The sequence below is a fragment of the Haliotis asinina genome, chromosome 2 (assembly GCF_037392515.1).
Source record: "Haliotis asinina isolate JCU_RB_2024 chromosome 2, JCU_Hal_asi_v2, whole genome shotgun sequence".
Lineage (NCBI taxonomy): Eukaryota > Metazoa > Mollusca > Gastropoda > Lepetellida > Haliotidae > Haliotis > Haliotis asinina.
Genome location: NC_090281.1, coordinates 78,762,564 through 78,906,742, shown reverse-complemented (window position 1 = coordinate 78,906,742; position 144,179 = coordinate 78,762,564). Strand labels below are relative to the sequence as shown.

General features: G+C 39.5%; 2 protein-coding genes across 5 annotated transcripts; both read right to left on the bottom strand.

Moving 5' to 3' along the window:
• Positions 1 to 46,258: 46,258 nt before the first annotated feature.
• LOC137272032 (neuropeptides B/W receptor type 2-like) lies at positions 46,259 to 53,732 on the bottom strand. Its single transcript, XM_067804403.1, has 4 exons — positions 53,481 to 53,732; positions 47,400 to 47,482; positions 46,927 to 47,144; positions 46,259 to 46,479 (listed from the first exon to the last, which is right to left on the bottom strand). Exons 1-4 carry the CDS (start codon positions 53,730 to 53,732, stop codon positions 46,259 to 46,261), a joined length of 774 nt encoding a protein of 257 aa, XP_067660504.1.
• Positions 53,733 to 64,874: 11,142 nt separating this feature from the next.
• On the bottom strand, positions 64,875 to 143,058 carry LOC137274390 (ankyrin repeat domain-containing protein 50-like). Of its 4 annotated transcripts, none has more exons than XM_067807549.1 (4): positions 143,000 to 143,058; positions 128,113 to 130,985; positions 75,255 to 76,930; positions 64,875 to 68,737 (listed from the first exon to the last, which is right to left on the bottom strand). In XM_067807549.1, exons 2-4 carry the CDS (start codon positions 130,612 to 130,614, stop codon positions 68,728 to 68,730), a joined length of 4,188 nt encoding a protein of 1,395 aa, XP_067663650.1. In that variant the 5' UTR covers positions 130,615 to 130,985; positions 143,000 to 143,058; the 3' UTR covers positions 64,875 to 68,727. The 4 variants fall into 4 exon arrangements, with proteins under 4 accessions (XP_067663650.1, XP_067663649.1, XP_067663652.1 ...); XM_067807548.1 differs by lacking the exon at positions 143,000 to 143,058 and adding an exon at positions 131,321 to 131,621; XM_067807551.1 differs by lacking the exon at positions 143,000 to 143,058 and adding an exon at positions 131,321 to 131,621 and having other exon boundaries at positions 75,949 to 76,930.
• Positions 143,059 to 144,179: the final 1,121 nt, after the last annotated feature.

Sequence of the window (144,179 nt, the reverse complement as noted above, 5' to 3'; positions counted from 1 at the left end):
AGGTGAGTTGTGTTCTGCGCCTGGGAGCTTGGCGTGGTATTTCCTTTAACATTCGATAGTCGATGCTTAACAGAGAGATTGTTTATGTCGAAGGTCTGTCAGCTTTTGCACACTTCAGTTCATTCACTGTTCGGTTTGATAACGTTCCTAACTCACGAACACACGCACGCACGCACGCACGCACACACACACACACACACACACACACACTTGGATCCGCCACGGTCACGGAAGCCAGTCAACCCGAGTCACATCCTCTTGTGGGGCTTATTCAAAAATGGAAATTTACTAAATGTATATCACATATGCCACTGGGATTCTTTCTAACTGAAAACTGAATGAGTTACAATATTTTTTAAAAAGCACTATTCCGGTAACATTACGGTAACATTGGGACACTAAAAATAGGTTTTACACATTGTACCCACGAAGCGGATCGAACCCAGGTCTTCGTCATGACGAGAGAACGCATAAACGACCACAGTGGAACACAGCATGAGCTCCAATATATCCTTGATCACGCTACCAAACACACCTATGTGTTTGGCAAGCAGGGATATTTCTCGGGAATGTCGTGTTTTCTTTTAGGTGTTTTTACGTTGTTAGTAGAGGCACCAGTCGAGTCATCAAGACTGGCAAATGTAGATGATGCTGGCCTCTTGTGACTAGCATCAGCATCTTCAGATGTACCAGATACACAGTATACCACGTGCACACTCAGACCATTCACCGTTAGCCTGCAATGCTGCATTGGTTGACGGAGTTGAGAATTTCCCGCTGTTTCTTGAAAATGCAAGATTTAAGAAATTTAGGGTTTGTAACAATGGTATCGGGATTCGATAGTATTTATGGGATAGTTGTGAGAATTGTTTTTCGTCGCTGTTAGCAAATTTCTACTCCAGACAAATAACGACATGAAAATGGTCTTCGAATATCTTATCCATTTGGGATTTGAACCGGTCTCTACAGCAAAACCTAAGTATCGGTTAGCCTTTCTCAATGAACAAGTGTACTCTATTCAAGGGTACCGTACGTTCTCAAATTATGTCAGGCGAGTAATTGACTAGACTTTGCAGATGTTTATGACGGGTTCTCCGTCGGGTAGGACACCTTTCTCGCGAACACTCGGTATTATCATTATTGGATGGATATTCATAAATACATGCTCTGTCATCGTAACGCACGGTGCCAATCACTGGACTGTCCGATCCAGACTCGATTTGTTTACAAACAATAACGTACAACAGTAATACAGATGAAACAAGTGTGTATGATATAGTCACAGTTGAAGGGATGTTATCGCGACCAGATACAAGAATACTGCATTTGTTTAGTTATGATCTACATTGTTGTTTTCATAGATACGGTTACAAGTATGGTGAACATCTCCCTTGCTCTAAGCAGAAGCTCAACTGGACACATATGGCTATTGACATTGGAAGTAATTGAAAACCACTGATCGGTGTGAAGTGATGACATGCTATGTGAAATAAGCATGAAATGGTTTGTAGAACGGTATTCTGGCGCTGCAGCGGAATTCAGTGATGTGCAAATCACATTTCTGATGTTGTCTCTGTCTTTCAGTGAGCCATTCCTTGTGTTCGCCTAGTACATAGAGGAATCAGCCCTCTCGCCTTCACCTTCTATGTATATCTTATAAATACTGACGTGAGGGAAATTGTAGAAGGTGAAGGAAGAATTCGGGTGGCACTGTGGTTGGTGCGATTGCTGTACCCTCCCAAAGTTAGGCTAGTTCGATTGACATATGGTTGCAACGCATGAACTCCGTTATTGGAACGTATGGGAACGGATGAGAACTTATATAATTTGAAATAGTATTAAAACAATATAGGATATATTATCACAAACCCTCTTATGATTATTCTTTAAGTGTTCCCTTGCAATGAACCTGAACAAAATAAAATACAATATTCAAATTCAGTATACTGTCCCAAAAATGATTGAAGAAATTTACGATCATTTAAAAAAAATGTTTCCACAATTAGGTATTGGATTCAGTGAAAGGTCAATTAACATAAATGGCGAGAGATTCAAGCTATTGTGCCATGCTTAAAGAATCTCTGTGTTATTGATCATCGTGCTGCGACGGTCCATCTCATTCATCGTGCGCAGGTTGGTTGCACTACCTTATTAGTCATTAATGTGAATGGTTATCACTAGAGGTAGCGCTGCTCCAATGGTGTAGTGAATGCTTGGCTCATGATGTATTATATAGTAATTCTATCCTTCAGAGAGGCAAGTGTAGATCAGTACGACCCTAGTCTGTTATTTATTGTTTTTATCAGAAATGGACCATGATATGTCAACCATGTATTTTTACGTTAGAGATTTGTGCACGTCTAGACTAGAGGACAATACAAAAGGGACGCCAAACGTAAGCAAAATGCTGACGAAGACCTGTCCACATTCGTGTGATACTTTTGCAGAAAAGGTTTGCCTCTAAGTACCAGAAGGTAATGGACAAATATAACATTTTTTGACTAGAGTTTTCTGTACTTGATATGATGTATTACTATATGCTCTAAATTACTTAAATACATTTGAACTGATTAGTAATACATTGGACACGTACGTTTGTCAAACATTGTATGCGTCTGCTAGGTTGCTATGGTAACAGCTGAATTTGACATGCACACGATATAAATTCTTTCTTTGGATCGTTAATGTTATGTTTCATTCTCCACGTGATTTCCATTGAATATTCTTAATATTCACCCACTCAAATGGCAATCGAAAGCACTATGAGAACACAAACATTGTAATACACTGTAATAACGTTGCAATAATATACCAAAATGGTCAGTTGGACAAGGGTATTTTCCAATGACTTAGGGTATATTTCTCAGCGCCCCCTGAGTTCGAATTCACATACAGCGCTATACCTTCATTGATAAGAACGAAATACCAAGTGTGAATATTGTAACATGATAAAACACCGATAATAGACTTGTACAAGTTTCTGAGATAATTGATAATAGTTTAAATGATAATTTCTGAAACAAAATAGAAATTAAAAAAAAGATTGTCCCTCTAACAGACTGACAGCCTTGTTGTCCACTAAACTAGAGTTGTCATTTTTCAGGCTAGAGTTACTAGACATCCATTGACTTAGCATTCAGTATCGCCTTGGAGCAAGGCGAACACGGACACGTACGGAAATCTACATGACATACACTACCCTGGTTCCACTCTACGCTCTACGGCTTCTGTAGGTCACTTGACATAGGTTCCAAAGTACGTGGCTCTTCAGTATCTAATTGATAATGACTGTATACGGTGTACTCATTATATCGTGGCAGGTCATAATTGACTGATAACTTCTACTTGTGTAGATTGCCGACATAGTGATGGATCCTTGTCGACAGGAGTAGCTGATGTCGGTCGAGCCGAGTGATGAGTCCTGCTGCCAATGCGTGGTTCATTATGGAACTGTAATGTTGCTTTCCAGTCATTTCAGGGGCGGTGGAATAGTCTAGTGGTTAAAGCGTCCGCACCTCATGCCGGAGATCCGGGTTCGATTCCCCACATGGGTACATTTTGTGAAGCCTGTTTCTGGTGGTCCCTGGGAATATTGCCAAACGCGGCGTAAACCAAAATTCAAAGTCCAGTCATTTCGACATGGTTAAACGGGGTACAGTGCAAAGGAGGACTGTGTCACTCGATCCTATATGTATTTCGAGTGCAGGTTTGGACTGATATGTAACCTTTCAGTGCAATAAGGGCCGGGTATTCTTTAACTCCATATATGTATGTTATTCAAATAATATACACCCAATTCTTTCATATTGCTATGGCTTCCCAGGAAAAATGAAAGAACACCACATTCTTTCATAATACAACAGCTATTCAAAAAGCGGGAAAAACACTTTTGAGTAGTTCATATTATATGCGTTTTAGCATGTAGCTATTTAGGGCTTGTGAAAATCAGGTTTGGTAGCTGTTTTGGCTGGTTTAATTTTGTGACGAGCGAAAGCTTTGGCCAAGAGGCTACCCCGTCGCCCCTGGGGTTGAAAAGAGATCCAACAGCAATTTTACAGTCTTAAGGTTGAACCGGCTTGGAACTCTTGTCAACACGTAAAATAGTGGAGAATGTTATATGAAAGAATTGCTGAAAATTAGTGATGATGCTCGATAGAAAGGTAAGCGTCCACACATTACTTTTAAACTCCAGATACGCCAGATAATGACCTGTTCCTACTGGACTATCTAGGCGGTAATCATCGACACACAGCTTCTTGACGATTTGTAAGAAAATATCTGTATCCCGAGAATTTCATGTATCCTCTTCAGTGAAATTGGTACAGAACCTCCAGCAGCCCATGCTCTTCATAAGCGGTGACTAACGAACGGGTGGTCAGACTCGATGATGCATATCATCGTATCCATATTACGTTGGTCGATGCTCATGCTATCGATCATTGGATTGTCTTGTCAATTATTTACAGACCGCGGTAATGTATCTTGAATATTTCTTAGAGAGGCGTTGAAAACAAACAAACATAATATATTTTGCGGCGCGTGTATTCAGTCCTAAGCAAACAGGCTCACTTACAGATCATGTTTGAACTAAGCAGAATTACGAGGGGACAGTTACCCAATCCCGGAACACCATTTACAGAGTGACCTAGCTATATCCGGGTCTTTCTTGACATGAACATGGTGTACACGTCAGAGCACGGTTGGGTTGCAACACAACTTCAAGCTGGCAACGTTATTCGCCGAACGCATGTATTACTCTAGAGTCTACACAGTAAGTCAAGGAGTGTGCCCCCGACAGAGGCCCTTCCACGTACACTACATACAGTATGATCAGGAAACCCAATGGAGGAAAGTATATATCCTTAGTTTTCTAAATTTCACTTTTTTCCAAAAGACCCCAAATTGCTACATGTAACATTTAAGGAATGTAGTTATCATTCCTTATATATTTTCGCTTCTCTGACAAAACTAAACGGTCTGTACAGATTTTATTCATTATGGATGCGGTATGCTATCACCATACTTTACGTACAATGAATTAGTTATATATACATGTGGTGATGTGGATCATCTGAATAATAAAGGTATCTTTGACAAAAGATCAAACAAAAATACCATCAGCTTTGTGACTAGACTGAGACTCTCTTGTGTTTGGGATAGTCTTTGCTGCAGCACCATCTTAAGGGACCGCTCACCTTCCCCAGCATGTAATGCATGCCAGAGAGCTGATTTGTCCTCGTATTGCTAGCCTGGAATGATCTAGGCACTCTGTTATCTGTTTCGGGTTATCTCTTGGAACTGATGGGCAGGATATCACCAATTGCCCTGACATGTACTGCTCTACCATGTTCGGGAGTGAAGCGAGGGGTCCTTCTGAGGAGAAAGTTTTCTTACATGGCTAATGTCTGCAAATAAAGTGTTTGAGCAATATCAAGTCATCCCACAAGATGACCCTCTAGTTACCACATGTGACGGCGTGTTTATGTGTCACCATAAGATGACCCTCTAGTTACCACATGTGACGGTGTGTTTATATGTCACCATGTAAGAAATATATTGATATGACCCATTTACTTCTGCTGGTTTGATTGTTGGTCCACTGACCCACTCCCAAGCTGCTACTCACAAATTCTTGTCTCTGAGTGGAGGAACTGACGGGTATAATGCTAGACTAACGCCTTGTCTCCGCATGTATAAACTTTTGATTAAATCAAAGACTACCTTTCAAACTGAAAAAGATTTGCCTACAAGATACGAGATTCAGAACCTTATCTGTCTATCTATCTATCTATCTATCTATCTATCTATCTATCTATCTATATAGTTATACGATCAGAATAACATACACAAAAGTGTGTGTGTATATATACACACATTTATAGTGTACATAATTACAGTTAGCAAAGTATCAGTAAACATTTCAGTGCAACTGCGTAAATGTACAAAGCAACGGTACATCGATATATCCACCATCTCTCAATATCTATGCATGACTATAGACCGACTAAGTAAATATGAATGGAAATCGAACACTGTATTGTGGTTTATATCATGACCATGACGCTTCTACTTGGCTATGTTTATATGTATCAGATGATACCAATCCGACGTTGAACTATGCCGATTGGTTACTAGAAAACAGACAGCATATTTTTATTCGCATATTTACATCATACAAACATCTGTCAACAAATCAGCCAAAACTAACCTGGAGATAAACAGACCCGAGACGTAATCTACAAAGCAGTCACAAGTTAAGATGTCAGAACCATACCTGTGCTTGTTGGTTCTGCAAAGAGGTAAATATGGAAGAGATGTATCAGTGAAGGTTTCCCTTCCTGACACTCTGAGTTAAAAATATAATGCCGCTTCAAACGTGTATGGACACTTTCACTCCCTCACTCCCTCCCTCCCTCCCTCCCTCCGTCCCTCCCTCACTCACTCACTGCCATGTGTGACGGACTCGAGTACAGGTGGTCGCTTTTTAGGGGAAATATATACGGTGTTCTACCAGCCATGAAACAGCCATCCAACCAGCCACCCAACCAACCAAACAGTCAGCCAGCCAGTCCACAACCAACCATGAAACAACCATCCAACCAACCAATCCACCGTCCAACCGGGCGACGGGGTAGCCTGGTGGTTAAAGCGTTCGCTCGTCCCGCCGAAAATCCTGGGTTCGATTCCCCACATGGGTACAATGTATGAAGCCCGTTTTCTCACTAAACCCAACTAAACTCACTCACTCACCAACCAACCATCCAACAAACGACCAGCCAAGCTGTCAACCTGCCGTCAAACTACTCAACCCTAAATGTGCCCCTCTTTTCGCATGAGTGACGCACCCATCTGGAGTTGTCTGTGAGAGGTATGTAAGCGATATTACGGTACTCACTGGTGGGTAGATAACTATACCTGCCTTCAGAGAGTTCTGGTATCCCGGGGTCATTCCCTAGCAAACATTAACCTACACGATAGTGGCTGAACTTCGGAAATTTGTAACAAATGTGTACTAACGTCTTGGTGAGCAAGTTTGTTCACCTTGACGACAGTGGAAACAATCTATATCTAAGAATTTGTAGGGGCAGAGACCATATAATATATATGATGTTTAATGGTCTCTGGTACGCTCAGTTAAGTTCTTACCGTTCTTCGTTTCGAAAAAGCCTGTATCTATTTCATTTGATAACTCTGTGCTTCATATGATCCGCTATTTGCATGGCCGATACAGCGTATTGAAACATTTGCTACCAGTGGGGCTGTGAGGTAGCCTAGTGGTTAAACCGTTCGCTCGTCACGATGAAGACCCGGGTTCGATTCCCTATATTGGTACAATGTATAAAGTCCACTTCTGGTGTTCTCCTGTAATATTTCTGGAATATTGGTACCAGCGGCCTTAAACTAAAACCCACTCACTCATTTGGTGCCAGGTGCAAATGATAAACTCGGGGACACCAAATACCTCCTAGCGTAGAAGCATTTAAAGTCGTTTAGTCACTAGCATAATACACATAGTGGTTGAAGCAATGGATTTCTTCACAATGTAGAGGAAAAACTTCGTTAAAACACATAGCGGCTGAAACAGTGCGTTACTACACATAGTGGTTGAAGCATAGGATTACTACAAGCATTGGTTGTGAAGCACTTGGTTACTTCAAGAAGTCCTTGAAGCACTGGACTGCTACAAGAAATCGTTGTGAAGCACTGGGTTACTACAAGATATCGTTGAAGCCATGGACTACTGAAAGAAATCGTTCAAACACTGGGTTACCACAAACAATTGTTGAAGCACTGGAGTGGATTATTACAAGCACTTGTTGAAGCACTGAATTTCTACGAGCAATCGTTGAAGCACTGGGCTACTATAAGAAATCGTTGAAGCACTGTATTATCACTGGTGTGCTAATAAAATGGTGATTCATAGTCAAGGAGTCCAAATGATACGATATTATGTCATAATTTTATATCATATCATAATGTCACAATACTGTCGATATGACCTCGGAACATATTTCCGAAGGTCATATTGAGGGATTGATTCAAAAGTATTTGTGTTACATCTTGCAGTATTACGTATACCTTAAGATCATGGTACAATAAGTTGATTAGGAAAATAGTTTGTTGATATGTATTGCATATGCTAAATATTTATTCGAATTAGAATTTGAGTTTTACTTTTATTTTCTTTCTTCCACGTTTAGCTCAAGTCAGCTCCTCTCGATTTAAAAAGGTTAAACAGACTCCTGTTTTTGATGATCCACACTAACATTCATGTCGCATTTTATGGACTTGTTCAGAAAAGTATTAGTTGCCAATTCAGCGCAACACGTGGTCATGAAGCAGACATGCTCACTCGCTATGGCGATATGGTCATACTATGAGTTAACAGTAAAGTTCTAGGAGAGTTCTCAGCACATTTAATCCTCACAAAAAACAGCAACACGTGTGCCAAAATCTCACTGGAACTGTCGGAAATGTGATCATCTCAAGTTAGATTACAAGCGCAATATCAGGCATGAAGATTAGAGAGCTATCTCAGGCAATGGTGTTTGTTCATTTGTTTCACCAAACGTTATCGTTATTTAGACAAATGAAAGAAAGAAACGATATGTTGATCCGAAATGGGTATTTGACCGTACAGGGGGTATTCGGTGCTGTCCTGAATCGTTAGAGTGATGGATCGAAACATTAATGAGAGCATGATTAATGATTTTTGACTTGAATCTGAATTTTGAGTGAGTGAGTTGAGTGTACTTTTACGCTGCACTCAGCAATATTTCAGCCACATAACGGCGGCGTGTAAATACTCGAGCCTGGATTAGAACTGATCTTCAATAACCCATGCTTGTCGTAAAAGGCGACTAACGGGATCGGATGGTCAAGTTCACTGTCTTGTTGACAGATTTCATCGTGTCTCAGTTGCGCAGATTGATGCTCATGTTGTTGATCACTGGATTGTCTGAAATGATTCAATTATTGACAGATCTCTGTCATATAACTGCAATATTGCTGAGTGCGGCGTTAAACGGAATAAGTACGTAAAAACATTTTATACTTGAAAGAAACGTACGGCATCGTTTAGTTGTGGAGGAAGAGGGAGGCCACATTGAACATAGACTGAAATAAGTGAATTTCCCCTTGGATATTTTATAGTTTTGACATGCTGTTTTGAATTCGACAATGCTCGCATAATTTGCAACCAATCTCTTGGATATTTTGTAGTCTCGTTGATGATACCCTAGGGTTACTCTGTGATTTTTTTAAACATTCGGTTTATCTATCGATGAGAAAATACTTGAAAGACTGGTTCACTTTTAGGGGGACACCCGATACAACAGTCCAGAACTGGTAACAACCAATTTCAGAACAAACATCTTTACAGCATTATCAACAAGGAACAACATACATGTTTGGTCATAAACGAGTCTGCTTTCTTATCGGAATAATTTTACCTAATATGTGAACTGAGTGATTTTCATGCGAACATGACATTATTTAGTGCGACTAGATAAGATGTTCAGCTTTAAAAGTCAACTCGGCCTTAAAGATATCAGAAGGTGCTTGAAATTCTTGGGATCCCGCCTTTACCACCTTGTTCCTGGAAGAGAGAAGTAAGACAGTTGCCATGGTTTCCAACGAAAAAAATGAAATATGTTAGCACAGACATGGCGGATAAGAAAACGATCGAGGAAGCATGCAGAATCTTAGTTTGTCTAACCTCATCGGTGATTTATTCAACAATCTGTTGCCTGTATCAGAGTACACTAGGGAGATACTGAACCAGACTGTGATGGTTTGCTTGCACCCCCGAAGTCCCGGAAACAGCTGAAGTTTTAACCTCGGTAACCTATTGCATTACACAGGCATTTCGAACATTCAATCATAGTTTGTACTGGCTTCAACAGAAGAGGAAGTGGGGTAGTCTAGTAGTTAAGGCATTCGCTCGTCACATAACCCTGTTTGATTCCCCACATGGGTACTTTGTATGAAGTATATTTCGGGTGTATCCCGCCTTGATAGTCCTGGAATATTCTAAAAATTCAACTCAGTCAGTCACTCACTCACTCATGACCAAGATATAGTTTAATCGCACTGCATATAATATCTTTATTAACTATGACGATGTTATTCCATCGTCCAGTCAAATCCGCATTAACATGTAATTTGATATTGGCACTACGCATAACTTGAATATTTCATTCGATGCTATCCAGGATTTCGAGTAAGTTCTCTACTTTTCTTTCTTGTCAAATAATCACAATTTGGTCCAAGCTCTAGGCGTGATTTGATAATACTGTACCAAGACAATTTTAAATGTAAATGTTTGTAAGTCATAATATGTGTCATAATGTATGATCAATTTGTCAACTGCCTATGAATATGAAATCAATGGCATTCAATGCATGAGCCATACACGAAGTATATAGACTACCATATCATCTGTGAAAAGAACATATTTTACAGAATAATTGTTCCTAAATTATCATCATGAAATGCAATGAAAATTAGCCCAGACACTTTCTACATTTTCTCTACATTACTAATTCGTAGTAAAACATGTAAATCATAGATTTGCCCCATAGTCTAGGCATGCATGGACTCTCTCGGATAAATGTGTTTCAGGATCTGTATGACTGACTACCAAATATATTGAAACAGTTAAGAACTGGCCATTGGCCCGCTAGCCTCTGGCTAGTTAAAGTCCATCCGGGGAAGGGGAATCTCCACAGTCACTGACCCGACTGTCTATAGTGAATTTGCCTGGGTTCCGTCTTTTGAATACGCCACTCTCTTGAGGAAACTCACCCCCTTCTTTGACGGTTGGAATAACTACATATACATTTATTACACACGAAAGTGATCTTCTAAACTGAATTCTATCCTGTAAGTGAAGCATCCCAATTAAGCCAAGCAGTCAGCATGCTAACTATTCTCCATCTTTCAACCTTGCTGCATTGCTGTTCTGGACTATGTCCAACCACCCAATTCTAGTTCTAGCTAGAGCAGAGATGCCGTCTCGCAGATTCGACCTTCAACGACCTTGAGGTTCAGAAGGCTTCAGATGTTACTGAAAAAACAACTTTTTAAAAACTATTATCTATTATGTTTTACATTAAATTCGAAGTTTTCCTGTGGAGTCATTTTAGTTCTTTGTGTGTACAGGTGATCGAACTGTATTTGGCAAGTTTCATTGCAAATAATTAACTTTAACGTTATAGTTGATTAGCAAATCGACTAGTTCACGCACAGGTACTTCCCACAAGGGTTACGTACATTGAAGTCATCCCCGTCAGGATCCGCGTATTGTGGGAATAATCCTGCTGTTAACGTGAAACACGTCAGTCAGCACAGTCTGTCTGATCGTTTAACCTTTCTATAAAAAAGCAGTTTCGTAATGTTGTCTGACGTAATGATTCAACATATTTAAAAGTATTGACCGAGGGAAGATTCAGCCCATTTAGGAATATTGTCTTAGGGAAGACTCAACCTATTTAGGCGTGTTATGTGATGGGTGATACAACCGGTTTAGGCCTATATCAGGGGGCAAGACACGGGTGCCGTTATTTAACCGCCGCATGGGCGCTGAATACGTACGAGTTCGTATTACCTGGTGTGATGCTTCGGCCTATTTTACAAAGCACGGTGTTTCATGATTGTTTGATTACATACAAATGAAATGTTCAACCATTGATCTGAAGTGATGATCAGCCCATCTATACATTCAATACATTAGTGGACACTGGTCTGGGGTTAATAATTCCATTTATATCAAAGTAATCAAATACTTGAAGGTCTTGAAAACTTGAAAATTGAGTTAATTTTACGATTATTCACGAAAGCCTAACGGGGCACGTTATTGAAATAACTTGTTGATGTTTGGAAAGTTCCTGTTGTTCTCGTTGTTCGATTATGTTCTAATAATTGCAGTTATTTTGTCATCATTTCAAATTTATTTCAAAAATCGGAAAGCTAGTTTTTCTTGTTGTATGCACGTATTAAGGAATTATAATGAAATAGTGATGCAACTAAAGGTGATTGTTATGCTATTGTGTGCAAATGTCTGTCGAATCTATTCCAAGGTGGTATCTGCCAAAAATCCATTCAAAGACAATTCAATTGTTCACTGAGAAATCCCCCTGACGTCATCCTCCATACTATAACGCACAACCTCGTCATATCAACTTCTTTGAATGTGTGACTTTTGTTTTACACCACTCTCAGCAATATTTCAGCTGAATGGTGGCGGTCTGAAAGTAATCAAATATGGATCAGACAATCCAGTGATCAACAACATGACCATCGATCTGCGCAACAGGGAACCGATGACGTGTCAACCAAGTCAGCGAGTCTGACCACCCGATCCCGTTAGTCGCCTCTTGCGACAAGCATAGTTGCCTTTTATGGTAAGCATGGATTGCTGAAGGCCTGTTCTACTAATAACAGAGGGTTTGTGATAGTGTATCCTGTGTTATTCCAAATTCTCACATGTTCCCTTACGTTTGTTAAGAGTGGACTTCAAGCGTGAGTTGCTGAACCTATTCTATCTCGGATCTTCACGGATGTCTTGGAGTGGCAAGTCAGATAAGGACAACCTAATGGATGAACACATTCTTTATTCAGGTGACGCGACGTTTCGATACAGATTTTTGTACACCAGCTGAACAACTATACAAGACCATTACGTTTGTACCTCTCCATATCACGGTCGTTGATCCCTACTTTGAGCACAAGACCATTGTCTTTATGGCGTGGCCGGGTCACTGAAACATAAACACGTGGAATTCAGTTACATTGTTATTGCAAGAAATCTTCGTGTGTATTAAACAAAAATCCTAATTTCTTAATAAATAAAGACATATACGTTATACCTGTCACAAACTTTACACAGTAAACTGTGTGAAAGTAGGAGTTGCCATGCAACGGTTGCGGTCCATACTTGCCTAGTTACTAGTTGCTACTTGAGGTGATCAGTGGAGTGAGTGAGTGAGTGTGTGAGTCTCTACTTTCCGCAATTTTACGAGTATTCATGTCGATAGTGCAGAAAAAGAAAAAAGAATAGGATACTCTGGTAGACAGAACTTTGCTCTACGTTCTGCGATTTGTTGGGGACTAATTTACTTCTTGCCATTAGAAATGTGTCAATAAATATTTATCGGCAACGATTGATACACACCATATCATTCAGGTTGCCAAACAAAGACGGCACCGAATGTCTTGAATGAAACGTATTTCGACCTTTTTGATTTGTTGATATCTCCGTGTATTTCTGTGTTACGTGTTCGATACAATTAAGAAAATATTTTCACGAAAAGATGTAAAACGTATTTAATGTACTGTTAGGGACGATAGTCTGTTTCCATACCTTTGAAAATGATTACAAAATACGAAACTATTTTGAAATTTAGAATGATTGAGCAAGACAGGAGATTGTCTGCTCTGTAAGTTAGAAATGCTCCTTAGGAATTTTATGTTGTTATTTTTTAAAGATACATATGATTTCAAGTAAGATGTTTTGGTTCTAGAAGTAAAGGTCACGCTAAGAAATTTCTTAACGCAGAAAAAACGCGTCGGTAATAGATGCATGGTATGATAGCGCTTGGATAACCTGCAGCTACTGACGTCGGCGATCTGGAGGAGTATCTCCATTATGCCAGTGATCGATGTTGATACCAGCTGTAAGGTCTCAGTTGGAGTGAGTGAGGTTAGTTTTACGACGCTTTCAGCAATATCACGACTGGAGACACCAGAAATGTGCTTCACGCGATTTCACTTGAAAATTACAAACTATCATGAAGATACCCAAGTGCACACTGCAGGGAAATCTTCAGCTGTCGTGTTTCCGAGCTGCTGGATATAACCTTTCTTCTACCGAAACAGTATATATCAGTTATGCGATGTTGCAGATTGTTCTAACGTGACATGAACTCACCGACAATGACATAAGTAACACAGGAATTAAGAGAAGACAAATATTTCCGTCTCTGCCAAAAGGCGGATGACATCCACTTTCTACATAGCTGGCAACATACCGCAGTCTCGGGTTTCGCAAGAGTGGTAGAAATGTCTAAGTAAGACCTAAGTCAGCACAGGCTTCCTTCCCACTTTCTGCTGACACGCGCTGATATTACTGAAGTACTGTTTAAATCCTTAGTGACTCGCTCACCGAGTCACCCACTCACTCACCGACTCACTCTTACTCAGTGAAGTGTCACAAGAGGCGGCTATCGAGATGGTCAAATTCGCGTAGATACATCGATGCTCATGCTGGTGATCACTGGGTTGTCTGGTCCAAACCCGATTGTTTACAGAGCGCTGCCATATAACTGGAACATTGCTGAGTGCGGCGTACAAATCTCTCACTCACTCGCTTGTATTATACCACCACTACTACTGCATGCACTGTAACAGTATTTAACACCACCATTACCCACGTGATTCCGTCACATATACCTGCTCCGGTGGATACATAAAACGGCAATAAACTAACCTCACACGAATGTTTGCGAATACAAAGAAGCATGTTCTTTGAATTCGTATTTCGTTTTTCACATATCCATAACAGATGTACAAATCGGTTTTATGTACACTGCAAAGTTGGCTGTGGACAACGAGATTCCACTGATAGCTGTCTCTTAAAGACATATTTGGCGCCTACTATTTACATATGGTTGTGCTTGGTTAAAGATGGACGAGACTGATGCTTGAAAACATTTTCCTCAGATAACAGTTTTGGTGCTCGGAGGGTACAGATACCATATCGTCACACTGTGCAGTCGCTATAATGGCTTTCTGACTTCGCTGGTATTTGGCCTCAATATATTTGCTGTGGAAAATGAACGAAAGCGACTATGCGAACGGAAGATGGTTATCAACAGTGACGGGAACTTCTTTCTCCGATCTATAATTATCTCCCTTGCTAAATTTCCCCGGCGTTGATCCACTGGTTCAGACTGGAGTCCGACGTCCGAAGTTATATTCCACTCAGGATGTGATGTAGGCTAGTCTGTCTGCAGTGTTCCCGGAGGTTTTATAAGAGAGAAATTGAGTGAGTGAGTGAGTGACTTTTACGCCGCACTCAGCAATATTCCAGCTATATGGCAGCGGTCTGTAAATTATCGAGTCTGGACCAGACAATCCAGTGATTAACAGCATGAGCATCGATCTGCGTAATTGGGAACCGATGACATGTGCCAGCGAGCCTGACCACTCGATCGACAAGCATAGTCACCTTTTATGGCAAGCATGAGTTGCTGAAGGCCTATTCTACCCCGGGACCTTCACGCGTCTTTTAAGACTGCATGGAGAAATGAAATTATGAGTATGTAGTCCAAAGGACATCAGAATTTGGGCCCACAGCTTTGTTTTCTGTAGGTCTTAATGGTCGACAGCTTTTTCAATCCCAATCACTAGGAAATTATTTTTCAGAAAATATCATTCTGTAATTTATAGTTTTTATCTCTACCTGCAGCAGTCGTCTGTAAGTGAAACGAGCAATCATTTTCGAGCAAGCAATTTAGATTACTGAGATATTACCTTTCAACAGCGAACAGCTTATCCGAATACATTGCTAGGACTAACCAGTCACTGGAGTTAATGTTAAATTTAGCTGTCACATTTTTTGTTTGCTGAGAATCGCTTATATTGTAGGTAAAATATACGGTCTTCACATTCTGTTCAGGCGCCATGGCTTGTTATGGTTCTATGTCTATGTGGCCTGCAACGTTTCGGGGTTAAGGGCAAACGCCGCTCCCTCAACACATTAGTTTCTCAGCCCATTCTGCAATACAGCACAAAGGTTTTCAATGAAGACCAAAACCAGTCAAGCATGCCTCTAGATGTCCTCAGGTTCTGAATCTCTCGTGTAGTTAGGGCTTCTTTTCAAGTAAAATGCAACTATCTGTTTCGATCAATATGATACGTATTCAAAGACTAAGCATTTGTCTGAGTAGGCATGCCGTGTTCATCCTAATCGCCAACACCTGGTGTCATCACTGATTTTCAGCAAACCGTTTTCCTAATTTTCACCGCTGTTTTGCCATACACATCCTATGGAATGGTTTAGACGCACAGCGGAGACTGATGATCATGAAGCGATTGAAGTCTATATAGTTAATATGCATTTCTCATTCTTTCTATATACCGGACCTCTGTTAAAATATATCGGAAGGTGACCAAGAAAATAGGTGTATAAATCTCGCATATTAATGTATCCATATGAAGTTACAACCACGTGTATATTTTTGTATGGTTTATGGAAGCTGAGAGTGAGTGAGTGTGTGAGTGAGTGAGTGTGATTTTATGTAGCTTTTAGAAATATCCAGCAATTCCACAGCAGGATACATCAGAAATGGGCTCTATACAATGTACCTGTGCAGGAAATCGACCCCGGGTCTTTGGCGTGACGTGGAAAGGCTTTAAAGTCACTACGCTACCCTTCGCCCCTGTCAGCTTAGAGTTTATATGGCCGTATCGGTGTTCTCGTAATATTTCCGAAATATTTTGACGGGTGAGTATTTTATAAACCATTCTCTTGCATGTAAATTATGTTTTTCGAAAGGATAACATAATAAAAATACATCCGACCAAACACACGTTCCTTTCTGTTAATCCTGAACGTTGCTGGCGTCCTTATTCATTTGATGGAAAATAGTTCTTTTGACATTTCTCTGACATTTAATCAAACTGTTTTGTATCTGCTTAAAAAGTTTCAACACCTGCCATTTCCGCACTCAGAGGCATTAATCACCATGCAACAACCGACCTTTGGACTACAATCAAAGATACCCTTTCTGATCAGAGCCACCATCATAACCACTGCACTTGTGAAAAGAACTGGAACCTGTTTTCGTTACAAAACACAACTGAATTTCACTCGCTAATACCTTCCTCCAGGAACCCCGCTCGTTGTGATGACATTCTAATGGCCCTATGTACAGCAGCCAGTACTTTGATGTCTTTGAGAACGTTGCCGTCATGCACGTGACTGATTCCCCGCAACGTTACCCGCTTCCTTGCGTCATGTGCAAGTGATTCAGTGAGAACGATGAAATTGTATTCAAGGACATTTTCACAAACACCTTGGAAGTTTTCCCCAGTGGTGAAAATCACGTATTTGTTTTCAAGTTGACCTTTTCGAAGGCCCATCTGTCAGCATATAAAATCATTTTATGCAATGTTCCCGCTAAATAGTGAAGATCCGGGTTAGAATTGATCTTCAGCAACCCATACTTGTCGTAAGAGGTGAATAATGGGTTCAGGTGGTCAGACTCCCTCGCTTGGGTGAAGACACGCGATTGTACCCAGTTTGGGTAGATCGATGCTCATGTTGTTGGTCATTGGGCTGTCTGGTCCAGACATAGACGTATTACTGTTTGAATATGAAAGAGGGTCGCCTGTTTGTCACTTTATAGCCTTGTGTTCTTCAGCTACCTGCGTATGCAATCTTTGCTGCACATATTCGACATAATTTAGAATTATTTAAAGTGCGGCGGAAGCCAAGCAAAAAAACATGTATAATTTTCCACACTGGACCAATATGCCGTAGCATACATTTGCATGACAAGAATGATTAGTGAACTTGTTTTACTATATATTTTATCAGTCATGTTTATTTGTACAACTTAAAAACGCCACGAATAGATACACGTGGCAATGATTATAAAACAGCTAATTGAACAATGTATAAAACGTATATAAAAAGCTAAATTGCGACAACAAATATGAAGATTACATTACTTCTAATACGTTCTACAGATTCAAGACATGGCAATGTAATATATATTGTAATATATATGTTCTCAAGAAATAATAGGCCAGTGCAATTTGTGTCGCTCCTGAGCATCGCTATGACGTACTCTGTACATGACGATCAGTATTATATCTGTATTATAATGAGGAATGCAGCTGTATGTCACGTTTTTCAACAGTTATTCTCATGTTTGCATCATATCACGTCCAAGAATTTACTATTTTTGGATGTTTTTAAACGCCGTAATCAGCAATATTCCAGGTATGTAAGTAGGTAATTGAGCCTGGACCGGACAATCCGGTTAGAGAGAGAGAGAGAGAGAGAGAGAGAGAGAGAGAGAGACGCACTAATGAGGTGCGTCAGCTGTTCCTCAAAGTGTATACTGCTAAAGACGGCCGGGTCGGGCTGACATTCTGACCTCATCCCGAGGTCTATACAGCTGTTGAAGACAGGAGCAACTACCAGATTCTACACACCATGCATTCAACAAAGGTGGATCATATTCATATGAGCTCCGGGTTACAATAATTCTTGTGCCGATCGCGAGGATTGGATGTCCAGTCTGGTGATATGTTGATTTTGATCGTACTCTGACCGCTTGGGTATTTGCACATGGTTTGCACTTATTGAGGTTAAATAATCACAAAGTCAAACTTGAAAGGGAGAGCTATAAAATAATTAAAAGCTGCAAGACCACTAGAACAATGTCGCTTAGGCTTTCATACAAAACCTGAAACAAATGTATCTAAGTCAGCCCATGCAAGTCTGGAATGTTGCAAGTCTAGATTTCCATACTATGAAGAAAGTCTCTGCTCTTTTTATACTTACATTTTATAATTATAACTTAGGATTGTTTTCCTCTGAAAAATATGTTCAATTCAAAGACTCGATGTTAGTCTAAAAGTCTCTTTGAAATGTGTAATGTCTTAGAAGATGAGCAACACCATGTAATATTCTATAAAATATATAACAAAGAAAGAGAATCACTTCTACAAGCAATCCTTATTCATGATCAAGAATTTGCTACACTCTGTAAAACAGACAGTTCTTAACAACTTTCAAACACAAACTTCAGAAACAAATTCCAAAATATGTAATCATATTTAAAATTGTAAATGAATTCTGTATCAAAATTTACTAGGATCGGTCAAAGCGTAGTCGGCCTCGCCTAGGAAATGATACGAATAGAGTTGTTCTATGGTTTATTTTTCTGCATCTTATCTGTCATAGCCATGCAAACTGGATTTTACTATATTTCAGCCTCGCCATCCTCATTTTGTTTGACTTCTTATCTTGGTGTAAGGGTCGATCAAATAGTGGTCGGCCAAACTATATGCTTGATGTCCAGGTTTGAAAAGCTTCTATTTTTTTAAGGATTCATCAGCAAAGACATTTCGGAATAATATTTCTTTAACAAATGCAGAAAGTGAAAAAAGCAGAAAAAAAACCCAACCAACCAAACAAACAAAAAAAAAAAGAAAAAGAAAAAAGAACAAAACAAAGCGATCTGTCATTTTGTATCTCTTGGATAATGGGATGCCCTCAGATATCAAATAAAATATTCCGTCAGGGATACAACATATTTGATGACTTGATAATCAACAGTCAAAGATTTGGATTGCTTGATTTATATTCAGATGGGCCAGCTTTTAAGGAACAAATATGGGATCGTGAGACTGGAACAGCAAAACCTATTTGCTTGAGGTTGACAGATATTATGCAGAAAAATAAAACATTAAAACAGCTGCATTTGTATAATTTCCAAGGTGAGGCCGATTATACTTTTTGACCGACCTTCGTACATCGTTCAGCGGATTCATATGTTTGACAGATGTGCAGGATGGTGCAGATCTTAGACTTCTTATCCAAACGTCTAGAAACAGGAAAAGTTTAAAGAGAGCAGAACGCCAAAAAAAAAAAGCAGAATGTTCTCAAGATGGCGCAGGAATAGACAGAGCGTCAAGGTCGTAACGATTGGGACTGACAGGTACAGTACACACGGTGCCAGAAACGGGGGAGCCAGAAACTGTCAAGCTGCATATCTCGCTCAGTTTATGTCAGGATTCCTAGTTGGAGAAACGAAGAAGAATTGGCACTGCACTCAGCTTTTCGGCACCAGAACATCAGCCACAGCTAAAGAACACTAAATATGCAACACCGTCAGAATCGGCAAAGATGTTGAGGAAAAACGTGTCCTGAGTGAGTGAGTGAGTGAGTGAGTGAGTGAGTTACTCTAGGTCTTCGGCACGATTAACCAACATCGCCCCACCGCCCTTGAAGTGATGATATATGGAACGTGACGTCGTTCCATATTACATATTTATTCTATAAACACAATATATTAGCTGGTTTACACATTTTAAATTTTACGAGAGATCGTTAGTTCAGATGTTGATGGATCTAATTGCTTCTTGTTTCAGAGACCCAATATATCGCCCTCTTGGTATATGAACGTGTGAACGTTAACCCAATATTTCACGAAGTTCGACCAAATCAATAAACATAAATATGTACACACAAATGCTGTCTTTTTATTCAACAGGGCGTCTCAATATTTGCAAAGCTAATGGGGCAGATATTCCTAGATGGAACCCTGTCACGACACGAGGCGTGCAAACAGGTAGTGCCTCTGTGCATTCTAAGCATCTTCCCAGACATGGTACTGATGCGAGGAGGTGTACATTTCCATCATTCTCACAACACGAGGGACGGATACTTCTTCACGTGGTAGGGACACGTCATCGTGTACGACCGACTCTACACACAGAGCTTCCTGTTAAAACTGTTCAGCCTTAGTGTTTGCTTCAGCAGCTGATGGGGATGATACGGCGCCGTAAACAATGTGGAGATTTACAGAGTAGAAGACAATGAAGTATCGGCATACGTATAGGTATACTTATATGCATTATGCGGAAACTTACAGAGTAGATGACAATGAAGTATCGGCATCTTAACTTATAGATGACTGTATTTATGCATTATGCGGAAATATATGGTAAATGACAATGAAGTCTCGGCACCGTAACTTATAGGTATGTTTATGCATTATGCAGATGACAATAAAATATCAACGTCTTAACTCATATAGATATATTTATGCATTGGGAAGAAAGGTACACAGTAGATGGCAACAAAGTATCAGCATCTTATATGCGTATCTAACAGTGTATTGGAACTCCTTTGTAAATTTCCCTTTTCCAACAGCATCCCACCAGCATTATCACATCAGTGAGCAAGGTAAACTGGCAAAGGTGTGGCCATGCGGCACATGGCGTGTCACCTTGACAAACGACCTTTGCTCGTAATACGTCAACATACAAATGCACGTCTCTGTTTATCAATGAATGGGTAACAGACAATGGCTATGGTTGCTAAGGATCACCTTACGGGCAGTTTGAGCTGTATCCTCCCCAGGAAGCTGAAAACGAAAATCTTGACCGGGATAATAATGTAGCAATTAAAGCACGCTTAAGAGCCTGGCTTTGGGTTATTAGAATGGTGCCATATATATCATTATCGTCAAAGTGAGAAACGAGGTGAAGAATCGAGCAAAATCTCACAATGACTTCAATAACATGACATACAATTGGTGTGTATCTCTGACCCGTGAAGGTCCCGGGGTAGAATAGGCCTTCAGCAACCCATGCTTGCCATAAAAGGCGACTAAGCTTGTCGTAAGAGGCGACTATCGGGATCGGGTGGTCAGACTTGCTGACTTGGTTGACATATGTCATCGGTTCCCAGTTGTGCAGATCGATGCTCATGTTTTGATCACTGGATTGTCTGGTCCAGACTCGATTATTTACAGACCGCCGCCATATAGCTGGAATACTGCTGAGTGCGGTGTAAAACTAAACTCACTCACTCACTGGTGTGTATCTATGAAAACATAACATTTACATCTTTACATTTATCATGCTAATTACATCTACAGACTAGACACTGGGACTCATACACACCGCTACGTCGTTTCAAGCCCTTTCATATGTGAAATGTTCATTAACGTTCTTCTGGCTGGACTCAGGGTCCGCTTTCTTTGAAGCTGAACGTTACCACCCATCAGCCAACACAAGCCTGTCATAAACACGTGCATGTATCTGCTTAATGAGAGCCACTACACACGCTGTACATATTAATGGTTGCACATCATCACCAGACAACTGGTGCCCCCCTGGAGACCGGCATCATGTTTATCATCATGATCATGGTCAATACGATAACATTGTTGGTTTCGAACCATGCTATTATTTAAAGATGCCATTTCAAATTGATTTCATGATAGACTAGTATTTGTATTGTCAAGTGTATTTGTTGTCAAGTGTGTCATAGATACGTTTTTATAAATCGTGTATTTTTGTAAATTAATTGGCTTTCAAGAGAGTTATATATTTTTTGTGGCTGTAATTTATTTGAACAACCTTAAGAGAACCGGCACATAATGCTGTAAACAAACAAAGACTTACAACATGTGTCTTATCAGACATTCTTGTCTAATGTCCACCAAGAGTCTACGTTTTGTAGGTAAATAAAGCTGTAAACCCTAAAAACAAAGATTTACAACATGTGTCTAATGAGGAGTTCTTGTCTAATGTCCACCAAGAGTCTACTTTTTGTAGGTAAATAAAGCTGTAAACCCTAAAAACAAAGATTTACAGCATGTGTCGGATGAGGAGTTCTTGTCTAATGCCCATCAAGAGTCTACACGCAAATTGCATATTCACTGGATTGAATCAACAATCAGTTGGCAAATGTCCGTACCAAAATAAAGATATAATGTTTATTGAGATGCATCTGTTTACCTTCCGTGTGTTACGGTGTTTCCTATCAGGAATATGCTGACACACGTTTTAAATTCATAACCCTTATTCGGTGTAACATCTATCTAGCTTTTGTTCATTTCATGTACGATACAGATGGAATGAAATGTATTTGAATCTTTTTGTGAATAGTCCAAATCTGCTTAATAACTCTATTGTAATCTTCCTGGAGCGAAGAAGCTCTCACAAATTCTTCTAACAAATTGAGGGGGAAACATGGGGGAAATTGTGACATTTTCTACATATGCTGCTAGATTAATTGCTATGTCAATCAATCAGACAAACGTTGTTATAGAGCTGGAACGGGTAACCCTTGTGGGTAATGAGCTGGACCGGGTACCCATCTCAATACCCGGACCCGCTATGATCATATGACTAATAGACAAAACAATTTAATGCGTCATGATTTCATGATTACAAGGCTGTATTGTTTTTGAAAATTTAGACATAATGACATACATGAATGTCATGAATTCACATAAAGGGTATCCGTGTATTGTAGGGTGATGTGGGGTTGGGTCCCCGGATAGAAACCTTGGGCCAGTATCAGCTCTGCATTGTATTACCGAAGAAAGGGGACTGTAGACCCAGTTGTGCCAGAAACTTCTGCTGGTGGGGTCGAAATCTCAGATTCTGTATGATTATGGTATTGTCAAGGGTTTCAACAACTTTCGTTTGTGTGTTGTACAAAGCCACACTCAGCAACATCCAAGCTTTAAGTCTTTGGTCTATAAATAACTGATTAGGTGTTGCTTTCCGCCGCTTTCAGTAATATTCTAGACATGGTGGAGATCTGTCAATAATAAAATCTGGACCAGACAATCCAATGATTGGAATCGTGAGAATCGATCTACGCAGCTGGGATATGTGTCAACCAAACGAGCCACATTGTATATACTGTGACATGTGTCATGCATATTGAAACTGCTCTGTTGCTCCGACTGACTGTGTCCTACATGAATTTGGTTTCTTATGTTTGTTTGATGTTGTACGCCGCACTCAGCAATATTCCAACTTCATGACGGTGGTGTCTAAATAACCGAACCTTGACCAGATAATTCAGTCATCAATAGCAAAAGCATCGATCCAAACAATTGATATACGATGGCATGTGGTAGCCAAGTCAGCGAGTCTGACCACCTTACGATAGAATGGCTTACTGAGGATCAACTCTAACCCGAATCTTCACGGGTGTTTCAACAAAGCGATAAAGTATGAGACCTACACAACACTGGGAATAGTGATAGTCAAACCAATATTACTCATTCATTTATGCTGAGGAATGCTTCACGTCCCAAAGACGTGATGTGCCGGTTTCATTTACCTTGTAACCTATATGCATGACAGTAAATGTTGACACAGTTTATATATACATAACTTGGCCTAAGGCCAGGAGATTGCGGATATGGAATGTATAGATAATATGTCAAATAGAGTACCAAGTCATCCACTATCCTTCCTATTGCAAAATGGGGGCATTGTTCAGATGTCCAAAGTCGTTGCCTACATACAATCACAGGTGGGTAATCGTATAAAGGATCTTTGTCTCCACTGTTTTTCTGAAGTAACTTACAAGAGGCCAATGAAGTACGTTATGGTAATATACCCCTCTGCTATATGAGGTTAATGGAAGGCAGTCCAGTTTAGACACAATTCACTGCATGAATCTTCTTTCTATGTGACACTAGTGCAGTGCAAAAAGTTAACGGATGCATTGAACGAACGTAATTGTGTGATCAACACTGAAGCTCTCTTATGTAGCTGGGGGATCTGCTCTATACACAAAGGATCTGAGGGACACTGACACACACGCGCGCGCTCCCTCGACAGTTAGCTATCTGGCAAACACGCATGGACAAACTCGCGCCAGCATTCATTAGTCTTGAGCACAATAGCCTTGAACGCATCCATATCATCTCACCCCGTGTAGGACACACCCGTGAAGATTCGTGTTAGACTTGATCCTCAGTAACCCATGCATACCATAAGAGGAGGAAGATCTATGTTCATGCTAATAGTATTCATCCCTGGGTTATCCGCTCAAGCCTAGGTTATTTACAGACCGCCGTTATCTAGCTGGAATGTTGGTGAGTACGGTGTAAAACAACAAATAAACTAAAATCATGTAGGAAGCAGTCTACAGAGATACAAAAAACATTGCACATTCACAAGAAATCTCAAGAAAATCTGCTAAAAGTTTCGATTGTACAACTATGACTACATCATGAATACATATTTGCTTCAGCAGTATTACAAGTGAATCATGTTGAAGAACTGGACTGAATCTACATCTACAAAACAGAGATATACACGCCCTCCCTCTATAGGTATATATAAATAAACTTTGAAACACTTCATCACTATTCTGTCGCAGTGAAGTACCTATACGGCATAGGTGTCTATACGGTTATGGTTTTTTAAATAAATAAGCTTTAGTTGGCGTTCTACAGTACACATTCACCGTGGTGATTCTGCATATAAGGCGTCATGTTTAGGAGATGGAGCATCTTCATCTGCAAGACAAGAGCCTCTATCATTAGTGTATAAGGAGAACGCCGACCAGGGGTCGTTGACCACTCAACACTGACGAGGTAAACATGTGGCGCTCATCTTCAGAAGAATGTAGTTTACCTTGAGACATGTGATATCTGTGGCTTAATCTGCATGGACCCTAGCTGTTTACAGTTCAAGGACTTGTGTGTGATGTGCGTGTGTGTGCGTGCGTGAAAGAGAGTGGTGTGAGCGTACATGTGTGAGCGTACATGTGTGAACGTGCGTGTGTCAGCGTGTGTGTGCGCAAATGTGAGTTAATGTTGTCCTTTGCCACAGTGATATGCCGATATGATATGACTCTAAGTCGAACTATTAATGATTGCGTGTGCGCATGTGCGACAGGTAACCTTCTGGTTGTCATGACGACCAAAGATCCACACATCGAGACACAGAATATATGTCTTCTTCACAGAGGCTAACAACCATATCCCGAGTAGGTTGTTTCTTACGACAGGTGGGACGATGGGGTTTCCAGGTTGTTAAAGCGTTTGCTCGTCACGCTGGAGACCTGGGTTCGATTCACCACATGGGTACAATGTGTGAAGAAAATTTCTGGTGTCCCCCAGATCTGTTCTGATCTGTTCTATTAATCCTCACAAGGTCGTTTTTACAGTGAAAGACCACGACAAATAGGTCTTCAGTCCGACCTGGACTCCACGGGTAAGACTACCGGTACTTGATGCCTCAATAGTGATATATTACTCACGAGCACCCAGGCCCTATATCACCTCTCTCACCTTGGATCTCATCCAACATTTATTATTCTCTGAATCTCTCTGTCAGCTGTATGCACACAAGAACGCCATAGCAGCGCTTTAGTGGGCCGGCACAGTAGACGCGGTATCGTTTCCATGCAGTTACTCCTCCAGGAATGCTTTTTATGTGGATTTGAGGATCAGTGGCAATGAACGTAACAGACACGGAACCTGTTTATCTATGTTCTACCCTCTCCTGTGTCAAAACCTGGCATGTGTGCCCATAAAACGTAAATTAGGTCTATTTCTTTAACATAAAGAATTTTCTGGATTTAGTGTTCTTTTTATTCCTTGATATGTCAATCAAGCGTTCAGGTATATTTCAATTCTTCTGGTCGTAAGGGGCGATTAACGGGATCGGGTGGTCAGGCTCGCTGACTTGGTTGACACATGTCATCGGTTCCCAAATGTGCAGATCGATGCTCATGCTGTTGATCACTGGATTGTCTGATCCAGACTCGATTATTTCAGGCCGCCACCATATAGCTGGAATACATTGCTGAGTGAGGCGTAAAACTAAACTCACTCACTCACCCAGTCACTCATACTTTGATGCTGAATCTTGCGGTTTGAGTTCCATGTTAGTGACGGCACATTAAGTTTGTTTGATAACTGTTGCTGTATAAGTGTGTAAAGTTTCAAAGACTGTGTATTGATGAGGTTTTATCTGATTCAGTAATTTATATTTTTATCGGCTCTGAAACGGGTTCGAAAATGATTTCCCAGAAGAGGTGTTTCATAATATCCAGTCGTTAAAGGTATTGGTACATGTCGTTAAAGATAAATTCTACCCAATTGAGGAATCGAACCCGGTTCTTAGACGTGATGGGCAAGCGCTTTGACCACTAGGCTACTCCAACGTCCCGCCCGGTGTCTGCGTAGGGTACCATTTACAACAGCAGTATGGGGTCTCAGTAGGCTAGACAATATAAAAGACATTAGGCCAAACTCAAACTGTGTAGGTTAGGGATCTATTTCATCTCATATGCCGTAAGAGTGGTTGAAATGAGGCACATGTGGTCAGGCCTCCTTGCATGGGTGATTACGTATCATTGTATCTCGATGACGTAGGCCAGGTTTCGCTCAATGACTTGCCTGGTTCTGTGTCGGCTTTTCACTGGAATGTTAATTGCTGGAACATAGCTAAGCATCTTTGTCTCACCTGGTTCCCTTCCGTTAACACTTGCAGTGTGTGTGAAATATATGTTTACTTGATACCATGAGCTGATTTCGAACAGTGAATTGGTTGTTTAATTTGGAATGCTTGATAGACAGATCCTCCGATAATGTACATTTCATGACGTCACAATGACGCCATTACGCATTACGCTGTTAATATCAACTCCTCGTGATCGAACATATCCACGGTAACACTGTTTTAACATTACCATAAAGTACGATTTCATACACGCATAAATGATCAGTCTGATCCCTTATTACACCTGTCAAATACTTCACTGAAATTTTCTCCAGAGAAATATGCCTAGATGGCTAGATGATGTCAGCCATCTCTCATGACCCTGGCTTACTCTGAAAGCATTCAAGCCAATGTGTCTGTGCCAAAGAGGCAACGAAGTCACTGACAGGCTCAGGTGCCTCATAAATCGTTATAATTAATCATATTTTGAATTAACGTTCAAACATAATTTCGCAGTATCACATCCATAGTCAAAACACATGAAGATCAACGAGTTTTAACGCACTGTGGTCGTAAACAAAATTGCGATTATAGCCTAAACTGGCGCTGGGAAACATTTGTCTTATCGTTTAGCAATGGCCTTGGGATGACTCACGCACAAAAAGCACACGCTTCAAGTTGAGAACGCACGTATGCAAATGATTAAAATCCTTTTTGCTAAAGGGGGTAATAATTGTTTCTATCTTATCGTTTCAGACAGGTGCATTCTGACAGATGAATAAACTGTCACCATCAAACTGATTAACTGATTGGGAACAATTACTTACAGGTAATTCATTTTGAAAAATCGTTTCATTCCACTCATGGCCTAGAGATACAAGAATCTCTTTTATCTAACATAAGTTTTAAATGATTTTTTTCAGGCTATGAGTAATCTATGTAAATGACATATATTGGTGAATGACACTCAGAACATAAGCAGACCAATTCAGGAATTTGAACCAAGATTTCTGCCACTCCTGAGGACCACAAATGAAGACACAGGGAAAGTGGAATGCCGAAGATTCTGTCGTCTTCAAGCCGAAGACTCTGACAGAATGGATGGTAATAAACACGAACCTGGACGTTGAACTGAGGATCAGCGGATCAAGGTAATACTAAAGAACGTTACTCTCCGTAATATATTTCCACCTTTTTCGGTGATCAGATTGTTTTCCTTTGGTCGGGTTCTATACCCACATAGGAACAATGCATACTGGATGGGGATGACATGAAACGAATACAAGTATTCATACGGATTATAGCTGATGTTGAAATGGGGCAATGGATGAGCTCGCTGCCAAAATCCAAAATAATCCATGCATAGCGATAGTTATTTAGTTAAAAGGCCGGTCGTATCAAAGGTGAAATATTATGCAACAAACTGAAAGTGAAGCTCCAGAGTCGCCTCAGAGATTCAGCACATAGCATCTCCCACCATATCAGATAAATAAACAACCTCAGATTCCTAAAATATCACAGTTCTTGGAGAGGTTCCTGAATTTACGGCTATTTTTACCACATTTAACATGTAAGAAGCAACACAGACTAGTGCTGCTGCAAACGCACATATTCCAAGACTAGTGCCAAAGATAATGGCAACAAGCTGTTTAACTAAACAAGTTATTCCATAGATACCAAATGATATCTTACCTAAATACAATAAATCATTTCTTAAAGCGAATGTGATTATAAACTAACAGCAACGTTGACAGCATACGATTTCGCAGTGTGCTGCTCCATCAGTCTAGATACGTTCGATCCTCAGTGTTAGGTACACAGGTACAATTGGTTTTTGGTAGCCCATGCTTGTCGAAACAGGCGACTAACGGGATCGGGCGTACTGACTTCGCCATGGTTTTTCAACATACAGAACACAATTACCAGACTGGTTGTCTGTTGAAACTTCCTTTCACAGGAGGGGCGGCCTAGCCAGTCGTCACGCGGAAGACCTAGGTTTGATTCCCCATATGGGTACAATGTGTGAAGCCCATTTCTTGTGTCCTCTCTGCCTCTCTGTAGCTGGGTGAGGAGCTGAACAAAAAAGTGAAGAAAACAAATACAAATAAAGCAAACAAAACTGCTGAATTCAGGTGTGAAAGCACATGTAGGTAATACCAAAAGTTAGACACGATCATGAGGATCTGGTTCCTATTCCTGAACATTTACCTATACAAGATAACAAAAAGGTGATTCTTTTCGTTTAAGCCCAAAAGTAAATTATACAGATAATACATCAGCAGTCCACAAATATCACTTTATTGATTTGCTTACAGAAACAACGTTTTCCTTCCACGTATTGCATTCATAATACCCAAATTGCGTTTCAACCGACAGCTTATCTCAACCTCTCTCTCGAGATCATGAAGCGAATAGTGACAGCCTAAATTAGACTATGATAAGCCCGTTGCTCACTTCCTAACCTGAGTCCTAGCACCCCTCACTCGACACATTCATCCATACTTTCCTTCCTTACCGAAATCTACTGGCCTAAAAACAAGGAAGCAATGGTTGTGACGTCAAATTCTGACGTCATTTCTGTTATCTTTGGCGGCAGGAATTTTAATAATTCTTGCACATGTGTTGTAATGCAAACATATAGGGTGTAGTTTTATACGAATATAATACATTTTTTCTCAGGATATTTGGCAAGCTGTTGGCACAGCAGTTGCTTCTTGAAGAATGTAAGTTCGGATACATAAGCTCCCGAGTAAGCACTTCGATGGATCACCAATAATAATTTAAATAAAAATTGTATCCAAGTAATCGATGGTTGACGTTTCTATGCGAGCACGGGCACATTGTTGACAGAATAAAGAGCATTTTCGCAACGAATCTGGGGTTCGAACCAACGAATCTGCGGATCCTGCCTCGGGCTGTCGTCAATGTGCCTATGAAGCTATTTTGGACGTCTGAGGTCTGCATCTATTAGACATGCAATTAAATGGGTGGTATTGTTATATGAGCGTATTTATGTACTCGAGCGTCTGTGTATGGCCAATAAAACCCGTACAATGATGATCCTCACTAGCCCCAGACATATACAAACACAGTTAAACATTCGAGACACCCAACGCTCGTTAACCTGACATCTGGCACTTCTGAAGGTCAAAGAAACAACCTTGAAAGGTGCAGGTCTCGAGCACTCGACTGGCACACATGATACTGACTCGACTGCCCTTGAAGACCATTCTTGCCGACCTTTGGTCAGTTGCAGTAACAGTATGGGGGTACTGGTCATGGTGTCCAATTTCAAGAGGCTATGTCTTGCACAATCGGATACATGATGGTTACATGACAACACAGGTTGTGCGATATTATTTAGATTAGCTGGAATTAAAAGCTGGTAAACATGTGGGGAACATATGTTCTAAGCCCTGTACCTGTAATATTCTTTAGTATCTATATATTCAGAAGTTATAAAGCCTGGTAATAATATGTACTATTTGATTTACCGATATGTTTCCTTCGAGTTTACGAGTTACAGTGCATGTGATTGTCAAGAAGTATTATATAAATTATTAATGTAAAAGGTAGATCATTCGTTATTGCAGTCGAGTATTATAAGTTTAGTCCGTTCTTCGTGACCACGAACTGGTCTTCGGCTACCCATGCTCATCATATCAATCATTGGATTATCTGTCCAGACTTGACCGACGTCCTAGATTGCCGAGTGTAGTGTTAAACAAATGAAAATTTTCTTTATTTATAATTTCTTTGGAGGCTAACAATATCAAAAAGTGCACCCTGGCACACTGTGGGTGTACATATGTCATCTCCCTACTGAGACGTTTTCGCTGATTCAGCATTTTCTCAAGGCCGGTGCCCACACGTTTTCAGGGCAAGGTAAAATTTAAAGTAAAAGTGTTTCTCTGTAGGGAAATCTAATTATTTCCGCCTTCCCAACACTGCAAACTAACGGAGAGAGAGAGAGAGAGAGAGAGAGAGAGAGAGAGAGAGACACGCAAGCACAACAAACAAACAAACAAACACACACACACACACACACACACACACACACACACACACCTTGGACTCAATATGAATGTTGTATATCTTGTTCAAAGACACAGTTAATCAGTCCGGCACACACAGACTCCGGTATAACACTGAGAGTTACCTGAGTTCGGCTTATCTCTAGTTCCTGCAACTATCAGATTACTTGTGTACGAACATAACACTATTTTTGGCCAGGTAAATAAAAGACGGGAGGGAACCCTCATCGACTTCCGCAAACGTTTAAAACTGTAACTGTGAGGCAGTCTGCGGGGGGCCTCTACTTGATTGGATTTGCAGAATAGTATTGTATATATTGGTCGCTCTTGTAAACATGCTTAGCGTTAAGTAATTGTTCGAAACGTTTACTTATTTTTGTCTAGATAAAAGCTTGTCTTTGTAGATCAAGGACAATGGTAGTTGTTTCTATATTGCTATTACCTCTCCTAAAACGGAGGTAACTATTCATTTGATTTTCAATTACATGTAGGCCGTTGCAATCACAGATTATTCAGGTCACGGATACAGATTGGGCGCTGGCGTAGCCTAGAGGCTAAAGTGTTTGCTTCACGTAGAAAGCCCGGGTTTATTTCCCCATAAGAATACAATGTTTGAAGACCATATTGGCTGTCCCATTCTGTGATATTGCTAGAGTATTACGAAATGCACCGTAAAGCCTTACTCATTTATTCACTCACTCACTCTCAAATACACCCATTCATTGCCATAAATGCATAATTATGTAACAGCAACATTAAAAAACAGTGTAGATTATTCTTCCATAATAATTGTATCCGTGAAAATATTACCATAGCAATTCTTTCATAATCATTGGTCTTGATTTATTCGCGTCTAAAAGTTATTTCATCACATAGACATATGTGTTGTTTGTCCAAATTTTAATTACATCTATATATTACGCACGTTCTCTTAGTCGCACCTGCATTTGGATTGGATAAGTGAGTTCGAGTCACGATAGTTCGTTGGCCCTATCGTGTTAGCTAGGACCTGAGTTACCGCTGTTATCCCTCCCACATTACGCTGTGTTAAACAACGGAAATGACATTAACAAGCCTCCCAAAGAAAACTTCCCACTGTGCAGAAAAAAACGCAGAAAAGTCCACATTGATCGTGAAAACGGCAACGAAAGACTGTGAAAGTGCAACATTTTTATATCAGTGAACTTTCACCTCTACTGCGCATGAGCATTATGGTCCGCGCTTCTTTCGAAGTTCCATGAATCGCCTCGCCTGGAAGGAGTATAGGATATGTTGAAATTATTGCTGACAGTACGATACTAAGTTACGAATGGAACGTAAACTGAAAAGGTGAGCACACAAGCGTTTTGCCAAGTAACACAACAGAAATACTTTAAAAAGGAATGACATTTTTGCTCAAACTGGAAAATGTCAACAAGCGGCCGAGACTTCCTCTTCCATATGCTCATGCGCAAAATCGAAGTTGTGGCCCTTAGTTTTCTTCATACAGTTTTAGTGATTTAAAGTTACCGTTTTTGTTGTTTTTGTAGCGAGGTATTATGTTTATGGTGTTATTTCCACGATTAATGTGGACTATTCAGCATTCTTCTGCACTGTCGGAAAGTTTTCACTGGTACGCCTGGTTAAGGTGCCAAACCAAAACCCTCACTCACTCAATCACTCACTCACTGCTGTTACTAAATTCAGCATCGCCCGCTTGTCAAGCACCCTCCTCTGAATCCCCCTCTCTGGCAGACTGAGCTGTCATGACTGCCATTCCTATTTCCCAGACATTCCCCAATATTGTTTCATCCCCCTCAGCATGTTTATATGTCCTAAGCAGTATATGTACACACTGTTGAGATATAAACTTATATCGTCCACTTTCAGCCTCGGGGCTTATTAAACCCACTAAGCTAGTTGTGCTTTTTGTTGCACATAAGCAGTTGGAGATATACAAGATCGTTCGTGTCATTCCGGAACATGCCGAATGATCAATAAGCCTCTTCTTGCAAGTTACGGAAAGAAGCGAGTTACGACGAATGCTCAGACATGTTTTTATCCTTCCGTGTAATTGGCAGCTTTATATGGTGTTAGCACGGGTACGGCTAATTAGCATAGAGAATCCTGGGAGATATTCACTGATAGACTACAAGTCACCTATATAACAAGACAAGTTAACTGTATAGTTCTCAAAAAGGGTAATATTTTCCTTTCCTACAATGTGCATCTACTCTTTGTTCAGTTAACACATTGCTCGGTCGTTGTTCGACTGAGGCGTCATGGACTCTTCTTGTAGTCAGAAACGACCATATCGATGGTGGTGGTGCTGGAAATGGTGGTGATGGTAAAAAGCGTTTTTACTAAAACCGAAGAACAAAAGAAAACTTCCCTCCATGGTGCCAATATATGCGTGTCGAAAGACCAAACTGGAAGCAGTATGGTTTGTGATCCGGCTGCCGATGAGGATATGGAGGATGAGGATGGTGAGAATGAGGATGACGATGAGGATATGGAGGATGAGGATGGTGAGAATGAGGATGACGATGAGGATATGGAGGATGAGGATGGTGAGAATGAGGATGACGATGAGGATATGGAGGATGAGGATGGTGAGAATGAGGATGACGATGAGGATGTCAAATATCTGTTTGCAGCTGAGCCAAGACACTTATATAGACATGAAGCAATCAGTGCTCTATTGGTAATTTGCAACAGCGGTGTGTATACATTGCATCAGCGATGACACCAGGTGTTCGCGAAAATGGCTAACATGCCCTGCCTAACCCACAGCATCCACCACTCACCTACTTTGCATAGAACATATAAAGTTCTTTGTTGACAGACATAACGCACCTGTACTCATACCATGCATGTAGAAAAATCAGACAATGACGTGATCAAGCAGAAATCCAATCACAAACCAAGATAATGGTACAGGTTTTCCTCACTTTGGAGTTGAGGAATCTCTGAAATAGATGCCTGCCATGATTGGGGTCATTTCCGTCGACGTCTTGGACAGTTGCTCGTATTATCCACTCATGATTGGCAAGACCGGATTATTAAAACCTAAGTTTGACGTTTGCTGACTGCAGTGTAAAATTATTAGGAAATACTACATAGCATTATACCCTATAGCGTATACACAAAATGAATAGAGATTGGGTCTTGTACGACCACCGTGACATCGCGTGACTTCGCGCTATAATGGCGTACTCATCAATATCCCAGCCTTATGACGACGGTATGTAAATAAGGGCCAAAATATCAGTACCAACCACTGTTTTATGTTGCTTTAATAGTTCATCTTAAAACATTCTTATACACTAAAACTAACTGAAATCATATACAATAACCCATACTACAAACAGCGCATGATGGACCTATGTTTGTACATTGTGACAGTTCAACGAAAACATGGTACTTTACGAGACATTGATGAAGCAAGGCACTGTTACCATGGTGAACTGGTACTAAGTGTCCCTACTACAACGCCAGGAGAACTTACAATGCATAACAAGTACTCAAGTAACACATATACAAACATAACTGTCACGCCGTAGTTGTATGGCTTGGCTCCTGCCAATTCCTCATCAACGTCACCAGAGAGCCCATCTACGTCTCCCACTACCATCCACAGTACCACATTTCACGGTAGATGGTTATTCCTTCACGGAAAGCTGTCAGCGCTGGTCATATGGGGACTGTGTATAGTTTGGAACGTTTGCAGTGTTAGAACGTTGCCCCCGAGTCTATTCTCGACAGCGCCAAACGTGTGATGATCTTTGGCTGAAGATAGGAAACAAATACATCATGCATGTTTCTCTCCAGCAAATACTAGCACTGTGGTAGGAATGTTAGTAAAAGGTGTATGCGGGAACGGATAGCCGTGGATCTGCAGAAACCACTAACCGACATTCAAAAGAGGCTAAGGACACCCTTCTTTGTCATCAGGTCAATGTGTAATGTCGTTTGTGTAACGTATGTACGAAGTCCAGGTCTGGTGTCTCCCACCGTGAATATTGCGACGTAAAACCACGGTCACTCAATCTATTTTTCATGATTTATGGTCAAACGTATGTTTTGTTGGTTCGTTGTTTATCAATACATGCGTAAATGATATCATATCTGGACCATACAACCTAGTGATTGACTTGATGAGCATCGATCTAGCCCATGCGTTCCTAACCCATTCTGGAGCATAGACTCATCATAGAAAATGAAGATACAAATTTTAATGAATATCAATTTTGACCAGCCTAAACCATTTTTGACAGGAACTAATTTCTCGTGACCTTGACCCATTTTTGAATGAATGAATGAATTTCCCAGAAAAGAAGTGCGTGGTTGAAAGTCTAGCGGTGAAGACGTACCGATGAATTTCATTTAAAACAAAAAAAAGTAAATCGAATAAAGTGAAAGATTGCGATTCCCCATAATTCTACCTTGTCAATGGAACATTTAAAACTCTGAATCTGATTCAACTTAGGATAAAAATTGTCTAACAAACGATAATATTTTCAAATCTGTTTATTTGTTTGTATTGTAGGGGGTATGCACATTAGATGAAACACTGAGAACAAGTAGGGTTGCTTTAAGTTAACACTCATCACGAACCGCACATGCATTTGTTGCACTCTTCCAGCTACTACGCTTATTCCCTTGTAAAACAAACCAATGATAAAGATTTGAATCTATGACCGTTTGTTAAGCAACTAGAGTTACATTAATTACATAAATGGTTAATTACATGTCAACTGTGCCAGTTCATACAAATGATAGTCTCGTAGGTAAAAGATTTTTCTGTTCTAACCCTTAACATTTTAGGTCCCACAGAATATTGTTGGTGACTTTATAAGTTTAATATTTCTAGATTGTAAACTAGATGGGGGGCACCCATCTTGAACCCTTGGGTTTTGAATAAAATGTATGTCAAGGTGCACCATTGAAATCTCAGGTGCCAGCATATGGGGGCACAATAAGTTGTTGGGTAAGTAGCATAAACTGGAGTACTTCCTGCGAAATCGGACTAATTTGAAATCGGTCATGCAATGCAAATGCATTTAGAATGTACACACTCAGCGGCACTATTGCTCACCAGATATATTCTACATTTGAAATTTATATATGCCATTAATTCAATTAGATTTAATTAATACAAGAAAAGACGGACAGCAAAATACAATAATCCTGCATAGCCTACGCCGTTTCAGTTGTCTTCATTTTTCAAACAGATGTCCACGAGTGGATGATAGAAACCAGTTGCACCAGAACAACAAAACCTCATGTCTTACTGAGCATGTACTATGAGACAGCCTTACTATGAAGCCGTGATGAATCTGATTAGAAATGGTCTTCAGCAACCCATGCTTTGTCGTTAACAGGAGACTAACGGGACGGGCGTCATGGCTGCTGATACCCAATAACGTAGATGGATGCTCATGCTGTTGATCATTTGATTGTGAAGAGAGACTCGGCTATGTACAGATTATTGGTGAGAGGGAAGTTCAACAAACGTACGAACTAAGCTCACGATAACTTGTCAGTGTAAATTTGAAACGCCCCAACAAACGAGGTGCTCATTCACGGATCATTGTCCTCAGATTGAAGGGAGATAATAGAAACAGGTGCCCAATTTCACAAACGAACAGGTACAAACAGTATAAGTATCTCAGGGGCGATAGCCTAGTAGTAAAAACGCTGGTTCGTCACATCGGTTCGATTCCTCACGTGCATATATTTATGCTGTCTCCAACTGCGATAATGCTGGAATATTGCTAAAATGCTGGGAGCTGCGTTAAACGCAAACTCATCAACTCATACACACAAATATGGCCATTCACACTTCAGCATCAGGTTGATAAGACGCAAAAATATTTCCAGTGGCAACACAACTCGTCTACAAAATGTGACACTCCGACAACACATTCCTACATCCACACTTGTGGTGATGATATAGTACTAGATGAAACATTTTCTCAACATATTTGAATTTTATCGAACATTAAGCTAACCCTTATCTCCAGAGATTAGCGTTTGCCTTTAAATGTTTTTTGATAACACAAAAACACAAATCTCTCATAGAGATAACCTGTTCCACATGCCAAATGTACATTTAAGTTGAAGAGATATGCAAGTCAAGTACTCAGCAAACCTGTTCAGTAAACTATGTTAATTATCCCACACCTTACATTAACAGGTTGTTGTGAAATAAATATTAGTGAGTATATATATTTATGCCGCACTCGGCAATATTCCAGCTGTACGGCAGCGGTCTGTCAATAATCGTGTCTGGATCAGCTAATCCAGTGATCAACAGCATGAACATCAACCTGTGCAACTGAGATAAGAATACATGTGCCAAACCAGCGATCCTAACCACCAGATCTTGTTAGAGGCCTCTTGCGACAAGCACGGTTTATTGAAGAACTATTTTGTTCTTCACAGACACCAAAATTAGAAATAAGGATTGTTGGAAACTTTTACATCTGCTTCTAGGTAATTTAAATATTGGGTCATTACCCTAAAAAGTATTCCCAAACCATTCACTCACTGAAATAAATATTAAAGCAATATTTTTCTATAATAGTACAATCCCACCTTTGTGTGAATTCTTAAGTAACTTGATCTACTTGTTTGTACCAAATAGTCAGAAGATAAAAGACAGCAAACAGGTCACTCAAAGATGTTAGAAAGCCATAGAACACCATCACCCTGTCCACCACTTCTGCCTGTAACATGGAGCATGTTTTTCCACATATATTTCTCAATGACTCAATATATTTCTCGGTAGCCAAGTGGTGAATTCGATCGTTCGTCACGTCAAAGAACTAACTTCAATTCCCCACATGTGCAATGTGTTAGGGGTATTTTTGGTGACATTACCGTTATATTTCCAAAAGCGACATAAAATGACACTCACTCGCTCCTATTGATTTTCTTATATCTTCTCGGCTTTCAAACACTTTACAATGTGTCAAGATAACCTGTTAACATTTTGAGAGAACACAGGATAAAATACAATGTCACTAAGCAGGATATGTATGCCATTTCGCGAAACAAGGCGCAAGGGAGAGCACTCACCTCAAACTGAGTTATGGTCCTGCTGCAAAACAAATTAACCAGTGCACATTACTGTCCGCGACTTTGACGTAACATCTGACTGGCGTCTCCTGATATATAGAGCCACAGGAACACCCAATGCCATTTAGAAAGTGGTCAAATGCAAACTTATTCCACTTTCCCATTTTTTCCAGAAACAGTCTGGAAAGGTAATGCGCCCTTAATTAAGAATGAACCCCCTTCTTTGACCTTCCAGAGAAAGCGTTAATTTTCGTTTCTCGATGCATCCACATGCTTCACTCGATTCCACATCTACAAGACTAATAGACCGTCGTGCCTGGTAAGAATAGTGTGAAATTAATAACACGTACATAAATGATATATTCAGTCCTACTCTCGTGACTTTCTGCACAGTCTATGTACAGTGATACTGATTTCTTTGATGGAAAGGGTTGTTGCACGAAGAAAAGATCTGTCACTTTTGTGAATTACAAGCAGTTGAAGATGACTACCATTTCCTACTTTCATGCCCCTGTTACAAAAACATCAGATTTAAATATCTCCCGCCTTATTATTGCACAAATGTCATTGTTCAGAACTATATAAATTTGTTGGATGTAACATAACATAAGATTAATGTATCTTCCGCTCTAGTTATTGGGTGTCTCATCATTTATGCATCAATTGTGCTATGTTAATGAAGGAAGCTTTTACAGAGACATTACAGCTTGAAATATACATTCATATAACAATTATGAAAATGTCACGATTAAATGTGTTTGAAATGTATTATACATGGACCAGTGGCCTTTCTGTTGAATAAATGATTGATTGATTGATTCGTTCATTGATTGATTGATTTCTTTCTTTTATGGATGCGTCCAATGTTCTCGTTAATTATGTCATCAGTTTCAACAACGTCTCTCACTTATTGTCTCTTGACATCTGTCTTTCCCTTCAGGAAAGGACAGGAACTGGTAAAGAGAGGAACAACATAACGTTAACGAGATATATAACCTTCATAATTTGAATTTGGACATAAAATAATAAATTGTACTGATGTGGTACTCATCATATGCCCGTGAGGAGTGCTAACCTGACCAGCCACCTTGCAATACAAAGCTGATATTTAGCAGGCTTAGTAACTTGTTACTGTGCTTACAGGGGCATCCAAATGAAAACCTCTAATTTGGAACTGACCTACTATATCGCTGTCTGTTTTGGTCCCTGGAATGATGTACAACTCTGTAGGCCAACGTTGTATCAGTATTTGTGCTGTTCTCACAGAAAGGGGATCTTTGGGACCCTAAACTAATCAATCAAGGCATTGACGCCGTTCCTGAAGCTGAACTGGAAATTTCAGATTGCGTTGTAGAACTTTTCCTAGATTCACATACACCTTGTCCACCTCGCAAGGAACCAAATTGATTTTGACAAAATATGACTTTGTTCTTAGTCATTGTAAATGATTTGGTATGTTGTAATGGTATGATACGTAAATAACATATCCGAGTGCCATACGACAAGAAGAAATCACTGTTCTCACATATACTGCATACTGTAAGAATTGTTAAAAAATATACATGCCATCTGAAAAGAACCCCAAAGAAGCGACGCAATGGGCAATCCAATTAGCCAACAATACAGACCCACCACATCTTGCTCAGACAAGAAAAAAAGATCAAGGAATGCTACTCGATTTACCCAGATGCTTGGATTTCGTCAATCTGGACACATCCAAGACATCCACTAGGTCTTTCTCACCAACAGGTGATCAACTGCACCCAATAACATTAAGCTTCCATACAGTGATTGCAACAAAGCTTCATTTTTCTGGGGGAAATGGCCATTATTTCTACAGTGTATGCATAAGGACATATTTTAAATGCTGTGTTTCAAAGACTTATAAGTTACACAAAAAGCTGTGAATTCACCGAGAGGATGTAGATCTGCAAGTTGACTCGCAATGCTTATAGCGATGGCTCATCTGTTTTAGTTAAGTGAATTAAGAGTCTTCGCCTGAACTTGTATTTTCATCAACCACTAACAATATGTCTTTGGGGAACAAATACATATTAACATGTATCGAGACACGACTAGTGGCACATTGTACAATGTTGAACTAAACAAAAGTGTTAACACTGACCATAACAAACCAACCGGTGTTCAATCCAGTTTAAATCTCACACATTTGGGTACTAGGATCACCCTGTCACAAACGCCCTCCTGCTTGCACAGAAGGCGTTTTACACCTATGTTTCACTAAATTCCATGCGTATGATGTTAATCACTGGATTGCCCGGCCCGGACTCGTATGTTCAAAGACCGCCGTCATATGGTTAGATCATTGCTCTTGTAAATACACTGAACAGATTATAACTTATCGGCATAAATTACATCTCCATACAAGTCCCTTTCTTTATTCCTCACCTCCAAATACATACTTTAGTTCTTCGATTTTCAACTTAAAGAATTATTGTATATTGAAAAGGAAGATGGTGGTTCACACGAAAATATTAACGTTTTGCTTCGGTTTTCGGTGTGGAATCAGTTATGTCCTATAGCACGCATTGGCACAAAGGACGATTTGAGTTTCAATTTCTTGCTATCTGAAGAGGTTAAAGTTTTCAGCGATGGAACTATGTCACTGATGAGTAAGGGATGCAGACTCTTATGGTTCAACTGTTCTCAGTGGTTCTCTCGTCTTCGTCTGTCAGTCTGTACAATGTCTGTTTTCATGTTTTGTTCTTGTGCGACATTAAGTCTATGTATGAAAAATATAAAGAGCGTATTAAGGACGCGCGAAAGTTTAACGTTTCTCGAGATACTTCGCCCCAACAAAGCGGGGGAGGCAATTTTGCTTTACTAAAAACTGTTGAATATATTTTACGTACGCTTCAGTTACTATTGTGGAATATATCGAATGAGTGCCGTTTTACGCCGTTTGTAATACTTTTCCATGGTGAAGCACCACACGTCGTATACATGTGGAAAATCGAACTTCAAAATAGAGTGTGGTGAGAACACGCTATGACCACATTGCTTCCACACATTAACATCAACTTAGTACATTAACATCAAGGTGGTACGTTAACATCAGGGTGGTACGTTAACATCAAGGTAGTACATTAACATTGAAGTAGTACATTAACATCAAGGTAGTACATTAACATCAAGGTAGTACATTAACATTGAAGCAGTACATTAACATTGAAGTAGTACATTAACATCAAGGTAGTACATTAACATTGAAGTAGTACATTAACATCAAGGTAGTACATTAACATCAAGGTAGTACATTAACATTGAAGTAGTACATTAACATCAAGGTAGTACATTAACATCAAGGTAGTACATTTACATTAAGATGGTACATTAACATCAAGGTGGTACATTAACATGGTACATTAACATCAAGGTAGTACATTAACATCAAGGTAGTACATTAACATTAAGATGGTACATTAACATCAAGGTGGTACATTAACATGGTACATTAACATCAAGGTGGTACGTTAACATCAAGGTGGTACATTAACATTGAAGTAGTACATTAACATCATGGTAGTATATTAAATTAACATCAAGGTAGTACATCATGGTAGTACATTAACATCAAGGTAGTACATTAACATTGAAGTAGTACATTAACATCATGGTAGTACATTAAATTAACATCAAGGTAGTACATCATGGTAGTACATTAACATCAAGGTAGTACATTAACATTAAGGTAGTACATTAACATCAAGGTAGTACATTAACATCAATGTAGTACATGAACATTAAGGTAGTACATTAACATCAAGGTAGTACATTAATATTGATGTAGTACATTAACATCAAGGTAGTACATTAACATTGAAGTAGTACATTAACATCAAGGTAGTACATTAACATTGAAGTAGTACATTAACATCAAGGTAGTACATTAACATTGAAGTAGTACATTAACATCAAGGTAGTACATTAACATTGAAGTAGTACATTAACATCAAGGTAGTACATTAACATTGAAGTAGTACATTAACATCAAGGTGGTACATTAACATCAAGGTGGTACATTAATATCAAGGTAGCACATTAACATTAAGGTGATTATGCCATGTTAACCAACGACCAATGTAAGACCGAGTGAATGAGTTCAGTTTCACGCCTCTTTTAGCAATAGTCCGGCAATATGACGACGGGAGACACCAGATATATGTTTCACACATTTTATCCATGCATGCACATGTCATCGGTGTGACGAGCTAACGCTTTTACCTCTAGGTCACCGCCACCGGCCCACTGTAAGATGGTGCCATGAGGTGTCTACTATTCATTTAGATGAGGCCCACCCTGGGGCGGCTTATTTTCAACACGGATTGCAGGGTTCTCAAACTCATCTGCCTGGGTTAACATTTTGACATGTTTATGAAGATACTTTGTGGTCAGGTAAGTTTTGTTCAGGGTTTGCAAGCTTTACATCTAACCAGCCTTGTTACGTGGCTGAAATATGTGGAAGTTTCAAACCATGCTTGTTGTAAGACAGCATCCCTGGCAACTTCCACTACTATTTTCATCTCAACAAAGACAATAATCTGAACATTGTGTCTGCACCGATTTATTTGACAGATGGCATTGTCTGTGTTAGATATAATTTGTGATCGAACCTTCATGGTCAGTATCTGATTTCCCAATTTACTTCCGTTGGAACCGATTTCCGGATTAGCCTATGCGTATCAGTTTGGAAATTACCTCGCAACAGTTTCTGTAAATCATACGTAATTGCCCACTTTCATTTCCGAAGCTTACCACTGAAAAGGTTTTCAATACCAATTGATGGTTTGAGCCTACTCTAGTCGGTTACGTGAACTCCACAAGTGTGTTATTACGTGACCTCTTCAGTTTATATTTATGTCCAATATTAGAAATTGTAAACAAATAAAAACCGTCATCTTCTTTTCTATTTTTGTTTAATACAGAAACTAGAAACCTCCACATGACTTTTGAAGTCGCTTTTCGCTCAATGTTCTTTTCTCGATGGGTGAATTGCGCTTTTCCAGTTGTCATGTCCATAGTGATTAGATGCAAAACGTAAAGAAGTCTGCCAATATGAAATATTGCATTTTCATGCTTACAAAACAATAAATTCATCTTATCTACATTGTACCACTGTGCACAATATACATGTATCTTGAATGCACTGTAGGTCATGTGGCCGCTATACCGATACTATATATATCTTGTTATAATTGTACATTGAAGGCTCATTAGTGAATCGTGCTGGGAACAACTATTGAATCCCGAAACAGTCACTAGCGTATATCACTATTAATTATGCCAGCACGCGCATTCGTTTGGCATATATTGGTTAAAAGTGATACTCAACTGAACTGAACAATTTGTTGGGTACGTATCTTGTAATATAATGAAATGTTCGGATTTGGTACTTTTGGTGTATCGTAAAGAAATGTAAAAATCGGCTCTGTAAAATTCAATCCTCGTATGGATGTAGAATGTGCATTAGTGGTGAGACATGCTGCTATCACCAAGGTAACAACACTGTGAGTGAGTGCTGTTTTACGCCGTCTTTAGCAATATTTTAGTAATATCACACCGGGGAACACCAGAAATGGCCGTCACCTATTACACCCATGTGGAGAATCGAACCACTAGGCCACCCAACCGTCCCATAACATTATGCATTATTCATCATTGGCGAAAAGAATGCCAGGTGAAAGTAGCGGATTTACGATCACCTTTGTACGACCCTAGACTTGTACAACTAGACCCAGTTGCTTTAACAGACATGGGTAGGAGTGGCTGCAGTCAGCAAGATATTATTTAATGTATCCTTTTTCAAAACACATTAATGGTGATTCCGGGGTTCTCGATGCCCTATATTTGTCACGACTTGAAGCTGGGTCTTCCGCCGCTCCAACAATGACTGAGAATCTGTCTTTGGAGTCTTTTGAACGTTCCTTATCTACTATAGTATATGGGTATATGTGCAGGTAGGTAACTCGTCCACTACACAACTCGCTTTGTTTAGAAATATTTTATTGCGAAAGTCAGATGGATTAGACAAAAGTTACAGTCTATATATATGAGTAAAGATCCCCCCTACTCCCTTCATGAACGACGAGCATGGGTTGCTGACGGAAATGTATATTCCCTACTCGATGCTCACACGCATCGTGTATCTTTCCAAGCATTGCTCATTCCTCAGGTCAGTGACACATCTTACATGTTGGGTACCCTGGTTGCGGGCACTATGTTAGGTTTGGATGTTGGTTGGAGCCGTGTTTCAGATCTGCTATCTCTGCTGCTCTCTGATGAGAGGATCCAAAGTTTGACTTACGATTCGATAGAATCATATAGGTTCTAAACTGAATCACATGCTCCCTGAGCAAGACCGATATGTGACAGCTCGGACTGGATGAAGTAGTGCCAAATGTTTACGCTTTTTCAAAAGCACACCCATCCAGTAAATAAAACAGACCACAATTGTAAGTACCGACTGCTGTGACTGTTTCCATCATGATTTGTGCTAATGTGCATGTGTACAGATATTTTCAATTTGGTGCGAATCTGGGTTGATGTGTTCAGCTTCCTGTTCTGGGGAAAAAGTGATACAAGTTGGCCAGAAATGGTGTTTTATTGTATCCATGTGTATATATAATGGCTGTTGATACCCTGGGTAATTTTTAAGAAGGATACAGTTAAATCTATGGCAAAACATTTGGTGCTGCGTAACCTATAACAAGGTACAGTTTGAGTTTAACAGGTGTCAAGATTACATGCTGTTTGGTTCACCCTTGCTGTTTTGCTTGTCACGTGTGTCAACACCACTATATGGCTCCTTGAAAGAGACTTTTCCGATCGATAATATCAACTTCGTCAGTGGTATCCCACAGCTAATGTCTTTTAGTAATTAGAGAAGGCATAATGACGAAAAGCTGGAAACCGAAAGAAAAGTAACCAAAGGACTTAATGTCAGATATGTATTAGTTTATATATAATAGGACATATGAGCATTTTTGGCAGGCAGGTACTGACATCAGACAGAAAGAGACAGGGTAAATAAAGAAAGCTGTTTGGAATGAGATTCACAGGTCAACAGTCTTTGTGCAACAGCTGAATAAGTCAATATTTGGTGCAGCTATCAGCTACTCGGATCAGTTAACAGTTCACAGCAGTAAAGGGCGTCATACATTTTGTCATCATGTGGAAAATAGAACCCGATTTTCGGTGTGACGGCAGAACGCTATAACCGCTACGCTACCCATACCCCAGCCCTACCCCCCCCCCCCCCCCATTCTGGATGAATACTGACACTAAACATGTTCCACAGTAATGCAAAAGTATTAGATGATTTCTGCAACCATTGGTGATACAAAAGGCCTTGGCTGCTGGGTATCAAGCGATACTGACACTGAACATGCATGTTCCGTAGTGAAACACAAGGAGTGGATGCATTTTCATTAAGCATGGGGGATTGCAAAACGCTTTGGCACTTTGGTATCAAGTATCAAAGAATCTACAATTTTACAATAATGAAATTGCAGAAAACAGTTGATTCAAACACCTCATAATCATTTCCCTAGTATTTGTCAAAGAATGACTACTGCATGCATCACAAGTAAACAACAGGAATGCAGCTGTTAGGCCAGAACGGGGAAATCAAGTATCATATATCAATAGTATTTTGATTCGTCCTTAAGTGCCGTAAGATGGCCTCGGTGACAGAACATTATGTTTTACTGCATTATAGAGAGGCACTTGCCGGATTTACCACTTGACTTTGACTTCAAATGAGTCTTCAACATGTGATCGTCATAACAGACTAGTAAATACCATCATCACCAATATCGCCAGTACAGGCTGAAAGACTCTGCTTGGAGTTGCTCGCTGCTCACAATATCAGTCACTGGTTTGTCTGGTCCAGATTCGATCAGTTACATTCTTATTGCAAAGTACGTCGTTAAGCAACATACAATCAACACAGAATGAAACGCATATATTGTAAAATGTGTTCTAGAATGTATACTAATGTAAAGTTTTGAAATTATTGATTTTAAACATGAAAGAATTCAAATAGTACGTTTTGCCAGAAAATTGAGTATGGGCAAAACAAGATGATTTCGAAAACGTGTTAAAACATTTCTTCAACTTGTGCACTTTGGTTATATCACTAATTCTAGTTTTATTTCAATATTCGCCGTATTTTGTTTGTCGTACACATAATCCGCTATAGTGCAGACACTGCTTCGTTTGTAGACCTCCTGCTCTCCGCTTGCATCCTCCGCCCTCTTGCTGTCAATGTCGTCACTGGAGACGGCATTAGGCAACAGGAAATCAGAATTATCATCAAAACTTTGTTTCGGCACAACTAGCAAATTTCGCCCTGAAACAGTGTCAGAAAACGATGAGGATGGTCGCGAGTCGATAACAGAACTGGAAGTTTCCGGTGTGCGAGATGGTGATACGTGCGCGCGATCATGTGCCCCGGATGTTGGTGTCCGTAAGTTCCTGAGGAAACTTGTGTAGGACGACGCGAAGTCGTGGTTGTTATTTCTGTTTATCTCAACAACGCTAGATTTTCTACAACGAATTAACTGTTTTGACGCATATCTGAAATGCTTACTGCAAATTGCATAAACAAATGGATTTATCGCACTGTTTGTTAAAGCAAGACAAAACGTTATCGACACAACGTATGGGTAGTTGCTGTCGACGTATATGGCGTTGTACATCCGAACAAGACTGTATGGAATCCAGCAGGTGACAAAAGTCATTGTTACTCCCAGAAGACGTAATGTCGCCCGGATGTTGCGACGTATTGGTAACGTACTGCTCGTCACTGAAGAATTACTGTTGAAGTCGTTGTCATAGCAACTGTTGAAGTCATTTTTCACGTTACCAGGGAAACTCAACATTGATAAGCGTCTGACAGAGAACATTGCACCTGCTGCCACGGCCCCTGTCGTGCTCACGTGACCTCTGCTTCCATCAGCATGAGTTGTGACGTCACCGATTCGTCTCGCATGTCTTCGTGCGACTGAAATTATCCTACAATAGCAAAAAATCATCACAGCCAATGGAGTGACATAACACACCAACAGAACGGTTATTGCATAGGTGATATGACCCGTCCATGTTATCACACACGAAAAGAGATCATGCTGAACCTCCGCTCCTCCCCACCATAATACAGGCGTGAGACCAAAAACAAGGGAGATAATCCAAATGAACAGCATGATGCCACCTCCATATTTTTTCGGCGACCAGGTTGAGTACCGGAGGCAATATGTTATTGCCAAATACCTGTCCAGAGCAATTGCGATGACGGACCACACAGAACTGATGCACAGAACATTCGTCAGAGCAGCAGTCACGTGACAAGCAACCTGTAAACACAGCAAGCTATATGTACTAAGCATAGGAACAGATGTCCCATGGTGTAAGAGCTAAATTATTATTACTATTCTCCAATCCACGAAGGTTACAAATATTTATATTCTGACGAAAGCTTAAGGCACGTGTCTCCAACAGTTCAAAAGAAAATATTTGGCGTATAAATAGGTTGTTTGCCATGGTGACTTTACGTCCTCATGCATGCGGTCGGGATTATGCACCCCCATTCTCAAAACCCTGTATCCTCCCCTGAGCATCATTTAAATAGGTATATGATATTTGACATGTACATTTGTTTTCCTTTCCGTACATGTCTTTGAACTATATGTAACGAAAGTCATTTTCACTTGCAAAGACCCTATCCATCTAAGTGAACAAACTCATTAATACTGTCCATAAATACTGTCCATATGGTATGATCAAAATCAGACTGTTTTGCCGTTTTGATCATTTGTCTCCATGTTAACACCAACATCCGCAAACATCAAGTAAGCTACTTTTAAACAAATCCTCATTCCCCAGAAACAAACTGTGTAAGATAAGTTGATGAGGTCAAGGTGCTCATCTGACGGACGAGTAGGCCAGGAGGCTACAATAACGCTTACATGGAACTTGGGCAGATCCAGTACACTGACAGAGTCGTCCTACTGAAAAACCCATATTAGTATTGCTGGGTTGAAGAGAAACAGACGGACTTGATAAAGTGCAATTTTTCAGATGATTGCGACGTTTTGACAGCTTGATTGGTTTCTGAGCGGTTCATAACATTGCCTAAGGTCTGTAGCTAGCCATCGGTTGCTGAGATTGATTTCAAAGTATTTGCGCAGGACCGGAAGTGATTACTTCTGGGTTAGTTATTGACAATAACGGCGTATGGGTAGGGTCACTGTGACGTTTATGAATGCGATAAGAAATTCCTTGGAACGTCACAGGAGGTTATGCACCGGTAAAGATGTGAGTTGGGCAACACTGGTTATTATTGGCTTCATGACTTGTTGACAGCGTGTCATTGTACCCCGTCGCAGCTACAGCGTGATCGTTCAGTAACGTTCATAGCACGCACACACACGCTCACATCCCGCACCCCGCAAATCCAACACTGTGCAGCCCACACTCACTCTCACACCCCACACTCACTGCCCCACTAACACCCACCCCGCCGCTCACACCAACACTCACAACCCAAATCCATACTATCATATCCACACCCACACTCGCACTCACACCCCATCCCACACTCACACCTGCTCCCACACCCCACACCCACCCCCTACACCCGCCACCACACCTCACATTCACATCCCACACCCAACACTCAAACACCCAACTCGCACCCGCTCCCACATCTCACCTCACCTCACACTTCATCCCCGCTCACATCCCCCCACCTCACTCCCGCTCCCACAAAGCCAACTCAAGCCCCACACTCGCACCCACACTCACACCCGCTCCCACACACCCCACATGCTCTCCAACACCTCACACCCCACGCTCACACCGCTCCCACACTTCACATCAGACGCTCACACCCCACACCCACACCCACACTCACACCCGCGTCCACACCTCACACCCCACACCCACGCTCTACTTCACGCTCAGATCCCACGCTCACACCCGCTCCCACACATAACACACAAGCTCTACACCTTATATAAACCCTACACTCACTCCCGCTCCCACACGAATGGTGTGTGTGTGTGTGTGTGTGTGTGTGTGTGTGTGTGCGCGCGTGCGCGTGCGAACGCTTTCTCTAAATTGTTGCACGTGATCATTAATAATTATAAGACTGTGGAATCCCGTGGCTGGTCAATGTCACGTTGATCCCTTGCAAATACAAACAGAAATGTGACATTTTGATCATTTGTCACCTAGTTTTGTGCGACAATGTCCTGTATAGGATTCCATAGTTGTCTGAGATCACCCTCTTAAAATCTGACTTAAAAAGCTCATAGAACCTCCAAAGATTTATAAAAATACAACGACTGATACCACTGAGTCATTGCATTCTTCAAGTCGTGGACTCATCTGTTAGGTACGTTTAAACATTATCACGACATTTCATTACCGCTAAGGAGTTGAGCATTGATGTGCAAAGAAAGCGGTTGCCCTAAAGCCAGGATATTCCAAAGAGCCTTTACTCGTTACTACATAGGAAGCCATAGCCGCAGGGAAACAGATTGATTTTCCATGTAATAATGTCAAGCTATCGAGGGAGGATTTATACAGCAAATCAGCAATTGGACTCTCTTGGGCAGATTTAACAAGGCGAACAGGGGCCAATATGGCCTGATCTTTGTGATAGATCGGTAACGTGATTGTATTGGTGCCACTTATTTGTCACCCTGATACTTGCATGGGTTTGCCACTTAAACATACCGGCCACATATCTGCCACAAGTGAACAGGGTAGTGTTAGTCTGACATTCAAGTTAGTGAGTTAGTGAGTTTAGTTTTACGCCGCCGTTAGCAATATTCCAGCAACATCACAGGGACCACCAGAAATGGGCTCCACACAATGTACCCATGTGGTGAATCGAACCCGGTCTTCGGCGTGACGAGGCAACGCTTTAACCACGAGGCTGCTCCACTACCTATCCTGATAGTTAAGACAAATCATATGATACCTTTGTATTACTGCACAACTACAAACCAACGTACATAAACCATATGCAGTTCTTCTACTGTCACAACATTTCTTTGCTGAAAAAAGGACCGGAATCGGTTTGGCATATTGCCTATTACACGCGTTGCTGTACCTTGTTGAGAGTGAGTGAGTTTAGTTTTGCGCCGTTTTTTAGCAATATTCCAGCAGTATTACGGCGGGAGACTGCAGAAAAGGGCTTCACACATTGTGATCGTGTGGGAAATCGAACCCGGATCTTCAGCGTGACGAACAAAAGCTTTAACCACTGGTCTACGATATTTTCACTTTTTAGAACGTGGGTAATAAATAGGATACAAAACTCGTTCCCCCTTCATATCAAGTTTATGCCCCTCGTGAAATAATTTTGGTTTGTCACTCGCTAAGGCTCGTGACAAACCAAAATTATGTCACTCGGGACATAAACTTGATATGAAAAGGGAAGCTCGTTTAATATCCTATAATATCTCCTAGGAGATATTGTTTTGACAGTAGATTTGCATAATGCCCTGACAGTGCTATAACGTCACGAATGAGGTCACAATGCCATGTGTTAATATATTTGATATCAGTAGACACTTGGGTGAGATTCTCTATATCCCCTTAGATGGCGTTGATCCTCTCTATATAATATATGACTACTGGCCTTCAATGACTTTTGAAAGTGTGGTTCAAATAACATGCAAATAGACCAGAGTTCGTTTATTAGTCGCGTTCAAGGTCTCATTAAAGGCGCTATATCGCATCACACTTCTCTAAAAATTAATAATGCATTCCTATCAATAATTCTAACTACCAACTATATGGGAAGCTATCATATAATTTTACTCCAGAAAGAATTACGTATTGAGATTAAAATATTTCGAATGAATAAATGCAACGTTGCATTAAATCGAGCCCCGCGTCCTCTACCGGTCGTATACAAGCAAGGGTTATGGAGCTTTCTTTACGAATATCCTACGCACAAGTTGTGATTGGAACCAGTTCGACAAACACCGACAACACCAGGTGTGACAGTTTTCGATGTATGAAGCAATCGTTAAAATTCCATGTAAGTGTTATCTGTTTGGAAGCTGTTCGCCTCGAAGTTTCAGTTATCGATTTCAGGCAAGTCGTAAGGAATTTTTATAAGTATGTTATGGCATCAAATGAAAGCTAAAGTGCTTACATATACCATAATATATAATATAGGCCAAGATATTGGCGAAAAAGTGTGACAATGTGCCTTTAAAAGGTGACCAAAACAGCGAACAGCTGAGTTACCTTTGCATGTGTTTGTGGCATGTGTCACCACTGGAGCTGGATGCGCTCTCTTTTTTTCGCGAACACCTGCTATCATCATGGATATGACTTTTACACTCAAGTTTTGGATGTTCTAAATCATAAATACACCCTACTTTTCGTGGGGTGTTCATTTTTTCACAGATTGCTTCCGATGGCAGAGTGGGTTTTGTGGCTGTATGCACCAGCTTTGGTTACAGAGCACATGGAACCAGAGTGACCTGTCGAATAACATACGTTTAATGTATAGGGTCGTGCTGTTTTGGTTTATCAACACCGTTCCCGTGCTCATACGTTTCGACGCCAGAAATGCCTGATGGCTTTCTGTGGTCACAGAACTTTCGTCCATAACAGCGTCAGTCATACCTTAAACACTTTCGTGGAAGCAAATTCAAGATTGCTGTCTAAAATCATTCAATGTCAAAGTTATGCATAAATACAATTATGTATACTGATTATATACGTTAAATCCAATTCAAATTACACTATTTTCGTACAAGACGCAAAGAAATACATTTTTTCTTTTCAGTATGATAGCCTTTTTGCGCTAAAATAAATGACAATTTGTAAATGGCATCGCTATTGTTTTCTTTGTCTAATCTTTACTTTTACAATAGATAATGGGTAGTTCAAGAAATCCATGACGCACGGCATAATCTAAAATACGGCAGCATTAACTCTGTAATTGCATTTCTGTAATAGTCCCCGAGTCACCGATACCCTTGATGGCCATCGAGTCTGACTACGTCGTTGTGGGGACCTGATAGCTTTCCATTAAACGAACCAACACGTTTTACATCAGTCTAATGTTAACGAGGACCAGCGACAGGGAGATCACGAAAATTTACAGTAGGTAATATGAAGGAAAACAATCAAAGGTTTATGTCGATAATCTCATTTTAAATACGGCTGAATACTCGCACACAATGAAGGTCAGTACAATGATAATTATTATTGGCAGGGAAACGCACGATCAAATTATTTCTCCCGACTATGTAATGATTCAATTTGTGCGCACACTGGCGTCTACATCCCAAATAGAACTGATGATTTCATACCGAAGTTACAGATACCTAGTGTATTGCCGTTCTGAAAGAGAGTTTAATGCTACCACTTTTTAGCATATAGTATTTTTTCAGTGACAATTCTCATTGCTTCAAGTATTTTCTCGTTACGTGTACTTTAAATGCTTGCTCGTTGCTTCGATTACTCTCTCGTTACTTCCTGTTTCTATACTCGATTATAAGTTTTGACAAAAAACTTGAAGCAACGAGAAAACACTCTTGAGTTTCAAGTTTTCTTTAAAAAAGAAACGAGAAAAATTAGTAGCAACCAGAAAATAATCGAAGTAACGAAAACTTACGTGAAGCAACGAGAAAATACTCGAAATTTCAAGTTTTTGATAGAAACATGAAGTAACGACAAAATTTTTGACGCAACGAAAAAAGAGTTGAAGCAGCGATAAAAAATTCGAAGCAACAAAACGTTTTCGAAGCAATGAGAACTTTCGCTGAAAAAATAACTATTTTATGCTACAAAAGTGGCAGTATTAGGCTCTCGCGGTTTCCAAAAAGTTTCGGTTCATGGTTCTCGGTACATCATGGTTCTTCTTTGTCAATAGCAACTTTTCTATTTGACAACACATCTCACTCACTAACTCAAAACGTCACTAGTCCTGTAGCAGTCCCCGAAACAGAAAACTTTCAATTAACAATTTATTGTTTCTTCAATGCTCAGCTACCATGAAGTGGTGGGTTCATTCTCATTCTGAAAGTTACACATTTGGGAGGGGCGATGAAGTGGTTTAGTGATTCAAGCGCTCGCTTGTCATGTCGAAGACTCGAGTTCGGGGTACAGTGTGTGAAGCCCATGTTTGGCGATCCCCCCTGATATTTCTGAAATATTGCTAATCGCGGCATAAAGTACCCATCCACTCAATCAATCATATGCACTTAAGCTACCCTGGAAAACCGTTGGAAGCGTCTTTTGTCGGACTGATCACAATATTTACATACGGCAGGTTTGGCGGATTACATGTTCTAGTAACAGATCGAAGATGCACTTTACCTGTGAATAGGGCCAGTATCCATTCACTAATCCAGCCAGGACCAGTGGCATTGACGCCAGGCCAATGCCAAGGTCACAGGCGGCCATGTTCATGACAAGAGCAGACGACAAGCAATGCATCTTCCTGGTGAAACTGATGGTGCAGATGACGACCACGTTGGCTCCTATTGTGACGCTGCAGATGACGGACATGACAAGTATGAAGATAAGATCCGCAGACGAGATCGGTCCATCTCGTTTGGGGGCTTCCATCATGGCGATCAGGACATTTTGGATGCGGGTGTGGTCTCGTGGTGACGAGATGTGGCTACTTCAGAAAGTGTCTGAAACAAACAAAATACATTGATGTATCTGAAACGAAACAAGTTTTTTTGTGTTTGAAAACCCCCCGATCATATGCATTGAAGAATATGGGGCTAAAAGCAACACGCACGATGCGTTTTAATACCCGTAAATACCCGTTAATACCCATTCTTTATCTGAGAAATCAGGCATAGTGCGTGGTAATAAATAACACGCTAGATATGTCTGAAATACGATAATACGCATGATTTACCTGTATCAAAGTAATAGACTTGATGTGCTGGAAACAAAATAATACGTATGATATGTCTTCAACCAAACAACCGACTTTATGTTCTAGAAACAAAATAGTACGTATGATATCTCTGTAACCAAACAACAGATTTGATATGCTGGGTGTATCGGAATACGTTAAGTTGCATGATATGTGTGAAACAAAGTAATACACATGAAAAAAAGTGTCGTAAATACGGTAAGACGAATGTGTCCGAAACAAAATAACACATGATGTGTCGTCATAGAAAAACAGGCCTGATGTGTCAGAAACCAATTACATACATGACGTGACGGGAGTAAGAAACACACATGATGTGTCGGAAACAAATTACATACATGACGTGACGGGAGTAAGAAACACACATGGTGTGTCGGAAACAAAATAACACATGATGTGTTGGAAACAAATTACATACATGACGTGACGGGAGTAAGAAACACACATGATGTGTCGGAAACAAATTCCATACATGACGTGACGGGAGTAAGAAACACACATGATGTGTCGGAAACAAATTACATACATGACGTGACGGGAGTAAGAAACACACATGGTGTGTCGGAAACAAATTACATGACGTGACGGGAGTAAGAAACACACATGATGTGTCGGAAACAAAATAACACATGATGTGTTGGAAACAAATTACATACATGACGTGACGGGAGTAAGAAACACACATGATGTGTCGGAAACCAATTACATACATGACGTGACGGGAGTAAGAAACACACATGGTGTGTCGGAAACCAATTACATACATGACGTGACGGGAGTAAGAAACACACATGGTGTGTCGGAAACAAATTACATACATGACGTGACGGGAGTAAGAAACACACATGATGTGTCGGAAACAAAATAACACATGATGTGTTGGAAACAAATTACATACATGACGTGACGGGAGTAAGAAACACACATGATGTGTCGGAAACCAATTACATACATGACGTGACGGGAGTAAGAAACACACATGGTGTGTCGGAAACCAATTACATACATGACGTGACGGGAGTAAGAAACACACATGGTGTGTCGGAAACAAATTACATACATGACGTGACGGGAGTAAGAAACACACATGATGTGTCGGAAACCAATTACATACATGACGTGACGGGAGTAAGAAACACACATGATGTGTCGGAAACAAAATAACACATGATGTGTTGGAAACAAATTACATACATGACGTGACGGGAGTAAGAAACACACATGATGTGTCGGAAACAAAATAACACACATGTGTCGGTAAAGAAGTAATACACATGATAAAATGTGACGGGAATGAAGTAACACGAATGATGTCTCCGGGAAAAGTAACACATATAATGTGTCGGAAATACAGAAACACGTTTAATGTGTCTGTGCAGAGTATACCGCACGATGCAATAGACATAGTCTGTTAATGTGTAAACGTTGCAAGATCTATTGATCGCGAGTACGAGTACACAGAGGTCTTAACAAAGACTGAGTATATTGTAAAAAACGCAGCACTGATTTTATTTTAATTGTAATGATATTCGTGATTATGTACATCTGGTATTACGCCTACAATGTGTCCACGCTGTTTAGCTTTGATTCGAACAAATGCACTAAACAAAAACAATGCCACACATAGGCATCGGACAGAAACCTGCGATCCTGGAATTCAATCCACATTATCTTGATCATGTTTCAAGGAGCAACACTCTTAGGTTTCATCAAATTCGTAATGATGAAATACCTCCATTAAGTTTGGAAATGCTGCAAGCTACAGTACTCGTGAAAACACGGGTTAGAATTAATTTTCAGCAACCCATGCCTGCCGTAAGGTCCGGCACGTTGATCTGGTTGACAGATGTCAATGCTCTTGCTGTTGATCACAGCATAGTCTGGTCCAGACTCGATTATTTACAGACCGCCATAATATAGCTAGAATCTTGAGTTCGGAGTTAAACACCAACCAACCAAACTAACACAGATATTTACAGATGCCCGAAGTAATTAATCGCAGACCGTTAGGACGGGCTGCATGTTTAATACATCCTCGTGCGTTAAAACACCTCTCCATTAAACAGACGCACCACTGTCTACAACGTTGCCTCGGTCTATATAGAATAAATAGGTCTAATTGTTTATTTTAGTCTGGCGTAGAAATCGTTATAGCTTTTGCTGATCACATGCCGCTATGCTTTGGGAAATCTCAAACCTGCGATGCGGCTAAAGCTTTCCAGAAGGACCTGATGAAGGAACATAATAGACTTGGGTTGTGTATGTACATCGTCATAGCGACACATTCAGCATTCTCGTTTCCAATTTAAGATTTCAAAACTTGCCTGAAGGCATAGCTCAACTTCGTTATATACAATCTATATTTCGCGTAATTATTTTAAGCCACTGTCCTCATTCGTGCCGTAAAGTCTCTCCACTGACAGCCATGACCAACGGCATGGGCAACAGTGTCTCTCGTCAACGTCATCTTACCTGAGATTGTTGTCTGGTTGTGTTGACATTAGCTACGTATTGCCTTGTGTGGGAATTTCATTGTCTACTGAATGGGGTGGGACATGTAACAATAGTTGGAGGCTGCAGAAAATATAACACGTTCTGGTGACATGGTGACAATCGCTGAATTGTCTGGTACACATTTGATTGTTTGCTAACCATATCTTTGTATTGGTAATGTGTTTACTTATTAATACAACACTGTTGCTGAAATTGGCAATATGTCTAAGCTGATCGTGTCGTATCTCTCCATATCCACGCTTGAAGATCCGCATTAGAATTGATCTTCAACAGCTCATGCAAGTCATCCCTGTCCCTGTTGTGTTAGGTATCCAACTGACAGGTGCGTTTCGTAAGAGTCGACTAACGGGATCAGGTAGTCAGGCTAGCTGACTTAGTTGACACAAATCATCGTATCTCAATTACATAGGTCAATGCTCATGCTGTTGATCATTGGATCTGGTCCAGACTCGATTAATTACAGACTGGCGCCATATAACTGGAATATTGCTAAGTGCTGCGTAAACCAAAACTCACCCACACTCACTCACTAACTTTGCATATCCCATACACGTCCCTGTATTATTCAGATGCGTTATTAGTGTTTTTCATGTTCTTTATCTGTTTAGAACATCCATTACGCGTGACTCCGGATCAATAGAAGATAATGCTATTTATGTAATAAACTAAATACAGACATTACCTCTCTCAATTCTCCTTTAACAATAGACATGTCCATCAGTTCCGCTGTAACATCTTCACAAGTGGCTTCGTTTATATGTGTCTACACATAACGAACTCCATGTCTGTGTATACTGTCAATCATTAGAAAGTACGCAGAACCTTTTTTAGGTGAAATAGAATAGTTTACGTTCATCAAGAGAAAGCGCATGTGGGATGAGTCATGCGTTGTGTTCAATCAGCAGCAATCGGAGGTTAGGTGGAGTAGATTGCAGACTTGTGATTTGGTGGCTAACTCTGCCAGTGTAGGTTCGAATGTGACTCAACCCCCAAAGTTCCATTTTTTGTCATTTCCCCTCAAAAAATTATTGTAATCTCAAACATAACATGACTTACCCAATCTTTCTCTATACACGGCTCCACGCCATGTGTCTTCAGCCAGCTATCTAGCTGTCAGCTAGATATTTTAGCATTATATATGCCTTACATTATTCATCATAATGAAGTAACATTCAAACCCAAATGAAGCGACATTTTCAAGAACATCCACTCTCGCAAAGGTATAGGCGGTGTTCATTATACCAAATGACCCCGGTTGTTTGGTTGAGTTCAGTGTCACGGATATCGCCAACGACCACGTGTATCCAGCAAACGTCACCCAGACAATTTCAGGAAGATTTCCAAAGTTCACACGAAAACTAATTGTTCTGTGCAGAAATCAATTATGACAACAGACTTATCACGTCGTTTTGTCCATGTCTTATCTGTCGTTTTCCTCATGAAAAGATACCTCAAGACTTTCAAGCTTATAATGCAAATATCGATTTACAAACGTAATAATCTCGGCACATGGCCAGATTGAACGACTTAGCACTATTTCGAGTACTGAACAATCATGTCTTTCATGTACCATGTCTTCTTTGACTTTGAAATTTTACAAATTAGCAGTATTGATTAATATTGATGTTCTACTTATAAAGTAGGTAGGAATAATATATAGACCTTTCTACTGAAAACAATAGAATCACTTCAGTAGCGACCAGAGTCCATGGTCTGAGTCTGTCATGTGTAAGTGTAACACAGTCAAATGGTGATGATACTAGGTGTTCACGAAAAGGTACGAGTATCTTGGCTCACTCACAAACACATGCAAAGCCAAGACAATGTAATTCAACTGCAAAAATACACAGAACAAGTATCTGTGATAACTACAGAAATAGCTGGAAAAAACAGTTATTGTTCTTTTCATACTAACTTGACAATCTCTCTGAAGTGATCCATTGCGCGCTTTACTACCCCAAGGGCGGCCGGGTGGACTTATGATAAAAGGGTCCGATCATCACGCTGAAGGCTTGGCCCGATTTCTCGAAACAAACACAAATCTGAGTTTGACACTTTGAAACAGCTCAATTTTTATTTCAACTGCATTTTTAAACTAAAAAAGCCAAAACAACTTACCTATCTATCAACGCATATTGTCTCCTATGTTTGAGTTTAATATTAATTTCAGTTCATTCTTGGAGATTTTCGTACAGTACGTAGTTCTACTGGGATACAGCATACTAGTCTAATATCAAAGGGAATAAACAAAGTGTCATTTACAATTTTCGTGAAGAACATGCATCGCCTTGGTACTCACACAGAAAGGGTTAAAACTGGAGCGTATCTGACGATGGAGTGAGTGAGTCAGTTTACTTTTACGCCGCTGTTTGCAATGTTCCCGCAATAGCAGTACAGAAAACACAAGAAATGGGCTTCACACATTTTGCCCATGTGGAAATCGAACCTGGGTCTTCGGCATGACGAGCGAACGCTTTAATCACTAGGCTATCCCACCGCCCTTGGCGATGAATCCTGTTTTATTTAGGGGAGGCAACTAAAGACAAGTAAACACAATTTAAACATATGAACCGTTATGTAAATGTTCGTGATTATTGAATTTGCGAATAAACATACCACCCTGCAAAATAAAAATAAACATATAACGTCGTCTTTATGAAAATGCAAATTATGGACGTTCAAAATTTAAATATGGAAATAGTTGTACAATTTCTGTCGTTAAATTTCTTGATAAAGACATTTTGTGCTGTGTATCGCTGATGATAAATAACTGTATTTTGGACGATTTTGAAAGGATATTGCAAATTCCTGTAAAAATATTAAAATTATCTGAAATCTTTTTCCTGGTTCAGAAAGGTCAGTATGAAAAAAAAATGAAAAGAACTATTACCTTTATGTTGTTACATGCAGTAGTCTGATCTTGAACATGCTTTGTTAAATATTAGTATACATATTGCGTACATTTCTCAATACATATAGATTAAGAGGGTTTATCTAAACATCAACACACACTTTGAGGATTACCGGTACAAATTATGACATTTACATGTCGTCAGTGTTATATATTCATATACTCACGAGTGACTGGTGGAATTCTGGTTTGTTCTGGAATCAGTGGCAATGTTAATCGCGTCTTCCAATTCAAGAACTTGTCACCTGGTGTCTCAGAATCCAGTACAATATCTGAAGGGCGGAATATGTTTCCATCCAGTATGTTTCCATGACAATCAACCACTGGCATCCGCAGTCTCATTTGTTACGATTTTAAATAACTGTTTGGAAATCAAAACATTACATTATCACGATCGCAGATTTACCCACCAATCACCGTCTTCGATCGTATTGATAAGAGAGACGTGTGCAAAACCATCCGCGACTGCACACAGATTGGAGGTCAATAACGACTCGCAGGAACAACATATCCATCATACAAAGTTAATTACGGTCGTTAGTTACAGTTTCGGTCTTTGAGACTAATTCCAGGATTGTATGGAACGATGACAAACTGACTGCAGAGATATCGGAAGGGGATTTGGTAGGAATCCTGCCTTCGGGGGAAAATGTGTGCAGAACGAAGGTGGATGCAAAAAAATCGAAACGTTTTGTAGTTGAGGTTTTTGTTTGGTGATGTGGTTTTCGTGTTAGACTGTGCATACAAGGACAGCGCTCATTATATCAGAATCTCTGAATTGTCTGTATGGGACGTTTGGTGACTAAGTGAGAAATCTATCAAATGCGCGAATCTATCAAATGTGAGCCTTGTGTGCTTTTGGACAGCTAATATTGGTTATTGTGTTTAATGAAGATCAGGACATAAGTACTTGTGCCAGGTCATACGATTGTTTCTTACTTACAACAGCTGTCACTCGACATATGCATTTTAAGACATTTCATTCAAATGCTTTATGTTGCTGCAAATGTCCCATCATTCCAAGATCCGTGTTAGAATTGATCTTCAGTAGCCCATGCTTGTCGCAAGACGCCACTAACGAGATCGGGTGGTCAGGCTCGTTGACTTGGTTGACACATGTCATCGGTTCTCAGTAGCGAAGATCGATGCGCATGCTGTTGATCACGGGATTGTTTTTCCAGCAAAACCAAATAATCATAAAGTACCACCAGGGTCCACTGTACGGCTTTAACCATATCAAAAGGTTGGTTGTTGTTTTACGCCCCGCTCAGAAAATATTCCAGTAATATGGCGTCGATCTCTAAATAATCTTGTCCTGATCAAACAATCCAATAATGAACAACCTGAGCATAAAGGGACACGATGATATGTGTCAACTAAGTCAGGAAGCCTGACCACTTATTCCCGTTAGGACCCGTGAAGGTCCCGGGGTATCATAGGCATTCAGCAACCCATGTTTACCCGAAAACTCGACTCAGCTTGTCGTAAGAGGCGATTAACGGGATCGGGTGGTCAGGCTTGCTGACTTGGCCGACACATGTTATCGGTTCCCAATTGCGCAGATCGATGCTCATGTTGTTGATCACTGGATTGTCTGGTCCAGACTCGATTATTTACAGACCGCCGCCATATAGCTGGAATATTGCTGAGTGTGGCGTAAAGCTAAACTCACTCACTCACTATTCCCGTTAGTCGGCCCTTACAACAAGCTTGGGTTGCTGAAGATTAACGGTACAAGTGTCCGAGGCTTCATGTATACACACCGCCAAAAGAAAAGCGAATGGTGCGAAATCGTGATACTAACAGTGAGTGAAAACGTGGCATTGTTTCTACTAACTTTGCCTTCTCAAGAGACAACGATAACTCGAAAGAAAACACTTAGTGTGTTTATTCTTCCTATGTCATAAAATCCAGTCAGTCAATATGGAAATCACATAATGCATGCCTTTAGGTATTCTCCTTAAAAGGGAAACAAACGTTAACGTCTTTAAAGGGTGTGATCTCCGTTGGCATCAGCCACTTCTCCACATGGTAACGAATGAACATTCTAGTCCAGAATGTTGTAAGTGGAAACAACCCTTGCTGTTGGTAAATCTGTCTGTCCATGTCATCCAGCACGTGTTCGATGCGATTCAAACCCGGGTTTAAAGCTGGCCAGTCCATGGTCTGTTGTTGTGGACGTATGTCTATGTCAGTCTTGCTCTGTGCGCTCTCGCGTTATCTTGCTGAAAAACGAAAAACTCACGTCTCTGAGCGAAAAATAGACGAATTACGTGTCTCAACACTTCGTCGATGTAGCGCTGCGCAGCAACACCATGCAAAGAATGCAATTCTAACTTCATGGCCTGTCTCTGCACGGGAAAAATGAAAACCATCGAGTTCACATATGAGCGTGACGTCATGTATGCTGCGTTTGTGATACACATTTTCTTTTGCTATGAAAAACAGTATTACCGGAATCAATTATACATCAGGAACCTACTCAACACTCTGGATCTAGGTATGGATGTGTTTCGCGTTTCTTTTGACGGTGAGTATATTTACTTAACATTTCTGTACATCGATGCCTATGTTTTTCATCACTGGATTGTCTGGTATAGATTCCATTATGTACAGTATATCAGGAATATAGCTGAAAAGTCACAGTGGTGACCTTTGCCATTTTTCTTCTGTCCTATCTTGGGCCCAATGCACAAACCGATCTTAAAGTCGGTTACTCCCATGGTATATTGCTAAGACAGTCGTAGTGCTGAGATCGCGTTGTGCAAGTGGGCCCGGCTCTATTCTGGCAACAAGACTGGTTTGATGCGGAGCCCAGTGGTGAAAGCCTTGATCGTGAAGCTGAAGGAGGTGTTTGACTCCTGCAATCGGAAGCTTATTTCAACTACAGCGGTAGTGTCGGAATCGCAGTGTAAAGTTTGTCCTCTTTCCTTCATTTGAGAGGGGAGACTATATATAACTATGTCAAAAGGTTGGTTGTTGTCTAATTCCGCAATCAGCAATATTCCAGTAACATGGCGTCGATCTCTAAGTAATCTTGTCTTGACCACACAATTCAGTGATGAACAACACAAGCATGATGGGATAATAGGACATGTGCCAACTTAGTGAGTTCGCTGAGTTGTAGATTATCTCTGATTTGAGCAACATTTTATGCAACCATATGTTGAATCTGAGTAATTACTGTTCTCAGCCTGCAAAACATGAATCTCTATGCGATTGAGAGAGTGAATCCATTGATTTCGTTGGAGATCAGCAAATATGGGAACTCCTCATACGGCAAATGCTTGAAGATGTCACGTTATTGGTATGTGGTAAGCTGGCATGTTCCTGAGAGCTACTGCAAGATTGGCAGTCGATTGGCCAGAAAACATCACCGAACTACAAGGGCCGTCAGCGGTCGGGCTGACCACAAGTCACACCTCCTGGAAATGTACAGCCCTTCTAAGAATCACAAGACATCATCATGTTTAGAGGCGTGTTAAATCAGAGTCGCCGTTTGTCCAACAAGACGGTCCGAAATCGTTTATAAATCGGCCGGATAGAACGTATAGAGCCGACCTACCCACAAATCAGTTGAAGCAACTAACGGGATCAGGTGGTCAGAATCGCAGACTTGGTTGATGCATATCCATGTATCTCGGTTGGTTTAGATCGATGCGTTCAGGTCCAGAGTACGTACACATTGTCGTCACATTCAGTACCTGGGTGTTACTGAGCACGGCTTTCAGCAACAACCAAATTCCAGACTTCCGTGAGTACCCGTACCGGTAAAGGGAAACAACCCTTCGACCTTCATCGACGAATTGTTTGAAGCGCACCGAAAATCTTATGAAAGCCAGTGCCTATTTCTGAAATGCGGTAGCTCGGTTTCACATAAATTCAAAAGTAATTCCTCACACTAACGTTATGTAATCAGGACAATAGGTTCTGTTAAACACACCTAAGCTCTGCCATACACAAAAGCTCAATACACAAACACCATAACGCATACCTGAATTTCAAGGTACCAGAACAGGACATCGTCGCACAGCATAACACACCACACAAACCCAGCTTACACGCATGCACGCACGCACACAAAACGGTGGAGCTCTGGTCATTATAGTGAGTGTTTAATGGATGACAGTCGCCGCTAATAATGCATATCTGAACGTAAACACATGCAGTTTATGATATGAGGTAAACTTAAATTGTTCTTTCGCTACCTTTTTACTAAAAAATAATTGATTTTGGTGTTGTGAATAACACTGAATTTCAGCGAGAGAAGGGTATTGAATCTTAAAGACTGGCCAGTATGGGTGATTTTCTGTGCGCCTTAAACAGTTTGTCGATCACATCCCTGGAACCCCGCTTTTTCAGAAATCTACGAAGTAGGCTTGGCAAAGCATAGTAAAGTAATTAGGGAGCTGAGTATTGAGAATTTTCACACTGCGATATATTGTGATGCGGAGGGATATTTTGCGATATGTACTGCAATATATTACAGGAAGTATTTTTAAAACAAAATTCACTTATGATCGCGTTAATGCTTGATTTATAGATCAAAACTACAAGATAATCACTATCTTTGATATTTTTTATAACAACTTTTAAACATGGCAAAAAAGATAGATAAATACTATATGCCACAAATGAAAGAAGGAAATAACTAAAGATTTCCGAGCGTTACGCAGTATTCCGAATACAAGTCAGAATACCGGTTTTCGGCCACCGTATCGCAATAGGTATCGTTTTCATCACTGAATCGGTACATACATACCTGTAAACCAGTTATACTGCGCAGCCCTACGCAACACTGCTACGAAAACAAAATACTGCTAACATGATCGGCCATTTTTGTTCGTGGTTACGTAAAAGGTCGAAAGGCATCGGTGACGTCCAAAAGGTACGACTGCAGTCGTTTCGAAGGGAACGATTCCTTTGACGTGTTAGAGCATCCACTCTGTTGTACTGGGTATCCAGTTAACAAATGCTTGTCATTAGAGGCGATTAAAGGAGGTGGGTGGTCAGGCTCGGGGACTTAACACACGTCATCGTACCCCAGTTGTGTAGATCGATGCTCTTGCTGTTGATCACTGGATTGTTTGGTCAGGACATGATTAATTACAACCCTCCGCCAAATGAATCAAAGCCTATACCGCCTTTGCTGGAATACTACTGGGGGCAGTGAATTACATTGACACAACCGAACCAACCAACCCTCACATTCTTTACACCAGTATCAAACCATTTAGTCCCTTTGAACCAGTTTATGATTTTATGATTCTGATGTGTGTGTGTGTGTGTGTGTGTGTGTGTGTGTGTGTGTGTGAGAGAGAGAGAGAGAGAGAGAGAGAGAGAGAGAGAGAGAGATTCCCTAGTCATATGAAGATATAAGAAATTCTTGCAATCTTTATCAAATTGTTTTATTGGCACTTGCATGCTGATTTGTACATCGACATGACGCATTTTCAGAAGTGGAAACATTCAAGACAGACAAAACACTGTTTGTGTACAATCAATGATCAAACATTAAAGGAAACAGTAATACTGAACAGAAATTCATGTAACTAAATAGTCGAGCCAATCCCAGGCCGGGATTTCGTGTATCCTAGCAACAATCTCTGCCCCGATACACAGCCGCAAAACAATGTACACGGGATTCCAGTATATAAACGCTTAAAGCTTCTCTATCATCAAACAAAGTCACAATGATTTATACAGTGTCCAGGGCCCAGGGCCCAAGGTATAGACAGTAATCGTTTGTACTTTGCTGGACACATGGATATATATGCCACACATTTACAAGGTCTGCAATGACGATTCACTTAAGCAACATACAGAAAGTGAAACTAACCTCGTTGCAGCTAGCGCTTTGTATGTTTTGAAATAGAGCTATCTTTGGCGATAAAGAAAATCGTTTCCATAAGGAACAGCAATTTTGTCCCCTTCGATATTATTAAAATTTAAACTGCTATGTGATAAAGCCAAAGGTTCACACACATATATATGTCCTTGATATACACAACAATAACCAATGACCAATATCTGCTCCAGTTCAAATCAACAGTCAGTTCCTTGTAACATGTTTGGTAAAATATGAACATCAGCAACTCCATGTTATTTTGATTGATTTCTCAAAGTAATAATTAAATATAATTAATTTAACCGTACGATTGGGCCATAACAACATACCTGCACCTCGGGCTCCCTAATTGTCTCATTGCGCTGCACTTTCCTGGACACACTGTGTCATTTGCATGTGGATAGCATGTTCATTTACATTAATTGCACTTTAACAATAGGATTATTCTCTGAAACAACACATAATTTGCATCTTTGACTAGAATCATTAACACGCCTATAACACGGTGGCAAATTCTAACACAGCTGACTGTGTGGGTGCACTGGCCTATGATAGAGAGTATATAACATTCGATTCTGACAGGAATTCCTCCTTTCATTTCTCTTCATGTTTTCGGAAACGTGAAGATCGGGGTTAGATCTTCAGTATCCCATGCTTGTCGGATCGGGTGGTCACAGATTCATATATTCACAGATTGCCGCTCTATAGCTGGATAATTGCTGAGTGCGGCATTAAACTAACAACCAACCAATCAGGATGTACGTATCCTATACCGAAGAGGTACCAAGGGGGTGGAATTGTCTAGGGTGCTGCATTCTCTTGCAGAGTTGTCTCATAGGCTCTGTTCGGTTCGCCAGGATTGCGGTTAAATAGTTAATAGTCACATACCACAAGTTTCAACGAAATTTAATCCTACAAAACCTTCGCTTCAGGAACTTCCTTATAAAATGACAAGGTCTGATATTAGTGAAATACTGTTTAAATCAACATGAAACCTTACTCACTCACTCTGTGGGAACATCCCCAAACAGTATGGTCCTCATGACAGCTAGATGCCAGTGGCAATACGACTCTGGTGTGACTATGCATGACACAGTGTTGGCGTCAGTGTTGGCTGCTACGGTCTATATCGTTGCTCATGGCGCCAACCGCCAGTGTATCGGACTCAGACGAGATAATACAAGATTGTCTCCAGACTGACGAAATACACGATTGTCTCCGGGAGAGGATGGAGAGAAGGTTCAGTTGTCAGGACAAATGGCGGTGGGGTAACCTGAGAGTTAACCAGAATCCTGGGTTCGATTCGTCACATTTCTGGTGTCCCCTATGTATTATTTGTTTGAGTAGTGCCAAAGGCAACATAAAATCGTATTGACAATAAGAAGATCTTTCAGTCTTTATACAGCAACCACTCGTGGCAAGCCGCAGTGACCGCTGTCCAAGATGCCCATTCAGAGTGTATATAAGATGACACAGTATAGAATCAGCAGTTACCTGCGCTGGATGGTCCACTTCCGTTGAGGTGGTTGTGTTTGGATTTTACAAAGTTTCCAGATGTGTTTCTGAAACATCGCTGCTGCGAACTTTATGTGCGAGAAACGTGGTGGATACATAAACACTTTAGCAACCACTGACTAAACGGTATACTCGGTGTGAGTCTATGAAACAAGCCGAGGATCATGATACCAAAGGGACATAACTCTCCAATGAGTGACTCGTTCAGCTATACATTGTTTAACTCCAAAACATTTTTTTTCTTAATATTATTGGATTTTGGGGCGAATATGTACTTGTTTTAAAAAGTATTATCCTTAGAATACATAGTTATCTACCCTTAATCATAAGGATGCACTACACAGTGTGAATACCCATACATACATATATACACATATACATAATTTGTCAAGCATATAGACTTGCCATGTGATTCCTGAAGAATTTCGGACAGATAAATAGAAATGGTTCAAAGATTTAAGTTTGTCTGATCTTGCAGAATAGGGATAAAACTGAAAAAATATACAAATGAAATCATACATGACAATAGATTACAACTTCTTATATTTCACCACAAAAAGTTGCAGTTTTGTTCAAGAATCATAGTCAAGTCTACATACCAAATTTCAACAGTAGATACAAGTAGCGTAAATATACAATATAATATGACATATTCGGAATTCAGCACTATAAGCTTTGGGTGATCTATTGAAGCAGTTTTGATTCCATGCTCAATAGCTATCATGCAAACTTCAAGAATGAATTGCATATAATTATGCTGCATTAATGTTATATAGCAACTTCTAACATGGTTTCAGTATACACAATTCACAAATATTCAAATATTGAATAAATGACAAAGGCATCCAAATCATGGTGTTACATTATCTGTGAAACTAATTATTTTCATTATCCCATACACGTTGGCAAATTTCACAGGATACCTCTGTTTAGCTACACCCATTGAAAGGGAGGTAACTCTTATATGCTTATTCACCAAACTGCATACACGCGCCTTTGGAAAAGAGAGTAATTTGTGTTATTCTGAGAATGGAACCACCACAACATTGAGAAAATGCTGTTTTTCATATTCTCAGGTGCATATATAATCATAATGTTTTGGGTTTTTTTTAAATAACTACTAATTCTACTGACATGGCACATTGTATCTATTATGCATTATGGGCAATCAAATGGCAATGACTTCTTGTGTGAGAACTGATTTCTAGTACCTTGTATTTGGTAAAACATCAAGGAACCTAACACAAGGCATTTCTTAAAACATCTGATAATCATAACTTAATTTTTTTCATACACAAACACACACAATATCAATATTTGTGTCATTATTTCTTTTGTAAAATTCTTTTCATGATTTATATATCCATAATCTTCTGTCAAATAATATAGGAGTTGAACTCAATGTCTCTTTAAAAAATGAAATAAAGTTTACAAAATAAACAACATACTATCACATATTAAGCAGACAAATATGTTATCTCAGAACCGTAACAGCGCCATGATCATCTCGGAATTCATTAACAAGTCATATTTAACACAGCCAGGCAAAAGTTCAAATAGAATACGACCTTAAGTCCTTTGATTAAGAAAAACAGGCAAGAGTAAATGTCTTAAACTCCAGCAACAATGGAAATTTTCTCTGCAGAATTTTCTGGAATCCTGAAGAATACTTCTCTCCTCTACAAATAATTTTCTCAACACTGACAAACAGTATCACAAGAGCAGCAGTTTTCAAAACTTGACAGGTTTCTGCCGATTCTGCACATTTTAAGCACTCATGTCATAATTTGGTGAAGTACACCAATCTGAAGCTCCACAGATGAACTTGAATATTCAAAAATCCGAGAAATTCTGTATCCATAGCAACCGGGCCACTCTGACATCATGGACGTCTGAAATGAGAAAGCAAGTTTATTGGATTGACCAGAATGAGCTGTTAGCTCTGACATTATTCTATATCTTTATTGGATATAAAGTATTGATTTAGTGTTTATAGTAAATATACTTTTGTACTTTTGCCATTAATTCTATAATCATTAATGGAAATCATATCTGTTTTTTTCATGTTATTGATATGACAAGGTAAAGATTGTTAGACAACTGGATATCACTTATTGTTAATATGCTCCTAAACTTATCAAATATTTTGATAAAAATTAACATGAACATAAAATTTAACTAGTGTTATTCAAATTGTTGTTTATTGTTAGAAATCATGAAATGTATCGGTATCTTTTAAAATATAATTACAAATAAATAATAATATAATGATATATGAAAATGTAATAAAATCACACACCATTCATTCACTGTGCTGTAGCATGCAGAATACACACACATACATACAAGTGATATTACACATAACATTAAGCCTAATTACTTCACAGTATGTCTAACTGTAAGTAGAGTCATGGCTTTTGTCCCCCATTAGTGTAGGAGTAGCTAAGTGGTTGAAGCGTTCGCTCATCACGCCAAAGATCCTGGAAACCCATTTCTGGTGTCCCCCGTCGTAATATTGCTGGAATATTGCTGAAATGGGGCAAAGTCATACTCACTCACTCACTCACTCACTCACTCACTCACTCACCTCACCCAACTCACTCCCTCACTCATCAGTAAAACTGTTATATAACAGAAATGCTGTTCAAGGCAGACTTCATCTAAACTCTGTGAATACGCAGCCTATATCCAATGATTACTTACTTGGATTATTAATGCTCAAAATGTTTTTTCTAGATATGGGAAAAATTTTGTCTGAGGAAAAGTTCAGGTACATCTTGGGAATCAGAAATTTTATCACCAAATATGTCCATTAAATGTTTTGTTTTATGTTTCTCGTATATACTTGACACAGAATTAAGGGTCAGTCTTGGTGACTTAGTAGATGCAATGTCATTGTATCCAGATTGCATAGATTGATGCTCGTTGCTCATGATGTCTGTCACTGGATTGTCTGGTCTGGTATTGATTATTGCTGAGTGTGGCATATTCAAACAGATGAATAAAAACAGAACAAATATTCTATTTTCAGACAGCTTGTTTATCTGCAAGAGTGTTATTGTTATTGTTATGTAATCCTGTCATCCGAACATCTTTGGAGGTCCCAAGGTCACCACAACCTGTGCCTGTTGTAAGAGGTGAAAAACCTGAAGAAGCTTGTCGCTCAAAGTTCAATACTCCGCTTTAAACTTTCTAAAGTTCAATAATCACTTAGAGTTGCACCGCAAGAAGTCAAATGCCAAATTTTATAAACAGGGAAAAAGAAATGTTTGGGCATCAAGAATTATTTTAGCAAAACAAAATCATTGAAACATTATTGAAGTTTTAGAGGAGTGTGTTAGTTTTGGTTTTACGCTGCTTTTATCAATATACCAGAAATATCATGGCAAGGGAGACCAGAAATGGGCTTCACCCATTGTATTTACTTGGGGATAGTCTGTCACATAGACCCTGAAGCAAATACATCCAGGAAAGCCCACACAAGTGTAGAAAATGTGGCAAGACTAGATTTCCACTGAAAATGAGTCTCGAGGCACCTTTTCCTTAATTTAATTTTTTATTCTATTAGTTTTTTCTGTAAAATATGTATATTTCAGAGACTAGTTGTTAGTCTGATATGGGGAATCACATCCCTGTCTTTGGCGTGATGAATAAACACTTTAACCACTAGGCTACCCCATCATCCCAGATGTTTTAGAAAATCTAGTCAGGTAACCATATGGTAAGCTGGATACAATCCAGAGGGAATGTTAAACAAGACAGACAATGAATGCCCGATTTTTAAAAAATAAATTGACAGCTGATCATTTCATTGATGGTGTGATGGAGAACACATGTCCTTTGCTTCAGCACCGGGATAAACCTCAGAACAACCTACAGAGCATTAATAAATCAGCCAAGTCTGGAATTTAAAACCTGTCAAGGGACTCCAAACAGAGAGAAATATTTACAATTATTTGAAATGAGCATGCACACTAATGGCCCTTCAGGTCAGTATGACCTTGAGATTCTCACCCTAACTAACCTAGGGATTACACATTGTACTAGTTCAGTTGGGTTCAGCTGCATGAGACTGGTGACTATAGATTTGAACTGAAGGTAACCCTCAGATGACAATGCTTACAACTTGGGATCAATTATTTATTCATTCCATTTCTGAGAAAATTGATTATACAAGAAAAACTGTAAGATGCGATTTGAGGCAGTGAAATCAATTAGAGCTCAAATTGTTTGAACTGAATGAAGGCTGAATTACCCAAGCGCTTTTAACTGAAATAGTACTGATGTCAATTATTTTATTAGTTGTGAAAGCATTGTTTAATAGTAAATGTACATCATATTTTTACATAGTAATTCACTTCTTGGAAACTGTGCTCAGAACTGTTAAAGTATTAAATTTCTGTTGTAGGAAGGACAAATAATGTGTTGAATAGAAACAGGAATGGTGTTACTATGACATGTAATATGAGATGACAAAAAGACTTCCCTTATTTTCATCATAAAGCAGATATTATAATGAAGCGACTACATGACGCCAGCAACGTTGGGCCACATTATCATGGACTGCAAAATTGAACATCACCCATGACACACATGATCAGATTCCAAGCTGAGACTAATACAGGCTGTTGAAGATGAATACCAGTTCTTTCTTATATGCCATTTATAAGAGAACATAACTCTCCCACTTTAATATTGCTGCAAAATGTCAACATTCAGAAATATGTAAATTTGTTGGTGTCTGTTCATCATTTATGCTTCAGAATTCTGCTATGTTAATGAAGGACACTTGTTTACAGAGAAAAGTACAGCTTGAAATGTAAATTGATATAAAATATTACAAAATGTCACGATGAAATGCGTTTGAAATGTATTTTACGTGGGCCAAAGGCCTGTCTATTGACTGATTGACTGACTGACTGATTGATTGATTGACTAATAGTCCAGTACAGTTGAGTATAACTGACAGATATGAAACAGCATATTTCTATAACACTTCAAATGACACAAGATTTTACACACATACCACAGTGACATCATAAAATGTCCACAACAAAAGACTTCAGCACCCTACCACAGCAAATCAGAATTTTTCAATCAGCCTTTGTGCTTTGTCCATTTCAAATGAACCTACTTCTAAAATCAGTTAGGAAGTAGCTCTTAGAGTTGCCAATCACACAATATTTCAGTGATTTACGTTTACATCCTTCCCGCATCCACAGAGGGCATTTTGGGTAGTCTAGTGGTTAAAGAGTTCACTTGTCATGCTGAAGACCTGGGTTTGATTCCCAATATGGGTACAATGTGTGAAGCCCATTTCTGAGGTCCCCCTGCTGTGACGTTGATATAATATTGCTAATAACAGTGTAAAAAAAATACTCACTCACTAAAGGACCTATCATGTACTATTATTATCAATAACCACACTATGTTATTGTTTTCCTAATTCGGCTGCATAAATCATGTAAATGAATCATAAAATAAGTAGACCACAAATAGAACAGCACTTGTCATTTTATGCTGACATTTCACTACAGAATGGCTACCAACCCAATATTAGACTAACGCTTAGTCCCTGAATATATATAGTGAAATGATAGCAACAAATAAACACATTTAAACTGAAAATGACCTGGGGAAATCTTTGAGGGTTTTAGCATTGCTGGGTGGAAGGAAAAATATTGTGGTTCAGGGACTTTGAGCCAGACTGACCCAATGTACATGTTGTTCAAATACAGAGCCTTGGGAGCACACTGACATTTTATGGAATTTTGTCATCCTTGTGTGTAAACTGTACATCCGCATTTGAGAGAAATATTTTTCTTTTGCAAAAAAGGTTTAATTCTTTTTCTATTCAATAGCACATCCATGATTTATACAGATAAAATCTATTTTAACTGAGGAAGGTCTGGGTTTGATCTGGTCTTCAGCAACCCATGCTTGTGATAAGAGGCGACAAAAGGGATTGTGTGATCAGGTTTGCTGACTTGGTTGACACATGTCATCATACGCTCATGATGTTGATCTTTGGATTGTCTGGGCTCGAAAATTTACAGACCACTGCCATGCAGCTGGAATTTCATGGGAAAATGGTGAGTACCCTTCTTTTATCGGCATAGAGATGTAGAATTGTATAATTGTCAATTCCTTATGGATGTAGAAAGGGTTTTGTGGCTTCTATATAAATCTGACTGCCATGATTAGCTGCAACATAGTTGGTGCCAAATTAAGAAATACTCACTGAGTCACTCTTCCACTTGCTATTAATATGTTTTGGAAGGATGATCTTCTTGCCATTACTCAGTTAATGTTTTCAAAAAGAACTGGAAGATGGGGGAGGGAGGGCTGGTGGTATTTGTGTGATCTTCAAATACTTTCTTTTATAATGTATCTCAAAACTTGTGCAAGCTCACATTCAGTATTATTCTGAAGAAAACACTAATCAGTAATCAATGAAAGTGATACTTTCCTCATATAACTTGCAACAAATTTTCTGCTGACAAAAACATTGTTTATGAGCATGATTTTTTTTGTTATGAAACTAATTCAATTAAACGAACTTAAAATAAAATATATACAAGCGTCATGTTGGTATTTTAACCTTGAAAGTACAGTTCATGTAAGTGAAAGCCCTGAAAAGATTCATTTTTCCACAGGCTCCTTAAATCTGCGTGCCATGTTCAATGAACTTCATTCTTATCTCTAGGGCAAGTCATAAAATATCATTGATATTTTCAAGCTAATGATAAATCAAATCAACCTTTTTCACAGTAATGAAGTTAAATGGTCCACACAACCTAATTTCTTATTTCCAGGAAGTTTATTGAATCACCATGGCAACAAAAATAACAGTCATTACTTCAAGAGCAGAAGAGAATTTTTAAAAATTCATTTAAGGTGTTGTTGATTCAGGTTTGTTGTTTAGTTTTTCCTAGTTCCTGTATTGATAGAGAAGTTAGCAATGGTAGAATTTGTTTGTAGTGAAAACACACCAATGAATTTCACTTTAAACGAAAAAGTAAATCAAATAATAGAGCAAAACTGAGACTGCAAATCCTAATAACTTTCAAATTTCATTTGGCAAGATAGAATTACATGGATTCACAATCATGATATATCTTTGTTTTATTTACTTGTTTGTTTAAAGTGAAATTCATCAGTACATTTTCACTGCAAACATTCTTACCCTGTGACAATCCCCATGGTGAAACAAGCACAGATTGTTAAGGACCCACCATCCCAAGGTAACACAAGCACAGGTTGCCAATGCCTATATTCTCATCCTCAATCTCTATGGTGACAATCAAGCACAGGTTGCTAAGGACCTATATCTTTTCCCACAATCCCTATAGGGGTACAATCACATTGTTGGGGACCTATATTCTTACCCACTATTCCCATAGTGACACAAACACAGGTTGCTAAGGACCTATATTCTGACCCACAATTTCCATGGGGACACAAGCACAGGTTGCTAAGAATCTTCTCACACACAATCCCCATGGCAAAATAAGCCCAGGTTGATAGGGACATATATTCTCACACATAATCTCCATGGTGACACAAGCATAGGTTGTTAATGACCCATATTCTTACCCACCATCCCCATGGCGTCAAAATGTAAAAAACTGAGGTCATGTGAAACTGACACCCACAATCGTGCACAAAAGTCATGCCAGGTGACAATAGATATAGTGAAGCACGAAACACCAAAATATATGATAAATACAACAGGAATGCTGCAATATGCAAGACAAAGCATAGCAAATGAGCTGGTGAGGATGAGGATATATATTTGGGTCAAGCAGAAACTGATATGAACACCTTTCATTGGTTGAAATAAATCGGAGCATCTGTCAATCAATCAAGTGCCTGACATCCATTAAACAAACCAAAATCTGAAAATATTCTGTCACAATAGAATTTAAACAAAAGTTCATTGCACAAAATGATACATAATTCTGAATCAGTCTAATGCAAATTATTTTTAATAGAGTGAATTTAAATCCTTCATGAACTTTATGCTAGATATAGCATTTTATGAATGAGTGAATGATACTTTTTCACTATCTTATGATAAATGAACAATTAAAGCAGAGAAAACAGCACCTTGACAGAACACTTTTAACACACAGGATTAGAAAGGTCTATGTAAAGTCACATGTTAAAAATAAAAAATACCAACTGACAATGTGTACCTAAAGATACACAATACTAAAATAGCAATCAACTTACACACTTTACTTTCAACATCAGTGGTCCTAGATTTATCTTCCATTCCTAATCTATCAGTATCAAAATGGGATACCAAGTTCACTTAGTTTAATCATTACAATTTGAATGTCCTTGACTGTTGTCCAAACAGGTGCTAATATCAGTTTCGAAGCCAAAAAGCAAAGCATACCTTACAGAGGGGTTTCTTTCTTGAGGGGCAGTCCATTAGGTCGTTGAGGTCCTTTCTTGCTGGATACGGTAGGGATGCTTGAAAAGCCATTGGCATGTACAGGACTCACTGGTTCCTTGGTGTCGCTGGACAGCTTGTAGGTCGACTGCCCATGTCCATTTACTCCAGGGCTCTTGAGAATCTCTTGACTGGACACTGCAGCTGGGCTTTTGGTGATGTTGGGATTGGTAACAATTCCATTCCGTTTCCGTCTCATTTCTGGTGAGCGCATGTGTAAAGCACTCTGTCCCATCACCATTTTGGTTGGAGAGTCTGGAACAATTCCCCGCTGCTGGAGAAGGTTCCGTTTCATGTTCTGGAAGTGTGCTGGATTGAGCTGCCAAACTGGCTCATCACAACTGTTCATGATCTCAGCATTAGGGTTAGTAATAATGTTGATAGTGGCAGAGATTTTCTCCTGTTTCAAGCTTGCACTTTTCACAGGAGATGGGTTGAGAAAGTTAATATTATGTTCCAGTGATGGAGAGACAGGTCCTCCGGAAGTCGGGAATTTTGGGGGTTCTCCAATGGGAGATGTAGGTGGGGACTGCACTGGGGATTGAGGCTCACTCACAGGGGAGAGAACTCGAGAGATTGGACGAGAACGGTTCTTGCCCATAGAGCACTGTTGAAGCTGTTGGGTGAAGGTCAAACACTCACCATCTGCCTTTGTCACGTTCCCACTTTGTGAGCTCTGATTGGTGGAAGATGTAAGGTTGCTGGAGGATTTCGACGAGTTGTTGGAGTGGTACGATTTTCTCCGATCAAAAGTTGACTCTGGTGAGTCAGATGGTGAGCTGTGGATAGGATGAGGGTGCCCAGCAACAGCGCCTCCCTTTGGAGGATTTGTTGTGAGTGGTCGTGTCTCATTGCTGGAAGTAGAAGAGGAGCTCCTGCTCTTTGTACCGTTCACTGGCATTGCACCAAAGTCTTCAAGAATCTTACACACTGACGTATGTCCACTCTTCATAGCCACACGAATAGGAGTCCGACCAAACTGATCAGCATGGTTAGGATTTGCGTGATACTTCAACAATACACGCACAACCTCCTCATGCCCTTCCTGGGCTGCGATACACAAAGCTGTAGCTCCCTGGTTGCACGTGTGGTCCACGTGTGCTCCCTTCTCCAGCAGCAGACGGACCACCTTCTCATGACCTTGCCATGCTGCAGACTGCAGGGATGTCCTCTGATCATTATCCACTGCATTCACATCGGCTTCATGCATTATCAGCAGCTCGGCCATCTCGAAATGACCCTGCCAGGCAGCAACATGTAGGGCTGTTCTACCTTCAAGATCAATGCTCTCAACATCGGCACCAACCTCCAGAAGGTACTGAGCCATGTTGAACTGATTCTCCAGTGCCAGGACATACAGGGTGGATCTGCCATCAGCATCTTTATAGTTGATGTTGCCACCTTCTGTAACCAGAATCTCCAGGACATCACGATGACCTTCAAGGGCTGCAACTCTGAGAGCTGTCTTGCCATCATGTGATCTGTGGTCGATGTGGGCATGGTGTTCCAGGAGACAGGCAACAACCGGAGCATGTCCTTCCTGAGCTGCATGAATGAGTGGAGTTCGTCCATCATTGTCAATCTCATTGATCTTGGCGCCTTGTTCAATGATGATCTGACAAACCTGGAAAACAAAACGATAAACTAAGCATGAAGGCAGACATATATTAGTAAATCAACAAAGAATATACTTGTTTGATTTTTAACACAACACTAAGCATAATTTCAGCTTTTTGACTGGACAGTAAATGAGTGAGTTGGGTTTTACACCGCTTTTATCAATATTGCAGCAGTACCAAGGCAGGGGATAACAGAAATGAGTTTCACATGTCATGCCCTTGTGGGGTATCGAACCCTTGCTTTTGGCATGACAAACAGATGCTTTACTCACTAGGCTACCCCACTGCCCCGACTATGGACTGTAAACAGCCAAGTCAGGAGCACATAATGACTGAAATTGTGAGTATCTATCCTGAAAATAGAAGCAACAAAACACATTTCAAAGTCATAATATGTCACGCAGTCAACTCAGTGACTGACAATCAGTAACCTCTTATGATACAGGCCACTAGGGACCTATCTTAATTCATGGGTCTATTTTAATATGGGCCTGACACAACATAGCAGAATGTGGCATCATGTTTATTACTCTACGGCCAAATGCTGAAACATGACTGTGAGTGGGGGATGGGGGCCTGCTGGTTCAAGTGTCCACATGTTACACAGAAGACCTGGGGTTCAATTGCCCACATGGGTACAATGTGTGAAGGCCACTTCTGGTGTCTCCTGCCATGATTCTTCTGGAGTATTGCTATAAACTTTGTAAAACTGTACCCACTCCTTCCCTCTCACTCACTCACTACTCACTCACTCCCATTCCCATCTCAATATTTACAGTTTCTCACATAAAATGATCTAGTGACACCCATTGCCACCATTCTCATATAAAACAGGTGACTGATAATTGGGTGAAAACTTCAAAAGCACAATGATACTTTTTCTATTTATTGTGTTTCTAGGTTAAAACATTTTCAGCCTGACAGGAAATGTCATTTGTATATCATCTCATTTCCATCATTGTTTTAGATCCATGGGGGATTTCCTTAATGTTAGCAACTCTACACCAAACACAATGCATTGAGCTCTATGTAGAGGGACAAAAGCAGATAGGAAACACACCAAGAATAACAAATATACCCAACTCATCAGGATGGAATATGCTCTTAAAGGGTGGTAGGGTAGTCTGCAGGTTAAAGGATGGTAGGGTAGTCTGCAGGTTAAAGGGTGGTAGGGTAGCCTGCAGCAGAGTGGTAGGGTAGCCTGCAGGTTAAAGGGTGGTAGGGTAGCCTGCAGGTTAAAGGGTGGTAGGGTAGCCTGCAGCAGAGTGGTAGGGTAGTCTGCAGGTTAAAGGGTGGTAGGGTAGTCTGCAGGTTAAAGGGTGGTAGGGTAGCCTGCAGCAGAGTGGTAGGGTAGTCTGCAGGTTAAAGGGTGGTAGGGTAGTCTGCAGGTTAAAGGGTAGTAGGGTAGTCTGCATGTTAAAGGATGGTAGGGTAGTCTGCAGGTTAAAGGATGGTAGGGTAGTCTGCAGGTTAAAGGGTGGTAGGGTAGTCTGCAGGTTAAACGGTGGTAGGGTAATCTGCAGGTTAAAGGGTGGTAGGGTAGTCTGCAGGTTAAAGGATGGTAGGGTAGTCTGCAGGTTAAAGGGTGGTAGGGTAGCCTGCAGCAGAGTGGTAGGGTAGTCTGCAGGTTAAAGGGTGGTAGGGTAGTCTGCAGGTTAAAGGGTGGTAGGGTAGCCTGCAGCAGAGTGGTAGGGTAGTCTGCAGGTTAAAGGGTGGTAGGGTAGTCTGCAGGTTAAAGGGTGGTAGGGTAGCCTGCAGGTTAAAGGATGGTAGGGTAGTCTGCAGGTTAAAGGATTGTATGGTAGCTTGCAGGTTTAAGGGTGGTAGGGTAGTCTGCAGGTTAAAGGGGGATAGGGTAGTCTAGTGGGTAGGGTGTTTGTTCCTTACACTGAAAGACCAGGTTTGATACTCTACATGGGTAAACATAAAAATAACATTGGTGACCCTTGCAGAAATTGCATGAAACACATGTGCTGACTATTTACTCACTCCAGGGTGACCAGCACTTCACAATTACTTGTTTTTATTTTCTGTAGATTGTGCCACAGTCCCTGAGCTGTAATATTTTCCCTTTGGCCTTAAATGATTCCCCAGGTTCTGGATCTCCCATCCTAATAATGCTTCTTTTCAATTTTAAGAGAAATTATTGGTTTCTGTCAAAATTATATACAGTCAGAAGACTAAGCCTTACTCTATTTTTCAAAATGGGAGACTTGACATAATAATATATTGCAGTTCACAAAACTGTTCACAAAACTGATGGTTCAACAATATAAACAAGGATTTTGTTAAGTTCTGGGCTTGTGGTAATAAAACATGCGCTCCACTTATCGAACATGTTTTTATATCTCCAGTTTTCTTTGTAAATACACAGGTGCAAAGTTTTGCTTGAGTCACATCTCCTGGAAATAACTAACAGCTGGTAACACAACACCTCCTGACAATAGCTGCTATCTCTCCTTGAAACATGCAACATACATGCCGAAATACACACATGTTCATTTCACATAAACTGCTGACTCAACACATTTGTATTTCTAAGCACATGAGCATTACATAATTGTAAAGAAACATGATACACCTCAAGCTCTGGGTCTTACACATTGGTGAACAAACACTATCGATCTGAAAATGTACAGACGAGGTTTCCAGTTGATAATTTGCCAAGACTGGTTATGTTACAATGTTTTTGTCATAACCTATGTCCCAGGTCTTGTTTGTCAGCCATGTGGTAAGTTCATTGCCTTTAAGAGATTACTTGAATTGTCCAAAATCTGTTTGTCCTTGACTTTCTCTTTATGAACAACCATGTCACAGTCACCTGTTCAGTTACCTTTAGAATCACATCAAATGACTGCTGTAATCACTTTTTGAAATCGCTGGCTTGTATTTCAGCTTCTTCCAGGTCATTTATCTCCTCGTCAAGCCTGATATTAATGATAGTATTAAAAGAGATAAGACGTTATGTTTGATTTAAAATATGCTGATGAACAGTGACCTTTAGCATGAGTGTTTCTGTGCTTCCTTAATTAACAGAATTTCAGACAGTGTAAGTTAGTTGATTTTTTTCACTGCACATGGACTAAGTTGATAGTGTCCAATCATGCACAAACACTTTTTCATTCCACTATGAATAAATTAACAGATTTTTTCCTTGCTTTTCTAAATCAAAGGGACACCTTTTCACAATACATTTGTCTAGTAAATACCGAAAGACTGAGAAAATCACTCCTTTATTTGAGACATGCCGCATAGTCATTGGTTCGTTCCAGTCCATGAATCAAATTAGTTTCCCTACCAACCGTAATTCTCCTACCTAGGTAGCCCTTAATGAAGCAAGGCTGGCTTTTCCACAGGTTCACTAAAATCTCAGTGAGCCTCCTTCTTCTCCTGTATAAAAATATGTATACAACTTTTGTGAAGAACACTCAAACTAATGGATATAACATACTTGGTCTTGCTTAGTCTTTATTAGACCTCATTAAAATACTACTGCTCTCTCTCCCCTCAAACACATACCAATGAAATCTGAGAACCTAACCACAAGAACATTAAGCTTGTTGTCTCTACTGACACAACAAACATTCCTGCTGCTAGAGAAGCACCTCCATGATTCAACAGCCTTCAGTCCTCTGCTGGAGTAAACAACTAAATGTCAGAATGCTCCGAAGACAATGTGCTTTACAGGAAAACACATGGTAAAAGAGTTATCCATCTATTCTTGTATGGTTAATCATGCTTCAACTGTGGCCTTGACTGTCAGTGGGCTCTTTGCCACTTGCAAACAAGATCAAACAAGAAAAAACCCAGAGATTCTAATTTTTGGTTTAATGGTCGACCAACTGAAGTCAAAATCAGCCAACGGGAAATAATCTTCATTTATCTTTTTCTGTTTGCTCTGTATTTCAATCTGTTTAAAAATATATAATGCTGCAAGAGAAAACAGTCTATGCTAAATATTCATTGACTGAATACACTCTGAGGGTTGTAAATGTCCAATGATATCAGCACTGGTATTACAAGAGGTGATTGGCTACAGTTTCAGGGTGACTTGAGCAATAGTCTCATTTTTTCATTTGATGTTTAACATCTCACTCAGCAGTATTCCAGCTATATAGCAGCAGTCTGAAAACATCCAAGTCTGGTCCAGACAATCCAGTGATAAGCATCATGTGAACTGATCTACACAAATGGCACTCAATGACATGTGTCAACCAAGCCAGTGAGCCTGACCACCAATCTCTTACGACAAGCACAAGCACGGGTTACTGACAACCAATTTAAGATTGCATCAGCACAGGTTGAGCAATATTCCAGCAATCTAATAGCAAGGGATATTAGAAATGGGAACATAAACCCAGGGGTTCCGTGCGTCAAATAAATACTAGATTACCCCACCATCCTGTTCTGTAAATAGAGGCGGTAGCGAGTAGTAGTGTAGCTGTTTAATCATTTACAAATCTTGATGGAAAACTGTTTTCGATGCCCTATGTGGATACAATGTGTGAAAAACATTTGTCTTTCAGAGGTGCTAGAACACTGCTTACAGTTGTGTAAGATACCCTCAAAGACCTTGCAAGGTTTTTAAACGCTGCCTTAGCGGTTCTCATTTCAAACAAATTAATATTTTTTATAATATTTTTTACAAATAATTCTTTTTCCAACCAATGAGAATTTGTTAGACTCTCATTAGACACAGAATTTATTTCCATCTCCCATATTTATTGCATCTAAAGTGAAGTGAAAATTCTTTTCTTTTTTTTCCCTCATTTAATTTTTTTTTAACGTTTTCGCTGACAGACATGTTATATTCACAATGTGCATTAGTTCCAATCTAGTTCTGTCTGCTACATAAAACAGATCACAGGAAGTTGGTCTGCTGGCAACAGGATCTTGATTATACACTTCATACGTAAAGTTTTAATTCATCAACATGATAAATACTCAAAAAATTTATTTCAAGTGCTTTATCATAGTTTTTTTACTTTGCCTTACACCCATTGTTCATTATGATGATTATCATCAATGGTTTACAGTAAATATGCTGAGAGAAACAAGTAAAGGAACACAGGAAATTCAAACGTTCCTTTGATATTTTCCAGTTTTCATCCCCACCTTTGAATAGCGCTGTGGGAGCAAATCTGAGAATAATTATAGTAGCACTGCCATGAAGTGGTGCTACTTTATGTTTTTCCAGGTTCCTAGCTGTGAGATACAAAGCTTTCAAAGAAATCTTTGAAAAAAAATAAAGGAACCCTTGTTCTTTCATGAGGTCCCTTATTATATTCCTCAGTATATGAAAAGACAGTTCATTACAGTGGCTGATTTTTCGGTGTAGATTCTAGCACCGTTATCAAGTAAAAGATCATCCTCATCATACCAACTTCTAAAATGCCACTCAAAGAAGTAGACTTTACAGTTTTGTATCAATAATCAACCAACCAATCAACCAGCCAAGTAACCAACCAATCATTAAACCAGTACATAAATTAATAGGTGAATACATAAAAAAAAGTAAAGTTTCTGTATAAATAATTTTCAAACTCTGCTTCAAACAGAAATGGGGCTGCTGAACTTCTTTTACTCTTGCTCCCAAATCAGTGAGGGAACATAACATAACTATGGCTGAGCAAGCCAAGCATGTGGCCAATCACAATAAAATGAGATGTAATAATATCTGCACAACTCATTACTATTTGGTCAGTGTGACCCAACCTTCAGCTGATATCTATACTTGATGCTGAGTTGATATTGACAAGGCAAATGTACTTAAGTAGCATTTATTAGGGCCATAATGATGCATGAAATACATAACAGTGTATGATATCTTGACAGTTGTTATTTCGAGGAGCCAGTCTAATTCCATCACAGTGGGGATAACTAGAAAGGCATTACAGTTAATCGTGTTCAGCAAATTACGTTTATGAGAAACTGCTAATAACAAACTGATATTATGAACTGTTTAGGTGTTCCAACCACTTGTATATTTTAAGTAAAAACGTCTCATGTACAACAGTTATAAGAAACTAAAATTTATGGTTCCTTTGAGTTTTTAAAACTATAGCTTAATGTACATAAAACTTGTTGCAATTGCACCACATGGCTCATTTTACCAATCCTTGTGCATGGTGGCTTCCAGGGATGTAGCCTGACCCTTTCTGAGGTAAGTTTTAAGATATAAATGACCAATAGGCATTGCTGACATGCATACAATGAGAACTAAATGACCAAACATCACCTTGTCATCACTTCCATTATTCTATCAGGTATGACAAGTGCACCCATTATCTTCTCCAGTTTAGTTTTCCGCCACTTTTAGCAATATTCCTGAAATATTACATCAGGGAACACCAGAAATGGGCTTTACACTTTGTACTCATGTGGGGGATCAACCCAGGTCTTCAGTGTCAAGGACACATGCAAATACTTCAACCACCCACCACCAGGTTACCCCACCACCCTAGAGCTGACTAGATGACTAGATCTGATGGAGAAAAATTGGCTTCCTGTACCCATGTATCGGTGGCTTGGTGCTAGATACCCTCAGTTCAGTCTGAGAATAATAGTGTTCAGTATTTTCCTAACATAACATCCTAAATCATCAAAAGATGACCTCTAGACTGATCTGTGTAGCAAGTATAATAAAAAGGTATTCCAACATTTGCAAGTAATGATCATGAAATGATCACAACCCTCATTTTCAGTTCAACATGGCATCATGAAATTAAAAGAATAAAAAATGTAAACAAAAATAAATAGTAAATACCACAAATCATCAAAAAGCATCAGCTCCAGAAAACTCCTTATTACAAATTTTATCCAAAAATTTTGAACAGATTAATAGTTCTGCTCGAAGAATGAGCACTTTCAACTTTTCAACAGTTTAACTTTTCATGAACACCAGTTCACCACTAGACTGAATTGAGTCATAGGTTACAGTGACACAAACTAGTAAGTTTAGGACTAGTGGAATGGAAGAGCCAACTGAAAAACTGTCATTGGACAGATGGGCTTTGAACTAAAATATCTGTAGTGGTGCCAGTGTTTATAGAAGTTAATGGCAACAGACAAGATTGCGTGGTGACAGACTCACTGATTTGGTTGATGCACGTTGTTGCACAGATCTTTGCTCAGTATATCAATCACAGAATTGTCTGGTCCAGACACAATTATTCAGAAGATGCCATCATATAGGTGAAAAGCTGCCATTAAACAGCAAATAATAAATCAAGTTTGTATCAATATATCATTTGACAATGTTTATAAATGAATGTTCCCAGCCGTATCCATGTTTCATATATGACATGTTACATTTATAATTTAATTTGAAAACTATCTGCATCATTATCTGTTAACAGAACACTAAACTACTACAAATTACAAATCAGTGATGCTGGCATCCAGTACATTGTTTGACAAATGTATAGTTTCCCAAAGTATCATTTCATGCTGTTGATTTCTGCTTGGCCAAATCAATTACTTGACTACAGTCAATAATTAAAAGGAAAGCGCAAACATTACATAAAATGAGTTCATATCAGCCAAGTCAACATCTGGCTGTGAGGAAGCAGTTCTTGTGAAATGTAAGCATGTAAATAGTACTATGCAATCTGCAACAGCCAGGATTTTGACATGTATACATCCTCATCAATGACAAATGAAATACAACATTGATCTACGGTTGAAAGTTCAAATATTCAACCATTTCCAGATGAGCGAGGAATGGATTGATTAATACTCAGCAAAGGCTTGGTAAAGAAATCATAACCAATGCACTTCCCATACCATATGTTCACATGTTTCCTAAGGCAAATAATTGCCTTGACTTTGCATGTGTTCGTGAAAGGTGCCCCGAGTGAAACAGGTTTGTCTTGTCAGATCCGATGACTTACAGGGGTGGGGTGGTCAGACTCGTTGATTGGTTGATCACTGGATTGACTGGAGTATTAGAAGATCACCACCATATTGGAATACCAAACCAACTAACAAATAAAAAAATTAATAGGCAGAGTAACAAGAAAAACCAAGTTTGAATTTCTTTTGGCATGAACCTGGTTGTGGATTGGACCCTTGACCTTCCAGGCACTGACTGCTGCTCCAAGACCACAGAAGTTGAGGTTCATGCACCAGGAAACTGTCTCCAGTGGTACAAGAAATCTTGATTGCGCTAATAATTTGAAAGTAATATTTGAACTTATCTTGTTACCCTACATATATTGTTGGATCTCAAAAAGAGGTAAATCATGCACATTGTTTATATTATTCTCTTTTAACAGTGTCAGATATGTTTCACCTGGTGTAAATCACACTAAATCATTCAATAAAGTGTAACACCATTTAAGAACTTCTTCAAGAAGTAATATCTTGTTTCCAAACTAAGAACACCAATAAAGTGAGTGACATCGCAATGAAATTCCTTAAACAAAGACTTTCTGTGAATGCATTTGTACCGATTAGCTGTTTTATAGACCTTTTTGAACCTTCTCCCAATCTAAACTGATACAACTCTTTTTAGCAAATAACTGATTTGGGGCTGCCTTTGTATCCAACAGCCTTTGTCTTTGTTCAATACGGATAAAATGTCTCATAAAAAATTTCAATTTCTTTATCAAACAAGACTTTGATAAAAGATGCACAAAAACTTGCAAATCCTATCTTTCAGCTGTAAAACATGTCTCTGTAGGTGCGTCCATTTTCCAGGCTGTCATTGCAATGTACATCGCTTCTACTTAATGTCACTCACACTTGTCAACATACTCAAAGCTGGATTCCTGAAAGGTAATCTTCGAAAATTGAATTGCATCAAAGTCTACTCACACTGCTTCCATCACTGCAAGGAAATGTACGAGACTACCCTCTTTCCTAAGACATGTCCAATTAAAGTGTTGTAGACACATCTATGAGTGGATGGAGGCATTACTTCAATCACCACTAACAACATTCCTTCCTTGTCAACCCGACTTCTTCTACATGTGTGCCTGACTTACATAAAATCCAAAATATTGGTCTCTTTTTTAACACCACTTCCACCATCTTTGAAGTCCTCTATCTAAAGCATACATCTTTGACGGCTTCTTAAAAGCATACTTTGAAGTAGAAATTGATTCGGTTGTTGTCATTGGTTCTTATGTCTATTCAAGATAGATTCAGGAACCAACAGATTCCTCAGGATGAAGGATCTTTCATCTTGTACTTGTTTTCACTTTTTCATGTGAAATGTGTTAAAAACTGAAAGAATCTGACTTGGTCAGCGGAAGGTTGGTGGATTGATTCGTGGCTATGTCACACCAAACAACATTAAACTATGCTACTTGTTGTTACCCTGCCTGAGATTCAGCATCTATGGCATAAAACAAGATCTGGCTGCCTGGAATCAATAAACCATAGGTGGCATATCCTTCAGGTAACACTGCAGCTTGAGGTGTCACATGGCCAGAACGATATGACCTTTCGTGTCTTCTTAAATGCAATAACCTTGAACTGGACATTTCATTTTACCCCACTTCAACAATGCTAAAAATTCTACACAGTATTTCTTTGCATCTTCAGCTGCAGCTTGCGATTTAAGAGAGGCAGTATTCCCAAGTCACCCACTCTCTAGGACAGAACGGGGAACTAAAACATCCTGTTACTGTGAAGCTATAGATCAGGTGCTCTAGCTAAAGTGTAAGGACATCTCTGTGTGATGCTGTGATTCAACATGGCCACATCTAATATTCTCCTGGAAGCACTATAGAGTACAGTACCTCATCTCATATCAGTACCTCATCTCATATCATATTTATCATCCTGTTTGCTCTACATTATATAGAAAATCAATTCCAACATGTTCATCTTGACATTTACAGGAAGTCTTACAAAACTAGTACCGTCAACAATGTTAAAGAACTGCTTGTAAGACTGTTTCATAGCCCTCTAATATGAAATGTTAGGGACTGGAATAGCTGTTCCTGAAAATGATATGGAAACGCTTTTGTCCTCAGGTGGATGTTTTGAAAAAAGTCTGTGTTTCATGTGACCAGAGTCACGGGCCCCATTCTATTCCCCATGCTTGCATGTAATGCACACAGATAGATGAACACAATGCACACACACATCTCAAGAATCTAGACTACTACACGGTCTAAGAGTTTTTCAGCTATTAAGACAAGTTGTCAAGAACAAGACCAAACTATGATGAAGATATACTAGCCTGTTGTTTCTGTTTATTACAGAACACTCACAGCGGAAGGAGCATGGCAATTCTTATGACAGCTACCAGTGGGTGGTAAGTCATTGAGCTTTGCTTGGAAAAAGTGAAAACAATCAAAACAAGAAGTTTTATCATGAAAGCAGTCACATATATCATTTTATATTTCAGATGAGCTTACAGGCATCAAGACTACTGATCTTCTACATTCCCCTATGCCATTGAAACTGTTACTGTCAATATTGAATGAACCAATACCAACAGTCATAGAAACACACACTTAGACATATGCTGACAGACAGAGAGACAGACAGACATACAAACAGATACACCTCTGCCAGTATTTTTCGGTGACGAAGTGGTTGGAGTGTTCGTCCAGAGAGCCAAAGGTCACAGATTCAATCCCCAGACATGTCATACCAAAAGATGTTAGTGAGTGAGTGAGTTAGTTTAGCTTTACGCCGCTTTTAGCAATATTCCAGCAATATCACGGCGGGGGATACCAGAAAATGGGCTTCACACATTGTACCCATGTGGGAAATCAAACCCGGGTCTTCGGTGTGACGAGCGAACGCTTTCACCACTAGGCTACCCCACCGCCCCCCAAAAGATGTTAACAAATGGTTCTTGTTGGCTTTCACAAGTGAGATACAAGCAGTTTCACTGAATATGACATTGACATTTCAGGATGATCAGCCTAACCCTGAATCTCCAGGTGATTAAAATATTGAATATCAGTATCTTGTGTGGTGTACTGGTAGCAGACTGCCACATAAACCACAGCTTTCATCAGTACAACCAGGTACTTAGCATGACTTTCAACCAAGATAACTAGTCGAGAAGTTCAATAAACATTGCCAATCAGTCATTTTATCACGGTTAGCTATTCCTGCAAACTCAGCAAAATCAAATCATGCCCAAGGGTTGTTTTTGTGTAGTAAGACATCAAACACGCAGTAGTCTATTCAGCTGAGTGTGTGCCCGACATAGTCACCTGGTTTACACCTGACTAACGAGGGTTCATTAACTTCAAAGGGACTGTGAAATTGACTACATTGGTTAACAGGTGGAAAGTGGTTTGGATGGTTTTGATTAAAAGCTCTAGTACTTCAAAGGTGAAAGGTATGTGACCCAAGTTGGGGATGGTTACCATTGGAGATCTTACCCTTTACATTTAACAGATCTCACGTTTAACATGCCTATATATGTGCATGTTCTGCAATTGAAATGTGGACAACATTTTGTGCCTTTCAGCATTATTTGTTTGAATCTTCAAAAAAATGATTATGACAATCACTTCTTTCATGGGATCAACATTCTAAGAACATATTTCTCTGACACAAATATTATATTTCCCTTAACCCGATTCAATCTCCAAGTCGTATGTGATTGAGTGAGGTTAGTTTTATGCCACTTTTAGCAATATTATGGTGGGGACACCTAAAATGGGATTTATACATTGTACCCATGTAGGGAATTAAACCCAGGTCTTCAGCATGACAAGCGAATACTTTAACAACTATGCTACCTCACAGTCTCTGAACCACATTATTTTCTCTTAAACCAAGCACTGTCTGTGATGCAAATGTCCCTTACATGAAGCCAGTCTAGATTTTCCACATGTTTTTCCATCTCACTCTATTTTAATTAGAGTTATTTCATAATCTTAGATATATATTTTCATAGACTAATACCAGAACAATGTTATGTAAAACAAAGATTTTTGTACCTGCCCTCATACTCAGAAATCATGTCACTGCAAATATTGGTAATACCCTGTGTCCCATTATACTAATGTGATTCATTCTGCAGTAATTGACCAAGAAATGCCATAGGCATGACTATTACTGGAGCTATGCAAGAATCTACAGCGATTATCTTAGCATTCTCAAAGTCCAACATTTGGCTTTGCATCTCAAACAACTTGTTACAAATTCTAACTTTAGAATTAGAAATGTCTCAAGTCCATTTATTATGTTCCAGTAATGTTTCTCCTCAAAGGTTACTGTATCACTGACAACAGAATTTGTTGGCCAAAAAACCAGTGTGTGCTCAAATACAATCTCTTTGAAGTCCTTGAATTATTTTCATCACCAACGTCCAGTTCCACATGTCCTTTGACAGTTTTTTTACTGGAAAGATTTTTCTATGAAAAAAATTAAGGTCAACCATAAATGATTGCTACAACACAAATAGAAAAATCCAAAATCTAAATTGTCTTTAATTTGTACAAGCATTTTGTGATATGAACACAGATCAAAGCAAGTTTAAGTCTTAAGTGCCTGACTTGAGAGTCTGTTTTTGAATCCCAGATGAGACTCAACCCAACCAAAGAACTGGAATTTGTACTTTACTGAGAGAGTGTAGTCCAAAATATAACATGTGTTACTTGCTTTGAAATAACTTGGAATAACTAGGAATTGGCTTTGCAACTTTGGAAAACAATATTCTGAACATTTTTTGTGTTATTCTCATAAGCAGATTGGTGCTGTTTCAAAGTAATAATTTCTGCATATTTACTCAACACATTTTGTTTCCACAATTCTGAAGTTACCATTACGATACCAACTGAATTCATCATGAAGTCTTTATTTGCAACTGTTTGTTGACTTGCTCCATATTTCTTTGAAATCTAACATCAACAAACGTTGCCATGTTGGACTTATCAAAGGCATTTGTACACACATGATCTTGATATTCTGTCAACGGCCTTCATGTTTTTATTCTTGACATTTATCCTGTGTGCCAAGCTGTTGACATATTCGCTTGTTTCTTGATATTAATGTCTCTTGTCGATAATTCTGGCTTCCTTTTCTCTGGCATATTTGACTATCGAATCAAACTGCCTCTTCAGTTCCTTGTTTGATTTATAAATCAAACAACCCAAAGTTTCTTGGCCATATTTGATTCACAAATCAAACAAGGGGGTGTTTTCTCAGCTGATCTGAATAATAAACCTCTCAAATGCAGAATCTGAGTTCACTGTTTTTGAACTTTCTTTAGGCGTGCCCTTGGGGAATCAGGGCCAAAGAGACTACCAGTAAGGCATGCTTGTTTAAAGTGCTGACAAAAGTCAAGATCACGTTTTTACAGTATGTGATCAAACTTTCTACATCATTACATAAAGATAGCATTAAATGTTGCTCATTATATCAACCGCTGGTTTATCTGGTCCAAACACACACTGTCTCACTCACTCACTCTGAATACAGAGACATGAAGACATTGAGAAAAAATATGTATACACTGACAATGTCAGAGTTAAGAGTTCCTTAAACATTTCTAACAAGAACTCATGAGATAACAAACAGCTGTGATATATAAAAAAACAGCAAATGGACTCTCACGTTCTACAAGTCCAACAACTGTTACTGCTGTTATACTCCAGCATGGCGCCAACAGCCACCCATACATCCTGGCAGTAATCCCTAAACAAGGTGTAAACACCCAACATGAATCTGTCATTTACTTTTAATTGAAATAAATGGCTTCTAAGGCTGAAAATATCCATTTCATAAAACAAATGACTTACTGTCAAATCTGTTAAACAGTGTTTCCATGGCAAGTGTTCAAAATGAAAGAAATAGGTTTGAACAGAAAAATGCAAATTATCTCTGGTAATGCCAAACTTTGCATAGACATGCATTCATGCATTCCGGACAGAATCCAGTGTTACATTCTAACTAGTAGAAGCTGCCAAACACAATGAAAAATATACCAGAAGCCTAAAACTCAATGTTCTCATACAAAACAAAACGATCAAACAGTACCTTGCAAAAGTACTTGATTTGAGAAATGGCCTTAGACCTTACAAGTGTTGAAAGAACACAACATTTGGGGGGAAATATTGACAGTTATTTACATTTTTCCTGTCTGAAAATTATAAATGTTGTAAATTTTGACTGATGACAGTCAACTGAGCTTTACAGATACAAATATGGTCCTTCAACTGTTCCCTCATAAGAAAACAAAATAGAACATAAAAAATGAGAAAAATGCCTTGGTCCACACAAAACTAACTCAAAAAATCACTGTCAGAATACTTTGCACAGACAGCATTATGCTTCTAATTGAACACTAAGCCAACCTCCATACTAACAGGTTTATGGACACGTATTTCAAGCAAATGAATATACCCATGAATATTTGATAAGATTTAAGCTTGTGTTTCTAATTCTGAAAGCAGACCCAAATGCAAGTTAAAGGGTTAAAACTCTCTACAATGTAAACAACCCCTTATGACATTCTTTGCAGCAGGATGCACAATTAGCTGTTTTAACAGGGAAATATGCAGTGCATGACGCAGACCTTGTGGTGCGTTTTTACAGCGTGAGCATTCACAGTTGTCCGAACCACAACAGAGGCAATATCAGAGCTGTGAGTCGTGTTAGACTTCATTGTCAAAACACGCTTCTACTGAGGTGGGGAAACACACTGCCTTGTTAAAATTGGTTCTCAGGTATACACGAAAACATGAAAGAGATTTAACTCTCGAACTGGACTCTTGGAATAGTTTAGGGTGCAGGAAAACACACTGCAGATAATTGCTTCAAGTTACAAAAATATAGCTCATCAGCAACATCCTGTTTTGTTGAGGACAAATCTATTTAAAAATTAGCATTAATATTTGAGAAATCAATTTTCTGTTGTGAGCAACACATGAAGTGTCTCAGATGTCTGTAATGTTTGGATAATTCTATGAATATATAATCTTTCGATGTCTACATTTAACTGATAAACCATTAATCAAAAAGTCCTTAGTATTTCTGAATGTCAAAAAGCCTTAGAAAGTTGACATTTAAATGACAATAAGAAATCTCATTTATCAATAAACAGTGGAGTTTCATAAACAGCAGACAAAGAAGTATGATTCAGAGAAACAGTTCATATTTGCTTGTCCTCGATTCAAGTCATCATTGTGACCCCTTCACAGGATCATTAGGCAAAAAGGCAGCCATTTTGAATAAATTCACCAAATATTTTTTTCCATCTCAATAACATTACTTTGAAAAGACTGTCATTTTCATCAGTATCAGAAAATGGCTTCAAATCAGTGTTACAAAGAGAAAAAGTGATATTAGCGGCTGTTTCAAAAGAGTAATGCTATTTTAATCATTAATGCTATCCAAAGAATTTTAGCTGTTTTAAACACTTGTCTAGACAATGAAAAAGGTGGCCATTATGGGAGGCATTGCACAAAGATGGCTATGTGGATGTATTGTGATTTGGATGGTAATTGGGCTGAACGTCCCTGCAAGGAACGATAACACTTGTGAAGCAGTTTCAGGGCAGGTTTTTCAATGAAAAGTTCAAATGACATAAAATTTTGCTGCAACATTGGAATATTTAATGCTAAACTGCTACATCAAGTGAGAAGGCTGACAGATCATTTGAATAGTTTTATGCATAAAGATATAAAAGCACTTTTCTTCATAATTTCAAGTGAAAATGGGAAACAAAATCTGGAGGCTATGGTACAATGACTTTCATCTGGCTTGAGTAGTCTAGAACACTTGAGACTTAATAAAGCACAATTATGATGGTAATTAGGATGCTGGTGATGCAACAACACCAATAATTAGGGTTTGAAGCCACTGTTACATCCCACTGTTGGAACTCACTGTAGGAACCCACTGTCACATCCCACTGTTAGAACACATTGATATATCCCACTGTGAAACTCACTGTTATATCCCATTGTTGGAACCCACTGTTATAGCGTTCTATTGGAAATTACTGTTTTATCTTACTGTAGGAACCCTGTGTCATATCCCACTGTAGGAACCTACTGTCATATTCCACTGTTGGAATCCACTATCATATCCCACTGTTAGAACTCACTTTTATATCCCGTGTACTGGAACCAACTGTTGGAACCGACAGTTGGAAATGTGATTTATCTCACTGTTGGACTTACACTTACATCTCACAGTAGGAACCTACTGTTCTATCCCAGTGTTGGAACTCACTGTTATATCTCACTGTTGGAACCCTTTTTCATATTCAACTGTTGGAACCCACTGTTATATTTCACTGTTGGAACCCACTGTCATATTCCACTGTTGGAACCCACTGTCATACTCCACTGTTGGAACTCACTGTGTATCCCACTTTTGGAACCCATCACAAACACATGCAAAAACCAACAAACTAATTAAAACAAACTGAAATCTAGATCATTCTTTTTCTTTCCCCATTTTATGAACAAAATACATTTAAACTTTTAAAAATGAATATATACCATTTAACATAATTAAGGATTGGTAATCCCAGTTTCTAAATCATTAAAAAAATCCCTTTACTACAAAACATATTTCCAGTAAGCATCTGCAGGCTATATATTTCATTGTATCTGACATATACAGATGTTCATGCCTATGTATGGTTTCAAAGCATACGACTACTGTAAGGTAAGCTGCAACGTTGATATCATAACTTGGGCTGCATAAAAAAAAATTAAATGTTTCTTGGCACATTTTTTTCAAAGTGACGAGAGTGGTAGGATTTTTTAAAATTTCTGATAGAAAAAAATGTCATGAGGAAGACCGCATTTATTTTTTTTTTTTCTCGAAACTACAGCTTGAAGACTGTAGCATGTATAAATGAGTTGTAGATTTAGTCACACGTGTTCTTACAGACACTCATGGACAAATGGATGATCAAGACGCTGCCAAGTCAAAATTATTTTTTTTAATAGCGACGAAAATTGTTATGCGCATAAATAAAACTGATGCGCCAGTGCCCGAGAAACATTTCACTTTTTTATTTTGCCTTGTTTGTTATTCTAGTCAATATATACCAGTCCCCGAATGACATCTATGTCTGTGCCACATAACTAGTATACACATGAGAGGCAGAAATTGACATGAGACACTGAAGATCTAGGCAAAGAGACAAGTCATTGTTGACACAGCCACGCAAATGAAAAGCTGAGAAGGAAATCCTGTATCAATACAATTGTAGCGACTCATACAATGAGTGCAATATTTATAAAGGCCTTTAAAACATCAATATTTATTTGCTTACAGAGGATCCAGATAAAAAAACTACTAGCGCTGTAGCTGTGACAAATGCAGTGCTGTTTGGCAATACTGTGTTTATGGTGTGGCAATACTGTGTTCATGGTGTGGCAATACTGTGTTCATGGTGTGGCAATACTGTGTTCATGGGGTAGCAATATTTTATTCCCTGTGTGGCATGACTGTGTTCACAATGTGGCAAAACTATGTTCACCAGTGTAGCAATATGGTGTTCCATGTGTGGCAACACTATATATGTACTATGTTCACTTTGAGATAATACTATGCTCTTTAAGGGATAATACTATGTTCACTTTGAGATAATACTATGTTCTTTAAGGGATAATACTATGTTCACTTTGAGGTAATACTATGTTCACTTTGAGATAATACTATGTTCTTTAAGGGATAATACTATGTTCTCTTTGAGATAATACTGTTCACTTTGAGATAATACTATGTTCTTTAAGGGATAATACTATGTTCACTTTGAGATAATACTATGTTCTTTAAGGGATAATACTATGTTCACTTTGAGGTAATACTATGTTCACTTTGAGATAATACTATGTTCTTTAAGGGATAATACTATGTTCACTTTGAGATAATACTATGTTCGCTTTGAGGTAATACTATGTTCACTTTGAGAAAATGCCATGTTCACTGCGAGATAATACTATGTTCACTTTGAGTGAGTGAGTGAGTGAGTTTAGTTTTACGCCGCACTCAGCAATATTACAGCTATATGGCGGCGGTCTGTAAATAATCGAGTCTGGACCAGACAATCCAGTGATCAACAACATGAGCATCGATCTGCGCAATTGGGAACCGATGACATGCGTCAACCAAGTCAGCGAGCCTGACCACCCGATCCCGTTAGTCGCCTCTTACGACAAGCTGAGTCGCCTTTTATGGCAAGCATGGGTTGCTGAAGGCCTATTCTTCCCCGGGACCTTCACGGGTCACTTTGAGATAATACTGTTCACTTTGAGGTAATACTATGTTCACTTTGAGAAAATGCTATGTTCACTGTGAGATAATACTATGTTCACTTTGAGATAATACTATGTTCACTTTGAGATAATACTATGTTTGCTTTGAGATAATACTATGTTCGCTTTGAGGTAATACTATGTTCACTTTGAGAAAATGCTATGTTCGCTTTGAGGTAATACTAGGTTCACTTTGAGAAAATGCTATATTCACTGTGAGGTAATACTATGTTGACTTTGAGATAATACTATGTTCGCTTTGAGGTAATACTATGTTCACTTTGAGAAAATGCTATGTTTGCTTTGAGGTAATACTAGGTTCACTCTGAGAAAATGCAATGTTCACTGTGAGATAATACTATGCTCACTATGAGATAATACTATGTTCGCTTTGGTATAATACTATTCACTGTATGGCAACACTACATTCACCAAATGGCAATAACATGTTCACTCTGTGGCAAACTATACACATATAATATTCAACTGGTTCAATACTCCATTAACTTTTTGCTATGGCCATCTTTTGTGTTTTCAAATTCCTATCAAATTAGTACAATTCAAAGAGCAAACTATCTCAACACTTCACTAATTCAATGTATCACTCCACTCCCAATATAATCCATTTAACATACAAGAGTCGACTGTTAGTGAGCATAATTAATAACATAACTTTACTTGACACCATCTCTCAAATCGCAGCAACTGAAGATCCAATATAATTCACTACAGCCTGACTTCATCAAGTGGAGGCATCTCCAGACTTACTGGATGTAGAGTCAACAGGAGTCCATGGGGACTGCTCTTCCATTAAGAAGGAGACAAAGGCACAAGGGTTGTAACAACAGAACTTAAAATGGACCCATCACTGATGGCTGACCAGTGTCCAGTTGCTTGACTAAATGTCAAGTGTGGGTTTTTGGAGATTGAGCCTACTGTTAACTGACTGACCAGTATTCAGGGTGTTTACTGTGGATACAGTAGACTGGTCCTTGTGTCTGATGTGGTAGATCTTACACGCTGGAGTACTTGCCTCATCAGGTTTGTTTAAGCAGACTGGGGGTGATGTACACTGTCTGGGGAATTGAGGGTTGGTGCGGAGGAGTGGGAGAGACAGTGAATTGTCCAGATCCAGCCCACATCAGGAGCTTTTGGCACTGAGGAGCACATCTTGGAGTACTCCTCAGTAAGAGTAAGAGTTTGGAGTTCAGTGCTCCTGTGGACATTGAGGCTATGTCTTGGCAGTCTGGTTGATGTTTGTGGTTGGGTGAGTGAGTGAGTGAGTACTGCACTAAACAAAACTTCAGCCATAAGGTAAATAATAATTTCTGTACCAGACAATCCAGTGCTCAAAAGCAGGAGCATCGATCTACGCAAAAGGGATAAGATGATGTCCAACAAGTCAGTGGATATATTTGCTTCAGGGTCTGTACGACTAACTACCAAGTCAACAACCAAGTCAGCAAGCCTGATCCCATTAGTCACCTCTTCCAACAAGCATGCATTAACTTATTGACAACCAAATCCATGGTTCTTGGATTCAAACTGATGATCTTTGGTTTATGGGCAAGCAAATTTAAAAACTTATACAACCTTGACACCAGCACATAGCCCATCTTATGAGAGACTTAAGCCATACTAAGGTCAAAGCAGTAAAAGTTCACTTTTCATTATTTCTGTGAATTAAATTGCATCTTGATGTGATTTTGATCTAATGATCTAATTTGATTTAAATTATATCTTCAGTAGACTTTGAGAACAAAACAGACCCACTTTCCGTCTAACAGTAGAAGAGAATAAGTTTACAATAATGTTTCAGACAACTGCCTTCACTAACAATAAAAAAGTGGTTTGGGAAAAGAATTCCCATAGCTTTAAATTGATTGATTTTCATGATAAATGGATCAATGGAAAACAATGCATGAGATATAATTTGAAAATATGCATGCTGATAACATAGTATAGATGAACAAGTATTGTTTCAGACCTCACAGAATCTACAACAAAACAGAAAGATCTATCAGATTCTACCATGCCAGAAAGTCAGCAAAAACTATTCTGCCAACCAAGAAGGAAGAAGTCTTCCTCAACCTAGTATTGCAGGAATACTGTTGCATTTTTCTGATCTCTGACGTAACTGACATCAGGTATCTTACTCTAGCTCACGTTCACAAGGAGGAAATCTTTCCCCTGCACATATTCTCATGCATGGCTATAAAAACCTCCATTATCAGATATGCAAATACCAGCAGGTACACAACAAGCTCTATTACACATTTTCATCACATACAATCTCAAAATCCAGTATAAATTTCACATCCTACACAGATAAGAAACTTCTCACATTTTCCAAAATTAGACTATGATAATAAACATTCCTAAGTATTGACAGAACTTGTCCCTTATCAGTTGAAAGATAGGTCAGAAAACATGAACGTATCTTTATCACTGGGATGGCAAATATATTTTCTAAGAAAGCCTATCTGGACCATTTCTTGGTGCAAGTGAGCTGAACTGAAGTCTTAAAATATCTTCTATACCCTAGAATCTTTACATAGTGGCAGCCATCTTCACAGACAGGTCTTCATGATGTCAGTTACCAGTGATTGATTCAGTGAGTTTAGGTTTACACTACAGTCAACTTTATTCCAGCTATATGGTGGTGGTCTGTAAATTGTTGTGTCTGGACCAGAAAATCCACTGATCAACACCATGAGCATCGATCTATGCAACTGGAAATTGATGACATGACCAAGTCAACGAGCCTGACCAACTGATCCCATAGGTTACTGATGATCAGTTCTAACCCAGATCTTCATGGATGCCTGCTACTAAATATACAAAATATTTGACCACCTGTTAAAACTTTTGTTCATGTTTTAATCTTTATTCATGCTACTGTTTGTTTGTTCTTTTTGTTCAGAACTATTCCAACACTTCGGATGGGGGAATATGAACAAATACAGAGGGTACATCATGTCCCCCACAGAAACTAATACTAATTTATAGTTGTGTTTTCAAACCTTAAGTCTGCAGCATTTAAGGAAGTACAAGTTTTGCTTGTAACGTTTTGTAGAAGGGTGCAGAGTCATCCCACAGATGACATCCTTACCTTGTCAGCTTGATTACGGGGTTAATATGTTTGGTTACATGGAAAAGGTGTCAGTGGTTCGAATCCCAGTACATCTCTTGAAAACGTTATGGCTGCATAAATTTTGGTGACATCTAATTTTCAAAAGTAAATTTTGTTTTGCCCATGAGTACATGTCACCGCTTTACTTAAACATTTTACATAAAAATAAATATCAAAATATGACAAAGCACACTCTGGACTTCTTACTGTCAACATGAATTTACCATATTTCAGCTGCAAATACCTCACCATGTTTGACATTTCAGCTCTTTAATAATGTAAATCTAGTAAATCAGACAACACTAAGCATACATACAGTACTATTAACAAGAAACTTTATGCAGATGCTAACCGATAAGCAAGTGTCTTGTAACTTTCAATACATGCTCATCTAAAATCCTAGGAAACAATTCACCTGAGGTTTTCAGTGACCTGTTTGGTTTATAAGTTATGTGACTTGATATTAATACATCTGAAAGCGATAGAAATTTTGTTTTTACAGAATTTGAAATCAGTTCTTACTGGTCTTATCTTTGTCACTAGAAACTCCATTTTCATATCTTTGAAAGGAAATGTGGAAAATATTTTGTTAAAGATGTAAGTGTAGAAATATAATTCATCCTTCTTAGATCCTTATGATCTGAGAGCTCTGTAGTTCTGTTATATTCAATATGTCTGCTGAAGGGGAACACGCAGCATAAATCAATAGAGTTGCACCATCAGCATTGGTTTCTTGCAGGCATTCTTCTCAACTGAAAGACTTTTAAAAACATTTGTGAATTTCTGGGTTGAACCAATTCCAAATCCCAAATTAGTTTCAAAGGTCATTGGGAGGTCACAATGGCTGTAGAGTATGAAGAGAGTATTGACGATTAGATAAGAAACAGCCTGGCTGATCTGTTGTAGGATCACACTTGGATGATATGCACACATATTGTATTATCCAAACAGCATGAGTGAGTGAATATGGTTTTGCGGTGCTTTTTGCGAGATTCCAGCAGATTCACAGCTGGGGTAAACAGAAATGGGCTTCACGCATTGTACGGGGAATTTGGGGAATTGAACCAAAGTCTTTGGCTTAACCAGCGAAGGCTTTAACCAAAAGGCTAGGAGTTCTATTATTAACTGGACCAGACAATCCAGTGATCAACATCATGGGCATTGATCTATGCAACTATAATATGATCTTCAAAAGTCTCTAACAATATTAACCAGCAGCTGTACATTGCACCAACTGCCTCCTCAAGCTAACTATACAACTCTGTCTGACTATAGAAGTGAGTGAGTTAAGTTTTACACCGCACTCAGCAATATTCCAGCTATATGATGGCAGTCTGTAAATAACTTAGTCTGGACCAGACAATCCAGTGATCAACTGCACGAGCATTGATGTGTGAAATTGGGATATGATGACACGTGTCAACCAAGTCAGTGAGTCTGACCACCCAACCCCATTAGCTGCCTCTAGCACATGCATAGTCGCATTTGTGGCAAGCATCGGTTGCTGAAGGCCTATCCTACCCCAGACCTTCTGTCTGTATATATATAACATGGCTACATTGTATGTCAGTATGCCTTTAATGTACACCAACAACCCTGCAACTCACAAGTAGGTCTGGAAACGGTGCCAGCGATGGTGCATTCAGATAACTGAGGGAAATAATTTGATTTACTGCAATGGATTAGATGGCCATGTTACCAATAATCACATTAATCTTGAAACCAACATCCCTCATAAATCATACCAACAAATCAATATTCATTTGATATTCATCTAACCAGATTAGCATACATACACCACAAGAAACAATCAATGAGCCCCATCAAGCAGAGGCTGAAGCTCAAAGCCACAAATTAAAATATATTTTCAACTTTTCAAAGAATTTCTTTAAGATTTGGAAATATGTCTCATGGAAAGGGCTATCTAAACTTTTAGACCTGGTACATGCAGTCATCCCTGGTGCTTTTGTAACACTAAGGGAATGAAAATGTAATATTCTGGGGTTGGAGGTGGGTATGGGCTCGGTCACTGTTATAAAAATTATAAATTGTTGCAAGAACTTTATAAGAAAATGATAGTGCTGATTATTGTAAAAATATGAAATTACCTGCCACAAAAAACACACATTTTACAAGAGACATTTTAAAAAATTATTGTTCATTTTGATTTAAAAATGTTTTTTTGTGTGTAAATAATAAATATCCAGTCCCCATACCAACTCCACCCTCATTGGGACACAGACATTACAGAAACTAAACCAACAATGCAAAACAAACACTTTCTCTTTCTTCCAGCATTATGCACTTCAACTTACAACCCCCAGCCAAAAAAGTCAAGAAAATATTTTTTAACACAAATTTCCTCCCTCACACCTGTGAGTGTATCAACACCTTGCTCAATACCAAACATACCATGTACACATTTAGCTGACCAGAAAACATCAATATCCGCCTCTATAATTTCAACACAAATATTGACCGACCCCGCAAGTATTCGTTCACATTCCCATCATGATATCATAATAGCATGGCCAAACATATTGGCAGTAATTGGCCGAAACAGCCCAAAATAAATGATGTTGGTAAATATCTGGTCCATATAGCCTACCGCCCTGGTCAAATGGTGCCATGATGTAGCTATCACATGGCTAATATATGTATTATCTACACTGAACACAGCAGCAATATGTCAAGTGTTCTACCTGTCTGGCTCCACTGTCAGCAAACTGTTACAGGCAAGCTGTAACAATTGGGTGCCTAAATAAATAGGACCCATTTTGTGTTGCTTGTTCAAGCCATTGTAAATTGGACCTTCATTAAGGCAGACCTTAAAATTGACTTTTGGCTTGCAGAACCGAAGTACATGTGGAAGTGATTATTCCAAAAAATTGTTTTAATTTAGTTTAAATTGTTGAATAACACTTCTTAGACTGTTTTGAAAAACAAATATAATGTAGAAAAACACAAGAATGTAACAAAACCATATAGTCAACTTTCTGAATAATCAGTTTATGCAGGTAAATATTAAATGTCACTACAAAGCACTTACATAGAGAAATTTCTGCATATTACATGAAAAAGTTAATCAATGTGCATAAAATTAGCACATACATGTATATTGCATATTTAATCTACCCTTTCAATGTAGCAACTTTACTGGTTATAAAACAGCCATTGCTCAAAACAAATAAATTTATCTATAATTTTGTGTTACCTTCATAACATGATTCATGAACATGAGGCAGAAACGGTAAACCATCCAATACACAAAAAGTGACAATGTTTCCAAAGAATTAGGCTATTACCAGATGGAGTCACAGAGTTGACTTAACAACTTTAAAGGTTTCAATTTGTCCACAGCTTGTAGTTTTGGGACTGACATCATATAGCTGTCATCAGTTGTTCAGTTATTGCAGTGTTTCAGGTTAATTCAAGACATACGATCTACAAGTGTTTACGTGGCATTTGATTGGCTTACCAACCAGATATGTTTTTTGTTCAAATTTAAATTATTACCAAAGAAAGAGATCCACTAATGGTCTTCTGTTTGCTGATTGGAAAGTAATATGTCGATGAATGTTGTTACAGATTCCATGTTGTTGTTGATATAAAAATAATGACATTTACGGAGTTTTGACTAAACAACTGGTGTGAATACTGTGCATTAATCCATGACAATAGATCTACATGGAATGCATGCCATTTTGCATAGTCTTCATGAATACAAGAATATTGACCAAAGTGAGGTGCCTGAATAGGCTGCAGACACAACATGGCTAGGTGCAAGCAAGACAACCAAGAATCAGAACGATTCAATCCAAGACGGTCTAGGGAGAAAATGTAAACAAATGATAAATAAATATGTCTGAACCAGACATGTTAAATATCAATAGGACTGTGTCACACCATTTGGGTACAGTGACCAAGAGTGTCCAAGGATGACCATAGTTTGTTGGTAGATGGACACAAGGAGCTTGTGTAGAAAATGGCAAACTCATCAGCTGGAGCATGGCCTTGGCTGTAATTTGTGTGAGATACTCAGCAGATGCAGCCATCTGTGAGGGATGCAGACACTGCCGCTGGGGGGAGGAGATGATGGGAGGGGGGTAGACAGCTGGGAAATCTCCCCACGCACCCACCCCATGGCACCGAACTGGCTGTAGGGTAGACACAGGGAGAGGAGTTTATCACCTGATGAGAGGGTGCATCTAGTGTTGAGTGGTAGGATGTTGTGGAAGATATAATGGCTTAGTTGTACTGGATCTGGGATAGTGATGGACTGTTTCATAGTTCCTGAAACTGCCTACCTCACCCTCTCTACAGTACTAAAGCCCATGATGAAGCAAGTTAGATTTCCACAGCTTCAGGTTCTGATTCTCCCATGTCACTTGGGTTCCTTTTCAATATGCATGGAATTATTTGTTTTATCAAAATTACATACATTCACAGACTAATAATCTATTCTGTCCCACTGTGGAGATCTTGGTTAGAATTGGTCTTCAGCAACCCATGCTTGTCATGAGAGGCAACAAACAGGTTCGGGTGGTCAGGTTCGCTGACTTGGTTGACACATGTCATCATATCCCCAATATGTAGATCGATGCATGAAGAAGGTAATGTCTGTAACTCTGACTTGTAGTCACAACCAAAGTCTCCTCTTTAAAAAGATTGTCTCATAAAGAAGCCATGATGTCAAAAATAAGTTCCTCTCATATAACAGACCAGTCCTCGATGGCTTGTTTAATGGAACAGAATAATTGCCTGATGTTGAAGCAGTAATTCTGCCTTTATTCCAAACAAGAAACACATCATGCATTGGTTTTTGCATTGATTCTGCAGTATTTTAAGAACATGAATGACATTTAGAGATAAAAGAGATTGGTTCTCTGATCCTGAATCAGAGACAATGTGGGAGGAACGTTAGAACCACACTATGGATTTAAAGACAGAATTCTTGTAAAACATTTAAATAAAGGTATTCCCTTCACTCAATCATAAATCTTCACGATATGGCTGAAATATGGCTAATGTGACATAAAAGTTAAACTTCCTCAGATATGATAAACCAGACTGAATATTTCAAATTTGGATGTTTTTGTCCATAAAGGCTTCCATATTATCCCTAACGATATTTAAGTTGTATGTTTCATAACATGGTTATAAGCATATATTCACTTGACAAGCTCATCAGCTGACAGCTTAAAGATTTGATCATAGCTGTAAATGATCATATTAATGACAAAGAAGTTGTATATCCATTGAACTCACCCTGTTGTTCATTACATGCCACTTAAAGAAGTTAGACAATTCAGTTGTCTTTTTTTCCCTTAACCTTTTGTGTGAACATGTTGCAATGTAAGAAGTTTAGTGTAATCAGATTGTCATTTTATTTGTCGCATAGAATATTTTTCCATTCTTTAATATTTCAAGGCTTAAAAAATCTCCAACAAAAGTATTGACTATCTTCTAGCCTGTATGAGTCTGAAGCAAGTAAAAGAAATATATGGTGATACGTACACTGTGTAAAAGTACACTTTGTTATGACACGAGCAGCTAGGTTGCTGCTGTAGGCATCCATAGTGTGCAACCACTGTGGCACCTGATCACCTAGTTTACTGGCATGACAGTTGGGTAAAAGTACATTCATAGTTATGGATGAACTATGTATCATCAAAAGAGTGTACACCTCATTTCAGCATTACTGCAACATTAAACCTGTGAAGATCTGGGTTAGAATTGGTCTTCAGCAACCCACACTTGTCATAAGAAGTGACTAACGGGATTGGGTGGTAAGCCTCACTGACTTGGTTGACACATGTCATCGTATCCCTACTGTGTAGATCGATGATCATGCTGTTGATCACTGAATATAGTCCAGAGTCAATTATTTATAGGTCATATGGCTGGAATATTGATGAGTGTGACATAAATAGCAAAAGAAAACAACAAAATTGTCATGACTCAGCATAGGAGACATTTTGAATCTGTCAGCTGTCACCAACACAAGACACAAAGAGAACACAAGACAACAACACATATGTGTTATCAACAATGTGAGATACCCTGAAACTTGTCACATCTCAAAGACAAAACCACAATCTTTGTTGACAAGATATAAATTGCTGTGATAAAAAGCCAACCATTGTGCAACAAATAATAAAATATGGCACAAAAAACTTATGCCCCCATGAAGAACACACATGTTCAGATGCGGTTTCAGGGGATGAATGTTGTGCAGTGGATGATATATACATCCACAGGATATTCTTGACACCCTGCACATTGAGAACGGATAATGTTACCTAATTTGGAGTTTGCACTCTGGAATGAATTACCTCGTTGAAAGGGGGAAGGGGATTGAGGCTGGGAGGGGGAAGGATCTGACAGATTGATCACCCTTTCTTGCCGACATAAAAAAATCAAAAATGAATTTTTGAAATCTGTTTCCATTGATAAGGCCAGTTCTGCATCAAAGACAGGGATCTGTTATTTCTAAGAAGGGGCAGAGCATGTTTTTTCTTGATTAGTCAGGTTTCTTACTCAAGTGATCTTTAAAACTAAAATGAGCCTACAAAACTGGTTTGACATCCCTGCTAAGAGAGGGACTGTGGATGCACTTATTAAATGTACTAGGATATTGTGTTCAGGTGCTATAGGTTATGCATGTGTAATGACCATGATAGCGAGATATAAACTGATTTCCAGGTTATTTGTTGTGTAATGCTACACCCACAATATTCCAGCTATATGACATCTGGAAGGAAATAATCAAGTCAGGGCCAGACAATCGTGTGATCAACAGCGCAATTGACATACAATGACATGTATCAACCAAGTCAGCTGGCCTTACCACCCGATCCTGTTAGTTGCCTCTTACAACAAGTATGGGATGCTGCAGACGAGTTCTGATCTGGATCTTCACAGTGGGTCAGAAATGAGCACATTAGTGATCGGTCTCTGAATATATGGAATATGTATGTTCTATCTTCACGGTCTAGTTTCCAGTAATTACACAAATACCTTAAAGAAACACTGACAACATAGTACATAAAACTATGTGTATACATAACAGCATGTGTGTGCATGTGTCTTTATGTATGCTTTTGTCTTCATAAATAAATAATCAAGGCATTCATATTATGAGCAACAGTGAAACATCAACAACAGTCCATCAAGTCACCACTTAAAGCCATCACTGGATGCTTAGTACCCTTTCTAATCCACATGTTCCAGTGCTTGTTGCAGAAGTGAGTGTAGTTTTACGCTTCATTCAGCAATATAGCAGAGGTTTGTGAACTGAGTCTGGACCAGACAATCCAGTGATAAACATGGACCTATGTAACCGGGATATGATGACATGTGTCAGTCATGTCAGTGAACCTATCACCTAATCCTTAGTTGCCTTTTAAGACAAGCATGGGTTACTGAACTTCAGTTTTTACACAGATCTTCCTGGGTGAATGTTGTAGCAGAGTAAACATGTTTGATAATAGTAAGCATACTTGATAGTAGTAAAATACTGGATAATAGTAGACATACCTGACAGTAAACATGCTTGATAATAGTAACGAAAACATTCATGAGGATAGTACACATGTTGGATCATAGGAAACATACTTAATTACAGCTAACCATAAACATACTTGACACTAGTAAACATACAGTAACAGTAATAGTAAAATATACATGCTTGTTAATAATCAACATATGTGCTAATAGTCAAGCACTCATATTTGATAATACAATACATACATTAAGTTATATATCAGTGTTCGAAATTAACTTTTTTAGCTTGTAGCAAGTCCTTGCTATCCTGTTCGGAACAGGTAGCAAAATCCCTTATCTGGTAGCAGTATTCTTTCATAATTAATCCCTCCCACTCAGTCCCATTACTGCCTTTGGCCATATAGAAGTGTATTAGGTCTCCTGACCCTCTCTCCACTCACCCAGCACCTGTTTACTAGTGGTTTATAGGATCACAACCTCTAAGTCTATGGGTCTACATATTTGATTTTCATCAAATCTTCAAGGGTATCCGTCTGCAGTCTACATCTCCAGTCAAGAGGAGATCTATCTATCTTTGAAAATGATGGCTAATCGATGAACGTAAGCGGTTTCACTAAAAAATAACAGGTAGCAAGCGTAACCACATGCCCTCTGTGGAAAATGACACAATGTATATATTTACTTATATCTCTAAATACCTGAAGGATCTGACGTATATCATCACACCTCTACCTTTTTCTGTAACCACATGCCCTCTGTGTAAAATGCCACAATATCTTGCATGTCCATTTATTTATATTTCTAAATACCCCAAGTGTGTGATATATATTGCCTTGCCTTCTGTAATGTACTTGAGAACTGAAAAGGAATGAAAAAAAAAAGTTGTTGCTTCTGTGTTTTCCTTTCAGGTAGCAAAAAAGGGTTTTAAATAGTGTTAATTACGAACTATATAGATTATAATAGTTATGTGTAAACATACTTGATAATAGTAAAGCAGGCATACTTGATAATAGTAAACATACTTTTAAAAGTGAGTTTAGTTTTACACTGCATTTAGCAATATTACAGCATTATCACTATGGGGGACACCAGAAATGGGTTTTACATGTTATATGTGGGAAATCAAACCCAGGTCTCCAGCTTGACAAGCGAACCCTGAACTACTAGGCTACCCCACTACCCAAACATACTTGTCACTTGATAATACCAGAATAGATGATCATACCAGAGACATTTCTCATTCACACATTCCTCACTTTCATATTTTGGATCATTGCAGATTCCTATGCCTAGTGGAACGCCATTACATGTCTGTTTGAAAAAAGTCAGTGCTGGGATTGTGAGCTGTGTCCCCTAGACTAGGTTTTGATGATTTGCACATGTAGAATTCAACCCTCCACATTCTAGACGGTCCAAGGTAAATGATTTCCTGTGTATCAATCCAACATTTCAATGACTTCATTTGTCATTAACACATGCACTATGTAAGGAATTGAGACCAGACTGCCCAGACTTGCACAGGTCTCAAAAGGAATAATTATTAGTCTTGATATTTCATTTTTAGATTTAATACATTAGATGAAGTTGATCCAGTGAAACTTTAACACCTGTATTGACCTTAGCTATACTAGCCTGTTACAACAAATTACTAAACAGCAAGACTATCTGCCAGGCCTAAGGAACAGGTATTCCTTTGCCACATGCACACAATGTGTGTAGTTTTAAATTTATAAGAAACAGAAATATGCAGATATCTTACCTCAAACATATCAATATGAATTAGCACACATGGTTTGTTAGCGGGGAGGAGGGGTAGAAGTGAGTGAGTGAGTGAGTGAGTGAGTGAGTGCGTGAGTGAGTGAGTGAGTGAGTGAGTGAGTGAGTGCGTGAGTGAGTGAGTGAGTGAGTGAGTGGGGTTTCATGTTGCTTTTAGCAATATTCCATCAAACATTATGGTGGGGAAACCAGAAACAACCATGTATCCATGCAAGGTGACAGAGATTATTTTAATTTACCCAATAGTCACTGTGTCTAATACAATGTTTACAGCAAATTGTTTTAAGAAAAAGTGTTATCCTAGAAAAATGTCATTATTCCTTAAAAAAGATCAATCAAAATCAGTTTTAAAATGATTAGATGCCTTATTATATGGTGTTTAAGCATGTATTAGAATTTCTTTGCTTCTTCATTTGATGGGATGGGCAAGTATTCAGAGCAGTGCTATATAAGCAATAGCATATTCATTCCATAGTTAGTTAATGAAAGAAATATTGTAATAAATTAAATTTCACAACTTTGCCTCTGACAGCAATAGCTACAATGTTAATTCCATGTTCAAACCTTCTACAATTTCTTAAACAGCAAATTTCATTTCTCCTGAGATAGAAACCAAGACATGTCAGAATTGAAAATGGAATCCAAGCTTACATTTCTCAGTCAATGTGACACAAAAATGGTTGTTCAGCATTAACGCATTCCACCTGGTGACCTTAAGGCATTTCCTCAAATCCATTGTCCGGTTCCCAAGGAAATAGAAAGAAATATCTGTTCCTGGATCAAATTGCCATTTCTTAGAAATATGCACACATATTACATCACTTCCCTGAAGACTGGAATGGTAAACCTTATAAATGCCTGGCAGCATGGAAATAGGTACCATATTTTGAAGAATTATGCCATTTCTGGAATGCTGAGGTCTTTGATAACAGGAGTACATGTACTGAACTGCTCTAGCTTCTCACCCAGAACATATATAGAACCACCTTGGTCGCTGAGGGAAGGAAGCTTGGTCCCTTTACACAATTCATTTACCTCAACATCATTCTTTAATGACAAGCCTCTCTCCAGTTTTCTCTGCGGGGAAACACATTAGACCTATACAGACCTCAAATGAAAGGATGTAGGAGAAACACATTAGAGTGAGTGATTCATCCTAACATGGCAGCATGGGACCATATGTTTTACTTTTAAAAATCTTCTCTGGAAAGGGTTGATGGATCAGCATTCCTGATGTACACAGAATTGAGTGAGTGAGTGAGTGATCGAGTGCGTGCATGCATGCATGTGTGCATGAGTCAGCGTATATCACTGCAAGTCGCAGATAATAAAGTCTGGACATGATAAATCAGTTATCAGTTCGAGGAGTAACATCCAACACAAATAATGTACAATTAAACACAAGATTCATGATTTAGTCTTAACACACAATCAAGAGACTGACATGATTAGCACCAGTCTACACAATCATGATACGGTGACACTGTCAGTGAGCCAGCCTATCCAATCCCATCAGTTGCCTGTCACCACAAACTTGGAATACGAAAAATTAATTGAGTAAGTGAGTAACACTTTCAGCAGTAGTCGAGCTAGAAACGGGATTCACACCATGTGCGGAATAGAACCCAGGAAAGATCAAATTTAAAGCTGAAAAAGACCATATAAGGACTACAAAAACAAAATCAACTGAGAAGATATAGCTGTGTTTTCAATCACAAATCCCATTAAACTACTTACGCCAACCCTACTGTTTCCTAAACCCACACAAGGACAAGAAAGACAAAGTGACATTTTGTCAAACCTTTTTTACATTTGGAAAATGTCCAAAAAACTATAGTCCTTGAATGTATTCCATCACAAAACCATTAGTTGAAACATGGCTTCAGTAAGACTGAGTGTTCCTGAGAGATGGTTGTTTCAGACAGAAGCCATACTTTTGTCAGCATGTTGCCCACTGGGAGGTACAAGTGATCACTCCTCCTTGTGGCATCCCTGACAGGTAATGAAGCGTCCCTTTCTGGCAGACTTGTCAGGTGGCTGCACATCTATATGCCAATACCAACAACATACTGAGAAGCTGTGTGCATCATCATCAGAGGGCCATCAAACTTGAAAGTTGTCACGGAACTTTCATGTTTTCACTTGGATTTTTTTCAGGCAGGGCGTGAAGGGAAATTCTATGCATGCTCCAAGGCTCCCCTCTTGTCATAAGAAAAAACTAATGGAGATAAGCTGGTTAGAATGTAACTAGAATTTTTCTGCAGTTTCTAATGCATACATTGATGTTTACAACATCAACCACTTGTCTGAATGAGCCTAATTTGCTTTCTCACAGACTGGCAAGTCTAGATAAGCAGAGAGTACATTAAAAATACAACATGTTCTTTTAGAAATACATTTTTAGAAATAATCATTTAAACTATAAATTTATTAATTATTTTCTTAGGGACTTGTGCAAGTCTGTGTCTGAAACGAAACCCCATAAGCATTCTAGCAGGACCATAGTTGGCACTAAGAAGATCAAAATGGAAATCCCACCACTTGTAGTGGAGACTGATTAATGTTTGATGGCAGACCTCTGTGGCCGATAACTAACTATCAGTGTGGAGAATACTTATTCACATTAGCAGCAACAGGTTTAAGTTCAATACTTTACACATCCATGAAGGTCCATGTTAGAACTGGTCTTGAGCATCCCATGTTTGTAGTAAGATGTGACTAACAGGATCAGATGGTCAGGCTAGCTGATTTGGTTGACATAATTCATTGTGTCCCATCCAACTGCATGTTAATTTATCCCAGTGGTGTAGACCAGCGCTCATAATGTTAATCACCAGATTGTCTGGTCTTGATTGTTTACAGACTGCCACCATATAGCTGGAATGTTGCTGAGTGTTGTGTTAAGCAACAAACAACGGCATCAACAGTTTACTTAAGTATTTTATAATAACATAGTTATAATAATACTAAATACAACTAAGAGCTGAAATAAATTTTACAAATTATGTAAATATAACGCACTGAGAATCATGCCTCAAAGCCACCTTATGTTTGGGGAGGTCAGTAGCATAGTGGTTAAAGCATTTGCTAGTCTCGGTAAGGGTTGGAGCTCAATTCTCCATATGGGTCACTGCACGAAGCCAGTTTCTGGTGATCCCATGTTGTTGCATTGCTGGATCATTATGATAAATGCTGTATAGAACCTCACTCACTCCTTTAGAAGGCAACACGTTCTTCAACTATACAACAAAACCAATATCAAATCCAACACAACTTGTATTTCCAGACATTAAATAACACTTTCCGCACTCATGTTAAAAAATGATCGTGAGGGTATCAAGATCCTCACAACAAAGCGGGTCTTGGGCCAGGAGCACTCACAAGAGGTGGCTGGTAAGCAGCCAAACATTTAAGATTAATGGTGCTTCCTGTAGAAAATGGCAAACTCATCAGCTGGAGCATGGCCTTGGCTGTAATTTGTGTGAGATACTCAGCAGATGCAGCCATCTGTGAGGGATGCAGACACTGCTGCAGGAGGGAGGAGATGATGGGAGGTGGGTAGACAGCTGGTAAATCTCCCCACGCACCCACCCCATGGCACCACACTGGCTGTAGGGTAGACACAGGGAGAGGAGTTTATCACCTGATGAGAGGGTGTATCTACTGTTGAGTGGTAGGATGTTTTGGAAGATACAATGGTTTAGTCAGACTGAAGAGGGCACAGTAGTAGACTGTCTCACTGTCCCAGAAATGACATTAATTCCCCCACTGGCCAGTCTTTTCTACAATTCTAAAGCCCCAAATGAAAGAAGTCTTGATTTCCTCAGGTTAAGATTCTGACTCTTCTTCTTTTCAATTCAAAAAAATTACTGGTTTCTTTCGAAAGAATATATTCAGAGAATAAGCACTAGTTTGCTGTGCCATGAGGACTAGTCTGTCTAAGACCATTAACTGCACTAGTTTCACTTTTGCACAACCGTTTCTGCAAAAATACTACAGCTGTAAATGAAGCAAGTCTAGATTTTTTCATGTTCAGGTTCTGAATCATCCATGTCACTAGGCCTTCTTTTCAATTCAAAAGAAATTTTTTGTTTCTATCATAATTACACATATTCGTAGACTAAGCATTAGTCTCTCACCATTGTGGCATTTGCCAAAGAAACTGTAACAGTCCTGACAACTGGATTTTTGGACTAATGAGTTCTCAACTGTTATTGCCCCGAGTGAGAGTTTTCCAAACTAAGCATGGATGGTTTTACTGTAAATGGTTTATGCCACAAAATTACATCATCACTTTCATGTAATGTTTTGGTGATAATGGACATATTTAAACGAAACACAGCTCAGTCTTGAGCGAGTATTCAAACAGAACCATTACACTGAAAACAAGGCACTTCAATGATCAATCAGGCATACAGTGGATCATTAAATATCCTGAAATAAGTTTGATTATGGTCTGTGGCAGTTGCATTAGTGCAGTATGTTTAACATTTCATCAAAATGGATGATGATATCTGGGTTATTTACATCAGTTCAGTACAAACTCTCTCCCATGAGGAGAGCAACAAATGGACTCCATCATCTTGTGTTTCTAGAGGAAATAGCTCCTCCTGTGTGTGATAGATAAATCTATTTTCATCAGCAGCTCTCAAGCTGATAGCATACAAACAACGATACAACGGCAATCTGTTCGGGTTGGTAGACACTCATACATGTGCACCTACCATTCATTCCGGCATGTGCATAAGCTGGTAGACTAAAATGGATGTATATATATTTTTGATAGAAACAAAATCTGCTATTAAATCAAAAATCAAAATAAAAAACGAGCCCAAGTGAGATGGGAAATTCCTGAACCTGAGAAAATCAAGACCTGTTTCATTTAGGGCTTTAGGATTGCAGGGAAGGCTAGGGAGTAGGGGAAATAATGTGGTTCAGGGACTATGAAAAAGACGAATAAGCAACTTGCATTGGTGCAAACTGCAAATTTTTAATGTTTTTTTTCTAAGATCGTATTGATATGTTAAAACTATCTGCAAGCTTACACCTGGGTGGGAATCATTTCCGGCTTAGCCTGAATATGAAATGAATTATCATGATGAAAAACGGTTTCAGTTAGCTGTGTGAGGTTTGAGTTGAATACATTTGCAGGGGATAATCAAAACTTTTGACTCATTTCCATTGCTGTCAGCATGTTATTTGTGTGGTTTGAATGCAGACATATGACTGGGGTTTGGCAGTGAACTCACATCACACCTTGTCATTTAATACATGAATTCATCATCATCATTATTTCCAAGACAGCTATCTAAGAAGTGCAAGCCCCTTATCCTAGTTACAGTTACTCTTTCCCCCCCAAGTTTTCATCTGCCAAAGACATGTTCTATAATGAACTCCCCAAAGCCAGTTCCTTTTATGGTCACTTTCCAAACAAAGGATCATTTGACACACGCATGTTCCCATCAGTCTGCTGGTATCTCTGTCACTTCAACACCTCCCTCACCAACTTCCCCAACACTTGCCCGAAGAGCATGGACAGGAGAATGATTTGTAGACATGCAAATGATGAATGAATTATTTAATAATGTGTTCTCCTGACTGTTGGCATCTGTCGCCTCAAGTTTCCCTCACTGCTTTTCAATAGGATGTGTACACTTGTGATGAGGAACCAAACCGTTGCACATTTGACTTCATAGAGATCTGTGTTAGAACTGGTCTTCAGTAACCCATGTTTGTCGCAAGAAGTGACTAACGGGACTGGGTGGTTAGGCTCGCTTACTCACTCATACTGAGTACTGTTGGTCTTGTTGTGTTAGACTGCTGTTGGCCCTGGTCTGTCACAATTTTGACCTGAGTCCAGGGCTTACTGGACATCCAGTCCTCAAAGACACAGATCCAAAGGAAAGAAGATAATTCTGTTAGAGGTCAACCCCACTGACCAGTATCCATATAATGTCTGTGTTTTGACTTTGTTGAGAGTAAACTTTTCTAAAACAGAAATATACTGCTGGTACACATCTGTGCTGAGACTGAACCTTTCAGTTATAAAACTAATCAAACCCTATTTACTCACTACTCTTATAAACAGACCTCATTCACATACTGTTGTCATCTGACTTCCCTTTAACACAAAAAATCTCCACATTCAATACTGTATCCTACTAAAAAGAAAAACAAACATTGGGTTACCTCTTGAGTGGCCCAAACACACATGCTGGGATAGAAGCTGATTTGACCTGGCCACAATCTCACACAAATTAATAACACTCTTGCTTCAAAAAACACCAGGGAATGTACACAAATGGCCTGTGAGTGGAATATATTAAGAGGTCACTCTGAGGCAAACAGAACATATGTGGAGGATTAGGTGACACTTATAAATCAGTGGGAGGGAGATTGGTTATGTGGAGGGTAGATGAGGGTTCCTTTGGGTAGGGAGGGAAACTGGTTATGTGGAGGGTAGATTGGGTTTCATTGGGGTAGGGAGGGAGATTGGTTATGTGGACGGTAGATGGGGGTTCCTTGGGATAGGAAAGGAGATTGGTTATGTGGATTGTTGATGGGGGTTCCTTTGGGTAGGGAGGGAGATTGGTTATGTGGAGGGTAGATGGGGGTTCCTTGGGGTAGGAAAGGAGATTGGTTATGTGGATCGTTGATGGGGGTTCCTTTGGGTTGGGAGGGAGATTGGTTATGTGGAGGGCAGGGTGGTGAGGGTAACAATTTGTGAGTCAATTCCATGGCATAAGGTCCAGAAGCATTCATATTTGCTTGTGAATATTGCTAGTGTTTCTTGATGGAATTCTATGGGATCTAAGGGATGGAGTTGAGATATGGTGAAGGATGCTCTTTGTGCTCTGACTTTATAAGTCTAAGGGTGAACGAAGGGGTGGTGAGGGTTACTGTTTCATGGAGTAGGGTGGGGTTAAAAGTTGGGAAAGGTAGTGTGCACACTTAATAGGGAAGATGTATGTTGAACTAAGACATAAAGGTTTAGATAGGTCGTGGCACTCAGTAGCATTTCAAGTTGATGACTGTGGCATGTACAAACATCAAATCTGGACCAGACAACCCGGTGAATGATATTATGAGCAAATCTGTTTTACAACCAGACCACTGCAACCTCATGACCCATTTTGCTACCTTTTGTCACCAGTATAGAATCAGTTAATTTGTTTAAGTTAGTAACAAAGCCAGATTTCTCAATCATCCACTGAATACTCCCATGCATTGCTTGAGATGCAATACACATACTTTTTCTGCATCCATTCATGACAGTTTTTAGTACAGTACAACCATTTTTGCATCACATGAAACCCTGCTTACTATCAGGCTTCCTCTGCCTGTACATCCTGAGAGGACATGGGTATTTTGCTGGTTGATAACGATACTGCTGTTCCTACAGGACCAACTGGAAGCAGACAGATCCTTTGTAGTATGGGTGTAGTGAAGCCTGTATGGATGAACTATTAGTCATCACTGTGTGTATCTACTGCTGTGAGTGACCCTCAGGCAGTCACTTCTGTATATGATGACCAGAAAACTTGACCAGCTGCTCAAACGTAGCCATCATTGACTGACTACCTGACAAAAACTGCCAGTGTTTATTTCATTTGGCTGACAGGTGACCTTGCATCATGGCGACTGTCCTGGTGCCAAGGCCATCACTGTAACATCATTTGAAATATACGGATATATATATATAAATTATATATAAATTATATATATAAATTATATATATAATCTTGATAGAAAGAAACAAACCCAATTAAATCGAAAAGGAGCCCCTGAGAAACCAGAGATTCAGGACCCGAGGAAATCTAGACATGCTTTGTTTAGGGCTTTTAATAGCAGACAGGAAAATAGTGTGGTTCAGGGATTGTGAGACAGACTAGTACCTATGATTCTGCTGAACCAAAATATACTACAGCTAATATTCCCCAATAATGGTCGTGGTATAACGTAGTAAAGTTTATATCCACAACCTAATTATAGAGTCATGTTGTACTACAGTATGTAGTCACCCACTATACATTATCTTTTAAAGTAATTATAGAGGGATAATGTACTACACTTTATATTCACAATCGTACTGTGTATGTAGCATGACATAGTACAGTTTACATTCCCAAATAACTGTAGTGGTATTTTGTCGTACACTGTATATTCTCCAGTCTTGATAGTGTCATTATATTTATCACATGTCATTATGTTGAACATCATTATATTTTACCAATTTTTAGCTGTAGCCCTTTTGAAATGGACTCAGTGGCCATCAGGAACCATTTTAAAATGCCCTTTATTATCCATACAGCTGATTTTCTGACACTTGTTTCTTAAAAACAATATGACACACTCGCTCGTGTATTAATCTCTATGTAACATTCCAATCACAGAGTATGTTATGTACCCAAAGAAATGCTGAATAAGCATTTTGCATGTATCTACACCTGCACTAACCCCCGGGATCTTATCTCCTAAACTATCTCAATATTGTAACATGAATAAGTAGATTATCTAAATATTACTTTCCTCAAATTTACATGATCAGATCATATCATATACAGTATAACTTCATGGTCAATTACCCACTCAGTCACACCAACACAAACCTAATATGCCTATAGTAATGCGGGCTCACTGCAGTCATTCATCCAAGTGAGTCATCTAACCGCGGAAACAAATTATTATCCGTTAACAGCCTGAAAGATGCGATGAGTCTCGAAGACAAAGAGGATCCGTGCTAAGCTGATGTGAAAGAGAGGCTATGACTCACACCCCAAGCGAGGGGGGGTCACTAAGGTGACGGCAGAAAATAACAGGCTAGGGAAAAAAAAGAGGATCCACCATTCTTTAGGATAACCAAGATGTTTTTTATATGATTCTGAATACTGCTAACTGACGTATGATTAATGGTTTTTACTCGGTCATGGAGAACGTTGTATGTGATATGGCAGGCCTGTATTGTGTGGCTAATTCACCATGTCTCACATCAAAATATCGCCTGTTTGATGATCCCTCCGATGGAATATCTCATTTTCTTTGGTATGGATATTTTCCAATTACTAGGTCCATCTAACTGACATTGATGTTGATGAACAAGAAAGATATGTGAACATATTCTTCATATATCAGATATAATGTCTTAATTTATTTCCTTCCCTGATTTAACGATATCTGGGAATAGCCAGAAAACCAGCCTTACATACCTCATAGAGGTGGTGGAATACAAATGAGTATCAACCTAGAAATGGACCATGATAAAACATATTTGTCTTCACCTTCTGTTTACAGCACTATGATTGCTGGAAATGCTTTGTTTTGTTTGGGAACCACCCATTTAAGAAAGTAGGTTAAAATTTTTAATTCATCCAGAAGTGAGGTGAGGTTTCATCAGTTCATACATCATGTATATCATTCATATCTTAGTAGATATTTATATCAGTATTATGAATGTCATCAACGCCATTGTCATACAAGTATAACAGGCAGAATTCTTATGCTGTATGTTGTTTAACATCATCGTTGTATTATTACCAATATCAAAAACACAATTTTTGTACCTTTTTGTAAATTACTAATGCTAATGATATCTCAGAGTGTGCCATTACGGATATCAAGAACATCATCACTGTACCATTCCCTACCCAAATAACATCTCTGTTGTATAATCAATATAAATAACATCATTATTGTACTGTTATTGACATTAATAACATCATCACTCTTGTTTAATTTTGTACCATATTATACCATGACTACTGTGCCATTGCCGATCTCAACAATAAATGATTTTGGAAACGTGATAAAGCCTGATGGATCTGACTGACAGTTGAATATTTCATCTGTTTGATTCAATGATGTAGTCAAGTAACAGTCAGTATCCTATTTCAAATCAAACCCAGTCACACACACCAACATCAACACTCTCTGATTTCATAAATCATAAAGTAAACATGTTCTGTTCAGATCTAACAATAAACTTTCTACAGATGTCACACCTGTGGCCACTCTGACCTGTGACCTTGTCTTAATAATATTGACATGTCGTACAGGTATGTTGCAGGTGTCATAGATCGTATGGACAGTGTGTAGAAAGGGTACACCTGTGCTTGCCCAAATCACTCACATATCTTGTCAAACACTGACATACACGATAAATGACTGACATCTATGACACAGGGTCAAGCACTTCAGTATGTAGGTTTGTGTGTCAGTTGCATCGTGGGAAAAAACATACACCTATTGAAAAACACTGCTGAAGTGAAAGGCATTTTTTGTCTGAATTATACACAATAAATACCTTGATGTTTCTCAGAGGTACAATTTAACCTTATTCAATTTACATTATGGGTTATTGCTTCAAATTGAGAGGACTTCCTTGGTAAGTCTGTAAAAATAAGGCATAGAGAAAAGATTGTATATCTGTTTATATAGTTGACATGTTGTAACCAAAGGCAATATATGTTTCAAATCCAGTTCAAATAGATATAAAAAAAATATCTTCATTTCAGAGAAATGGTAGTCTGTATACATCTTCCTACCCTATTTTCAAATTTGCATCATTTACATTAAGTTTAATAAAATATGGTGTAGGTGGTTTCATAAGTTTACAGACCAGTCATGGCACAGCAAAGAAGCAAGGAAAATATCAACATGCTTTTCTACACATGTATGTACTGGGTCAAACACATGTTTGTTCAATGCGTGGTCCACTGGTCTTTCATGTGACCAAGCTGCTGTCCTCTATTCTTCAACATGCTATATATAACACACCTGACATTATATTCATAACCAACAACCACACCAATATATCAAATCCACAAAGCCTGTATCAATCAGTAAAGAACTCAACCAAAACATAGGAATTGAACCGCATAGTGGGCAATGGCCTGCTTGACACAGAATAAACATTGCTATCAGCTTTGACAACAACACAAATTGAATGCCCCTGGACAATAAGCCTTCAAACATCATAACAAGATGTAACGCTGTTTATAATTCAACTCTCCACTTCCCAACCAATGAGAAAAAATGCCTGCAGGGTTATCAAACAGAGTTATCTTCCTTTGTTGAAGGACCACCTGGGGTGACATTAAAGCTAACTGCAGCCAGATGACCAGTGAAGTGCAAAAGCTGGATCTATTGTCAAGAGTCGAGCAGTTGATGGGGAAATTACAGTCAGATCCCAGATGGTTGGGGATAAAGGGACGGCAAACACTACAGAGAATGCATCAGCATGTCTGGTCGTTGTATCAAGAGCTTCTGAAACCTCATGTGGTGATCCAACTTGAAGACCAGCGAGCATTAACAAGAAATTAATGTTGAAACCAATTTGGATAAATTGCTGGATCTGCATACTCATGTGTGATAATGAATCTGTCTGAGGTCATGGACTTGCAAGCAAAGACATTTTAACATGTGAATAGAATTCTAAAACAACCTAATCAGTGAATGGTACCAAATGTGACTGATTTCCAAGGGGCTTACTTATCCAATTATCCACAGACACAGGAATGTAATTGGATCATTTAGGATGCATAGGTGATCTCCATGGTTACACAGACATTACTGGCACCATAGTCTGGCAGGTTATTGTCTGTTCAATACAATAATACATTTATACTGCCTTCAGGAATGTACTGACCCGATTTTGTCTTTTCTGTTTATGTCTATGCCAGTTACCTGTTTTCAGTAATGAACAATCTGCAAATACTGTCAAAGTTGGAATTTCTTACTAATCTGTGTGGTAAAGACTATAAAACTGCTCAGGAAAATATGGAGACACAAGTGTCATTTGAATATACTTAATAAGCATTTCTGTAAAATGTTATTACCAATCCGCCCACATACCCTTGAGTGAAAGCTCATAAACCAAGCAAACAAACATACCTCAAATGAAAAATGTCTGCCCACATATTGTTAAAGTTTTATGTGGAATAACGGTCTGTATTTCAAATAAATTAAATAGATCTTTATACCTATTATATGTGGTTAAACTTGTTACCATACTGTTATATATGTGGAGCTTTTTGGGAGGCTATCATGAGAGATCATAGAGATCAATAACTTTTACCTAAATATCGATTGATTATTGATAAATTACTGAAAATTTACATTGAGCAAACTTCCAAAATATTCTGAAACATTCAACATATTTGCATCATTGGTGGGTGGTGACTTACTTTTGCATCGATTACCATGGATTTCGAGGCACATATAATGACCTAACTTTGTGGACTGTGAGTTTAATTTGAAACCTCATTTCATCACAAAAGTTTATTTACCATATAGTAAATCACACAAGTTTTATATCAGTAATCATTCCTCATATTTCCAATCAACTATGTTTCTAATAATCAATCTTTTTAGCCAGAGGTATAGAGCTCAGATTTAGGTACTCTAAATGGAATGTGAAAGTGAAATATCACATTTCAAACTCTCCATTTTCAGCTATACTTGAAACACACTTTCTTGCTCAGTTTCTGTTTTGGTTCGAAATGCACATACTTTGAATATTTTGAAAATAAATGCATAAATTTAAACAGGTAAAATGTCCCCTAGAGAAAACCCTGACATTAAACATAAACCAAACATGCTACGTATACCCTACCCTACAAGCTGCCCCCTCCTAATACAGAACACCAAATAAATGTCTGTACCTTTATTATACTCCATCACTTCAAAAGCGCTGACTTTGGATAATTTTGTATCTGATCATATTTCAGCTGTAATACACCATTTTACAGAAACAGGCACAAAGAATATGGTCTGTGGATAGAACCATGGCAACATGACCATGCTTATCTTCGTTACAGAGCTGTATTTTATGCCTGAATACCAAAGCCAAGACTGTTGGCACCATGATGATGGAATTTATGCAAGAACCATGGCTATCCTATTCCTGGATCCTTAATTGTCATATTCTGCTACACAGCAAGTTGGAGAGATCTAATACTATCAGCAGCATCTTAGCTCTCAGACCAAATTGACCCTAATTTCCAAACTGCATCTAGCAACTGAGGTCCTATCAATCCTTTATAACTTTTTTACACATTCTGACGCACAAGCTGGTATGAATAATCCAAGGAACTACAGCAAGTGATCGAATTAATCAGGGGTGATTCGCAAAATGAAACCATTATTTCCAAGACAAACTGATCACCAGTTAGGACTCTGACCTCTTTCTTTGGATGCCTTTCGGGCCACCAATTCTCTGGCGTTAAACTTGTCTGGATAAGGTGTTATTCAATACAAACAGTGCCACTATTCACAGACTGCCAGGAACAAAGTCTCTGAGGGTTTTGGTAATGATGGTATAGGAAATTATTCCATGTAGCCGTCTCTTAACCTGTTCGTGTACTCTGCACGCTGATTGCCTCACATCCGTGGAATAAATAATTTGGACATTAATGTCTGTCACAGTGTCTTATCCTGCAAAACCTACCAACTTGATTTGCTTTGGGTCAGGCCTTCAAATACAACAAACACCATTTGGAAACCAATTCTCAGAACAATTCCACTACAGATTCCAAGTGAGAGAAATATATCACAAATTGCAAATTGACCAAATTTGCCAAACTTGGTGAAGTAGAATTATAGTTTCATTCTGACAGAAACAGATAAAGTAACAAGCTAATCACTTAAAAACTGATTTGAAATTGTGAATTGTTTGCTGAAATATTGCTGAAGGCAATGTAAAACTCTCACTCACTCACTCACTCACTTTTGGACCATATGTTCACAGTGTCTTCACAACAGTTGTTTCAACCTAGCAATGTTTTGATAATATTTGTAAATTTGGGGCCAATAAAATGTTCAGGGGACATTTTCTTTTGCCTGGTAGTTTATACATTATTATATATATATATTACTCACTCACTCATCTCATATGAGATGAATGCTAAATTAATGAAACAGCTAGCTGAGATTGTTATTTGAAACAAATGGCTCAACACAATCTGTGGGCATTGAATATTCTAATGTGCAGATACTTCAGCATTGAATCAATGTCTGCTAAAAGTGCATAGGTCTAACGCATCTTGGAAGAAATCTTCAGATTGTCATGGTAACAGACTCTGCCAAAACAGCTTTTGACATGGCTGGCTATATCATGGAGAACTGGTGAAGGTTTGGCGTCAGAGTAGTTTGCAGTGTGAGTACACAGAACAGGGGCAGTGGCATAGCCGAATGGTTAAAGTGTTTTCTTATCATGCTGAAGACTTGGGTTCAATACACCAAATGACTGCCTGAAGCCCATTCCAGTGTGCCTTGCTGTGATATTGCTGGAATCTTTTAAAAGCAGTGTAAACCCATCCTCACTCATTCTCAAGAGTTGACTGAAATGTGTGCTGTCACTGTGTGTCACTGAACCTTGATTGAGTTGAAAGGTGCTCACGATCTCAACCATTGGATTGCCCAAACCACATTCAATTTTTCAGTGGACATCTCCATACATTGTCACAGTAAGTCTCCACAGTCACTAGCCCGACTGGATAGAGAATTTTCACGGGGTAATCGTTCAAATAACATCCTCTCGGATTAGTAATGCTATATTACAATTTTAAATCATGCAAGTTTATGACATGATAAATGTTTGTATTTCACCTTCTTGTTATCTTTTCCTTAGCTTCTGTGTGTGGGCTAACAACTTTCAGGAATAGCCTGCCCAACTGACTAGCAAAACTTGAAAACTATTTCACACAGTGCTCTATACCCCTCTATGCATAGAAAAGCATTCCTTCTTTATTTAAGGAGTGTGTATTTACATCTCAGAGCCATGTGTTCCCTTCCTTTTTCTGCATTCAGAATCCCCGCTGTCCATGATGTCAATATTCAAGATTCCAAAACAACAAAATACCATGTGTACTCATGTACTTATTCAGCATTCAAATAATTACAAAGAGCTTGTAAGATAATCAACAGGCTGTCATGGCAATATGCTTATGCGTGTACGATGTCATGGTTGTAATCTTGCATCGAGGGACCTGTAGGAAACTAATGGCACGACTTGCAGCATGACCGTGTGATAAATGATTCATGAGTGACAGTAATGAACAATCGTACATTGCAGATGCATATTACGAAGGAGCACCTTCCGGTAGTCCCTCAGCTGTAATTGAGGAAACAGTATGTCAGCCACATCCTGCAATATATGAAATTGACATTTTTTCCCCTCTCATGTTAACTTCCATTTCAGGATGTGCCAAATTACATACCATTACCTAATGCGGTATAGACTCTAGCAGAAAAAAAAGTTACGAAATTGACAACAGAATTACTACACTGTAGGCATATTCCTCAAAATTTCTATGCTAAAATTGCTGTATTATTTTTTGTATTTTTTTTGGAATGGTTGTATGTACATTCTTACTTATTTTGGGGTGGTACAGTAGCCTAGTTGTTACAGCGTTCACTCATTATGCCAAACACCTGGGTTCCATTCCCCACATGGGTACAATGTGTGAAGCAAATTTGTGGTGTCCCCCGCCATGATATTGATGGAATATTGCTGAAAGTGGCACTCATATTAACATATTTTATGTTTGTGCTTTGTATATGTAATACTGAGTGTCAAAATTTTGGATAAGTGGCAGCCATGATGTCATTTTGAGTGAGTGAGTGAGTGAGTGAGTGAGTGAGTGAGTGAGTGAGTGAGTGAGTGAGTTACAGTCAGCTTTCACCAATATTCCAGAGACACTACTGCTGTGAACTCCTGGAATGGGTTTCACATATTTTCCTATGGGGAATAGAATGAGGGACTTCAACATGACAAGCTAATGCCTTAGTTAAACCACCTAGCTAACCCTCTTTTCCATGTCATCTTGAGTTGACATAGGTCATTATTTTACATCATCTTCCTTGTTAATTACATGACACGTCAATCAGTCCCTTTCAGACACAACCCAATCCGAAATGACAACAGTTTCTCTTCTTCACGTTAAAGAAATCTCAGTTTGCTTTTACTGATTAATCCGTGGTATTTGGTAGTGTGTGATACATTACACTTCTAAGCATTTAGCTTAGCTTCGGCCCTTCTTGTCCTCCAGTACCACCTGTTTCTGATCAGGGATTCAAAGGCACATATATACAGCCAAGATGAAGATTTCGACAGTCCAGAGCTCCTGTAAAACCTGACTTTTGACCACAGTGAGTTAATATTGTTTTATGCTGCTTTAGCAATATTCCAACAATATTCCAGTATATAACCGTATATTCCAACAATATAACAATATCAGGACAGGGAACCCCAGAGATGCGGTACAAACATTGTACCCATGCTGGGAATCGAACCCTGGTCTTTGGCATGATGAAAGAACACTTTCAGTTTAACCAGTGGGCTAACCAATTTACTTCGATCACAGACTCCATTGTATATCCTGACTAAAGAATTCAAACCACCTGTTCTGATCAAAGATTCCACTATTTGTATTGTCATCCACATGATTCAAATCAGAGAATCCATTGAATATTAACATATAATGAAACAACAGGCAAATAGTTTCCCGAATTCTAGACACTGATGTATTAACACTGTTAGCTTCCACAGCTACCACCACCTGATTCGGATCAAAGATTTCAATATATCATCCTCATGCACTTCATTATTTTTTAGACCGTCAAATGCTAAAATACCACTTTTTTCCCTTACATATTCACACACATGAAACAACAGACAAACACGTACCTGACATATTACATATTGATATATTAATAATGTTAATTGTGTTCCCTAGGATCAATCAATACAAGCATGACACATATCCATTGAAGATAAATAACAAACACTGAATAACCTGCTAGTGTCCCTGAACTGCATTAGTCACACATGATACAACACTGACATCATGTCTTCTTTATATAGCACCGTTCTACGGCTTTCATGCTCCATGGGGGCACGGTATACCATGATTCATTGCATCATGGAACACGTCGGTCATTCTTTCCTTTCAAGGAAGTATTTGCTGGTTAAAATTTGTGCAATACAAACAACCAATTTAACCCATGTTTACCTACAGATTCAATAGAAATTAGTACCTATTTTGGGCTAGTCATTACTGGGTGTGGGTTCAGGTGGGGTGGAGAGGTGAATGGGAATGAAAGTTGGTAGAGGAGGCATGAAAATTAACAAGGATGATAGTTCTATGGATATAAAACTTCTGTAGTACAATGTATGCCACAGCTGAGAATCATCCATACAATTATTACCCTGGATTATGGGCCCAACTTCTACACACCACCCAAAGAAGATAGGATATGAAAAAGACACAATTCCCAGTCCTTTGACCAAATCAGGGTGTTTCAGTTAAAGTTGTGTGCTAGTCAACATACTCTTTGAATTTTAATTAAGCCTCTTTTAATGAAGCCTATTTAAACATCCATCAAATTATTCTACATTTATACAAAATATATAGAAAGATTAGTAAAGTTACTAAATTTTCTGAAATTGTGATCATATTATAAATTTCAGTGAAAGATTTCAGGTATAAAATAAATGAAAGTCATCATGAATTGAATATGTCAATATGTGTCACTATTTGATATTTACTCAATGATGAAGAAATATCCAAACAAAAGGTCATAGTTGCACGGGAATAGGTAAACCACAAACTTATTTTCATGCTCTTTCTGTTAGGCATTAGCGTTCTAGGGTTGAAATAAGTGATTTTCTAAAGTAAATCACAACCCCTGACGACAGGTGTCTGGATTCCATATAGATACTTATCGTAAAGAGAGACACACAACCTCAACGATAACAGACAGTGGGGTTCAGTAAATAAACAGAACACCCTTATGCCAAAAGCATCTTGAAATAGATTCGCCAGAGATTAAATTGATTTGGTGCTGCCATAAGTTCTTCCCGGGATGAAAGAAGAAGACAGTATTTTGAGAAAACACGAGGTTTAGTTAGTAAGATTCCGAATTACCCTTATTCTTCAGTCACTTAGGAGTGTCTAAAATTTAGACGTCCGAGGTATTGCCATGGCGACCACCATGGAATCGATTTCTGACATTGAACAGACTAGAAAGAGTGAACACATAAAAAAATGTTATTAACCGGCGGAGCTGGAACGAGAGAACAACATGCGCGTTATATCTACCTCTGTTACAACCAGCGAGTGGGTAATATGGGGTAATTCCTGACGATAATTACTCGCGACATTTCGTTACATATTATGTGCACGCGCTGAATATTCAAATATATTTAAGTGCTGGTAGAACATTGATAGGTCAATCATCAGGTTGTTATCAGCTATGGTCGACCTTGAATGTCCATTAGTGAAATTGAACGAGAGTCTCATTAACGGCCTAACAACAGCAACGAATCACCGACGTCATGTTCCCGGAAGTACGGATAGCAAAGAGGAATTTGGGTAAAAATGACTGAAATCATACGTTACAATTAGATATACAACAAAACTGACGCTACCAGTTGAGAGAATTCATTCAATTAGAGACGTGACCAGTGCTGAAAGCGTACTCCTCATTATTTTATATGACCGACATTCGTGCCTACACACTGACAGACATTGTGAAGGGTTTAACCTTAATATCCTTCTCCGACTAAATAAACTTGATACATAACTGATGTCTTTCTTAAATCTGAATCAGTATAAATTCAATCTCGATGAGGTTTACGTGTAGCTTTAAACGAACAAAGCACTAATCGCACAGGTAGACATCCTGACCTAGTGACCTGAAAACCACTTCATAATCAGGTCAACTACAGATGCAATCGCCAACATGTGTTATGTCTGACGCGATGAACAGCGTTATATATATCTCAAACGGAAACCCTTGTACATATTTCTCCGATAACTTTTGTTCGAAAGTCGCACGTGTTGTTAAAGGTATTGCGGACTTACACTGCTACTTAACAGTGGCCTCAAATGCACTGGATACCATTCAATGTTTACGATCGTCTAATACACCCATCTGCGTTACGTGATACTTATAACTATACTTGCTCAGTGAGGGTGTTTGTATAACTGGAGGTAACTAGAAATATTATAGTGTTGTAGACAAGTGTATTTTCAATGATGGGCTGATTATTATATACGACAGTGTTACAAATATCACAAAAAGTTGTCATACTGGCCGCTCGTAACATTTCAAGATACGTTTGATAAATGGTTTAAACAAACACATTTAGCCTGAGTTCATATATCATGCACTGCGTGAGAAAATATGCCCCGTAGGCATAATATGACATCAACAGTATTGCTGCCAGCTTTTTATATATAAATCATTACCTTTGAGCGCGAAAACCTAACCAATATCGAATCATAAAATGCCAATGTTCTATTTCATGCAGAAAACAGACATTGCAAAAACGAATATGCAGCTGAAAACATGGTGACATGTCTCTAAACATAGCTTTGGGCGAATATTAGGTAATATATTCAAACCAAAGCCGGTTATTTAACCTTATCGAGATGGCTACGACGTTATCGGAATAATCGATAATATCCCTTAAAAGACCGCCATATAGCTGGAATATTGCTAAGAGCGGTGTTAAACAGCAAACCAACAAACAGACAAACCGACAAACCAACAAACAGACAAACCAACAAACAGACAAACCGACAAACCAACAAACAGACAAACCAACAAAACAACCTTACGTCATGGTTCACATTAAGCCCTTCCTGTCCGGTAATGTCTCCAAGCCTAATCGTGAATCTCAGAAAAACTTGCTCCAATTCTCAACATCATATTGTGCATGTTAAAACGGCTGTTGACACCGCCATAACCTGCTTTCAAGGTTCATATTTACATGGAACAGCTGTATGTTCCGATTGTTATTCCATGAGGGTAATGGCCAGAACGTAAGAACTGTTTGGACGTATACAATGTAAATATAGCGATTCAATGCTATTTGTGGATAAATTATACTGTAGGGGTATTTTACAATTAGTTCAAGCATAAAGGTAAACAGATTTGATAGGTGAGCTATAGGCAAAAGCAAATATGCTAAGCAGGCGGACATATGAAACATATTACAGACAAAGAAAACCATATTTCATCTTAGTGTTTGGATTTTTTAATGCGCATATATATCAACGACACGAATTCTAAAGGCCTTTTACTCAGTGATAATATATATTCACACATGCATGTATTTCATTCAAATGTTGGCCATCGACCTTGTTCAAAAGATGAATCTAAGAGGCGTTTCTGCGTTGTGGTTAATTATGCATAGTCGCCATTTTAGTTGGCTTCGGGTCAATAACACAGATAAATATTTTACGGCACAAAGGCGGCATAGAAATCTGAAAATATTATAACGCTGATGCCGCCGTTGGATGTGCGAGTGATTTGAGTCACACGTGAAAATCCGCTGAAAGCCCTGTCTGCCTGACACTCCTACCCTGATAATGGCGGAAGTGTTATCAAAACACCAGTCAAACATTCAACATCAATAATTGAAGCATCCATTTAAAAACAGCATAAAATACTGAAACAAAGTCACAATAATGGAGAGTCATTCAGCTATCACATATGACAGGCAACAATTCAAATGTAGATGAGTCAATGGAAATTGCGACTACCGTACTGATCAAAATAAACTCACCTCAGTGTGTCCTTCATATGCAGCCATATGCAGCGGTGTCCATCCCGAGTTGTCCCGGTGCATTTCATCCAGACCTCTGTCCAGTAGTTGTTGGACAACGGCTACACTTCCTTGCGCCGCCGCCACACACAACACGGTACGTCCTTCGGCGTCGATGTGGTCGACAGCCGCACCCCAGAAGAGCAGCTGAGCAACCACCTTGGCATGACCCATAGACGCCGCTGCCCATAATGCTGTCCGGTTGTTGTGGTCGCTGTGGTCAACGTCGGCATCCCACTCCAACAGAAGCTCGCAGACGTCGCTATGACCCTCGTAGGCGGCGACGACCAACGGTGTCATGCCGTCATGGTCCTGGTGGTCAACCTCAGCCCCTCTTTCCAACAGGGAACTGACAACTTTCTCATGTCCTTCGCTTGCAGGAATGCACAGCGCTGCAACTGACAACGCCGTCCTGCCGTCACAGTCCTCGTGGTTAATATCCGCTTGGTAATCCAAAAGATGCTGCACGATCTCCACGTGCCCCATGTACGCTGCAGCAATGAGAGCAGTCCTGCCCTCGTTGTCAGCTTTGTTTACATTCGCGCCGTGTTCGAGCAATTTCAAAACAATGTCCTCGTGTCCACCCCATGCGGCTGCCCTAAGGGCAGTCCTCTGATCACTGTCGGCATGATCAACCTTCGCTCCAGCTTTCAGTAGAATTCCCACCACAGCGGTGTGTCCACCCCAGGCCGCAGACCTCAACGCCGTCCAGCCGTCGTTGTCGGCGTGGTCGACCTCGGCTTTAGCCTTAAGTAGGACCTCGACAACTTCGGCGTATCCTTGCCTGGCCGCTAAATTAAGCGGAGTCTGGCCTGTCTTATCAATAGCTTCTATGCTGGCTCCTTTTGTCAGGAGTAAATTAACCACCTGCAGATTGCCCTGATGGGCAGCGGTGTGAAGCAGAGTCCGGCCATTGCTGTCCACTTGGTCAAGAGGAATATCAATGTCTTGGAGGTCTTTCACCGACTCAGATTCATCTTTCCCCGACTGCTCAGTAATACCACTAGGGCGGACCTCATTAGAGGGCATCTTCGCCCCAGCGTCCAGCAAAAGTTTGAGTACTTTCTGATCTTTAGGGAGTCCGACAGACAAGCTATCTTCGACGTTCGCCCCAGATAAGAGCAACCACTGCACTATGTGGTAATGTTGGATAGGAGCCTGAAAGTTAGTCCTCACCAGATGTAAAGCGAAGTCCTGAACTTCCGCCGGTGTAAGATTGGGCGCATTGCGAGTGGCATGCATAGCGAGCATCCCATGGCCTTCACTAGCATTGCACAGATATTTCTGAGTACAGTGTTTTACGTCAAGTAGCCACTCGGCAAAGCTGTGGTGAAAAAGTATCTTTGTCCTTGCTTTCCCATCAATGAGGATCTTTGACATGAGCCTCAATCGTCTGACAAACTCCTCTCTGCTTAGACTTCCCGAGCAAGCATGGGTGCACGAGAATAATTCATCCTCGGTCATCGGCCGGCGGGACGCCAAAATGGCGTTTAAAATTGGTTGTATTTTAGTAAATTGCTTCCGAACAAACAATCGTTGGCTAAGCCAGAGATACAACCCGTTAAGTGTGCCGGGGATCTCTCGAATTTCACGTAACATTATAAAGTTCTCTGCCACTCCGTCCAAAACTTTCTCTAAGTACAGGAAACAGCCATTACTTTTAATGTGAAGCTGGTTTAGCATTTCAGCCGTTTCCTTGCTCAAATGTTGCCGGAGGGCTTCCTCCTGGTCCAGTCGACACAGAATGTACTGTTGCACATCACGAACAATGTGAGACTTTCTAAGATCGTCCAGGCTAATTTTTCTGAAACCTGTGAACATTCGTGTTACTGATTTGCTTTGTTTCCGAGAGGAACACACTAGGAGTAACCATTCTGGGAATAGAGGGTGGTGATTTGCAAGTAATTCAGCTAGGGTTCTGCTACAGTTGACTCTATCATTGATTGTCTGCAAATACGACTCGTCTATAGAATCTACAATCATGAATAACGTGCTTTTCGGCGGGTCAATTGTGGCCAGTGGCTGCAGAACCGCCTGTTTGAAAGCCTCATCAGGATCTCGTTCACATTCCGAGGGCTCCAATAATCTTTGTATAGATGGTTCTTGGATCTTTTCTCTGTAGCCTATTAGTAAGTCCGATTTTGACAATTGGTCGACAAGATTGCGAATAAAATTGACCAAAGACAGGGTCTCGATATCGTTTGCTTGGCAAAAGTGGTAAGCAAGCAAGCGTTTGTTCAGCGTCGCCTGTTTGCCTTGAATCACGGTCGGCCACACTAGTTCGCAACACAGGGCAGTTTTCCCACACCCGGGGCCCCCCATGATTAAAGCCCCACAGGTTTTGGATGAGGGTCTATGCTCCACGCAATGGTTCACCTTGGAGAAGGCCCACTCACGGCAAAAGAACCGTTTTCCTTGCAAAAGGCTCTGTGTCATGTTGATACTGCAGTGAGCAGACGACATAACTCGCCAATAACCGCCTGACTAGCAGACGACACAGTGTAGATCAGGCATAATAACACAACACCACTCTAGTGGTACTTCACTTATTCAAACTGAACATCTCGGTTAACAATCACTCGTTACGGCTTACATAAAGCTCCAGGATGACACAATTCTATCTCCCTGGTAACAAACCATTCCACTGCTCTCGGTGACCCTAAACATCCATACGCACACTGCCTGCTCTCACTGCGCGCTTCTCTTCAGACCCCACATCGCGCTCTGATCAAGGGGTGTGGTTGAGAGGGGGGTCGGGCCCGTCTGAAACGTGACCACCTTGGGTTAGTCTTGTCCCTTTGAGCTAGTCGACCTCACTCCTCGCAGGTCACGGGCTGAAATATAGACAGCCATTCATGAAGGAAATCAATACGGACAGCTCTCAAGCCATCAGTCTCACATAAGCTCTCGCAATATGCAGATATCACTAATCCAACAGCATTTTACCAATACGAGTCATTACTAAACATGTTTTCCAGCACATCACCCAAATCCCGTTGATATCGCCCGTCCGGTGGATAATATTGTCATAATATGGCGAGAACCGATATGTAAACACAATAACGGGTTGTAACCCACATGGCGAGGGTACGTCGTTTGGCGGAATATTTCACAACCAAAATTCACCCCCACACAGTTCGAACCATACTTAATGCGTCACAATACTTACTTCTGTGAGAAATCCTGTTATAATCCAAGATCAGAATATTTTCCGACGTTCATGCCGACGCTAGGCTGTCATTCAGACGGCCCGGCTTCCGACACACGATCGAACGAACCACCGACTGTGTGGCGATATGTTCTCCATGCATAATTAGGTCTGGTGCGATTTCTCCCACACAGCGAGAAATACATAAAATGTGCACTAAAACTGTACCATGTACCAAACAAAAACACCTCCAAGTCACCCCGATACACAACATAGACACCTCGCTACCACACTGTGGAGCCATCCATTGAAAACGCTACGATGCTATTTTTACACATCACCGTCCACAAAGACTAGAGTACCGCAAAGGGGTGGGCTTGTGACGTCAGCCGTGCTCTGATTGGCTGAGCGGAGGCTCTCCATGTATCTTTGTCAGTGATTGACATATAATTATTGACTGGACATAGTGGTGACAAAGGTTTAATAATCGGCCGAAAATGCAGCGTTTGTGTAATATGTACGTAATTTGGAAGGATTATACGGGGAGGTCAGAAACTATTAACCCCTTAGCAGAGTCAAATCTTCGAATAGGGCCAGGATTACTGTTTTGTATAGGACGTTGCCGACGTCGTCTTTATTGATTTTTTGTACAAAAAAAATCTAAGAATATGAAAAAGGCCTCTTTCCGCGTTCTTCCATAAAAGGTCGTCACAGAAGTGGTGCTGAGTAAGCCTTGGTGACTTTAAAGATATATTTATCGATCCACTGATCAGCAACGTAGTCAGATACTGTCGCAGTCTTTTGAACGTTTCAAGCATAAAATAAAGAATCGTTCCCCAGGTTCGAGCCAAATGGCAGGCTACGTGTATTGTTAACATGGCGTTTTCTCAGTTATGAATGCAAGTAGTTAATTTTAAGAATTACTGCCAAGTATGGCGTCAGAAATATCTTTTGTTACAAGTAAATTGGTTTTCACTTGGTTGTAATGTCGTAATGATTATTTTATTGTTAATGTCATCTACAATTCTGTGACATTTGGATCAGATGACGGTGTCAGTTCTGTCATTCTGCTTTCTGTCAAAGTCCGGCTAAAGCATCGGGACTAAGTTGTTCTGACATCAAGGAATATTATCGGTACTGATTAAATATACCACGTACATGCCCTACATCACATTTTTGATAAAGTAACAATAAATATCATCGCGTGTGTGTTTTTACTTTGTTTTAATAAAATAATGATGATGATGATGATGATGATTTATAAAGCGCTGTATCCGTTCACAAGGTGCATGCTCAAAGCACATAAAAGAATAAACGTAATGAACTAATAGTTTAAAATGAAATTAAGCAACCTTGCAAAAACATGTTTATTTTCAGATAAATAAGATTGTTGATTATATTTTAATATCAATAGTAATGGTGTTATGTAGATGTATCGATATTTTATGTATATAGCCTTATCCAAATTATCCATCATTATTATATATCTGTAGAATGATAGAAATCAACTATTGTAATCAAAGCAACTTTGGTAGCGTTACATAATTCTCCTTTGTATCATATGAACTCGAATAGGCATTGATTTTACAGAAATCAATATAATCCATCGATAACAAGGACATATTTTAGAAGACTTTAGACATGCGTGGCAGAAACACGACACGAGTATGTCTCCTGATCTCACGGAGAACCACTAGCTGCGCAGAACTCATGTTACGGTGTAAACGGAACCGAGAACATATTCCACAGTAGACTTGCTAGTGGACACTCAAGACAATAATTGTTAGTTTAAACCACAATTTCTAGGTACTATGAATTAAAAGGACAAGTTGTCCAATGAAACACTGACATCATTAGACCTTTTCCGCTTATGGACGTGTTTTGTTTCATAAAGAAAGAAATGCTACAAATCCAGAGACTAATTCTTCAGAATGATGAGTCTTGAAGCAAGGCTAATTTCTCTCAGGCGATGTCTGGGAAAATGCTCTTAGGCCAAGTGAGGAATGCACGCACGGTGTATACGAAACGAGACTTAATCCTTTGTTTGTAAGGAACAACTTATGTGACCCTTGGGTGACGTGTTTTGGTATAATACGTGGCCATGTGACATGTTGTTATGTCTGCGGGAGACCCAGACAAAACAATAAACGATACGGTACGGTGTGGACATTGGTGTTTTGGTATAATACGTGACCATGTGACATGTTGTTATGTCTGCGGGAGACCCAGACAAAACAATAAACGATACGGTACGGTGTGGACATTGGTGTTTTGGTATAATACGTGACCATGTGACATGTTGTTATGTCTGCGGGAGACCCAGACAAAACAATAAACGATACGGCACGGTGTGGACATTGGTGTTTTGGTATAATACGTGACCATGTGACATGTTGTTATGTCTGCGGGAGACCCAGACAAAACAATAAACGATACGGTACGGTGTGGACATTGGTGTTTTGGTATAATACGTGACCATGTGACATGTTGTTATGTCTGCGGGAGACCCAGACAAAACAATAAACGATACGGCACGGTGTGGACATTGGTGTTTTGGTATAATACGTGACCATGTGACATGTTGTTATGTCTGCGGGAGACCCAGACAAAACAATAAACGATACGGCACGGTGTGGACATTGGTGTTTTGGTATAATACGTGACCATGTGACATGTTGTTATGTCTGCGGGAGACCCAGACAAAACAATAAACGATACGGCACGGTGTGGACATTGGTGTTTTGGTATAATACGTGACCATGTGACATGTTGTTATGTCTGCGGGAGACCCAGACAAAACAATAAACGATACGGTACGGTGTGGACATTGGTGTTTTGGTATAATACGTGACCATGTGACATGTTGTTATGTCTGCGGGAGACCCAGACAAAACAATAAACGATACGGCACGGTGTGGACATTGGTGTTTTGGTATAATACGTGACCATGTGACATGTTGTTATGTCTGCGGGAGACCCAGACAAAACAATAAACGATACGGTACGGTGTGGACATTGGTGTTTTGGTATAATACGTGACCATGTGACATGTTGTTATGTCTGCGGGAGACCCAGACAAAACAATAAACGATACGGTACGGTGTGGACATTGGTGTTTTGGTATAATACGTGACCATGTGACATGTTGTTATGTCTGCGGGAGACCCAGACAAAACAATAAACGATACGGTACGGTGTGGACATTGGTGTTTTGGTATAATACGTGACCATGTGACATGTTGTTATGTCTGCGGGAGACCCAGACAAAACAATAAACGATACGGCACGGTGTGGACATTGGTGTTTTGGTATAATACGTGACCATGTGACATGTTGTTATGTCTGCGGGAGACCCAGACAAAACAATAAACGATACGGTACGGTGTGGACATTGGTGTTTTGGTATAATACGTGACCATGTGACATGTTGTTATGTCTGCGGGAGACCCAGACAAAACAATAAACGATACGGCACGGTGTGGACATTGGTGTTTTGGTATAATACGTGACCATGTGACATGTTGTTATGTCTGCGGGAGACCCAGACAAAACAATAAACGATACGGTACGGTGTGGACATTGGTGTTTTGGTATAATACGTGGCCATGTGACATGTTGTTATGTCTGCGGGAGACCCAGACAAAACAATAAACGATACGGCACGGTGTGGACATTGGTGTTTTGGTATAATACGTGGCCATGTGACATGTTGTTATGTCTGCGGGAGACCCAGACAAAACAATAAACGATACGGCACGGTGTGGACATTGGTGTTTTGGTATAATACGTGACCATGTGACATGTTGTTATGTCTGCGGGAGACCCAGACAAAACAATAAACGATACGGCACGGTGTGGACATTGGTGTTTTGGTATAATACGTGACCATGTGACATGTTGTTATGTCTGCGGGAGACCCAGACAAAACAATAAACGATACGGCACGGTGTGGACATTGGTGTTTTGGTATAATACGTGGCCATGTGACATGTTGTTATGTCTGCGGGAGACCCAGACAAAACAATAAACGATACGGCACGGTGTGGACATTGGTGTTTTGGTATAATACGTGACCATGTGACATGTTGTTATGTCTGCGGGAGACCCAGACAAAACAATAAACGATACGGCACGGTGTGGACATTGGTGTTTTGGTATAATACGTGGCCATGTGACATGTTGTTATGTCTGCGGGAGACCCAGACAAAACAATAAACGATACGGCACGGTGTGGACATTGGTGTTTTGGTATAATACGTGACCATGTGACATGTTGTTATGTCTGCGGGAGACCCAGACAAAACAATAAACGATACGGCACGGTGTGGACATTGGTGTTTTGGTATAATACGTGACCATGTGACATGTTGTTATGTCTGCGGGAGACCCAGACAAAACAATAAACGATACGGCACGGTGTGGACATTGGTGTTTTGGTATAATACGTGACCATGTGACATGTTGTTATGTCTGCGGGAGACCCAGACAAAACAATAAACGATACGGTACGGTGTGGACATTGGTGTTTTGGTATAATACGTGACCATGTGACATGTTGTTATGTCTGCGGGAGACCCAGACAAAACAATAAACGATACGGTACGGTGTGGACATTGGTGTTTTGGTATAATACGTGACCATGTGACATGTTGTTATGTCTGCGGGAGACCCAGACAAAACAATAAACGATACGGTACGGTGTGGACATTGTTGTGGCGGACCATGACGTTTTTTCTTTGATACGTTGGTGGGTGACCTACACAAATTAGGTGTAGAAACGAATTGTAACGGTCAACGGGTTTGCGTGAAAAGAAGTTGTAACCACGTATAGAGTACATATATAATTAGTTTACGCTACATAATGTCACCACACTGAAAATGAGGTCACGGCTTTGGTCGTTGTTACCTTTGTTAGATTATTTGAGTGGGTGAGTGAGTGAGTGAGTGAGTGAGTGAGTGAGAACACCCATTTCAACACCATTTCAACAATATCACGACACCAGAAAACGACCTCACACTTTTTACCCATATGGAAATTGAACTCGGGTCTTAGGCAGGACGAGCGAACGCTTTAACCACTAGGCTACCCCGCGGTCCCCCCTCACTATTTTTACATTAAAATGTCAGCATCTGCCTTCAGATGAATGCGAAGTACAATAATGTTAATACGGGGAAGGAACGTATAGTCATTGTTTTCAATTTTCACTCGTAAGCACAGTCATTACTGACATATCTACATATAATTTTCAGTAACTTCACTCATGCATGAAATATGCACGACTAATTTAGAAATGACAATAAAGACGCTCTATATTTGCATTTAATTTATATTTAAATAAACAAAAACGAAATGTCAGTAAAAAACGGAGATGGGGTGTTTTCATAATGTATTTTTAATTATAAGCAGTCATTAGGGGTTTGAGCACGTCATTTTCAGTAACATCACTCATGCATGAAGATTCCGTCCCTTGATTAAATTAAAGAAATCTAATAACTATAATAAAATAAGAATCATTAGGTTTTGCATTTTATTTTTAAAAAATGAATATGACCACTGTGAAAGAGTTCGTACTTAAAACATATTAATTAAAGAATAAATGCCACAACAGTTCAACGCATGACTGACACAGGGATGTTGAAAGAGTAAACTACTTTGATAATGAACACGCTTGTAACGATGTGATGATTTTTTCGTTAAGAGACCGTTCATAATTTAAGGCTATCGAGTGGGGTGATGATTATTTTAAGGGGACCACCCGGTTGGGTGAGGGTGTGTGGGGTGTTATCAGTTTTGTACACGTGTACTAGGAAGGGTATGACATTTAGGCAGAAATTTGACAAGATATGCTCATGCTTATACTAACGGGAAGGGGGATGAGGGAGTAATTGATTTTGAACATGACAAAATGGGGTGGGGCTTGGGGTTGTCACTATCTTACTATTTGTATAAAAAGAGTACGTGTGTGTGTGTGTGTGTGTGTGTGTGTGTGTCTGTGTGTGTGTCTGTGCGTGTGTGTCTGTGTGTGTTGAGAGGTGGGGCCGTTCGCATTCTAAATGCTTCTCCTCGAAAATCATTATTAATTATTGACGATCCCTGTTTGTTTTTTTGTTTGTTTTTTTTTGATATTTCTGAGTGAGGCGTTGAACAACCAGCCAATCAAAGGGATAATTTAGACGAAATATAGTCACAATGTGACTGTCTGTGTTTAAAGGTGTTGTTTTTATCACGATTGTTGCATCCGGTCCCCACGTAATGTTGCATCATGTACACTTTTATAATTCAACAGCTTGACAGAGACAGTGATAAGAATTTATTTGTTATTCTATTAGGGATGGAGCATGTTCAGAGAAAACTTCACCCTTCTTTGTTCATGACCGTTGACAGCCTCATGTCAAAGTGACATAAGAGTAATCCATTGCACAATGTCACATAGCAATGTCAGCGAAATACACATGATAATTTATACCCCACGTGCAAGAAGAAATCTCACTTAGAATTTAACCTTATCTGCGTGTAGTTTACGGCATTTATTCCATATCGTGAAATTCCTGAAATTACACATACTCCAGCGTCATGTAATTCGAGGACGTGCCATGTTTAAGTTTTTGCTCGCACGCACAATATTGTTTCTTTCGGCCTATGTTTCATCTTGACAGCTGAACCTTTTCAAACCGATACATACACATGATTGATATTTCAGGTTGAACACGCCGAAAATGAAGTGATTTGAAAACATTCAAACAATGAATATGTATTACAAATCAGCGCTACTTCAAAGTGAAATAAATAATATCATGCATTATATCTTATTTCATTGTGTAAATTTGTATGCATTAAGAAGGTTGTTTCTTCCGACGTCCGCGCAGTCGAATATCTATGATACGTGCGCAGTGTGTTATTCTTTTCAGGTATGACCTCAAGTGTAATGACGTGAGGTAATCCTCTAATCCGTAATGATTTACAGCTATTACACACCCATAACACCTGTAGATTACTCTCCTGATTAGGATTACATATTGTTGGTTAAAAGCAAATGTATTATGTAAACAAACAATCAGCTTAGCTTTGAAAGTTTATGAGGCTATTGTATGAAAAGAAACAGATCAAACCGTTTGAGTGAGTGAGTGAGTTAGATTCCATGTTAGAATAAAAGCCACAGTAAGCTCTGCTTGTAAAAGAGGTGACTTATAGATATATCAGATAGCTATAGGTTGACTGACCTGGTTCAGAATGTGTTAAAATATCGTTGCTCAAGATACTAATCACATGGCCATCTGATCCACACTGGATTTTTATAGCAGGTCTTCACATATGTGGAAAATTGTGCTTGAGTGTCCTTTAGACAAGGCATTTGATTTGGTTGGTTGGTTGTTATAAAACGTATTCTGTCTATAAAGTGATCAATAACATGAGCACCGATCTACGAAACTGGGATATGACACTTGTCAACCAAGCCAGTGACACTGACCACCCGATCTCTGTTATTGATGTGGCTGATTAAAGGCAAGCATGGGTTGCTCAACACCAATTCTAACTCGGATCTCATGGATCTTGAATTGCAAGGTGTCATCCTATCGGGTACCCATTCATTGCTGGGATAGTTGTGACATAGTATTTTCACGCACACTGATAATCTTTTTATAATGAATTCACGTATACAGGCACAGAACGTGCTCATATTCGTTGTTTAACGTCGCCAACAGCGTTATTCCAGCACCGTGTCCTATGAATAGCTGAACCTGGGCTATACATCAACCGTGGGGGATATTGTGAGCACCTACGTATATAGTTAAGCTAGGGTGGCACAATTACAAGTCACCATACCTTAGTATTTAGTCTCTAAATACATATTATTTTGACAGTTACAACCCAACCCTTTTGAACTGAAAAGGAGCCCCAGGGAGACGAGAGATTCAAAACCTGAACCTGAGGAAATCTAGACTTGCTTCATTTGGGGCTATAGCATTGCAGGAAGGGCGAGGCAGTTGAGGAAATAATGTGGTTCAGGGACTGTGAGACAGACTGAACGTACCTGACCACCATCCAGTGTGTCCTCAATGGGTTTTACATGTTACTGACATGTATAATCCTGTTTGTACTATGTGATTTGTACTTCTAGCGTCGAGCTGAGTTAGCACCATCTTGAGAACTATCAATTGCTCAACAATACAGTAAGCAAACAAGGGCCTGACGTCGCCGAACCTCCGGCTTTGTCAACATCAGCGTACCCAATGTGTTGAGTACTTGTGGAATTCATTTCATGGCTCAGCGCCACTCGCTACAGTTGACTTGAAACTCCATTCGCTCCCCCTGCAGACACTCGTCATAAGGAAAATGGAGATACGAGGGAAGCGAGGGCCTTAACCAGATGAATGCGGCATGTTTACAGACTAAGTCTCTGTCTCTGGATATACATTATTTTATAGTAACAAACAATCTTATTTAAACTGGAAAGGATCCACAGTGAAATAGGAGATCCCTAGCCTGGGGAACTAGACTTGCTTCACTGAAGGCTTTAGTTTAGCAGGGAGGGCTGACAGTGGGGGCAAATAATGCGGTTCATAGACTGCGATACAGGCTAGTACGTGTGCTGCACATTTAGAATCGTGCCGCATTATGTCAACACTTCAATATCTTATTCATGTTCAACAAGGGCTTTGAAATGAACCGCCCTTCCTTATTTAAGGGTCTGTTATGACAATGTGAATGTTGATCCAAATTCCATAGAGCAGTCTAGACGTAAGCATTGATAAAACTGAAAGAAAACGTGTGTCTATTTTGTTTAGAGCATTAACGAAAGAAAACGTAAAATGAGATCAGACTTTTTTCCACGTCTGAAATAAATGGGGGTTGCACTGGGAAGGCATTGGTCCCGGTTGAACAGACGTCGATAGATTGAGAGTAAATGCTTTGAAAGACCGTCAATATACATCACATTATCAACGGCGACAGTAAAGATTTGCGATTACGGAGGCTAAACAAAATATTGACATAGACGAGTAAGTTCGCTCACTATGGATTCCGAGAAGGGACATTGTCGCGTTGTCGTATTTTCTCGTTGTCGCCCTCTCAAAAACAAGCAAAATGAGAAAAAAAATTAACAAACGGCGACAATGCGACATATTTTAACCATCAAAACGGTCGCTTTGTTGCGTGTCGTAGTTTGGGGGAAAAGAAAAATATTATTCAAAACGCTACATGCGATATCGCGACAATGAGACAAATGGGCGAAATGTCGCTTTGTCGCCTTGTTGCGCTTGATTAATTTTGTCTCATATTTGAGAGGACGACAACGCGACTACGCGACTACGCGACTACGCGACTACGCGACAACGTGCCAATGAGTGAGTGAGTTTAGTTTTACGCCACGATCAGCACTATTACAACTATATGGCGGCGGTCTGTAAATAATCGAGTCTGGACCAGGCAATCTTGTGATCAACAACATGAGCATCGATCTGCGCAACTGAGAACCTATGACGTGCCAACCAAGTCAGCGAGCCTGACCAACCGATCCCGTTAGTCGCCTCTTACGACAAGCATAGTCGCCTTTTCTGACAAACATGGGTTACTGAAGGCCTATTCTACCCCGGGACCTTCACGGGTCCAACGCGACAATGACCCTTCTTGGATTCCATTGTTCACAGAATAGGAAGGAAGCATAAGATGAGACTACAGGTTATATTATCTTTTTTATGAATGAAATTTCATTTAAACGTACGCGAATATTTGATGCTCTATATACAAGGTATATGTAATACTATATATTATCCCCAGCTAAAGCGGGGGTATTTGTTTCTTATTGCTTATTTAATTTCAGGTTAAACACTTTAAGTAACTTAAATTTTAGGCATTTACGGTAATGGTTATCCGTAACTAGTGTAGGTGTTCGCATGACTTTAATCTCGGATTGTAACCACGTAACCAAAAGGTGATGTTTAGCACCAGCAAATGAATCATATTTTAAATACAAAAAAAAAAAAATGCAAATTTTGTCACTACAGTATGCAAAATGTCACCCAGTGGGAGCGTCTTGTTTTCAGCTTATTGTAGAACACATGTAAGCAGATAACGTCTTTGATGAGCATTAGGAAACTGGAAGGATAACAATCAGTGGAAGAACTGTAATAAAGATGCTGCAATCTTCGTTAACTAATACCGTGACAATTCAAGTGAGAAGGTACAGTTGTATTCAGTTTTAACAATATTCCAGCGATACCACGACGAGTGGCACCGAACGGAGCTTAACACATTGTACAGAAGCAGGGAATCGAACCCCCGCTAGAGAATGCTATAACCACTGAGCTACTCTACTTCGAGTATTAAATTGTATTGCACCTTCACTAGTGTGAGTGACTGAGTTTAGTCTGCCGCCGCTTTTAATGATATTCCAGCAATATCAAGGCGGGGAATACCAGATATGGGCTTCACACACTGCACTCATGTGGGGAATCGAAACCTGGCCTTCGTCGTGACGAACAAACGCTTTAACCACTAGGCTAGCCCATCGCCCCTGCTTCATTAGGGTAGGGTAGGGTAGGGTAGGGTAGGGTAGGGTAGGGTAGGGTAGGGATGGGTGGTGGCCTTGATTTGGTGTCATCGTGGTCCCGTATATCAGTTGTCATCAAGTATCGAGTTGACAGTTTACCCTTAGTTATTACAGGCCTATATCACCCTTTCTACGTCTGTTTGTCCTCAGGAACAGAGCTAGTTCCTCAAACATAAACTTTAAAAGGCAACGCAATAGACCTCTGGGGTTCACTGCATCTGATCACGTTTAGACTCAGAGCCAGTACGAGTTTAAATGACTTGGACGTGTTTTCGTCAGTCGTACCTCAACGGGGACCTCAGGCTGCGTTCATGTACTTTGTGCCAGTGAAAGGAAACTGCATCACGAGCGAACACACTACACACTGTGCTAACGCCCCAGGCGGTTGTCTAACGCCATAGTGGTTTGATGAAAAACGTCCACCACACGCTAGGCAAGGGTCTATTTCTACACGGCGAGTGCATCTCCTGTCATGATCTTATGATCTTACTACATGTACTAAATTGCTACCAGTGGCACAAACCGAAATATCATACAAATAGCGCAGGGTTCAACATCACTATAACATGCACTTTAACACGCACACACACACACACACACACACACACACACACACACACACACACACACACACACACACACACACACACACACACACACACACACACACACACACACACACACACACACACACACACACCCTTCCCCTACCACCAAACAAAACAAAACCAAAAACCAAAAAAAAAACAAACAAACACACACACAAAACAAAAACAAAAACGAAACCACACACACACACAAACACTCAAGCATACATACACAACACGAACACACACATAACACAAACCAAACACAACATAAACACACATACGAAAACACATAAAACACATTGTCATTCAGTGGGCATTGTCGATAGGGGAATAAGAATAGACACAAACACAAATTTCTGACTTTTGTCATGACATAAAATATCCCTATCACTATTCCTTCATATTGCATATAGTTATAACATATTTTATCTTTCCTCACCAAGAGGTATTACTAATGAGTTATGGCTGACATAGCATCACGAGCTGTTAGTGTCACAGTTGGTCTAGGGTATAGTACATTAATGTTTCAAATTGGAGTCGTATTCCGACTGGCTACTTACATTGATTCCCTGCCACGGATGGTAATTCCTTAATCCGATTTTGGAACCTCCACTACAGAACGAAATGTGAATTCATCCTATGATTGTCACATTACACGTGCGTCGACGCCATAAGTCAGTATCTTTGGGAAAGTATAATAACGGCTGAAGGTATCTTGGTGCTACGATAAGCCTTGAATGAAATGGACAAGTATGAATGGCATATTTTGTGGGTGTGGGGGCGAATGTATCTGGGTCAAGCGTTAACCAACCTGAGTTGAGTGAGTGTGATTATTAACAGATCTACGTGTGTTTGTGATATGTCTTAGTCAATGGCATTTCAAGCATTTGAAGTATACAGGATGAAAGGGCACCGTTTGTCCCCGGGAGGGTGTTTATTTCATCCCCGGCCCGCCCGCAGGCAATCTGACGAACTTTTCATTGATAAATACATTACCAAATTGTCTTGATTAAGGCTTGATAATGGAATCCATTCTGTGGGTGAAGTCTATCGGCGAAATCTACACTTGACTTCCTGGCCGGAGGCTCATAAATGACATTCCAAAGAATATTATTTTTTTTTGGTAAGAAATGGATTTTTTATTGACAATTTGAAACGTCTCCCACTTGAGCGAGGGATTGGCTCTCCCGACACGCTTGAACAGTAACTGCGAAATACTGAGTGCATATATGGCGTAATGTATTGATGAAATCGTGTAGATTTTGGCAACCCGGGTAGTGTAACCTCCTACAGTGCACGCAGGCAGATATAACATACACTTGCACAGATAAAACTTGAACTATAGAATTGGATTTCACTGACCCTATGTGCAGATAAATCAAGCGGCTGAATAGGAATTCCACACACTGTAATCAGATCGTATGAAGCATGTCGGGGTGTCTCCTCTCATGCCGTGTTTCTTGTCATTTCCTGGTGTTGTCATGCGTTGTTTCTATTGTTGCACACCATGTCATGTCATGATTCTGCACTTGTCATGTCATGTTACTCCTCATGTTATGTCTTGTTTCTCCTCGTCATGTCCCTAATGCTGCTCATCACTCGATTGTTTGGTCCAGGCTCGACCACTCCCAGACCGTGACTGGAATATTGCGGTGCGGTGTAAAACCAAATCTACTTTCTCGTGTCAGCTCATGTGTCTCCTCATGTTATATCATTTTCTCTCCATATCGTATCTTGTAT

What these genes read in the sequence shown, in the direction of transcription:
- LOC137272032 (XM_067804403.1), bottom strand. Translation starts at nt 53,732, where the DNA reads ATGGAAGCCCCCAAACGAGATGGACCGATCTCGTCTGCGGATCTTATC. An exon ending in GATACTGGCCCTATTCACAG is followed by an intron (nt 47,483 to 53,480) that starts GTAAAGTGCATC and finishes CTGTGTTTACAG; the next exon opens with GTTGCTTGTCACGTGACTGC. An exon ending in ATCGCAATTGCTCTGGACAG is followed by an intron (nt 47,145 to 47,399) that starts GTATTTGGCAAT and finishes TTGCTATTGTAG; the next exon opens with GATAATTTCAGTCGCACGAA.
- LOC137274390 (XM_067807549.1), bottom strand. Translation starts at nt 130,614, where the DNA reads ATGTCGTCTGCTCACTGCAGTATCAACATGACACAGAGCCTTTTGCAA. An exon ending in CATATGAAGGACACACTGAG is followed by an intron (nt 76,931 to 128,112) that starts GTGAGTTTATTT and finishes TTTGTTTTCCAG; the next exon opens with GTTTGTCAGATCATCATTGA.